This window comes from Dermacentor albipictus, chromosome 1, assembly GCF_038994185.2.
Source record: "Dermacentor albipictus isolate Rhodes 1998 colony chromosome 1, USDA_Dalb.pri_finalv2, whole genome shotgun sequence".
Lineage (NCBI taxonomy): Eukaryota > Metazoa > Arthropoda > Arachnida > Ixodida > Ixodidae > Dermacentor > Dermacentor albipictus.
In genome coordinates, this window is record NC_091821.1 from 129,018,526 (window position 1) to 129,162,704 (window position 144,179).

At 45.7% G+C, this 144,179-nt stretch overlaps 1 protein-coding gene and 1 long non-coding RNA gene across 6 annotated transcripts; both read right to left on the minus strand.

The window, feature by feature from the left end:
* Nucleotides 1-20,887: 20,887 nt before the first annotated feature.
* LOC139049801 (tRNA methyltransferase 10 homolog B-like) lies at nt 20,888-92,821 on the minus strand. 5 transcript variants are annotated; one of them, XM_070525604.1, is made up of 10 exons: nt 92,689-92,821; nt 92,148-92,274; nt 78,862-78,988; nt 72,873-73,017; nt 72,408-72,535; nt 63,101-63,253; nt 54,814-54,966; nt 35,346-35,460; nt 27,253-27,358; nt 20,888-22,773 (listed from the first exon to the last, which is right to left on the minus strand). In XM_070525604.1, coding segments are annotated over exons 2-10 (1,017 nt in total). In that variant the 5' UTR covers nt 92,237-92,274; nt 92,689-92,821; the 3' UTR covers nt 20,888-22,772. The 5 variants fall into 5 exon arrangements, 4 of the variants coding, with proteins under 4 accessions (XP_070381705.1, XP_070381708.1, XP_070381712.1 ...); XM_070525607.1 differs by having other exon boundaries at nt 92,676-92,808; XR_011508573.1 differs by lacking the exon at nt 35,346-35,460.
* Nucleotides 92,822-104,934: 12,113 nt separating this feature from the next.
* LOC139049816 (uncharacterized) lies at nt 104,935-116,205 on the minus strand. Its single transcript, XR_011508576.1, has 4 exons — nt 116,025-116,205; nt 114,594-114,635; nt 111,279-111,483; nt 104,935-108,597 (listed from the first exon to the last, which is right to left on the minus strand). It is a non-coding gene; the product is annotated as an uncharacterized lncRNA (long non-coding RNA).
* Between the last annotated feature and the right edge of the window lie 27,974 nt (nt 116,206-144,179).

The following is a 144,179-nucleotide window of genomic DNA, read 5'->3' on the forward strand; positions in this document are numbered from 1 at the left end:
CTTTCGGCACGTTAGAAAACTTTGGATCCATTTATAACGAGTGGGTGAAGGTTAAAACGCGAGTTTTAAAGAAAGCCTTTTGTGCGGGACTTTATCAAACACCTTCTTGAAGCCGGTAAATAATGCATATACTGGTAGGTTATTATGCAAGTAACTGACTTATGTCATTAATAAATAGCGCTAATTGCGTTTCGCAAGAAAGTCTTTTTTGGAAACAATGTTGGTTTTGGTGGAAGTAGTTGACAGAAATAAGAAATTTTGCTACTTGTGGGTCAATTATATGTTCGATTAGTTTACAGCATGCGCAAGTGAGTGAGATTGGTCGCTAATTGTTAATAACGTGACTTAATAACTTCTTAATATAACTTCTTAATATATATTAATGACATCACGTCGAACATAACATCAACAATACGGCTATTTGCAGACGACTGCGTAATTTACCGAGCAATATCAAGCCCTTGCGACATCATTGCTCTCCAGACTGACCTTGATGAACTAACTTATTGGTGCGCCAGGTGGCAAATGGTTGTTAACGCAGACAAAACTAAACATGTCAAGTTTACTTCCGCTGCTAACACAAGTCCCAATGCCTACATTGTTAATAATACTATCATAGAAACTGCAGCGTCGGTAAAATACCTCGGCGTAAACCTTACCTCTAATTTATCCTGGAGCACTCATATAGAACTGATTACTACCAAAGCCTTAAAAAAACTTCTTAAACACCGACTACACCAAGCCAACCAGGATACAAAACTTCACGCATTCAACATGCTAATCAGGCCTGTGATAGAATACGCCTCAGTGATCTGGAACCCTCATTATACCTATCTTATTAACATGTGTTAGAATCTATACAAAACAAGGCTGCACGATTCATCCTTTCCCGTTACTCTCGGTATCAAAGTGTAACATCACTGAAAATATCGCTCCATCTCCCGCCTCTGGTCATGCGCAGAAAATTCAGCCGATTATCCTTTTTCCACACTCTCTACCACAATAACACACCATTTGCAAGTTCACATCTTCTCCCGGCGCCGCACACATCGGCTCGTGTAGATCATATGAAGAAGATTAAACCCATTTTCGCTTGAACAGAACGATTCAAACACTCACCTTTGGTCCTGGCTATCGAAGAGTGGAATTCGCTTCCTTCTAGCATTGCGGCTATCGCTGAAACATCATCATTTCAGACAGCTCTTTTGTCATACTTAGAAAATTCCAACGTAAAATGATGTGCGTCGTTGTTTTTTTTCCTTTCTTTTTTTTCTTTTTTTTTTGTGCGTGCCGGCCGTATCGTTGCGTGAAATGTTAGATGCCATGTTTTGGAACTTCTGAAGGTGCTTTTTTTTCTTTTTCTTCTTCTTTTTCTTGGAATTTGCTACATGTGCATTTTCCAGTTCCTGTTCCTAGCCATTTTTTTTTCTTAATAACTTGTACCTGGCTTCTTAACTCGTTTATTTCTGTCTTCAGCCATTTATAACCTGTGTTGTATATTTATAAGTTTTCTTTGATGAATCCCCCCCTATGTAATGCCCGCATGGGGCCTTTAGGGTATTGAAATAAATAAATAAATAAATAATTAACTGTTAACTGTAAATAACGCGTCAATGACGCTGATCTCCTCGCCCCTGTAGAAAAGTGCCTGCTCCGTGGGCGCGAATGCTGTGACAATTACGAGTTCCCTCCGTTCTCAGCCATATCATTTTTTAGTTGTTCCTGTCGACAAATGTGAATATCCGAGCTGCAGTGCAGCCACACGGCTGATAACGGAATTGACAGAGCCCGATTCGCGTCGAGTGGATGAAGATGACGATTACTCTTAAGAAAATTTTACACCCTTTGAGTCGTATCTTGCCACAACAAGAACGTCATCTCTCCTGCCCGCATTTCTTTTTTTTAACGCTGCGAGCCCGGTACTTCCCAGTACCGAATGGCATGCGCGTTATTAGCGTGACATAGCATTGCCGACAGGAAAGTAGCGGGCGCGGCGTTTTCAAGAAAGGAAACGCAAGCAAGGCAGATGACGATTATTCTTGTGTGGCCGATATACACCCCAAAGGGTGTAAACGTTTTTAGAATGTATACACCCCAAAGGGTGTACATTTGTTTAAGAGTGTACGAGCCTGAAACACGACGGCAAGGCTTACAATGGTAATTAATATTCGAAATCACCACCCCCAAAGAAAGCAAAAGCCATCACCTCTGCCGGAAAGGTGTTGACTTTTTTTTTCGATCGTCAGGGGCCATTACTGATCGAATTTGCTAAACCTGGAGAGACTATCAATCGTTTCCGATATTGTGAAACGCCGGATCGGCTTCATGTCGCAATCAAGAACAAACGACGTGGAAAATTCAGTAATGGTGTAATTTTGCTCCATGACAATGCCTATCCCCACGTCGCTGATGGTTAACACAAAACTGGCTAAGTGAGAAACGCTGCAACATCCACCATACAGCCCAGACCGGTCACCTTGCGACTTCCACTTTGGGGCATTTAAAAAAAACAGCTCAATGGAACCAGATTCGTGTCGGCCGATGACGTGAGAGATGATGACGAAGATGACGTCGCCTTCGACGGTCCTCACGATGGACTGGTTCGGCTATCACAAATGCGCTCCCTCTTCGAGAAACACCATCAGCTGCTGTTCCAAGCGCAGCGAACGCCAAGAGTGGATGGCACAACGCTGGGAAATCTAGAAGCACAGAGGAATGGCGTCCGCTTAAACGTACACGGCCTATACAAGAGCAGCCGCGTGTCTTGCCACCAGTACAGCAAGATGCACCTTCAGATGAGGTGCGACATACGAATCAACAAGTTATATGACTACTGCGATCTTTAATGAAGGCCATTTGCGTCTTACCGAACGCGCGTACGTCAGCCGGAAGTGCACTGCAAGAACGAGACACACTAAGTACGGCACTAGGAGCACTTGAGTGGAATCGGGATTCACCAGCAACTATCTTTCCAGGAGGAGGTCCGCAGTGCAGCAATATTTCAGTGGAACGTCTTGTGACTCATATCACGCATCGCGGATTTCCGTCCTTTTCTTTACTTCAACAAGTTCCCCATCATTGTCATCTCCGAGTCCAACCTGTCGAACTAAACCAGGATATTAGGCTACGAAGCATTTATGTCATCAACCATCGGTGAAAATAGTCAGGTTCTAGTGTTCCTTCACTATGACCTCACTTACATGCTTAAGCCTGCACCGCCTCATCATAATCAATACACAGGGCCTAATAGTAAAGAAAAATCTTACTATAACTGTCGCGGAGGCTTACTTATCGCCATCGATTCGGTTTAATTACAAAAGACTACAAGACATACCCTCACCCACTTTGGGCTCGTGGGTTATCATCGGGGACTTGAACGCGCATCATACATTGTGGGGAAGTTCAAATGTCAACGCAAAAGGCAAAAACTTGGCATTGTTTGCCTATGATAACGAACTTTAGTTTTTGAACGACGGCAGGACTACGTTTTTAAGTGGTTCAACGTACGTACAGCAGTTGCCTTGACTTGGATTTCGGATCGCGAAGTCAGGCGTGTGCGATGGTTCACGGATATTGAAACACACGGGAGTGACCACGTACCTACATAAGTCAAGATCAGAGGACAGACATATCCAGGTTTGTGTGGCTCGAATAAACGAGTCTTCTGGACTAAGTTCCAGTCCGTCTTGGAAGGCTTGTGTCGGCAAAACTCGTCAATGAACTTAGAAGTAATGAAGAGTACAGTGCGCGACACCACGTGCACACCCATGTGCTCTTCCAAGTTCGCGGGATTCGATATGGAGTTAGAACGTCTTCGAGCAATCCGACATGCTCAAAGAAGGTGCAGACGTACGAGGTCAATCGACGATCTAAGGACATCCAGACGCTTACAAAAGAAGATACGATGCCGTTCAGACAAGCTCGAGTAACAGGGTTGGACGGCCTTCCACAAGTCGCTAGATCCCCGGAAGCCTCTAATTCATTTAAGCAGGACGGTACTACAGCTTTCCCAAAGCCCCCCGTTCAGCGGTCCCCATTCAAACCTCTAGCCCTCTTCCAATAGCACCGAATATTGCTGTGGCACAATATTCTACGCGAGACTGACCAGCCAAGTAAGAGTTCCCACCAATCTACCAGCCTCCATCAGCCCTCCCGCCATCACGTGATCTCCGCATGGACCTGTCATTTTCCATCCAAGAACTCAAGGCGGCACTTGCTTTGTGCACACGTAAATCGTCACCAGAACCTGATGAAATTTGTTACAGAGCCCCGTGCTACCTTTGGTGAGCAGGCACAAGGTGTCTTACTTGATATTGCTACACGCGTGTGGTATTTTATTGTTTGAACGGGGCGCGTGGGCGCCATCAAACGAGAAAAGAGGAAGAACGCTCTCTGGATATCGAGCTGTCGGCTGAACTGGCCAGCGCTGCATTATCCCTTGCATATATATTTTGTAAATAGTCTCCCGTTTTAATCCTTCGTTCGCGTAACATTTTGGTGGAGGGTGCCGTTCCCCGTCCTCGTCACGGAGCTGCGCAGCGGCCGCACCGTCCTGCTTTCCGACATGGCTCCCGGTGACGACACCTCGTCTCCTCCTACTCCTGCGACCTCGACAACAACGTACGTTACGGTTACCAATCCCCGCGATCCTGGCATATTCTCCGGCCAAGATAATGTCAACGTCGAAGACTGGCTCAGCCTGCATGAGCGTGCTAGCCGAAACAACCGCTGGCACCCTACCATTATGCTAGCGAATGTCCTATTCTACTTGGGCGGAACTCCTCCTATCTGGTTCCGGACACACGAGGACGAGATCTCTAGCTGGGATGCTTTCAAGGAGCTCAGCGACCTCTTCGAAAATCCCACCGGTCGGCAGCTGGCTGCTAGAAAAGAGCTTGCTACCCGAGTTCAGTCTGCAACTGAATCGTATGTCTCGTACATACAAAACGTGCTCACTCTTTGCCGGAAAGTTGACGAGAAAATGGCCGCGGTTGACAAAGTCGGCCACGTACTCAAAGGCATCGCGGACGACGGGTTCAACTTGTTGGTCTTCAACAATGTGTCCACCATCGACGCCATTGTCAAGGAATGCCGCCGCTTTGAGCAGGCCAAAAGCCGCCGCGTCATTCCACAGTTCTCCCGGCTCCGTAACACGGGTGCAACGTCGTCTTGCATCGACCTTACCGCTTCACCACCTTTAAATGAGCACGTCACACGTATTGTTCGCCGCGAGCTCGAGGCCACAAGTCCTGCACCATTCCATCAACGGTGAAGGACTTGTGGTGCCCCCTTGACGGTGCCCCCTTGACCCCACCATTGACCAACCAGCCCCAGCGATATCTCTCATTCAGGCAGTTGTGCGGCAAGAATTTGGTTTTCCTGCTGCCTGCTCCGTCTCCCGACCTGACGTGCGACCGGTGCCGACTGCAACGCCTCACGGCAATCTGTATTCCCCTCCCAGATACCGTAACCCTATCGAGTGGAAAACTCCGGACAAGCCCATTTGTTTCCGTTGCCTCCGCATTAGCCACGTCGCTCGCCACTGCCGCACCTCCTGGACGTCGCCGTTCCTTTTCCCCGTCTCCTCGCCCATATGCCGACCCGCGCCGTTACTCGCCTCGCCGTATGCATCCTACCTCTAACGTATCCATCGATATCAGTCGCCCTGCTCGCTCGCCGTCACCTCAGCGCCGTCGGTCCCTCTCGCTCCAGCCACGCCGCTATTCGTCGCCGACCAATTATGGACCCTCCCGGACGGCAGCTTTTCGAGGTAGTGCTGCATCACGTTTGTCCTGTCCAAATCCTCCGTTGATGCTCCTCACCAACACGAACCTAATTGAAGTAGACGTAGATGGTGTTCCTTTGATGGCTTTAAATAATACTGGTGCCCAAGTGTCCCTAATGAGCGCCAACGTATGTCGTCGCCTCAAAAAAGTTCTTACGCCTATCACTCGAGCCGTACTCGTCGCCAATGGCGCCACTGTTGCCGTTAGGGGTATGTGCACTGCTCGCATAGAAATTGCTGGCCGCCAAGTTCCAATCCTGTTCACCGTGCTGACCAGTTGCCCTCATGACCTAATCTTCGGGCTCGACTTTCTCACGACGCATTCTGCCCTCATCGACTGTGCCACCCGATACGCTGTGCTTCGAGCTTCCTCTTCTTTCAGACGTTCGCCCCGAACAACCGAACACCTTCTGTACTACAGCGTTTGTTCGCTTACCTCCAAAAGCCCTCACCCTCGTCGAATTGGCCTCAACGGCAACCATGCCTGATGGCGACTATGTCGTCGCACCTATTCGTGATGTCCTGGCGCGCGACATCTCTGTGCTACACTCCGTCGTAACCCTTGCCGCTAATCGGATGTGTCTCCCCGTTATCAATTTTAACTTGACGAAGCAAGTGTTACCTGAAGGCATAGCGGTCGCCACGCTCCGGTCATTGACAACCGACCACGTCACTGCTTTTGCAGCCGACGCGTCTCCAGATCCTCCTGATTACCCGCAAGATGCCTTGAACCTCGACGGCCCATTACGTCCCATGGTCGCTCCGGACCTCGCACCTGACCAAGCAGCCGCCCTATATCGCCTTTTGCTTTCCTACCGCGACATATTTGACACTGATAATCGACCACATGGTCAAACGTCACTTGTTAAGTAAGCATCGGATAAACACTGGTGATGCTGCTCCCATCCACCGCCGACTGTATCGCGTATCCACGGCAGAGCGGCAAGTTATTCAGCAGGAAGTAAACAAGATGCTCACCAGAGGCATTTTTGAGCCCTCGTCGAGTCCTTGGGCGTCGCCGGTCGTGCTCGTCAGAAAGAAAGATAGCACGTGGCGTTTCTGCGTTGATTACCACCACCTAAACCGAATTACTAAAAAGGGCGTTTACCCTTTACCACGAATCGACGACGCTCCTGACTGTCTTCACGGTGCCAAATACTTTTCGTCCATCGACCTTCGATCTGGTTATTGGCAGATTTCAGTCGATGAGCAAGACCAAGAAAAGACCGCTTTCGTCAATCCAGATGGCCTCTACCAATTCAAGGTTATGCCGTTCGGTTTATGCAATGGCCCCGCCACGTTCGAACGGATGGTCGACTCTCTGCTTCAAGGTTCCAAATGGTCCACTTGCCTTTGTTACCTCGAAGACGTCCTTGTGTTCTCTCCTACAGTTGAGACGCACCTTGAGCGCGTCACAGCCATTCTTGATGTCTTCCGCAAGGCTGGGCTCCAATTAAACTCATCGAAGTGCCACTTCGGGCGCCGACAGATTAGTGCTAGGCCATCTCGTCGATGCTTCCGGAGTACAACCCGACCCGGAGAAGGTTCGAGCAGTAACGGCTTTTCCTGTACCTCAGTCTGTCAAAGATGTCCGGAGTTTTGTGGGGCTTCGTTCTTATTTCCGAAGGTTCGTGAAATATTTCGCAGCAATCGCTCGACCACTCACTGAACTTCTAAAGACGTGGGGTTCCCCTCAGGCTGTCGCACTTTCACACCTTATCACGATTCTCACCAATCCACTGGTCTTGGCCCACTTTGACCCGTCCGCACCTACAGAGGTCCGAAACGATGCCAGTGGTTATGGGATCGGCGCCGCCTTATCCCAACGCCAACACGGACACGACCGCGTTATAGCCTACGCTAGCCGGCTCCTGACAACTGCAGAGCGCAACTATTCGATTACCGAGCGCGAATGTCTTGCTCTCGTCTGGGCTGTTTCAAAGTTCCGCCCATATTTATATAGCAAGCCCTTCTCAGTAATCATAGACCATCATGCGCTCTGTTGGCTTTCGTCGCTCAAGGATCCTGCTGGCCGGGTCGGTCGTTGGGCCCTCCGACTACAAGAATACCCCTACACTGTGACTTACAAGTCGGGACGCCAACACCAGGACGCAGATTGCCTCTCTCGCTACCCAGTCGAAGACGCGACCTCTACGCCTGATACTGACACCGACGACATGTGTTCTGTTTTTCCACTGCTCCATGTCGCCGACGAGCAGCGCCGACTCGTCCTTGCGTATCATCATTGACCGCCTGGAATCGTCACTTGCCGACAGTTCCCTTCGCTTATTCACACTTCAAGATGGCGTACTCTACCGCCACAACGTTCACCCCGACGGCCCTGCATTACTCCTTGTGATCCCTAAACACCTTCGCTCGGCTGTAAACGAAATTCGCGACCTCCCCACTGCCGGACACCTGGGTGTGTCACGTACCTACGACCGGATCCGAAGACGCTTTTGGCCAGGGCTTGCTCGCTCTGTTCGAAGATGTATACGTAGCTGCGTGTGAGAAATGCCAGCGACGCAAGACACCATCGACGTTCCCTGCTGGGTCCCTTCAACCACTCGACATTCCCGCGGTACCATTCTTTCGGGTTGGTTTGAACCTTTTCCTCTTTCTACCTCTGGGAACAGGTGGATCGCAGTGGCCACAGATGACGCCACGCGCTACGCCATCACCCGAGCGCTTCCTACAAGCTGCGCCACAGATGTCACCGCGACGTGATTACATGGAGCCTCGCGACTTCTCACAGACCATGGCCGGACATTCCTATCAAAAGTTATCGCGGACATCCTGCAGTCCTGTGCCACGAGGCAAAAGCTATCCACGTCATACCATCCGCAAACAAATGGCCTCACGGAGCGTCTCAATTGCACTCTCACAGACATGCTCGCGAAATATGTCTCTTCAGACCACACTGACTGGGACCTCGCTCTACCATTTGTCACATTTGCTTATAATTCCTCGCGCCACGACACAGCCGGTTATTCCCCATTTTCCCTTCTGTTCGGCCGAGAACCAGCACTGCCCCTCGACACAACCCTCTCTTTTCACGCGGCACCGACCAGTGAATATGCACTTGGCGCCATCGCCCGCTGTGCCCCCGCAAGGGAAATTGCCCGTGACCGCCTTCTGAAATCCCGAGAGAGTCAAAGGCGTTTGTACGACCGGCTACACCGAGACGTGCACTTCCCGCCTAGTTCTTTGGTGCTTCTATGGTCTCCGTCGCGTCAGGTTGGCCTGTCAGAAAAACTGACACAGGCCCATAGCGAGTGCTTCGTGCCGCGATTCCCGTCACCTACGATATCGCCCCTGACGCTCCATCTGCTTCCCAGTCCAAAGATATCGTGCACGTTACACGAAGCAGTATCACCGTCCCAGTGATGACATTTAGACGCTCCGGGACGTCGCTTCTGCTGCCGGGGCATTATGCTACACGCATGTGGTATTTTATTGTTTGAACGAGATGCGTGGGCGCCATCACTCAAGAAAAGAGGAAGAACGCTCTCTGGCTCTCGAGTTGGCGGCTGAACTGACCCGGCGCTGCATTTTTCCTGGTAAATATATTTTGTAGTCTCCCGTTTTACTCCTTCGTTCGCGTAACAATATTATTACGATAGCAATTATATGGACACTGGAGGCGCATTTCTGCCGTCGCCGTGAGGTTTCGTATAAAGTCCAAGGGCAATAAAATCCTCGCCACGCGACGTCCGCTGTATGTGCGAGTGAAATCGTGCGAGGGTGAGCCGGCTCAATCTCGCGTGCGCGAGGGAGGAAGGCGGGCCGGAAGCACTCCTGTCGCGGCACGGGGGGAGGGAGAGGGGTGTTCTCCAGAAGTGCCTGCGGGCGCCGTGCCTTGAACGCGATCTGCAACGTGGCCAAAGGGCGCGCCCGCGCGGGCCTAATCTTCAAAGCGATCTGCGATGTTTGCAAAGTGCGCGTGCCGGTAGCTTCGTATGCGCTGTGCTTTCGACGTTTCGTTTGCGTTGAAGCGAGATGCACAAGTCAGTTCGCTCGCAGCTGCTGCCGCGATTCCTCACTCCAGCATTTTGACAGCGAGTTTCCGCACACATTGAGCGAGATGTGTTCATGTTTACCTGTGCGCGCGACACCGTGCTTGTTAATTTAGTTAGAACATGGCGGGCTAGTTGGTATGAATCCATGATAGAATGTGTAAGCGCGACTGAACGAGGACGTAGAAACATACACACAGAGACAGCGCTGTCTGTTTCTACGTCCTCGTTCGGTCGCGCTTATTCTTAATTTAGTTAGTAAGCGAATGTTTTAGAAGTTTACATGGCTGATAAATCTAATATCCTTACTTCGTATGGCTATCTACTAATTTGCTATCACAATCACTGCTTCGCTTTTTGGGTGAAACTGCGACTTCAATACAATGAATCCTGGCGAGATGACCTGGGTTCCCTAGGCTGGAAGACTGCTCCCTTATTTACACTTCTGACATCTGGCAAGTCCCCTTTAAAATTTTCTTCATCACACCACCCAATCACACTGGAAAGCTGCGTGGGCAAGGTGATGGAGAGAATTCTTGCATGGCTGGAGTGGTATCTTGAGTTCTAAAACCAGAAGTCGGAGGTTGTGGCACTCATCGAGGACTCAATAAAAGTTATTTCTCTCTCTCTTAACACAATGTCTACCCAGAGGTCATGGCAAGTTTCCAGTGTGGTTGTTTGCCCATTGACAATGTCATCGACCTGGTAACGTATGTATAGCACCAAAAAGGCTGTACACACCCCTACGCTACTTTGTTCCTCGACGTCAAAGGGAGATATGACAACGTAAACGACAATGCAATCCTTGATGCTCTCAAAGGCCTGGGTGGTCAGGTGTTTCGCTGGATATAGTTACCTCTCTCTCAGATCTTAGCACCAAGGATGGCCCTACTACAGCTCATTACACTTGCTGTGGAGTCTCACAAGGTGGTGTAGGTCTTCTTGCGCCCTACGCTGTTTAATCTAACGTTGGTTGGTCTTATTTAAGGCACAGTTGAATTTTCAATCTATGCGGATGATATCTGCATATTGGCATTCGGTGTAACAAGCCTTCAGCAGCGTGCAAGAATCCAGATGGCTGCGACCTAGACGACAAACTATCATTGCAATTAATGCCTCAAAGTCTCGTCTCAGAAATAGGCACTTGCGGCATTTATGTGTAATTCCATAGCATATTACAATATATCAATCAATGGGCAAGTTATACAGTATGGGACGACACACAAATATTTAGGTCTCATTAATGACAGAAACCGATCGTGGAGCCCTGGCGTGTCGTACATGAAGTGGCTGACAGGTATCTGCCATCTTTTCAAGTTCTTTGCCGGAAAGAAACGGATGTCTGTGGGCGCTATGCTGCAATCAAAAATTCATGGCCATTGAACTTTGTGAAGGTGGATGACCAGCGGAGCTGTATATATGGTGATAAATATGTCGACAATGAATTTCGTTTTCCACGATTTTTTTTGTTTATTAAATTGCATACTCAATGTTTTTGTTCATTTTTAACCTTGTTTTGTTTGCTTTTTTGGATTTATTATTTGGTCACCAAGGTGACTATCACTTTATGATAGCTATGATATACAGCCAGTGGCTCTGTGGTGACACTGGAAAGGTTCTTGGCCAATGTGAGGTCTATACACGACTGATGATGCGTCGTGGGCACACTGATGTTTGTGTGACATTGAATGCCAATGCTTTCCAAGAGAAACACCACGAACCACTTTCCATCTGGCTGAGAGATGTCTATGTTGAAATAGCCCACAATTACGATGGGAGTGGTGTCGATAGGTTTGATTTAACCAAATGGCGCATACGCTTGGCGTTTGTGGCACGGCACGATCTTCATCCATATTGTGTGCCGCCCGCCTTCGCCGCGCACATTCCTGCTCCTGCTCACGATGGAGTTCTTTGTAGGCGCGCCATTCTTCTGCAGTCCTCACTGCACGCGGCTCACCCATTGTACAGGTGAAAGAGAACTGAGATGAGGTTGTGGTTTGCCTATGGAGCTCATGACGTCAAACTGCAATCCATACCAAACAGTGTATAGTCCAGTTTTGCTTTTTTTATTACAACATTTTTTTATCACAGCGCGTTTTGACGCTGCTCCCGATTAAACGCAGCTGGGGCATATCCAGAGAAAATGCTTTTGCTTTAGCTCTGGGGTGGCCACCATCTCTTTTGCCTATGGACACAAACCACCAGAACCTAGCGTATAACAGCTCCACTGTAAAAATGTCCCCTTGCTAGCGCAGGAAGATGGCACTCGTCAAGCCACCATTCTTCTTGGATCGTGCTCGTACGCTTTCACTCGCACCTAAAGCGTACAGCGTGCGGGCCACGATAGGACCTTATCGCACTTCGACATTATACAGAACATGGTGCTGCTCAGCTTCGGCAGTTGCTCTTGATGGCGCAGTGCGCAATTTGAGAGATGCACTCGCAAGTCGCCGCTTGTAATTCAACCATTTGACCATCTGCGTCTGCACAAGTTTCCTTTTGCTGTCTCGGTATTCCTTCGTGGCGGCTGTAAAATTTTGTTATATTGAAATCGTGTATAAACATTCATTATATTGAGGTTCCAAATACATGGGTTGCATTACAAGTTGTGAAAGGCTAAATACTTCATTACATAGAGAATTTCATTATATCTAAGTTCATTATATCGAGGTTTAACAGTATTAGCATGAGAATCACTTGCCAACTACAGGAGGATTTGAGCTTATGTCCAATGTTTTGCCTCTGATGTACCCTTCATATGGTCCACCAGGCCTCTTGAACCATTTGTCGAATCAGTTTGGAATGGTTCCTCTAATAAGTTTCGGTTCGGGTTCAACTCCAAGGGTGGCAGAAAAATGATGGTCCAGTTCTATTCTAGTTAAGCTGAAAATAACGGTTCAGCTCCAGTTTTTGGCTCAGTTCTGGTTCGGTCTGACACCATAGAAAACATAAAACGAGTCTTTCGTTCCTTCAAAATGTAATGTAATCCTAGTTAATAAATTCATCCAGAACAGTCACTGTCCCAATCTCATGACACCACAAAAAAAGTCTCAGGCCCATGTTTGATTTTCAGTTTCGTTCTAGACTAATAAGGACTCCGCTCATTGTAAGACTAACATTTCTGGTATTCCAAAACTACAATTTAGCAATATAGTTTAACTACTCAGTGTCCTTTCAAGCTGTTTTCCTGGATTGATGTGTGGTGTCGACATTGGTGGATGCAATAGAAACAATGAAGAAATTCAATAAGCCTTCCGCTGCTTTTCTTGCGTCCATATTCTTGATGATATGGTAACAATAAAAAAGATGCATTGGAAATAGCTTTCTTTCTTTTTTTTTTTTCAAGTCACCAAACTGATTGTCACCCAAGACTGACACAAAAAATGTGGGAACGAAAGTCACACATTTGGTCAAAATATGTTGTGAAAAGCTACTATGGGAAAGGAAATGCTAAAATTAAGGAAGTCCAGGTCTGTATGTGTCAGAATTGTAACTAAATGATGCTCTAACTAACATTTCACAATGTAAAGTGACAAAAACTTGCATTGCTCACTTGCACTCTATTCAATTCCATAACAATCTGAAACTGAGTGCAGGAATATAGCCTTGGAGCGAGGAACACTCCCTAACATAGGCCACTAGTGTTGATGGCATAATCCAGTACGTCAAAAACGAGACATGAGGCACTTTAATATTGCACTAGCATGCCCCCCCAATATAAACTGGCGTCAAAGACTGAACTGCAGTGTGACATGAAGCATGAACCTGCATTCTTCAGTAAAACTAATGCAACCCTGCACAAAATGCACAAACTTATTTTATTTCTCGAAGCTTTTCTGTTACGATATTAGGCAAAAACCAGGTAAGGTGGTTACACAGAATATGTAAAAGCATTGCCTGGCAGAAATATTTATTTAAATACATTTACTTGCTTTGGCTATGGAGTCCATGTAGTTTTTACCTTTTCACTGCAAGCCAACAATGCACTCGCAACCTCTCAAAGTCAATACCACTGTGGGCTATGCATGGGTAAGCCATATCATTAATTCTTCTTTAAAGGAACCATTATGAATTTCAAATAAGTAGGGTTTAAACGGATTGTAGCCTCTTAGCTGAAATACTACTTTTACATTGTGGTATAAAATTTACAGGGAAAAAATGAAAGCTTTTGGTTCGGAAACGAAAATAAGAAGCATATAAATACATGTGCATGTAGTCCATAGTTGACCACTACACATACAAGGTTCATTCAAGGTTGACTATAACTTCTGTCTATAATAAACCAATGAAAGTTGCATGGCCAGGATATCTGCTGCATGCACAGTAGCCCCAACTATCACAGTGGCCAGCAATGTGTCTGCAACTATGGTGCAGCAGTGCATAATCAAATTTCTGATAAAGGAGGAAGTGAAACAGTGAAATTTTAAGAAGGTTGCAGGCACAATAAGGTAAATAAATGATGTTATGGACAAGAGTCTACGAATGGTGTCAGCAGTTTGGTGAAGAACACGAGCCAGTGAGAAGTCAACAATATGGATACATTTCAACGACTGCAGCCATGACCTCCAATATTGCCCACAGAATATGGCAAATCATTCTGCAAAAGCCTGCAAGGTGGAGGAAGGTTCATAAAAGGGAAAATTGACATCCATCATGACAATGTTTCTTTTTATGAACCTTCCTCCACCTTGCGGGTTTCTGCAGAACTCATTTGCTCTATTCAGTGTCTATGTGCTTCGAGTTATCGATCAATTAATTTCCCCTTGCACTACAATTTGCTAGCCTCCTGGTTAGCACAGATGGTAGAACAACCGCACTGGAGAAATGTTGGACCCAAGTTCAATCCCTAGACAAGGGCGAATTTTCCTTCAACTGCAAAGTTTCCTTTCTGAGAAACCCTTATGGGTTTCCTTCGTAGCTTCATGCTACAGTCGGCCGGATGACAATTTTCTTTTTCATGAATGCTGCAGATGCTCAGCATGTCATCCTTGGGAACTGGCAAGTTAAAGTGCAAGACATTGCAGGTGAAGTGAATATCACTGTCAGCAGTGTCAAGAGAATAATTCACGACAACAAAATGCTATGCAAGTTCTCTGGAAGACGAGTTCCTCAACAACTGATATTTCATCAGAAGTGGCACCCTTAATCTGTGAACAGCTTCTGAATCAATTTCAAGCCAAAGGTAAAGAACTTTTGCAATCAGTGATTAAACATGACGAAACGTGGTTTACCCACTGCAACCCTGAAACCAAGATAAACCATCTAAAGTGGAAACAAAGAAGCTCACCACCCCCTAAGCTAATAAAGGCACAGCCATCAGCCAACAAAACAATGGAAATTGTGTTCTGGGACATCCGAAGTGTTGTTTATGAGGAATTTTCAGAATACATAGACAAAACAACAAAATACTTGGACACTGCACGATTCACGGATGCTTCACCATATCGGGCCAATGCAAAGAACATGGTGGCAGTTGTCGTAAACCGTAAAGGGAAAATTACGGCCTGTGCTTCGGTTTCCCGAGCAACCATTTTATAAGCCGAAGAGACAGCCATCGCCTTAGCTATAAGAGAAGGCACAGAGCACAATGCTCCCCTAACAATAATCACAGATTTTCAGGCCGCACGTAGGAACTATCAGAGGGGACAAATCGGCGCGAGGGCATGCCGGATACTTACAGAAATCAGCAGAGACCTTGACGTCAGGTATACCCAAACGATAACATGCGCCCCGGGACACGAAGGTGTTACTGGGAACCTCCATGCAGATGAGGCGGCTCGAGGTTTCACTAATTGCCAAGCTGCCCATGGCAACATGGTGCAGGACCCGACACCCATTGATCCAAGTTATAAAGCAATCTTGCAACTCTACAGGGAATTCAGAAGGCTCTACCCAGCCCCGCATAGGAACCTTTCAGCCGTGGACTCAGCGAAGTTACGCGGGCTCCAAACGGACACATACATAAACCTACATAAATTGCACATATACTACCCAACAGCATACAAGGACATATGCCCGTGGTGTGGGAGCACACCAACACTCTACCACATCACATGGGAGTGCACAGCTCACACAGAAGAACAAGAAGATAATAATACGAAAGCGAGGTGGGAGGCATTGCTATCCAGCTCCGCCCTCGGGGATCAGCTCAGGCTCGTCCGGAGGGCAGAAAGGATGGCGAGGGCCAGCGGTGCCTTGGAATAAGGGCTCGACCACATGGCGTTACTCCGTTTTAGGGGCAACGAAGTTCTTTCTACCAATAAAGTTTTAGTTCTTCTTCTTCTTTTTCAGACAATGGAAGTACAATTAGCACCTGGTACATTGAAGGCTGCTGACACATGCTATACAAAATGTCTTTTGCAAGAAAAGACCAAAGATGTCTGAAAAAGTAATTCTCCATAAGATTGCCTGGGTAGAAAATGAGCAGAAATGCAATGAAGCTTTTACTTCATGTGCTTTACAGCCAGTGCTTAGCTCCCAGTGATAATCACTTGCTTGGACTACTTAACACCTGGAATGGAAGAAATTGAAGTCAAGTGAAGCCTTACAGGTTAAGATCCTTTAGTGTCAATGGCAACAGCCCAGTTCATGCTATGCCAGAGGAATCGGGGACCTCCCAAAACAATGGCAACCCTTGCCTGACAAGGATGCACATGGGGAATAGTTGAAAATGCAGATAGAGTTTCATGCTTCTCAGGCTTTCCATTTCCTTCGTCAAAATAGAAGTTGTAGTCAACAGTGAACAAACTTTGCAGAAGGGGCTTCCATGCTCAAAACAATAACATGCCCCAATGTGCATGGCATGCAGCATACATGACCACACCAATCACAGTAAATAACTCATGCATCAGCAGTGTTATTCAGATCAAAGGCCCTTTACAAGAGCAGCAGTCGCCAAGTCACACACAACACAAGTGCCAGAGCCATAGCACATTAGCCACACCATGGGACTAGCATGATTGCAAAACAGGTTTATTTACAAGACTACTTTCAGAAAAGTCCCAATCAGAAAGATGAAAACAATGCTGACAGCATGCAAAGCATCGACCAAACAAATTAAAACAAAGCTGCCGGCCTGCTACACCCACTGCTTTGTCAGAGTGGCACTCCTTTTTTTTTTTTAAGATTGCCCTGAGCACATGTCTTTTCAGGGATACGTGCGCACTAGAGTAACAAGGATTTAACTCAAGGCGCACCACACCATACAGCAGAAAACTTTAAAGAGCAAATACCAACAAGCAACAACCTTTCTAAATCACAGTGGCTTTCTCAGTGAATAAGCTGTCACCAAAATGACCCGCTTCAATAACTTATTTGTATAAACTTGCTCGCAGCAAGTATTCTTCTTGAATCCTTTCAACATCAATATATTTACAACGGAAGGCATACGGAGACAGATGTCTGATACATTTTCACAATCAGAATCGCACATGCACCCGTAAACTGCTTTTATCTCCTGTCTTTATCTAGAAGGAGATGCACTCGGTATCACATGGCCACCCTTCTGCTGAGCGAGTTGAAAGGAGCTTTTGATGAAGGAAGTTCGGCAATCTCCCTTGGCAAGTGAAGGGAGCACTACTACTTTCATTGCCACAGTGCTTAACGTAGAACTGAAATGTTAACTTTCATTTGTCTTTTCTTACTCTTGGTTGTAAATGTAAAAATTTTGGTTCCATTACAGAATACTTCGAGCAATGCTTGCCCACATTTATGCTTGCTCTCAACTCGGAGTGCTCCTCGACTGTACCAAAAGATGCCATCCTTCTCTTGTTCACTGCGAGCTTTACTGCACGTGTCATGTCGCGGTGGTTGTGCCCTGCCGTGCTTCGCAAATATGCGCAAAATGACCGGAGACAATACGCTGTGATCAGGCCACATAATTACAGCAACAGCAAAATTCAGTAGCTACGCCGCACCATACATAAAAACACGGTAAGCACAGGTTGCCAATGTAGCGATGTTTTAGAGAAGCAGTCAGCTTTCCAATAAAATTTTTATAATTTTTTCATTGAAACAACTTTAGGTAAAATCGTTTTAGGACCAATAAGAGCTGAAATCTTTGTGCGTGTACATAAACCAAACAGTGCCTAATGTGGCCCCTGGCAGCTTTTGTGAAAAACCCACAAGTCGCCATGTGACACGACCACAACTCCCTTGAGATCGAACTCCTTCAGGAAGTCTCTCGTGCCATTAGTTGAAAGGACTTTACAAGTGCCCGTGTGACATGGGTATACTGGCCAATATAGGTGTTTACATCTGGTTTTGGGGGGGGGGGGGGGGGGCACCTTTCTCAGGACTGTTGCATGGGGGTACAAGTAAAGATACGCGCTACAGCTTCTGCACTGCTGTTGCAGGTGGATCATGCATAATTACAACAATCTAGAGGGCATTGTGGCGACATCCAGGGAGCTATCTATGTAAAGGTCTATAAATATACAGTTAAACCTCAACATAACGAAGTAGGTAAAATAAGGAATTTGCTTCATTATATCAAAGTTTGGTTGTATTAAAATTCGACCTTTTATGCAAATAAGTACAGTCACTAATCAATTTTTCTTACACAGAAAGGGGACATAGAATTTTCCAAATTATCAGGCAATAGAAAAAAGAATATTTGAATGCGAAAACAATTCATTTTGATTAATTTGGGAGTCTGCGACGAATTATACGGTTGTATACCACATCGCCGATATCTTCACATAGGCAGTACGAATTAAGTGAAGCCAGAGATGCTTTCGCATGCCCTCCACCCTCGCGGCTGATAGCGTCGCCCACACTGGGACGATGCTATATTGAAAAGCAACCGCAGTGTGGAGCGAATGCTTCATCTGCCTTAAGGTCCCTGAATAAAAAAAGGTAGCAACAAACTTTTATCCTGCCACTGCAGCTGCTCAGAGAGAACGTCTGCGTCTCCCAATTCGTTGAGTGCTGTCAGGAGGTATTTTTCGCGCCCTCTTCTGAATTTTTTCTTCTTTTCCACGACTCAGCGCACTCACCACCATGTCAATTGGCAATAGAGTTTCCATGGCAAGGCGTTCACAAGGGATTTCAAATGTTTTGGCTAGGTTTCGTGGCTAACCGGGTCATTGAAGAACTCAGTTTTTGTTTTATGTTAGGGATTACTTTTGAGAGTACTGGAGGTGCAAACATGTACGAACAGTGCTTTTTCTCTTTGTTGATGGAGTACGGAGCTCAGGCATGGGTAAGGTTAAGCACGGGTGCTATTCTCGGCGCTCGTTCAGATAAACCTGATCGCACTATCGTCAACAGGTGTATGAAGCTATGGAGTGCGTAGGCTGTGTTCTGTTGTATATTGTGCTAGAAACGTAACACATGTTATTGCTGTAATACTGAGAGTGCGCGGCTTTGTCAGTCCATGCTTTTGTTATACGTTGCAAATATATTTTGCTAGTACAAGCTATTCCCTACCAGTGCAAATGATTTTGACAATTGTAAGTAGGCTTTCTCTGCTTCGCCATTTCAGCAGGATAAATTGGTGCACAAGTTTATTGGCTCATATTGACTTGCAACTGAGCAAAGGGGGAAAGTGCTCATTGATGGCAACCATTCCTATGTGAAACTTTCGTCCTTGCATATGCTTTGCTCACAAATCAAGTACAGGTTCCACTGCGACGTCTGCGCTTGAGAGCCAACGGCCCCAGTTTGTCATAGAAGTGTAGGACCAGTTTCACAGCATAAACAGTTGCCAGCGTCATGACGAAACAATGAGAATAGCTGAGACGCTCTGCGTTGATCATGCGCCTCGTATTTACTCATTATGGTACTAAGATGAAGCTGCACAAGCTGGACAGATGGCAGTCGATTGGTTACACACAAGTACACATGCACGCACTTCGAGCAGCGCAAACGCATCCGAGCTGTTGAATCGGCAGCTACATAGTGCTACTACACGCAAGCGCATCGCCTTTGGCGTGTGCCGGCGAAACCTTCATCGCAGCCCTTTCACGCCAGGCAAGTGTCTTTAGAAAGCCAAATAAAGAATCTGACCAATGCAATAGAAATAACTCGCAAAGCAGGTTGATCTGTGCTAGCCGCGACAGTGTTCTTGCCTACGAGTACAATGCATGGCCGTGGACGACATAACACTCAAACAAAGCTCTGGCATGTATATAAACATTGTGTACATTACGTATACACTATTGGCGAGACAAGGAATTCTGATTTTTGTGCTAGTACTGAACTTTGAAAGGAATTTTTTCACCAAACTAACCGCAAAAGCCTTCTTCTAACTGGAAGCAGACAGCCAACCTGAAGCCACAAAACAAGCACGCAGTTAGCACCGAAAAAGCCTTCTTCTGACTAGAAGCAGACAGCCAAACCGAAGCCACAAAACAAGCGTGCAGTTACGCACCGAAAAAGCACAAAAGACATCTGCTTCTGCCAGTTTCATAGCATTCCATCATCGCTCCTAGCACAGCACACAATAATCAAGCTTTAGATATGGTAAAATTCATGTGCAAACACCGAAAAACAATTTTTAATGTCTCACACTGGAGGCGAGTTACAACAAATGATTGAGGACCTTAACAAAGAGAGTGTAAGAGTGGGGCTGAAAATTAATATCCAGAAGACAAAGATAATCATGAATAGCAGGGCCAGGGAACAAGAGTTCAGGATCGCCAGTCAGCCTCTAGAGTCTGTGAACGAGTACGTTTACCTAGGTGAATTACTCACAAGGAACCCTGATCATGAGAAGGAAATTTAAAGAAGAAGAAAAATGGGTTGGAGCGCATACCGCAGACATTGTCAGCTCCTGACTTGAAGCTTACGATTATCATTGAAAAGGAAGGTGTACAATCAGTGCATTTTACCGGAGCTGAAATATGGGGCAGGAACTTGGAGACTGACAGAGAAGCTTGAGAACAAGTTAAGGACCGTGCAAAGAGCGATGGAATGGAGAATGCTAGGCATAACTTTAAGAGACAGAAAGAGAGCGGTTTGGATCAGAGAACAAACCAATATAGCCGATATTCTAATTGACATTAAGAGAAAAAAATTTAGCTGGGCAGGTCAAGTAATGCGCAGGTTAAATAACCGGTGGACCATTATGGTTACAGAATGGGTGCCAAGAGAAGGGAAATGCAGTTAAGGACGGCAGATGACTAGGTGGGGCGATGAAATTAGGAAATTCGTGGGCACTAGTTGGAATCAGTTGGCGCGGGACAGGAGTAATTCGAGATCACAGGGAAAGGCCTTCGTCCTGCAGTGGACATAAAATAGGCTGATCACGATAATGATGATGATGATGATTTCGTGTAACTATATGGGTGGCTTCCGAGCGAACAATCAAACTGCAAGGGCGAGCTACGAGAGAAAGAGCGAACTGAGAGAAGGTCGGCAGAAGGAGAGGTCGGGCAAGGAGGAATGTTGCTACCGTTTAGTTTAATTGAGGGACCTTAGTCTGCCCCTCATACCAACGGGTCACCAAAACTCGAGATTACACAACCTTCAATACTAAACGAGTGGGAAGACAGCTTAAATGTTGACACGCCATCTCGGCACGCCCACTCTTTGCACACATGGCAGATTACCTCAAAGCAGAGCCTGCGGCTGCGTATGCACTCAGCCGCGCTTACAGCCATGCGCAGCCACAGCCGAGACCCGTGCCAACTAACCCCCCCCCCCCCCCACCCTCACTGTCCCTTGCGCACGCTTGACCGCGTTACCAATGGTTTTACTATCAGCTCGCTCCCCTCTCCCTCTTTCCCTTTGCTCGCACAGGGAGGCGGTACTCTTGCGTTAAGCCCCCATCTTTCTTTCTCACCGTCGCACACTTTCAATCCCACCTAAAGCACTAAGTGTGCGGGGCGCGATAGAATCTTATTGTACTTGGACTTTATACAGAACATGATACGGCTTCACTTCGGTGGTCGCTCTTGTCGATTTGAGGTGCGTTTGCAAGCAGCTACTTGTAATCCAATCATTTGACCATCTGCATTCGAGGAAGTTTCCATTTGTTGTCTCGGCATTCCTTTGCTGCAGAAGCGAAATTTTGTGTATTGAAATCAGATACCAACATACTTCGTTATATTGAGGTTCTAATTATATGGTGTCCTATGGACAAGATGTTCTGAAAAGTTAAATAGGTACTTCGTTACATCAAGAATTTCATCATATCAAGGTTTAACTACATATACCTCTAGTACAAAGAAATCTTCCTACAGCATGTGTCAGAGCAATGAACAGCACAATGCAAAATTTCTCTGAGCATCGCTTAATCCACTTTGACAAGAAGTCGTAGGCGTAAATGATGAACTTAGTTCAAAAGTAACGGCCACATATGCTCATCTGTTCGACTCACCAGGAACTTCTTTTCCCCACTGAGATGCATACAACTGTGACGAGAGCAGAGAGGCTTTTCAAATTATGGATCTATCAGTCTGAAATATGCGTGCATTAATTATTATGATTCCACTGCCATTTTCACAACTTCTTAGTTGCGGACTCGTAAGTGCAGCTAATGACATGAATGTATATTGTAATAATGTACACAAAGGCATGAAACAAACAAAAAAGGAAGTAGTTACACTGTTTACCACACTGCTGACACAGAGGCATCACTGGCTACCTGCACCAATTCTTCAGTTCACAGTCACTCCTTGGCACAATGCAGTAATAAAATATGATTGTATAATAAAATGTTATTTCAGCTTCTTGTAACGCTTATTACATTAAACAACACATACACGATCAACAGACACAAGCTCTTTAGCTTGTTTTCATAAACTCAAATGCGCTCTAAAACTACTTAAAGTTAATATGAAATAACTCCCAATAACCACCAGCCATAATCTGGGTATTTCTCCAACAGTCCTTCACAAGCTCTCTAGTATACACTATTTACATCATTGAAGTAAAGCCAAGAAAGCTGACAAAAACAGCCTCCCAAAGGAAATGTGTTGTGCGGATGAACATTCCTTCCAAAACTTGATTTGCTCTTTCACAGCCTGTCTGGAAGAAAGAAACGTCAAAGTTCAGAATCATGTCATGCTCTTTATCCAAACAGAAAAGAGCTGGCAAATCACTTTATATATATATATATATATATATATATATATATATATATATATATATATATATATATATAGGGTAGACTTTTATTAATTTGCCTACGGTTAATTCAGATCCCAACTGAAGGTCCCAGCCGGCACCCATGCATTCCGATGGACCCAAACTTTTTGCTATTTCGTACCTAAATTTTGCCTTCGCCTGATAATTCAAAACTTGACCACTCAGCATGCACACACACCAGACCTCAATGGTGACCCCAATAGTGACCTCTTTACTGGCAGCGTTTGTCTCAGGAGAGCTCATAGGATAGTCCACATTGAACACACGTCATCTGCCAGAGAAAAAAGCCTATTTTCATCCTGCCCTAGGAAGATTTAAGTAATAATAACGGTAGCTCACAATGTCTTATTACCATGTTTACCTTATTCTAACGCACGCCTCTCTTTTTTTTCAAGAATATCAGGTCAGAAACCACATTCATGGCACTCGTAAGCTGGCTTTCGGAAACCAGTCACTAATGTGCCACACATATTAGAGCCTTGCCCATTTTTCTTGCTAAAAAATCAGATGCAGGTTAGATTTCTACTTTGTTTAGGAGCTTTATTATCATATCTACATTAATTTTCTACTTTGAACACATAAAAAATGAGCGCGCGTTTGATTCAGGGGCGTGTTAGAATCGTGCAAGTATTGCCAAATAAATCAGCAGTGTGTTTTGACGTTTTTTCTGCATCTTGCTTATTTCGACCTACCAGATATTTCGATCAAGTCAACTGTACACGCCAAAACAAGACACACATGCAAAGGAAGTTTTTTACTTGTTCCTCAGGACAGCTTTTTGCTCATTGCTCAGCTGCTATTGTTTTACATTCAGTAAATTCTAAAAATAACATTGTCACCCATGCAAATAAATATCCCTTACTATATTATTTAGAAAGCACTGATGCTTAACATGACGCACACAATACTAATATAATACTAAACAAGCTCAGTGTGTACTGCTGAGGTAAACTCACTGTCTAAGCCACCAGTAATGTAACTAGTGACAGCACAATTCAAATACAATATCATGTCTTTCCCAGCAAGTTAAAAAATGTTAACAGTGTTAAGTCAGTTAGTTAATGTGGGTTTATTGGCGCAAAAGCGACTAAGGCCATGCTGCACCAGCCACAAGATATTAAGAAATCAAATGTGAAAGCAGCAAAAACTGCGTTAGTCTAGAGTCTGTGCAAAAAACCGGTTTCTTCTAAAAAGCTCAACAAGTCAGTGAAGGGCACTAGCGGTTCATCTCCGGGTATTGAGGTGGGGTGTAAAGGTATGTGTAAGTTATAGAGATTCTGTAACAGCTTCCGTCTCTGTGTTTCAGTATGTGGACATGTCGTAATAATGTGCATTACTGTGAGTGGCTCATGGCACTTCTCGCAAGTTGCCGGGTTTTCGTTTTGAAGTAGAAAATTGTGTGTCAGGTTTGTATGCCCTATTCGAATTCGACATAGGATCACCTCACAGAAGCGCTGCTGATGATTGCACGACTTCTACTCACCGAGCAGGGATTTTATTGTGTGTAACTTGTTATTTATGGAAAAGTCTCATTCTAGTAGCCACTTTGATGCCAGGGCCTTATGAATCGCTTGGATACTGTCTTTGTATGGAAATGTTGTCTGCGTTATGTCTTTGTGCACTGCCATGAACGCGCATCCATCTGCTGCTTCATTGCATGGTATCCCAACATGGCTTGGGACCGAGCAGAATCGTATGATTCTTCCGTATTCATTAGAGGCCAACATGTTTAGGATATCGCCAAGCAGGGGTTCAGACACGGAGTTAAGGGTTAGAGCTCTGAGTGCGCTTAACAAATCAGTCTATATGATAGCATTCATCTGCTTGCCGGTGGTAATTTTTTTTACTGCCGTCCATATCGCAATAACTTTGGCGATAAAGACTGAAGAAAAATTATTTATCTGAATGCTATTTTCCCAATTTTTTGTTATTGTTCCGACACCCACGTATTCTTGTGTTTTGGAGCCATCAGTGTAAAATTCCTTGTAATTTTTATATTTTTCTTGAATGCTCGGAACTGTTGTATTATGTGTTCTTGTGGAATGTCTTTTTAGATGTGTTAAGTGTCCAGTCACATAGCTGTGAAAAGTTGTACCATGGGGGCAATTTTGGTGGCCTTTCAGCAACCTGCAGGACCTCATGAGAAACTTCATAAGTCTGACAGTATCTTTGTGTCTGAAGATAAGTGGTCAAATCACGTCCAGTTTGTTTGTATAGGGTACCCGTGATTTGTGCTGTGTTACGATGCTGTAGCATATATGTTGTGATGATGACCGGATTCTCAGTATGTAGGAAAGTGTAAGTAGTGCTCTGCGGTGCTGTAAGGACAACTCATTGCAGTCAACGTATAAACTTTGGACAGGTGATGTTCTGTAGGCACCGCTCGCCAGTCATAGGCCGAGATGGCGAACTGGATCAAGTCACTTAATGTAGGACTTAGTCGAGGATGCTACGTACAAGAGACCGGTATATACATAACAGACATGTTCGGTCAGATTCCCAGTGCTTGTGCGATAAAACGTTAATGAAATTTAGTGCTTTATTTGCTTTAATTTTAGTTGCGTTAATGTGGGCCAGGAAATTCAGTTTTGTGTCAAAAGTTACGCCTAAAAATTTGTAGCCTTCTTTGACCGGCAGCGTTGTACCATACAATGTGAGAACTAGGGAGCGATCGGAGATCTTTGTTCGATACGCGTTCTGTTCGGTTGCTGCAACATCACAAAGTGGCAGTATGCAAAATTTCTGAGAACGAGACGGAGAGAGCAGCCAATCGGCAAGCGGTGACCTCCCCGGAAGTGTACTTCCCTTGTTTGCCGTCTGCTTGCAGACAGTATACTACAAAATGAAATGTTTCTCGTCTTTCAATGACTAAAATCTTTATCTAAAAAATTTTTTTTTTTTTCTCAAGCTTAAACACGTGTTCAAATAGTAGTACGTGTGACTACTGCAATTTATAACTATTAGTTTCTCTGCATCGTCTCTAGGTGGTGTCGCGCACAGCAAGAAGAAAAAAGAAAAAAAGAAACACTGGGAACTGTGGCGCACTTTTCAAGAGGCAGCAACAACATTCCAGTGGCTCCCTGGCACCAATTATGGGGTCGATTTCACTGTACAACCAACGCACTATTTGTTTCGAGAAATGAAAGCGACGCCGGAATTCGCTTTCTGCCACTTCAAACGCGTTTCAAACTGCCACCCACTTTCACTTTCCTTCCTCCTCGAGCAACGCCAGCGCAACAACCTAAATTCTCAATGCAAGCGCCATTTTCTCTAATTAAACTATGGATGGGATCCGAATGTACCATTCCGCAGCCGCAACCGCCGGTTGGATCCAATCCAATCCACCAGACGCGCCATGCAAAGCCGGTCTCGTAACGAGCGTATGATCACTCCAAACTTCCGAACACCCGTCGGGTTAGGCGCCTAGTAGACGACGTGCTCGGTTGCACGATGATTGACAGGAGCGTGTCGTCATTTTAACGTCACCAAAAACGTGGCCGTGCCCCGCGGCTGGTGACGTCGGTGTGGAGTAGGCCAATCACGTGCGCCGGTAACCGAACAAACGCACAAAACAACGATTTCCGATCGCACCCCTGGAGTGCAGTGTAACCCTCGCTTCTGGGAAAAGAGAACTGTAACAGTTTTGTGCGTTGAAAAACGGAAACCATTTTTGTCAGCCCATTGTGTGAGATTATTTATCGTTATTTGTAGCTGTCTTTCGCAGGTAGGTAGTTTTGAAGCGCGGCAAGCCACTTGCAGATCGTCGACATGTAATGAGTGCATAACAGAGGATGGGATGATCTCATTAACAGAGTTCATTTTGACTATGAAAAGGTAACAGTGTTAAGAAAACGCAAAGTTACCTTCTGATTTTGGAGAGAAACTGAATCAACAAATACACCGGGAGGTTTCCCTCTGATAACAGTATAACAAACTCAAAGACAGCTTTTTATGGCAACGGAGAGAAAACTACAGGGACGGAGTTTCTGCAAATGTCATACTGCACCAAGTAGTCTGGCAGAGTTTGACAGTGCTTTCTGTTTCAATTTCTCGGAGCACATAAATCAGGGTAGCTTCCTACTTGCAATGATTTCTCATTTGCCAAAACACAAAAGAGCAAAGCAGGGAAAAAATTTTGATTTAACACTTACTGGCGCTAAATTTTAATATAAGTGCTGTAGCAAATAAGGTGTTCAACAATGACTAGCACACAGGCTTTACAGCCGTCATTCAAATGAAGAAACATAATAATGTACTGCAAAGAATTTCTGCATGAACCCAGCCTATGCCTTTGTATCAAATGTACAATAAGAAGTTGTGCAACTGAAAACAACACAACTAACACCACAAGACACTTACCAGGAAGACTGCTTCTTCCTAAGGCCTGTCCTTTTGGGAATTACTTTTGCCAAGGAGTTGGCCCAGTCCCCTTGAGTCTCGTGTACACTCAACAAGATGTCGAACACTGTTGAAAGAACATAAAAGAAAATCCACAACATCCTGCAAACAGCTGTGTATTAGATTGCAGCCACCATCACATGCTTGTCACCTAATGGAAAGCACACTTACAGTCTGCATTTAGAGATATCAAAGCAAACTTGTCATAAAGATTATGCACAACCTGGTACACACAGTGTATGAACCTAGTAACGCACACAAATAAGTGATATAATCAAGGGTTCGACGAAAGTTCGTCTGGTCAGGCATGGAAATGAAGGGGATCACGGTCACTGACCAAGTCTGCTGTATAATCCAACGTTTCGGAACTGCGTACGGGTAGGAAATCGCCGTCATTTATATAGCCAGCATGTGACGTAACGAACGTGCATAAATGGCAGGCATAGTCCCTGGTGTACGGTTCATCGTAGCTGGCGTCGATTGAATGATTAGAGATTCTAGCAGCCGTCGGGATGACATGTTCTTTTCTTTGGCAACAACAGTGGCATTGTCCCAGTCAATTTTGTAATTATGTTCCTGTGCATTGCTCGGCAATGGTGTTCGTTGTGTGACTATTATTTCTTACGTCACATTTATGGTCCTTGAGGCGTCTGGAGAACTTCCCCGTTTCACCAATATATACTTTGTGGCAATCAGCGCATTGTATCTTATACACGACTCCTGGGAATGATTCAACAGGTAACATGTCTTTCACATTCATTAGCTGGTTCCGGAGCTTGCTGGTCGGGATGTGGGCAATGCGCAAGTCGTATTTTGAAAATATGTGCGACAGTGCCTCGCTGATTCCTTGGACGTAAGGGATGGCTGCACGTGCACAGATTGTCGTGTTGTTCTCCGAGCTTGGCTCTAATATCCACTTCTCGGTCCTGCATATGAAACGACTAGGGTAGCCGTTGCGGGTTAGCTCACGGTCGATTGCCCGTAATTCCTTTTTCAGTGCATCGTCACCTGAGCAGACGCATACGGCGCATGTTGTCAGGGACGACGCTACGGACGTCTTGTGGCCAACATGATGACAAGAATTAAACCTGAGGTAACAACCTGTGTGTGTAGGCTTCCTGTATACTGAGAAGGTGAGAGCGCCCCCATCCCTATGAACCAGTACATCCAAGAAAGGCAACAAGTCGTCCCTCTGGTGTTGAACGGTGAATTGTATGTGCGCATTCTGGGTGTTCAGGCAGTCCAGGAAGAGTTGGATGTCTTGCTTCTTCAAGATACAGAAGCAGTCATCCACGTAGCGATAAAAAACTTTAGGTGCCAGGTTGAATGAGGCCAGCACCTTCCTTTCCAAGGCTTCCATTACTAGATTGGTCGTGGTGACCGACATTGACGCTCCCATCGCTGTGCCACGCATTTGCTGATAAAGGCTGCCACCATAAGAAAAATATGTGTTGCTTAGACAAAACCGCAGCAGCTCGCCAAGTTTGGGGACGTCGAAGGGCGTGCAACCAGGAAGACCACTGTCTGCTTCTAGGGCTTCTTTGCACATGGCAACCGCCAAATCCACTGGGACACTAGTGAAATGCGATGTGATGTCGAACGAGACCATGGCATCATCTTCACTCAGCGCGATGTCCTTTATCTTTGCTACAAATGCGGATGAATTTTCAACGTCTGTCGAGGTCTTACCGGCAAGAGGGCTCAACACCTGGTGAAGGTAGCCTCATAGTCGGTAGAGTGGTGATCTGGTGAAGTCGACGATAGGACTCAGTCCTGTCCAACTCAGTGAACAAAGAACCCGTACGCGGTTCCGAAACGTCGGATTATACATCAGACTTCGTCAGTGACCTTAATCCCCTTCACAAATAAGTGATGTGAAAATTCAATAAAAATGGGAACGCTTAGCCAGAAATGTGACTACGCATCGCCTAAACATAAAATAATGTGTTGTAATGTAACAGTGACACAAAAGTGCATAATATATAAAACAAACAAGACATGACCTGGATACCAGCCTGTGCAATTCCAATTACTCAGCCTGAATTGAAAATAAACACACTTTATCCATAACAGTTTGTTTCAGTGCCCTGTTTTAATAAGAGGATTGTTTAAGTTTTAACTCCAAATAGTCTGCAAAAAGAAATTTGCAGAGGCCACTTAGAAAGACATTAACTCTTTCAGGTGCCAAATATTTCTGTTGATTAAATCATCAAATCTTACTTTCACTGCATTTTTCGCATCTTCAGAATGATAAAAAGCGTACAGCTACAAGGGGTGTGCAAATAGTGATTGTTGAGACCGAAGCAAATAGTGCCAGAAGCAAATTGAATCGAATATAGAATATGTTTCAAATAGTTTTCGAATAATGAATAACCCTTATCCCAATTAATATAAAATTATGTTCACACCCTAGTATTCTTAAAGTTAGCAAGTTTCTGTCATTACATAGTACGTTATGAAGCTTTATTTATTAAAAACATGAATGGAGCATTAGGAGCAAGCAAGTTGTTTCTTGACATGCACAGGACTACTGATCAGAGTGCGAATGATCGCTGTATAGCCTGTAAAGTATGGCTATCTAAGTGACACAGCCTGTTCCACTATGCAAGTTCTCATGTTTTATGACTACACTATGACCGCAAGGATGAAAGCTTACCGTACTTTCGCTCCTTTTTTTGTTTGCTTGTTTATTTGGGCACAGTTGATGTTTTGAAATATTTGAAGTATTAGAAAAACATTTGCATTTATACATAGTGACTATTCGAAAGAAAGACCAAATTGAATAGGATCCTATTCAATTCGTTATTCGAAAGTTTTGAATATTCACACACCCCAACAGCTACAGAACTTATGAAGAATATTTAATTATTTGGCGCGTTTTGTCAAGTTTTGTCCATGCGAAAACTCACTGCAGGAACATCAGATATGAAAATATCAACTATTTCAAGGCTAGCAGGCTTGAAAAGCACCTGTTCAGACACTTGAAAATTATGCCTGGCGCAACACATGGTGAAAAACAATGGGAGAAGTGAAACTGCTACATATAATGACATACTCATATCGAGTAAGAGCACCCAGCCGTCTACTTTCCCACTCATTTTACTACATCATTTTGCAGACATTATTCAAACTTGCAGCATAATTCTAATCAGAAATGTTTTAGGATGTACGCAACACATTTTAAATATCATTGCTTCCAACAGCGCCTTTGTTGTTGATGCACTATTCTACACAAATGCATTAAGTATCACCCAGAACAGCAATAGTATACCCGCCAACCTGTGAACTTTAAAATTCATAGATGTGTAAACTCTAGGATCTCCAGATACGACCTCGCCGGCGAGGGGGAAGGAGTATATTGCAAGTTTTATTCTTTCGTTTGCCAGAGCACACGGCTTTTGTGGGACACATATGCACACTTTACTAATCATGATTTACTTTTAGATGCAGCATACATGCAGCAACAAACTTGGAAAAGCAGAGACTGACAAGCAGTACACTGTTTTTAGTTTAACAGTGACCTTTGCACCACTCTGCTGTAGACAATTATGCTTGCTGTGGGAGCTTTTCCAAATAAACTTGTTTGAAGCAACTATCCCTCTGGTTTTCTTTCACCATCAGAAAATTTCCAGTATCTTGGGAGACCAATGAGTGAAACTTTTTTGCAAACAGAATTTTTCATAGAATTTGACGCAACATTCGTAAAATTGTAGAACGACCCCAAATTTGTAAGCTTTATGAAAAATTCTGAGAGCTGGCAGGTACGCAATAGTTGACAAGGACAGCACTGCCAACAACCGATTGACATGACAAGGGCAACAATGTCTAATGAGAATGGCAATGCAGAATACTCAATCGCTTTGGACAGCCACATGAAACAATCCATGGTAAAGCTACCCAAACATTCCAGGAAGTACAGGTGCTCTACTTCCAACTTTTTATTGTACCAAGACAATATGACAACAACAGCTCTGTGGCTTGGTTTATCAATATCCATTGCTAAAAGAGCCAATAACAGTTGTTGCTCTCAAAGTGGGTAATCTAGCTAAGGTGCATCTTGCATGTTTGTCCTTGCACAGTTGCCTATTTCTGGTTTTATCATTTGTTTAACCCTTTCAGTGCCGGGTTTTTTTTTTTTCTCGGATATTATGAAAACAAACAGAATGGTTTATTTTCGGTTATTCAGAAATGGAAAAAATGACATGGATAATGGCAAATGCACTCTTAGTATGGTACTCACATTCCTATTTTCATTTTCTATCTCGTACCTAGTTTCGTTCTGATGAGCATGCTTCCGCGATAGGGCTACCGTGTCATGGTAAAAAATACATATATAATGACTTATAAACATATGGCCGATGGCAGAAACACGCATGAGTGGTCCTTGTGCTACGGTGTGAATTTTTTCTAGAAATATCCAACAGATTTCGAAACTACATCAGAGCTTGCCAACTTTGTGTTACTGCACAAATCCTACTGTAGAGAGTGGAGAATGTACCGGTACGTCAGTGGCACTGAAAAGGTTAGTACAGTTGAGCTCACTGATAATGAACACCAATGTCATGCAAGATGCATTTGTACTCCAAGCTATGGTAAAGGTGGACTGCACAAAAAGAAGACACAAAATAACATGTGTGATTACGTTGAAAACACGTTGGTATTAACCCAGAGATAGCACCTCAAAAGAAAAAGCAGTGACCGAATCATTTTAATTAAAATGTGTTGCATACATATCGAAACACGTCTGATTGCACCTGATCTCAAAGTTTGCATAATATGTGTAAAAGTTTTTAGTAAAATGAGTCGTGAAGTAGACGGCTGGGTGTTCGCACTCAGCGTCAGTAAGTTGTCAAGTAACTGGTTCACTTCTTTCATTGTTTCTTGCAACGTCTTATGCTAGCCATATTTTTTGAGTGGCTGGATAGGTTTCTTACAAGTATGCTAGACAGGAAACAGTTACATTTCTCATATCTGATGTTCCAGTACAGTTTTCACAGGGAGTCCACAGCTTGAAAACATGAGAAAACTCACTGAAAAATTGGAAATCTTAAATTTGTTAGCCAGCTGTGCAATTTTCATGATGGTGAAGATGCAAGAAATGTGGTGAAACTGAATTTTCGTAGGACCGCATTAATTTGTGCCAGAAGGGGTTAAAGTTTCGTAATTCAACGTAAACCAAATAACTGAGTCTTTTGGGCTATTCATAGCAGCTTGTAGCCATTCAGCTGCACCAGCGTACAATGTGCCCTGTACATTCTGCAGTGGGTTGGCCAATTGGGTTCGCATTCCACCAGGTGGAAAGCAAATCTTTTAAAGATAGGCATCTGTTCTCAGCAGGTGAAAGTCACAGATAGCAACAGAATGCCTATGATTTCGGACAAGGCTCACCACTTGAGAAGGCATAAAGTGTTTTTTGGGGGGTGCGTTTAGAAGCGTTCTCCTGCATACACTGTGCACTGTGCAAAATCAGAGGGCTTGCAGCACTCTGCCAGCACACTCCCAAATTTTGACAAGCCAAGGAACCACAAACCTATGAGTTAATATGAGTGATCATGTGCAGCAGTTTATTCGGGGCAGCATGTGCCCCAAGACAGCTGCACAAGTGTTGAATGAGATAGACCTATCGTGCCACTCCTACCGCACGGACAATGACAGCTTAGACAGATGCGCATTAATAGGTAACTACGTTAAAGAAAGCAGACATCTTGCTGAAGAAGGTATAGTAGAAAACCATCTCTCACAGTCCTTCAATGGTACATGACAAGCTTTTTGCATTGGCTTCACCTTATTCAGTGGTAATTCTCCCAACTCTCTGTCAGGCAATGTTGACAACAAGGGCAGACAATAGCTATAACCAAGTATTTGTGGCTTCCCCTAGAACTTTGTCAATGTGATGTTTTACTGAATTGTCATCATTGTTGCCAAAGAAACGTACTGGGTTACCAAAGACCATGTAGTAGAAAAGGATGTGTTACAATCATACAATCACGCAGCACATTGGGCCTGAATTTTCAATTGTTTTTAAGGATACTTTCACAATGCCCAAATGGAGCTATAGGCACTCTTGCCATTGGATGAGCCTATCAGAAAGCAACTAATATCCCTGAAAGTGATCGATCCAAAAGACAGTTCGTGGTGATGCAAATGGTAGCTGGTTTAGCAGCCCCTAAGATCTCATTTATACCTGACAAAAGCAACAGCAGGTTTATTATGCCTTCCAAAAGATTTGTCAGATCAAAAAAATGAAAAGTTACATATACAAACTACAGATTAGTAATTAGAAGTTTTGATAGCTGTGAGGTACAGAAGTATTATTGTAAAACCAGAATGAAAAGCATTCTTCCTGCACACAGGATAACTTTTTCAATATTTATGATTATAAACACAAACTGAATATAAGAATTAAATAACGTCTTTAAAGAGATCCTGAACCACCCCTTAGGCTTGGTGAAAAAACACAGTCCGCAGGTAGCATATGCTGCTGTGAAGATCACAGCCAAGTTTCGCAGTCGTGCGCGGTGCGTGGAGCTTCGCCAGTGGAGTGTGAAGTCACCCTTCTCTCAAACACTCTAATTTTAACAGAAACCTACTCCTCACTTCTTTCTGGATGCTTTATTTCATAATAAAGCAGATTCTCATTATGCAGCTGCTAATGGCCAATAATAGCTGACATCAATCAAGAAGGGTGTTTGGATCGGTGCACTTTATAGTGTTACTGCGTATATTTATTGACGAAGTTTAATAAACAGGCTAAAGTAAGCGAAAATCTGCTTTCAAATTTCGATAATAATTACGTACTTCCAGAAGAAGCTGACTGTCAACTGCTGAAGCTCGGCCACAGCAACCCACATAGGAATTAAACTTAGGCCACCCTGCTTGTCAGTGTCGCAGTCATCGGGTCTCGTTAATTCCAACTAGTTTTGAACTCAACTAATTTCAAACCAAACGAAACTTAAGGTCAGACCACACACACGCTTGCCAGCGCATGCTTGCTCCTGCCCACTCCTGGTTAGATGCCTTGGCAGACATCGCTTCATATTGTTATAGTATTGAGCTATTGATGGCAAGCTGTATGTGGCTACTAGGCATCGGTCAAGTATGGTGCAGGACAAATCCAGTCCACATCACATAGCACGGCCAGACTGGAGCATGCGAAATATGCTCAAAATTTCATAAACAGCACAGGTACTCAAATTCATTTCTCCGCTTCGATGAAATGCAGTTCAGAGCCCCTTTAAACATTCAGTTATGGCTCATGAACGCATGAGATCACTGTGATTACTGGTGTATGACCACCCAATAAAAAGATCATGAATGCGGTGGCTGTGTGCTGACCACTTCAAGTGCCTGCTGGCTAACCTAGCCACATGTTCTTTGCTGTTTTAGCAAAGCAACTTCTATTCCAAGTGAGATTCTACAATGCAAAAGAAATCATCTCCAGCACAAAAGGTGTGGTACTGAGTGAGCATCTAAAGCAACTTATCGTACGTTAACTTAAAGCAAGCTAAACGCACGAGCGCTCCTTTATTGCCCAGCATTCAGACATCTTGATTTTCTGTATTTTCTTTATTTAGCCAGTAGGGAGTAATTTCTATACCGCAGGGCCCAAACACCCTCTGCAAAACAAACTGGCACACTACCAATAGGGAGCCAGCATGACTGCAAAATTAGACCCTGAGAACTCCATTAGCTCTAACAAGAGTTAAGCATGGACTCTTTCTAATGTGTGAAGAAATGTAAGTTGTGTATTTGGGTTACATCATTTTTGCACCCTTGTGCCCATACACCCTCTCTGCAGCAGATGCAAGACATTTGATGTACCCCATTGCATCTGCTAACTGATACAGCCTACCAGATCTTTTACCTTTCTCACCCACACTGGTGCTTTAAATTTATAAATGGATATAATGATTATTTGAATTGACATTTAAATCTGTATTTCCGTAACTTTTGCACTGCATTCAATTTCAAGTTTGCACCATTTACTCTTCTTATACTTAAAGAGACTTGGTGGATGAAAGTGAATGATCAAGGTGAAATACAGAGTTACCTACCCTGGTTGACAGTAAGAATCTTGCAACCTGTGCCCCCACAGCGCTCCATAAATTCATCAATTGGCAGCTGTGCACACCGAATGCCTTCTGCCCGTGCGCTGCTCAGGCTAATGTTCTGCACACGAAGAGGCACAACAAACAGGGGTTAAAAATGCTACACACATACTAGGAAATATTTTAGCTTCAATTACTGAACAGAAAAAATGTAGAATTTAATTCAACTTGAAGGTTTATCGAAAAATATTTTATTAATCAGTTCCCAATATGTTTATTATTTAATGTATGTCCAATGTAGTCTCTGCACTCTGACAGGTCTTCAAATCGTGGTGTCAAACCAAACCTGAACCAAAAATGATATCTGGAACTATATCCTCTGAACATGGTAGAACCTAACCAAATTGTTATGAAAAAAAAATTTTTCTAAACAAACAGTTCAAGTTCAAGCACAAAATGTGACACAGAACCAAAAAATGCAGTAGGCTAAACAAAACATTATTCCTTTGCCAGTCTGAGTCAGCATACAGCCATGCCAGCTGGGGTCCCTGGCAGAAATTTTTTACTGTTGCAACAGCATTCAAATGCTTAATAATGGATTGTTTTGTCTATTCATCCGTCCATTTCAATACACCGACAACTGTTGTTGCCATCAATATTATGCATTGTGCCGTCATGCTGCTTCAACATCCTCATCCCCATTGCCACACTGCAAAGAAATGAGAACTTTGCCCACCACCACCATTACACTGCTGGCACTGAAAACCTGTTTATGCACGTACAGAGCTGCATTTTGGCCAACAAAATGATGCCAGGGAGCACATGTCTGTTTTGCATAGCCAAACAATAAATTACTACATAATACCAATATAATATTATCGTTGCCTCATAGGCATCTCTAAAGCACATAGAACTGCTCGTATATAACGGTCTCATAATTGAGGTGGAACATTCAAGTTGTTGCAACAAATGTCTTTAAAATGCAGAGGCAAACCAAATAATCACTTAACCTTTGAATACTACTACCACTGGGATTTGAGCTCATGTCACTGCAGCAATGTGTATTTGTGAGCTGGACATGCTAATCACTGCGCTACAGAAAATCACTAGAGCCTGGTGATCTGTGCAAGGTTTTGCACTTCACACAAATTCTAAAAGTGGTGACACCTGTGCAAGTATTTCAGAAGCCATAACAGGTGGTACTGCAGCATATCAGGATGACAATGAGTGCATCACGAACAACTTAGGGCAAAGATGAGCTAGTAGAATTTAGACAAAGACATGTTCCAGTACGTAAAGAAAATGAAAAGAGGCTCAGAGGCAGAAGTACGAATGAAAAGGTAGAAGTCGTTCGTAGAAGTTGTTCTTGAAAAGAAAGCGGAGTATTGCTGTGCAATTCATCATCACGGTCATGAAAATAGCATCAACAGCCCAAATCGTCCTAATGTAACAATGACAATGAGCACATATCCAAATGGTGGATGCGCCAAGAATCAGTTGGCTGGTGGAAAACAATGCTGAAAGTAGTGACGGCATCACGGCCAACGATGACATCGCAATGACAACAGCACAATTTCTTTTGCATACTACTAGCTTGCAGGAATAGCAGTGGCAAAGTGCCTAATAATTGGGCATTGAAATTGCAGAGCAAAAAAAATGGCTGTGGCTTAGGTAAGGTTAAGCCCAGGATGCGAAGCATACTAGCCTTTATTTTAGTTGTTGAACCACTGTTTAGCCTGGTGAACTGCTGTTGCTTGGCTATATTTGGTTCGGCTAGACGAAGAAACAACTCATGCATTACTTCTTCGCCTTCAAGAGTGGAACGCGACAGCGTTCCCGTCGACCCGCCAAGGGGTGTAAGACAATGGGCTACAGGGCAGCGACTACGCGCCCCGCATTGGACGCGGTGAGCGTCGAGCAAAGCAGCGTTCGGCGCGGCAACGAAATGTGCGCCTGAGCAAGAGACGCACGCCTTAGAAACAGCGCGTTTCTAAGGCAACACCGCATTCACTAGAGGCGCTTTTGTACCGCTTTGAAGCGTTGTACTCGTGGCTCAGTGGTAGCGTCTCCGTCCCACACTCCGGAGACCCTGGTTCGATTCCCACCCAGCCCGTCTTGCAAGAGTTGAGCCAAAGCCACTTCTCCTCTGTCGTGACGTCACGGTGTCACGTGATTTCATGGTCACCGCCGCGCCTGAGGAGCTGGGTTGAGCCCTCGTAATATGCTTCGCATAAAAGATCACCCTTTCGTGAGATTCTTATTGGTTGCACTGGATCATTTTGCTCTGGACTGCCCTTGTAGCAACCTCTGTAGTGGTTAATCCTCAGCTGAGGAATTCAAAACGAGCCAACGAGGCTTTAAAGCAAGAAGCCTGTAATGCAGCAATTTATGAAAGGATGTTGGCTTACCGCGCACTTTAGTCATACTTGCTTTTAATTGCTACATTATTCATCAACTGCACTTCAACCCTCCATACTCTCTATAATTGCTGGATTCCTGGCCATTCCCCAGCAGTCAAAGAACTCCATTATTTTAGGAACAAGCAAGCAATCAAATTACTAATATATGGCGGTCTCCACTGTGAGAGAATGTTGCTAAATTAGAGGGGCCCTGAACCACTTTTCATCGAACTCGAGAAATGCATTTGAAGTTAAGTTAGTCTATTTCAGAAATATTTTACCTCCAAATGTACTGCAATACATTCAGCAGAAGCAGCGTTATTGGCAATCAAACATCCCCGTCGCGGTGCTCTCGCTTTTTCAATACCATGCACAGCGAAGGCTGCGGCGGAGTGGGGCGTGCCAACAACACTCAGCCTATTGAACATCACTGTGGCGGGCAGTTAAAATTTGATTTTGGATGTTCATATAGATGCCACTACTTCCGATTTTGGTGCCTACAAGACACCAAACGTAAAGCTTCTGAGCCAAATGCGGTTGTTTTCAACGAGTCGCAGTGCACTCAGCCAGTGGCTGTGGTATTTACGCTATGTAGCAGACCACAGCTACATGTAGTAGTAACTGTAGTGCGAATGCACACCGTCTGCTTTGTGCACAACAGTGACCGAGTGCACACCTGCACTGTCCTGCACCAGCTTGATCGACGGATATTAGCCACATCAAACTTGCACATTTTGAAGCACTATCGATAGTCCAATATGAAGCGGTCTTCCAAGGCATCTAAACAGGAGTGGCCAGGAGTGAGCACGCACTAGAAAGTGTTCAAAACTTAAGTTTCGCGTGGTTCAATGCTAGGTGAGTGTTCAAAACTAATTTAAATTAGTGAGACCCAACGGCCACAACACCGAAAAGCAGGGTGGTCAAAGTTCCATTCTTATGCGGCCGGTTGCACATGGACCGACGATAGTCGTCTTCTTCTAGAAGTATGTAGTTATCGAAATTCAAAAGCAGATTTTCACTTACTTCAACCTGTTTGTTAGGCTGAGTGAATAAATATACCCAGTACAGTAGGAATAAGCACACTGATCCAAACACCCTTCTTGATTGATGTCAGCTATTGGCCAATAGCAGCCGCATATGATAATCTTGCCATATAATGAAATAATGTAGCCAGAAAAAAGTGAGGAGCAGAGTTCTGTTAAAAAGAGAGCGTTTGAGAAACAGGTGACTTGGCGCTCCAGTTGCATGCTCCGCACCCACGCTCAAATGCAAAACTTGGCTGAGATGTTCACAGCAGCATGTGCTATCCGCGGACTGCGTTGCTTTCACGAACCCCTAGGAGTAGCTCAGGACCCCTTTAATGACATAAGCTTGCAGCTTCTCTTTGTCATGGCCCGCGCTCCCAAAGCCAGTGGTCGGTTTTCTATCCAAGATGGCCAGTTCTATAAAATGAGTTACTCAGCTACTAGAGCCCGCTTCCTCCTTGTTGTGCGAGAAAGTCTGCACAGTGACTTGCTGCGTGACACGCATGATTACCCAACATCAGATCATCACCTAAAGTTTCACATTCTCGGGTTTTAGTGCAAACACCACAATCTGATTATTAGGCATGCCATAGTGAGGAACAATAGAATTAATTTTGACCACCTGGGGTTCTTTAACCTATACCTAAATATAAGTAGACAAGCTTTTTTTTTGCGTTGCACCTGTATCAAAATGTGGCCGCCATGGCCCGGATCAAACTCACAACCTCGAACTCAGCAATGCTACACTATAGCCACTAAGCTAATGTAGTGGTTGAAAGAATCCTGCTGTCACAGTAAACGAGTCAGGAGCCAAAGGAATCGCTGAAGTCTTCAGCTTCTTCAAAGGCTCAACATTCGTGTTGTAACTTTAGTGCTCTTGCGCCAGAAAACCCCATACATCATCGTCAACTTTCGAGTTTGGTTGTTATCTCAGGCAACTGAAGCAATAGCCATAATAAAGGGAGAGAGACAGAAAAACAATCTGACATTAGTAATTCATCATCACCAGCCTAATTCATATCCACTGCAAGATGAAGATCTCTTCCAGTGATCTCCAATTACAACTGTATTGTGTCAGCTCGTTTTATCCTCTACATGCGAATTCCCGAATTTCATCCTACCACCTAATCCTTTGTCATCCACAAGAGCAGTTCCTTTTTTTATTGTGCCCATTCTGTTATGCTAACAGGCAACCAGTTACCTGCTCTATGCATTACATGGCCTGCCCAGCTCCATTTCTTCCACTTATCAAGAATGTCAGCTACCCCACATTTGCTTTATAATCCACACCACTGTCTCCTAAAGTCGTGCGTATCATTTTAATGCGAATAGCATTCTTTGCCTAGTTCAGCCATGTTTTGAGCCTACCTATATATCTAACTATCTGTCTATCTATCTATCTGTGTCTGTCTGTCTGCTTGTCTATCTATGCTCCAATGTCGATCCAGTGACTCAAGCTGTCTACCTGCTTGGGCCACTAGGTATGTGCTCCTGGTCGTGATGCCGCAGTGGTCATTCCATTGTCGTCATTCCAGCTTCGTGATATTACTCTCCTCATGCCATTGTCGTCACGCCTTCTACTTCAACCAAATGGTTCAAGTTGTCTAATAGCTTGGGCCACTAGGCATGGGCTCGAGATTGTGATGCCATTGTGGTCATTGAATTGCCGTCAATCAAGCTTTATAATCCGACTTTTGTCATGCCGTCGTCATCACGCCATCATTGTCACATAGTCGTCATCACACTACCATTTTATCATTGTCATCACTTAAGCAACTTCATCCCATTGTCGTCATACTTGTCGAATGTCGCCTTCGTCATTCCATCAACATCAATCTTTCTTTGTCATTGTATCATAATCATTCTCTTGTCATTCGATCGTGTTTATGTTGCCCTTTTGATGCTGTCATCATCAGACAGTCGCTATCAAGCCTGCATTGTCAGACCATCGCCATAATGCCATCGTGGTCGTGCCATCGTCGTCATAGTGCTTTCGTAATACAGTCATTGTCATCATACACTCGTAGTCATCCCATTGTGATGCTTTAGCAGAATATAATGTTGGGCTAGTTGGTGCATTGGTTTAACGAAAAATTTGTGGCCTAAAATACGTGACAGGAAACACAAGAGGGACAGTATAGGATGCCAGTATCCTGTTCTATCCTGTCCGACATCCTATCCTGTCCGACATCCTATCCTGTCCCTCTTGCGTTTCCTGTCACTAAATTAACGCCATAAATCTTTCGTTAAAGAGAGCAGCATTCCGGGCAAGTAAGTAATCCATTACTCAAATGATATTGCACAACAAAAAACTATACGGACGTAAGAGAATACGACACACCAAGCGCAAACTTTCATCTAAGTTCAACTTACCAAGTTTCACTTACTAAACTAAACTTACTAAACTAAGTTTCAACTAAGTTTTATGGCTTTCGTTAAAAGTATTGTCATGCCATCGCCATCATTCATTCATTGTCGTAGCGTCGTCAGTATGTCGTCACAGTCATTTGTTCGACATCATTGTAATTTCAACATCCGACTGTCGTCATGCCATCACCGTCATACTGCTGTCATGCCATCATCGTCACACTGCTGTTCCACCATCGTCATCCCATTGTCGCCACACCGTCGTTGTCATACCACCTTCATTGATCCATCGAAGTCATTCCTTGTTCATCATTCTATCATGATTACAGTCAAACCTGGTTATATTGAACCCGTTTACATCGAATTATTCTACATATCGAACAATTTCTGGACATGGTATAGCTACAAAGAGTAAATACAGTGAAATCTCGTTGATACGATTCGGCTAAATACGTTTTTCGGCATAATACGTTTTTTTTCATTCCCGGCCGATGCCCTATAGAGGTAAATGCATTTTTGTACGGCTAATACGATCGTATTTCCACGTCGGTTTGGATAATATGATCCCGGAAACGTCTTCTGTATGATGATAACATCAGAGCCAGTCCTTTGAAGCGGGTGGGCAGAGCTACTGAAATTAACATCGAGCGAAACGACAGGCACGGCGGACTAAAGACGCGGCGACGCGCGCTTTGTATGCTCGAGGCTTGGCCTGGCTCGGCTCGGCTAGAGTCCGGCCGTGCTTCTGCACAGCGCCTGCAGCAGTGTGGCGGCCTCTGGGAGCAATTTTCGCAAGCTCGCACACCAAACGCACCGAAGGTTTTTAGCGCCATCTATCGTACTTTTAGCGCCATCGTGAGTGCTAGACATAGTACTCACGGCAAAATCACGTGACCAAGAAGCAGTGATTGGCGCATGCATTGACGATGCTGCAGGCTTTGTTGGCTTTGTGCTTGCTATTTCTCGTTGCCATTTTGGTGTTTCGAGTGTTCAGCTTGCACTTCGCCCTTATCGTTTCTTCTGTTTTGGTGCCGCGTTTCACCCGTGCGCTTCACCATGTCTAGAAAGCGTAAAGCGTTATCGCTGAAAGAAAAACTCGACGTCCTAGCAAAAGTCGTCGAAAATCCGCAGAAGAAACGTGTCGACCTGGCGCGCGAACTTTGTTTGCCTGTCTCCACGCTGAACACGATCGTCGGCAAGCGAGAAGAAATTCAGAAGAACATTCAAGTCTTCGGCGCCGGCGTGAAGCAAACAAGGGGCGCCCAGCATGGCAAGATGGAAGAGGTTCTTCTGGCATGGTTCAGGGAAGTAAGGGCGGCGGGCGTGAACGTGGACGGGACAGTTGTTCGCGAGAGAGCTGATGAGATAGCACTCTCGTTGGGCATCGAAGATTTTAAAGCTTCAGGCGGGTGGCTCCATCGTTTTAAAACACGGCATGGCCTGTCGTATAAAACCGTTTCCAGCGAAGGGAAGTCTGCCGACCAAGATCAGGTCTCCAACTGGCTTTCGACTCTGCCGGCGGTGATTGCTCAGTACCAGCCAAGGGACGTGTTCAACGCAGATGAAGCTGGGTTGTTCATCAATCTTCAGCCCGAGAAAAGTCTCAGCATAAAAGGTGAGACGTGTCAAGGCGGAAAAAAAAGCAAAGAAAGAGTCACCGTATTGTTGTGCTGCAACGCTGATGGAACCGAGAAGCTCAAGCCTACTGTCATTGGTAAATACTGGAAGCCACGCTGCTTTTCGCGTAACCCACGCCTTCCTGTCATTTATAAAGCGAATAAGAAGGCATGGATGACCGGAGCCCTTTTCACAGAGTTCCTCACATTTCTGGATGCCTGGATGCGTGCCGCGAACCGTAGAATTCTTCTGGTTCTCGACAATTGTGCCGCGCACCCTGTCGATACTTCGTGGCTGCAAAACGTAAAAGTAATTTTCCTGCCGCCCAACTGCACCAGCCACTTGCAGCCCCTAGATGCAGGAATCATTAGAAACATGAAATTTCACTTTAGGAGCTTGTTGATCAGACGCTTTTTGGCCAAGATTGACCGGAAAGATGCCAGCTTGAAGGTGGATCTTCTTGATGCCATCCATTTTCTGGCGATGTCATGGGATCGCGTCAAACCTGACACCATCGCCAACTGCTTCAAGAAGTGTGGCTTTTTTTGTGCACCTGGCGATACTGAGGAAAATGGAGATGACGGCGCAGAGATTGACATCCCGGACTGGGGTGACCTCAATGTCGACGCGTCTCCGGAAGAGTTTGTATCGGCGGACGACCAACTGGCGACATGTGAATTGCGCACCGTCCAAGACATCATTGCAGATGTTAGCGCTGAAGAGGAGAGCGACGACGATGACAACCAAGACGCCGGAGATTGCAGCAGCGATCGTCGGCCATTAAATACTGACAGTGCTCTCGAAGCTTTGGACGGGCTTCGTGGCTTTGTCGCGTCTGCGGAGCTCAGCGAGGAAACTGCTACTCGTTTTTACGAGTTCCAGAAAAGCTTGCTGCAGGACCTCGAAAAGCAAAAAGTGCAGCGCAATGTGACGGATTATTTTAAAGTGCTTTAATAAAAGCAAGTTCTGTGCCAAGTATGTATTATTCGCCATCTTTTGGAGTCCGTTTTGGATAATACGATTTTTGGATAATACGTTTTTATTTTCGGTGCCCGTGAGAATCGTATCAACGAGATTCCACTGTAAAGCAAAAATTACGCTTACATTGAACAAAAATAGCAGAGACTCCCATTATATATATATCGAACGTCAAGCGGCGGAAAAGTGCCTCCAGAAGTTGGCTTTCCCTTGCGGTGGCAGGGAAATCCGGCGGCGCGGCTCCATCCAACCGCTCTCCCTACCGTGACCGCGCTGCCTTGGGTGAGCTGTCGATATCCCCTTGCAAAAAATTATCCTGGCATGCCCGCAACACTTCCTCAGACAGCCAATCAGAGGCTCTTGTGCCCGCGTCGTGCAAGATGGCGAAAGTGCGATTTGTCTCGCTGCTTTTCTAGTCAATTGTGTTTGCGCCTTGAGGGCCTTCTCCTGCAGTGTTGCCGTGATAAAGTGGCAGAATTCACCTTTCGTCGTGAAGCTCGAAATCATAAATCGGGTCGAACGAGGTGAGAAGTCGGATGTCGCCGCAGCGTGCATGATTCCGAGGAGCACTCTCAGCACGATCTTGAAGAATAAGGGGGAGATTAGGGCTAAGGCGGCCACCAAACTCGCAACCCAGTGCCCGTGGCGCCCGATGCGTACGCACGGCTGTGTACAAGTGGTTCATCCGAAATTGCTTCAGACGTGCCGGCTTTCGCGTGCTCGGTGATTACTGTAAATTCTGATGAATGCGACGAAGCTGTTGTCGGTTTTGCCAAAGTTTGGAGCAAGCTGTCAGAATTTCCGGAAGCTGTTGACGAATCAACGGTGGACGAGTTTGTGAGTGCAGATGATAGTGTCGCAACAATAGGAGAGCCCGAAAACAAAGACTACATTGTCGACATTGTACCAAGCACAAGTGAAAGTGGGCGCAATAAGGAAAGCAACAACGGTCCTTTGCACACATCCTCCGAAGTGATTGGTGCACTCGCACTACTCCAGTGCTTCTGCACAAATAGAAGGTTACGGCCTCAGCTGCTCCGACTGCTTAGACAATGTGGAGAAGTGCGTGCTTCGCAGGCAGCGAAATTGCCCAAGCAGAAGAAAATGCAGGGGAGGTATTCTGTAAGAGTCCATCCACCTAGTGAACATGTCCATTTCATCTGCTGCTCAATTGCTGATTAGCTGTGGCGTCTGGTTGCTGCGAAAGCGCAGCCCAGCCCAGCCAATCAGAGCTTCAACAGCAGAAGAAATGGACGTGTCCACTAGGTGGCCTCTCACAGAATACCTCCCCAGAACTATTTCATGCGAAACTAAGCTACTTTCATCAATAAAGTGATTTTATAAATGATATGCTCTTTTATGACATCCAATTATTTAGCAGGCTTATATCGAATTAAGCTCTATATCAAACTGACAGGTGTTTTTTGTGAGTTCGATATAGCTGAGTTCGACTGTATACTGTTATCATTCAATTGTGATTATGCCGCTATTGCCATGCCATCGTCGTCATACAGATGCTATCATACCATCTGTGTCACGCATCATCGTCATTCCCGCTTCTTTATCCGGTTGTCGTCCTACTGTCATCGCCACATTATCGTCACCATCTCACTTCCCTTGTCGTCATGCCTCCATGCATGTGGGAGACTTTGGCAAGTGAATGCCACAGCATAGTGGAACAATATCAGAGTATGTGGTATATGGCCAAAGCAACGGAGGTCTCAGAATTAGCACTACACATGTTAAATCAATTTGACTTCAGGAACAGTGTATGTCGCTACACTGCTTGATTGCTATTCACATTACCGTCGACAGTCATCATGAGATGAGTTCTGCAGTATTTCTTTTTTTTCATTCCATTTCTCAATGCGCAGTCCTCAGCTTCTTCTAAAGCATCTTTGTTATCCAAGTTCCTACCCCACATGCTACAACCGGTAGAATGAAGCAATCATATAATCTTCATTTCTCAACCATAATGGTAAGCTGCCAAGTAATGACTTGGGAGCGCCTGCCTGCTGTACATGCTCTCACTCACTTTTACTTACAAAACTTTCTTCTCACAACCCAGTTTTCTTGCGACTAATTGGCCTAGCTAAATGTAAACTTGCACAGCTTCTAGAGGATGACTACCAATCACAATTTTTGTGCTCTCATGAGGATAATGAACATTGCTAGTTACTATTGCATTGCTAGTCCTAGCAATACCACCATCATTGCTGGTTACCAAGAGTAACTAGCAATGTATTAAAGCACATACACCAGAATTATGACACAGCTGTTAAAGAAGAATTGCACAACAATTCTCACTCTCAGCTCTGATCTTCGGCAGGCAGGCGTCTCGGCCGTGGCTGTGCATGACTGTAAGCGCTGCTGAAAGGATACACAGCCCCCACCCTGCTTTAGGGGTAATCTGCCGCATTTGCAAGGAGTGGGTGTGCTGAGACGGCGTGGCATCATGTAAGTCGTCTTCCACCGCGTGTAGTATTGGAGGTTGCGTAATCACGAGTTTCAGTGACTCGTTGGAGCAAGAAGAAGATGAAGCATTCGCTCCCCACTGCCAGCACTTTTCGTGATAGCATCGTCCCAGTGCCGGCGATGCTATCAGCTGCAGGGGCGGAGGGCACGCAAGAGTGTGGCTGGCTTCACTTAATTCGTACTGCATATGTGAAAATATCAGCCCCCGCAGCTTATAGCGTCGCCCGCACTGGGATGACGCTATCAGCTACAGGGGGCTTCCCTTAATTATTACCGCCGATGTGAAGATATCGTCGACGTATCATGAAACCGTACGTTTGTCACAGACTCCCCACCCAAACTCATCAATATGAATTGATTTCTGATTCAAATTTGATTTTTTTCGATTGCCCGATAATTCGGAAAATTTTGCAGCACTTTTCCGTGTAAGAAAAATCGATCAGCGACTGTACTAATTTGCATAAAAGGTCGGATTTCAATACAAATAAATTTCGATATAACGAAGCAAATTGCCAATTTTACCTACTTCGTTATATCGAGGTTTAATTGTATGTGTGTGCGTGTATATACATACATACATACATACATACATACACACACACATACACACACACACAGTAGAATCTCATTAATTCAAACACCAAGGCGACAAGAAATTAATTTGAATAAAACAGAGTTCGAATGAAGGACAACCCCTTTATATATACTGCCCAATCAATTGGGCGGTACAGCGCACAAAACTAAAACCATCACTTGGCTCGCATTGAAAGTCATATCTTTCCTCAATCAGCACGCAAGTCCATGAGCGATAAGATCACACCGTTTGCTGAACGTGCAAGGGTGAGCCAAGAAGGATGGTGGCTTGATGCACGCTGTCCTCCCAAGCGCCCAATGGTGCAGATGACACGATCGAGCATGCAGTAAAGTAATGCCACTCTACCTGCTCTGGTTCCGTCTCCGCTTCAAACGCGTCTCCCCTTGTCGTTTTTACGGCATGTAACATTATGGTAGCTAGCGAAGCATGAAATCTTCACCTTTGGCTTGGATTTTTATGAAAAGCAATACACTGGATGGAGAAATTTTGTTCAATCTTTCTCTATTTAAACACATACGACTTTGTTCGGACCAACAGAGCAGTTCAGATTATCCATGAATTCAAATTATTGGAATTTCACTGTACGTACAAATAAATTGCAGCAGAAACCATTTCACAATGGATGTCAATATTAATGTGATTAACATTAAAGAAATGTAGACACACACTGTAGTGCCAAATCCTTTGTTTCTATGTAGCCAATTTCTTCAATTTTCTGCTACCGACATCTTCACTTCTCTGTAGCCCAATGCGTCTTGTTCTGCACGCTATGGTTCTATTTTCTACACTTGGCTACTGATGCCATATTTTTTGCTTCTCTGTTGTAGACTTCTTCATTTCTTGCTTTTTTTTTTGCTTGTCTATCCGAGCATCTACACAGTGGCATGAATGTCCAAGAGTCCAAGACTGGCCAAGAATGTTCACATACCTAGTGTCGCATGCCAAATTGCATATACCCAGTGATCCGAGTTGTCAATTCCTAAGTTGTCTATTCAGTCAAGTACCCAGTGATCCAGGTGGGCACAAAAGAGGTTAGACACCCACAGACATACAGAAAAGTGTGTGAAATTCTCAAAAAATGCCAATCGCATTAATACGTTTAGTGAGGAAAGGATAACAAATGCCAAATCCCAACGAAAAGGCAAAGCCTGCACTTGTCAAGTACAAACCCTAAATATAGACAGAGGCAGAGAACACTTAAACCGACTAACAAGCAGCATCTACTCTCCTTGCTGGCATCACCACCACATTGCTTCATGTTGCACCTGCAGAGCCTGGTGTCAGCAAGAAGCAGATGAAGACTAAGATTTGATAATGTCAGCAAGGTGCGCGTATTTTCCTAAGCAATGGTGGTACCTTTTAAATGTTTTTGGTGGTTTTCTCTATAGTGAAGTGCCTTCGCCTTTCCCCGTACAGCTCAGATCACTTATAATGTAACTTCTTACAGTGCAGGACTGAGTATACAGTCGCCGACTGATTTTCTGGACTCCAAAAATTTGGACATGCTCGATTATTCAGTCTGCTTCACGGCACCGCCATTCTCCCCATAAACCATAATGTATAACAACTGCCGAAAGTTCGGACACCTTGCAACCTCTCGTCTGATTTTTCGGACACTCCTTGAGCCAACTAGATCGAGAGCACCATGCACCGACTCTGACCGGTGCATGGTTCGACTTGCTGAACGCCATTTTTGTTTTGGACGGAGCCTCCTTGCAGCCCCACGAAGTGGCACTACTGCAAATCCCCACTCATCATCATCGTTTCTGCCTGGTTCGATGGAGTGGTTTTACAGCAGTTTCGGTTTCAGCTTAGTAAGCCATCTCAAGACAATCCAGCAGCTGATTTGTTTCTTCGTGCACAACGCTGCGAGTAGGCCACGTTTTTCGTTTGTGCGACTGGTGTCGGCCTGGTGGTGTTTGTTTTGTGTGCTGTGTGAAGCTTGTGGTGATCCAATGCGGCATACGGAACATCGCGTCAAGTGTCTAATGATGCCGACAGTGCCCGTGCAGACTGCGCTGGGGAATGCCGGCAAGCGGGTGTTGGGAGGCTTAAGATTTGTCGCCTTCCGATGTGCTCCCTACTGACGCGGAGAATGTTCTGCCGAGACCTGCGCAGTGGTTGCATTGCGATTCCGGGCACCGTCTCATTTGACAGTTTCACAGGTGCTGACACTGCTGTACTGACATGTGCAGAACTCGACGACGGCGAGATCATTCGTCAGGTTTCTGCTGCACCGCCCGACGATGACTCTGAGTCGGAAGATGACGCACCATGTGTTACGCTGCCGTCGCATGCGGAGCATGTACAAGCAGTGACAGTGCTTTCAGCCGCCTACAGTGACCGTACGACCCTCTCCGAGATTCAGGCTTATCTGATTGCGCGTAAACGGAACAGCGTGCAACGGCGCATTCACGATTTTTTCAAGCCTACCGCCGAGCCCGAATAAGTGCGTGGAAATAAAGGATTTCATTTTTTGTTCTTAATCTGCTTTTTCAGACACCTGTTTATTCGAACATTTTCGCAGTCCCCGTGAGGTCTGAATAAACGGTCGGCGACTGTAATGCAGTCTTTCCCGACTACCATGTATCTTCCCACAGAACTATATGCATACTGCTTATAGTGCACCCATGCTAGATGAAATACCCGTTATAATGTGATTGCCACAAAGTTCCATAAACAAGCGAGTCAGCAAGCACACTTCTCAGTGAAGTGCACCAGCAAGAGGGATGGTGACAATTGCAATGCGGAGGAGGAGGTGGAGACGCAGAGTAACCCAACAAATAAAGAATGGAGGGGGGGTGGAGGAAATGTGGCAGCAGCGTGCTAGCTCAGCAGGGACGCGGAGGTTGCCTGGGCAACGAAGAAGCCTTTTGCTCTGGCTGTTTGTCAACACCTTGCAGTTCACACTGGACACCTGCTCATTTTCACTCTTTGGCTCTTCAGTTTGTGTACAGAAAGTAAATAGAGTAGCCTACTGATTTTTTTCGGGCACAGACAATGTCTAAACAATGTCTGAATTATCGAGGCGGCTAGAAAAACAAATTTCGACAGCAAAATCGATTTGTTGTTTATTGCACCACGGAAAAATTGGTAGATGGCACGTGTGTTTCGCGTTCGCTCGTCGTCATGCACATCATTGTGCGTCTGACCCAAACTCCGCAACGGTGTAAACTGTGTTCCCCAGATTTATCAGTTCAGAACATTGTCCATAAATGTGAGCTTTACATTGTGTACCATGTGTAAATGTGTGTACCAGTATGCGTGCGTAAGGACTTCTGCTATGCGTGTTCACGGTAGTTGCCGGCTGATGACCCATAAACCCCACTTCACATGTGCTGCCGTCAGTTAAGCCTTTGCGCATGATTTCACGCCAGATCTTTGTGCATTCATCTACAGGTGCGAACATATATCAATGGTGAGTGTCTCTTGAAGAGCATGCCACTTGACATCCCCACTTGGCATCTCTAGCTAGGCCTAACAAGCACCGTCTCGTTTGGAGTTGGCGGTCAAAGTTGGAGTTTGATGTAGAGTCAATGAAATGCTTTGCAGTAGCTGTACAGTACTTGGAAAGCCGAGGAACTTCGCCAACGAAACTAAGGGCAACTCCAAGTCATATGCTTCGATTCCCAGATACTCGCGGGTGCTTGGTCTTATGTGTTTTGTACATGCACAGGCTGTGAAAATTGTTGTTCTGGTTATAGTGCGGTACCACTAATAGTGGGAAAATTCCCAACTCCAGCCACTGACATTATAGGGGATCTATGCTGTAGTTACTACACTTCATGCTTTTTATTGCTGTTTTTAAATGTGATGCTCAGGAAATGAGGTGGGTCTCCGCTCAATCAAAAAGTTTCTATGCTTTTTCATAAGTACAGTATTTATTTGCTTGCCATCTCTGTGCATGCACCATGTTGAGTACAGTCAAACCTCGATATATTGAACACGAATATATCAAATTACTGCGTATATCGAACATTTTCTACATCAACTAGAAAATCGAATGTTTTTTTTTTTTTTTTTTTGATCAGGGTGGAACGTAAGATAGACATATCGAACTCCGTCTCCCCAGACCGCATGCGCTCTATTGACTGGCGATGAGCTTTCCTGCAATTTTCGAAGATTTCGGTAGCGCGATGGACGTTCCAGACTGCTACGCACTATAGCTGCACACATTGATCACGCCGACCGAAGGCGCCATTTGAATGTAGCGGCGTATGCACGCAGCGGCTTCGCTAGTTCGATGTCAATAACGCATTGCATTTGCCGCACTGACTTCTCCTCGGTGCCGCACTCTGCGCCTGCCACGCCTCGCGTGGACTGGCGGTTTGCATCCACAAAGACGCGCGACAGCGCGTACTCACTGGGTTCACTCACAGATGCCTTGGAAGATGCCACTTAATACTTTGTTACTGACAGTGTTCCAATATGCTTAGATTGACAATCATGGAGATCACAGAAGAAGTAGCGGCTAAACGAAGACTCTGCCGAGGTTGATTCTGAAAGTGCTGATGTTGCCCCGCTCCCGACTTCAACTGAGGCTGTAGCTGCTTTGGCCCATCTACACGACTACTGTGGCACGGGCTATCGCTGCATCATTTAGACTATGTTGAGGACTACGTGTATAAGAGGAAGCTTAAGCTCAGGCTCAACTCTGTTTCGGCCTATTCAAATACATGTAAAACGTAAAAACGCTTTTCTGAGGTAACCCCTAGAGTGATTTTAATTAAATATGTTGCATTTGAGAGATTAAGGTAAATTCCAGTGACTGTTGCAAGCGTAATTTCGATTTAGGGCCTGAATTTTGTAAAAAAAAAATTTCAAAAATTTGGAAGTTAGAAAAAATGGAAGAATAAAGTTTACAAATTAATAGCTCTGCAATAAAAACAGATATTGTGGTTCTGTAAACGGCATCTATTAGATCATTCAAAGCCGACAAATTTTAAATGTCAATTTATATCCTGCGTGAATTTGTCACATTGTGTACAAGGGTTTTGCAAAAGCTGTATTTCCATATTACTAAAATTTTTAGGATTTATGTGTAATGTATCAATTTTGTCCGCTTTAGATGTACTATTAGATGCAATTCACAGAATTGTGATACCATTTCTTATTGCCGAGTTACAGAGTTGTAAACTTGAGTTTCGTTTTCTTAAAATTTTTTATATTTGCCAAATTTTATAAAAAATTGACAGCCTAAATCAAAAATCCGAAACTAACAGTCACTACATTTTAAGTTCTTTTAAATGCAACAAACCTCATCAAATTTGATGCAGTGGTTGCCGAGAAAAACTAATTCTCCTTTTACATGTACTTAGATAGGAGCACTCGAGCTAAAGCTTCCTCTTAAGCACTTGGCTGCCAATAAGAAGCAGGCTACACTGCTGCAGTACTTTCATCCAAATAAATACATAAATACTTTATGAGAAGCTTCAAGTGAGTATTTACTGCGCCACGACTGAGGCGCAATCGGGGATCGTTGTTTGGAGCACACATTCGTGCCGACTTCGCATGCCGACTCGCGGCTGACGTGTTCCTGGCGGACGAAGTCGGCGCGGCCTAGGCCAATTGCGCGCTCTGAACAGTGATCCCCGATCGCGCCCATGGTTCATTGAGTGATTGGCAGAAGTTCTTGACGCATTTTTTACGTGATTTTATATATTGAATTCTGGCTATATCAAACTATTTCGTGATCACTGCACTGTTCGATATATCGAGGTTCAACTGCATTAGTTTTTTTCATTCATTTTATAAATGTGTCCCAATAAAGTTGCTTGATTACTGTCCCAGCTATTTCACAATTATGTTAAAATAAATGTTGCATACTTTCATACACTCATTATTAAACATCTTGTTAATAATATTACGAGACATCAATTATATTAACTGATAATGTTGATAGTACAAAGCATTGCACGATGCATGCCTCTTCACAGAGGGTTTTGTATTATGTATATGACTTACGACTAATATATTCACATTTCATTGCATTACTTTGCCCTAAAGAATAGAAAAATTTGTTACAGATGATCCCAAAGCCAGGCATATCAATTTCCAGCTAGAGAAAACATGTATGCTTCCTGCAGCCCAAGTACATAAAATTTCTAGACTTGAAATCACATAAAGCACCAAGTCCTGTGTCTGACATGCAAGTGAGGTCATCTCTAATTCTTCCCAATAAAAACTTACACCATGCACTAGTCATTGAGAACCATGTCATCTCATCCTAAATTATGCAGAGAATTTTTCCTCCAGATTACACACTCAGTGTAGCCTTCATGTGCCTTACTCTTGTTAATACACATAGACAGCAGTGCTTTCAATGTTACAATCAGATAATAAATGTTGAGGATTCATGAACCAAAGATGTCCTGTGGGCTACGAGGGATGCCATAGAGGAGGACTCCAAATATATTTGACCATCTGGGCATCTGTTAGTTAACCTGAACTGATAGCGCATGCCCTGCATTTCTGAAATATTAAAAACTAGGCATAATTGTGATAAACAAGTTGTACATTTCCAAAATGGCTATCTACAGAAAATTGCAAGGGAAATCTCAGCTCATACGAAACAGGGAACCGGTTAGCCCTTTCAGGTGCCAATTAATTCTGTTGATTGAAAAGTTACTTTCACCCCATGTCTTGCACCTTCATAAACATGAAGAGCTTACAGCTGCAATATAGATTAACAATTTTCAATTCTTAAGGGAGTTTTGTCAAGTTTACAGAAATGTGGACTCTATGCGAAAACTCATTACAGGAACATCAGATATGAGAACATTAACTATATCATGTCTAGCAGGCTTGAAAAGCAACTATCCAGACACATGAAAATTATGCCTGGTGCAGCACGTGAAAAACAATAAACCAAGTGAACCCGCTACATACGACGTACTCACACTGAGCAAGAACACGGAATTGTCTACGTTCCGAGTCTTTTTACTAACACACTTTGCGCATGTTATTAGAACTTTCAGCACATTTACGATCAGAAGTGTTTAAAGATGCATGCAACATATTTCAAATATCTTTGAGCTCATCAATGCTTTTGCTGTTGATGCACCATCTTGACGTACACAATTGTGTACACAGCATGTGAAAGGGTTAAAGGTAAAATGAGGCTGCTATTTGCGTGAAAAAATGCAAACTGCTGCAGTGTCATCATCTATCTGTTGTGACAGAAACCATCTACCTGGAATCAATTCTTATGGCCCCAGGAGGATGGCCTTACCAAGTGCATGAATTTGTTTTCTTGAACCTATGAAATTCCCACCACCGTTACCAACGCATCGATCAAAGCTCACATTGAGGATTGTTGGAATAGTATTATTGGGATACGGCACTGAAAAGGTACAGTAGACACAAAAATGGAACATGAACATGGAAACGCTGTGCGTTGTGCCTAGTAGACCTTTGCAGTGTTGTATCCCAATAAGGCAACATTATTCTAGTCTACTGTAAACAAACCACAGCTGCACCAGTGCCACAAGTACCACGCTAAAATTTTATCTGCAATGAAGACAAAACTGTAAGGCCCAAATTTTATTAAATAATTTAGTGTAAGCATGCAGAAAGCTCACCTCCATTTGATACCATTCTGAAATGGTTGTCGCACGACAATGCGCATTTGTAAAATGATACATATGTACTAAAAGCAAGGACTTACAGAAAGCTAACACTGAATTGTGACTTGCCTACTATTAAGAAAAAAAGAGTGAAGCCAGGTATTTTAGTTTTGAAATCCTTTTCGCTAGAATGGCATTTTCCAGCCTTTTCTAAAAACAACAAGCTTCGAAAAATTACTCAAGATACTGCTTTACGTAAATGAATGCCTAATGTAGGCTCCAATAGGCCTCTTGGAGGGGGGGGGGGGAGGGTCCATTAATGGGACATAAAACATGAAAACTGAGTTATTGCATACAACATGAAGGGGCAAAAACCTTAAACAGGAAGAAAACACTGTCAGAATATTCTGTCCTTAACATATCATAAGCAAGCAAGAATAATGCTGCCAATACCTTATGAACAGTTTCATCCACAAGGCCTCCAATGACGTAAACAGTGTTGGATCCCAGGGGTGTAGTTGGGAGGGCATCCGGTGCATCTGGACTCAGGTAGAGCAGCGACTCCTTAGGAAACAGCTTCACATGACTTTCTGCCCTCATCTCCACCTATTGAAAAAATAAAAAAAAACTATTAAGCGCCTAAAGCAGCTAGTTCAAAAACAGCAAACAACAAAGGAAGAAAGGAAGTACACAGACAAAAAGACATGACTGGCATGACATAAAAATATGCAAACAGGTGGAAGTAGAGTACACACTGAAGGCGTAGAGAAAAATCCGTACCAAAGCTACAACAGCAGCTCAACAGAGCTCAGAAAGACCTACATGATGTCATCCACAGCATACATCGAAAATTGAAATCCATTTTGGTGTCCCTTTAGATTCACGATGAAGTTCTTCAGGTAAGTGTTGATGCTTTTGTTTCTAAACAAGTGTGGCATGCACATGTACAGGCACCGACAAAAGTGGTATACACCAAGCAGATTGCTACTGCAGCGGCATCGCTCGTCACTTTGGCGAGCTGAAGCACGAAACATTGACACGAGTCAAGCGACATGCCTGCAGATAATAAAGGGCACCCATTGGCTGTCTCGATCCCAGATGCTGCCTGTAGATGGCGTTGCGATGTAGTTTGCCATTGCTCCGGCTCCCGCTACGTGGAGTATACCACTTTTGTCGGCGCCTGTACTTGTGTATGCAAGTGTGTTTTCCTGTCTTCCTTTTTAGAACTGTGTTCTGTTGTTTTGTATACTATATATGCTGCGATTTGTGTCTGTATTTGTTTCACTTTTGCAAATTTTGTAATCACTTTTCTTTTGTAACCTATTCTGCTAAAAGCCCCAGTAGGGACTGCAGTACCAATAACTCAATAAAGAGACCAACATATGACCAGAAGGTGTCATGCAATTATGGTAGAAATTATGTGATTTTGGTTCACATTAACATTATATTAGTAATATATATTGTAGTAATATATTATTAACGGAATCGAATGCTAGCGATTCAAGGTGTAAGGTGCCCAAAATTTTGGACACCTTACAGAGTACTGTGCGATAATTCGGACTCCGACTGCATAACTGTATGCTAACATAGTCACCAAGTAAAGCAAAAATGGCGATATTTGTATTCTGAAACGTCGGCCACATTACGTGAAACCAAAACTAGTGAAGCCTCGTCGATCTAGTAGACACTGATGAGAATTCTATGCATGCATTGACAATGGTCAGAGCATCGCTCTGATCTCCGACAAAGCACAAGAAGCGTGAAAAGGAATAGCATAGAAAGCATTGCTAGAAAATCACAGCCACGCTACGTCTAGGCCAAGGTCAAGTATACATGTGCGTGCAGCTGCACGCGTTGGCAAACTTGGGCCATATTCATGAACGATCACTTTCTAAAGACACTTTCATTTTTGCAATATTTCGCATTACTAGCATATTTTGCCTCACCATGCGGCATAAGTGATAAGATAGCATGCCTGGCACTGTGCCAATAATAATAATAATAAACTCTTTTATTATTTCTATAAAACCTAATGCATTCATCAGGCCTGCCAAAGCCACATTGGGCTTGACTGAACAGTTTCATCCACAAGGACTCCAATGACGTAAACAGTGTTGGATCTCAGGGGTGTAGTTGGGAGGGCCTAAGGTGCATCTGGACTCAAGAATGCCATTGCTCCTAGGTAACGATGCATATTGTGCTATAGCCACGTGAGATTGAAGGCATTTCCAGAAATGACAATCTGAGACTATGGCAGACCCTTTTTGGCCACTCTTGGAATAACGTCACTTATGTTGGGCGAATCCAGTATTTTGGACTACCGATTATTTGGACATTTCGACAGTCCCGGCGAGTCCAAATTATGAGCTGGCGACTGTAATCTCGTGGACGCTCCAGAGCAAAAAGTTGCTGTTTCAACAGCGACAATGCTTCTAGGTAGTGACGCTGAGTACTAAAGACCTCAAGTGCAACAAAAAGAAAGCAGGCAGCACGGGTTCAAGAAAGAAAGCAGCACAAGTTTTGGCAGCCAGTAGTACTCAAACCTACCGTGAACTAAGCAACGTACACTTCACTGTGCACTGGATTCAACGCACAGAGGCTTAGCAAAGTCTGTGCACAGAGGCATTGCGAGTCAGCCTTTGCAAAGGCTGACTATCTGAAGTCTAGCTTTTTCTGTCCTCCATGATGACAACTTTTTCTGTCACCACCTAGCAATTACAATGACAATGACACTGGCTCTGACGTCATACTGTTACCAATGCCATCGACATGGTTTTGGTTGGATATTGGTTGAAATTTGGGTGGATTCGAACACATGGACAATTTTCAGACCCATTTTCTTGGGGAAAAAGGTGCCAGTTATAATCCGGTAAGTACAATGACCATTCATTGTGAGCTGCCATTTTAGACTGAAACTCTGCCAAGGTTATGTTGAAAACTGTTGTTTTTGGTCAGTGCAGATCTTGCTCACACTCACTGTCCCCTAGTGCAGTCTAGAGCTGTTGGCAACACACACATCGCAATGTGTGTGTCGCCCTTTTAAAGCAAATAGCTTTCTTTAGCTCTTTTCTTTGTTCATTCAGCGCATTCACTAACATTAACAATCATCCCTGTAGGTTTATGCACAATATTTTTGTGTACATCATCAAAGCACTGGTCATCCAGAATTTGAACTAGACAATATAACTAGTGGGGTGTCAAGTGGGAGTCACAACTAGTGGGAGTCAAGTGCATGCATGCTGACCAGTCAAGTTTGAACAATTGGGCAAGGGGCAATTTCACTGCCAAAATAAATAAAAGCCTTGGCACTTCGAAATGTATGAGCGCGAGCTGGGACATTCGGTCGGTACCGAATTACCCGGAGTCAAATTAGCAAAAGTCTGCTGTAATGTGAAGCAATACTGACTACAAGGAGTTCAGGGTGTCTACCAAGTTCACATTTCCAAATTCCTTGAGTTTTACAGGTTTTTTGTGAGTGCCTTTGCAAAATTCTCTGAGCGATGCAGAATTATGTTTTATGTCAAGACAAGCTGAAACCATATCGCCCGATGCTGTCACTCTCTAGTAAGCACATGAAAATTTTTTTTTTAAATGGCTTAATCCAATTTGAATACTAAGGAGTAGTGCTTATGTTATTCAAGAAGGGAATATAAGGGAGGGGTTAGGAAAATGCATAGCAAACGAAATGTCTTCGAAAAATATTGCAAATCGAGTCAGACATTCTCAAATACGAATAAAAAGGAGATGCATACAGAAGCAAATATTTTCGAATATGAGCTATTTCTATCAACTGATAGCAAGCTCAGTGGTATGAGGCCCGAACTTTGTCACAATTTAAATTCTATCTCAACAGCTCATAAGTCAACCTCAACTGTGCTGACCTACTCTCAGCCTGCGCACGACACCTCACTGTTGTGTTTCACTGCTTTAAAGAGTTTATTTTGGTTTGGATGAGGGTCATCTGCATCTCGGCATCAGCCAACACTTTTGAGCTAAAGCTCCTTCAAAACGGCAGCAGCACACTTTCTTTTCCGTTCATTCCTTAATGCATAGGTCCTTTCTGTTCTTGTCCTCCTTCCGCTACTCGTTCGCCCCATGGACCATTTGAAGCATCTTCTTGGTCAGCTGCACAGTCCACATCCGATTTTTCGAACTCCATAGGGGCTGTGGAAACGCCCGAAAAATAATCCAGTTGGAAAAAAATAAATGCATGTCATTTACTGCCCTTAAGGGCTGAAACCACTGCATATGTACCACTGCATATTGAGGCAGTGGTACTCGACTTCTTCCGCGACCTTGAGCATTTATGCTTAAAGATATCTTGCTGGGGTCATAGCTTTATCCAGATAGCATGCTACAGGCCACCTGATTCTACTCCTGATTACCTAATTAAATTGCGAGAGTGTATGTACTTCTGTCGCAATAAGAAAGTTTTTTTGCTCGGCGATTTTAATTTACCCAGAGTCGACTGGGAGCGACTACAAGGAACTAGCAAATTCAACAAAAATATGAATATTGTCTTTGATATCATGCTCACTCATGACCTGGTTCAAATTGTGAAACAGCCCACTCGCATCCAGGGTTCATCTTGCTCGATATTAGATTTGGCCTTTATAAACCGGGATTTTTCAGAACACACTGTCATAGTTGAAGAAGGTTTATCAGGCAACTGTCTTGTATATATGTCAATTCCCCTAGTGAAATTTGCTTCTCATGAAACTAGTAGCATATGATATTTCAGATTAACGAAAGAGCTAATGATGCTTCTGTGATTGCACATATGGAAAATTGCCTGAGTGATTTTGCTGAAGAGCATGATAATGTATCTTTGCTATGGAAAAAGTTTGCTTATATGTGCAATTATTGTTTGAATACGTTTGTACCAAACAAGCGAAAGAAAGTCCATAAACGTACACCCTGGGTAACGTGAAAAATTATTCACTTGAAACGGAAACTAAAACGGGCTAAAAGATCTGCTTCCAATCCTATTATCACTAATGGTATCAAGAACGATCTCACATGCTATGCACGAGTCTAAGGACTTCTTTTTCATGACAACTTTGCCCAACTTTATGAATAATGAACCAAGAGAATTTTGGGATCATTTGAGCAATGCTGACAGGCATATGATGCAGGTTTCGGTTGATGGCATCTCTATTACAGATCCACAAGCTATCGCTGAGTATTTTAATACTTATTTTACTGGAGTGTTTTCGAAGGCAAGTACAACCGTGAATCTACGTCACGGGGCATTTTTAGCATCCCAGGTTGATTTTGTTTCATATCACGGTGTAGTCGCAATGCTGTTAAATCTGAAGGCAAAATCGACTTTTGGTCCTGATGGTTTGCCCAATATGTTTCTTCATCGTTATGCCGAAACTATTGCTAAATTTCTTGTGATTTTGTTTTGATGTTCACTATTAAGTGCGAGGATACCTGGTGAATGGAAGACAGCTTAAGTTATACCTGTCTATAAAAAAGGTGACCGTTTGTTATTAGAAAATTATCGCCCAATATCCTTAACATCTTCTTGTTGTAAATTATTGGAACACGTAGCAAAATGCGTCCTTCAATTTCTTGAGGAAAACTCTATACTCTCAAGCTTTCAACACGGATTTAGAAGAAATTTCTCTACAGCAACACAATTGGTCACGGTAGTTCATTCATTTGCAGCATGCATAGATAATTATGGACAAATTGACGCAATATTCTTAGATTTTAGTAAAGCATTTGACAGAGTTATTCATGATTAATTGCTCGATAAACTCATAAATATTAACCTTCTCGACATTTTGGTCTCTTGGGTTTCCAATTACTTACATAACCAAACACAGTTTGTGTCAGTTGACGGTTTTGATTCCTGCAGTCTTCCTGTAACATCAGGTGTGCCTCAAGGAAGTGTTCTGGGACCCTTGTTGTTTCTTTTATATATAAATGACATTGTCTCCGGAATTACTCCTGGAACTCAAATAGCTTATTTGCCGATGATGTTGCTTTATTTCGTGAAATCAGAGGTGTACATGATCAGGTTGAGTTTAATTCTAATCTCATTAATATATCTAAATGGTGCACAGATTTTGGCATGACTGTTAATACCGATAAAACTGTTTATCTTTGTGTAACACTTAAGAAAACTCCTCTCAAATATACTTATAACCTGACATCTCTTCCTTTGAAACAGGTTACCAGTTACAAGTACCTAGGAGTGACAATCACTAATAACCTCTCATGGAATCTGCACATTAATAACATTTGCTCTTCAGCTTTACACAAACTTTGTTACTGAAGACATAAACTTTGTAATTCTCCTCCTAAGGTAAAACTTCTTAGCTATTTCGCATTCATACGACCTAAACTTGAATACTGCTCTATTTTTTTGGGATCCCTATACTAAGCTTAACATTAAAAAGTTAGAAAGGATTCAGCGAGAAGCTGTCAGGATTATCTATTCTAAATTTAAGTATGCTGATTCTCCTGAGCTCATGAAAGCTAACAACATTGAACTACTTGAATCGAGAAGAAAAAAATGTTGTTTGAATTTTTTTAACTTCTTAACGGTAGAATGGCTATTGATCAGACACAGTTTCTTTCCCCTTTGGCCACAAGACCTACACGACATTACCAAACACACTTTCTAACCCCTTACTTTGCAAGAACAGACATTTATAAGTTTTCCTTTTTTCCATGTTCTGTGTATGATTGGAACAGCCTAACAGAACCTTACGACGCACTATATGACTAGATGATTATGTCTTTTTGTGTTCTTTCCTCTGGTACTATCATGTTTCTTTTCTTGTTGTTGTTCTCTTTTTGTGTAATAGAGATATTCTGTAAATTGTATTGCCCGTCTCGCTTGGACCAGATTGGTCTGCAGTATGTAATAAATAAATAAATAAATAAACAAATAAACAAATAAATAAACAAACCACCACAGCACATTCGAAAACGCTCTGAAGGCCTGTCGGTACACGTGTTAGGCATATCAGTGCTCAGACTGTGATGGGAAATATCTAGTGCACGCGTGTATAATTAAGGAATACATGCTGTGTCCCGTGGCAATAGCCCCTTCCCACGCTTGTTATGCTTCACTGCAATACTTTTGTGTATGCTTCACCAAGTAAGATTTCAGTACAGAGGCGAAGCTGACTTTCGGGAACCGACATTATGCAATGCACCGTGCTTTCCAAGCTTCAAAGCCAATCGCAAGGACACAAAGGCGGAGTCTGTGCCACTGCTGACAGCAGCAAATTCTTTCAATAAAAAAACAGCACCCAACGGAAAGAAGCTTAATAGCGAACGTCAAAGCAGCTAGGCCCAGCATTGCCGCAGTGGAGTTACAGTTGCCAGCAGATCTGCGTGCGAGAGCACCGGTTCGAGGTGGCGAGGTAATCAAAATAGCAGCGGTGGTGGCTTTCATTAATGCCGTTTCGGACCTGCGGTCACGGCAAAACATCCGGAAAATCGGACGCTGAACAGTTCTTGCGTCCAAAATTTCTGACGTTCTGATACATTGACCCTGTAGGGTACGTGGTGTGCCGCGAAGCCGTCCAAGTTATCAGGAATCCAGAAAGTCGATTGTTGACTATACACTGGCAACTCCTCCAACCGATAACAGACAATCAAAGACGATTCATTGCGATTCCTGTTTGTTACTCGAGCCAGCATTATAGACTTTCGACCCTTTCAATAAAATTACAACTAATTTTCCCTGATAGAGGCACAAATTTCCTGAGTTTTCCCTGACTATTCAAAATCCCTGAGAATTCCCAGTTTTCCCAGTTGGTAGACACCCTGGGAGTTATCCTAATGTATGTATAATATCTGGACAAAAGGAATTCTTATACATACACACTTTATTAACAATTACATACTTTTAGACACAGCACACAAGCAGCAGCAAACTTGGAGCAGAGACTGGCAAGTAACGCATTCTTTTTAGATCACAGTGACTTTTTAAGCGACTTTGCTGTTGCCGAGTTCCCCTGCTTTAAGAACTTTAAAAACATTAGGATACTTGCTTCAAGCAAGTATCCCTTTAGTATCCTTCCAGCATCAAACTTCCAAAGGTATGGTCAGAGACCAATGAGCCGAACCCTGTTCAGGCGTGGTTTGTAGTATTGAACATCTGTTCGCATTCAGTATTACTACGAGAAATTGTTCCACAGCATTATCAGAACAATCCTGTGGAACCTCAACAATCTGTCTGCACCTCGAATATTTGGCACTATGCGACACAACTTAGTTTGTTTAATATGTCCAACAGAAGTTCGAGTTAGCAAGCTGAATAACTCAATTTTCATAAAACTTGGCATAACAATCATAAAATGATGGAATGAGCCCAAATTTGCAAACTTCAGCAGGTTGGTTTTAAAAAATGACGTAAATACAACTTTTTATTTGCAACAACACATTTTATTGCTCTTTTCTGCTTTGTGCTAATAGCGGGCAAAAATAAAAGTGGGAAGCTAGCCATGAAGACCTGTATCAACACGTTTTGGTTATGATACTCCTATTGCAAGTGAGAGTTAAAGAACTCGAAGTGGTCAAAATTAACCCAAAGTAGTAAATTCAACCTCTACTTCAGCATGCCTCAAAATCAGACCGTGCTTCTGGCAGGAAAAATCACAGAATCTATTTTTTCAGATTCCAAGTGCAAATATATTAGTGCAGTGAGGTGCAATTTTATATACCATTTTTTAAAGATAAAAAAAGAAAGGAAATATAAAATTAACTAACTCACCGAGTACCTTTCAAATCCTTGATGCTTTTCAACACACATCTTGTAAAGACGGCAAGATGAAGGGAAATGAGTAAAGTAGAGCTTCAACGGAGTGTAGCTATGACGATTAGAGCCATAGAGCCTTCGTAACTGTGATGACAGTTTGTTCAGCTCCTGCAAAAATTTTAGGAAAAACATTGAACATGCACCATCACAAGCCAGAAGACTAACCCCATCCTCCCTAACCCCATCCTCCCACATAAATGTTAGGCTTAGGGCTAATTGTGCAACATCTTCAAAAACTATATGGTGCATTACCACACCATACACAAATTGGGCAAGCCCCAAAGCCCTGTTGAGAAGCAAGGCCCAGAAGGTATCATCTAGAATTCAGTCTAGGCAACCAATGCCCTGAATTTGATTAGGTTTGTTACATCTAAAAGAAAAATTTAAAATTTAGTGACTATAGGAAGTGGGTCTTTTTAGTTAGGCCATCAATCTTTTTATAAAGATAGTTGAAAATTGCAAAATTTAGAAAAACAAAGCTATGAAGTTTAAACTCTTAAACTCGGCAATGAACAATGATATCATGATTCTGTAACGACATTTAATAATACATCTAAAGAAGACGAAATTGATATATTATGCACCCCCGTGAAATATACTACTAAAGTGCAAACAAGACTTTTGCAAAACCATTGTAATCGTTCTGGCAAATCCATGTGAACTGTGCATTATTAAACAAAATTTGTCCACTTTAGATGCTCTAAGGGATGCAGTTTACAGAACTGAGATATATGTTTTTTGCGCAGTTATGGATTTGTAAACATTGTGCTTCTATCTTTTTATAACTTACCAATTTTCGACAATTTTTGTAAGAGCTTCTAGGTCTTAAATTGAAATTCTGCTTCCTAGAGTCACTAGAATTTAACTTTCTCTCAAACATGCATCAAATTTTATTCAAATTAGTCCAGGTGTTACCTCATAAAAAATTTTCTGCATTTTACATGTAGTATTTGAATAGGCAGCAACGGAGTTAGGCCCAAGCTAAAGCACTTTTTCGTTACAGCCCCTATAGAAATCAGTCAATTTGATTGACAGTTTTTCAACATCGATAAACATTTTTGTCGAAATGCTTCTACTAGCAACATCAGGCACTGTCTGAAATGACAAGTGAATTTTAACTGTTTGTCAGATTTTACAAATTTTGGCAGGTTGGAGAGCCTGTAAAAATAAAACTTCAACTGGGGTTATCATCAAAACTAGCTTCCAGTGCTTCTAGCACTTCTTCAACAAAAAGACACAAAATTTGCTCTTTGGCTGACTCCGCACATAATTTTTAAATGACAGCAGCAGTAAAGGCACAGATGCTTCTCTCAGGTTGTCAATTTTCTGACTCTACATGTAGGCTGTTTTAACAATGTCTCAAACAACGGTAGATGCTCATGAGTGCGTGTTATTTTGATAATTGTGTTAGACTTATATCAAGTGCAGGTTTATTTTCCCCACCGTGGGTTACTTTCATCCATCAATGTTTCACCAGCGTAGGTACAAGTTATTACGAGTAATGCTTCCTGTCATGTGAAGTTTTCACTCACGCAAGAGCATGGAGTTGATTTCAGAACAACATTTGACCGAAGCTTGACTAATGTCTGATCTCTTACATTCTGAACACCGCCTGCACAAGTGCCCTTCTTCATTACTGTACAATATTGTGCAACGCTCCACATTATTGTACAGCACTGCAGAAGAAGTGAACAAATCATGGGGAAGCTCCAGCTCCAATTGAAAGCACACTAAACCACCTTTCCTGCACAGAAAATCCAATCGAAAGCAATAATCAAGAATGAGGAAACTTCTGGATGCTCCCTGAACTGGCAACCATTGCTTCACGAGCTTAAAGAAGGCAGGAAAAAACAAACCAGGTGCCTGCTACAATAAACAAAAACAAATGCTCCTTGTACAACAGGGACTTACCCGTTATCACATTTGCGATGCTACTGCTTTTCTGCATAGCATGGACTATGGCTAGTATTGACACCAACAAATTCTCATAAGAATTTGTTTCCGTGATCTGACTAACAAAACTTGGGAACTAGGAACGAGGGGCCCTATTCTGTAATGGTTTGCTTTGGAGCCGGTTCGCTCTGGCTGTTACGACTGAGTTACGTCACTCGGAGAAAGAGTGGAATGTCATGGCGCGAGGGAGACCAATGAACAAGCAACATTCTGCCACAAGGTCCCGTCCTCATCTTTGTTTGTACTCTGGGGACGATATAGTAATTGAAGGATGTTGGTGGTTTTCTAAAACAATATTGGTTTGTACACAACACTTGCACATTTAATTTCCACTAATAACTGTAAACTTCTGATGTGGAGAGCTGGTGGTTTAATTTTATCTGCATTGTTTTTTCGTTGTTTTTTCGCTAGGTGGTGCATCGTACGTTTAGCAATCGAAGCGGTTCTCTGAGTATAGGCCACGGCTCTAATAGATATCCGTTTCACCAGGGCTGCGCTTCTTAGGGCAGACGATTTTGATGAGAGTTCCATCCCCACATCCCACAACTTGAAGAATCTTGCCACGGTCAAGGAATCATTTTTGAGTGCGGCTTTCTCCTGCACCGTGGAGAAATCTCACCCCACTTTTTCTTTTCCCTCAATCGTAATGGCCCTAGCGACGGCAAATGTGGTGTTGCAAATGAATAAGTTGTATTTAGGTCATTTTCTAAAACCAACTTTGAGTGACGTTCCTACTCCTAACACTTAAGGGTTTATTTTTGCGTTTTTGTAGCCTCCTCGATAATTCAGACATTTTTGAGACCCTGTCTGTGTCTGAAAAAAATCAGTAGGCAACTGTATTTACTTTCAGTACAGAAACTGAGGAGTGTTACGACATCCAACCGGTGCCAGCAGTGTTACGAACTTGTACCGCTGCACCACGATTACGACTTTGTGGTCCCGTAGCGCTCGTCACCCGTTTTGTGACAGAGCGTTGGTAGCGAAGACTCCGAGCCAGGCGTCGATGAGAATAACAAAAGGGACTTTATACATTATATACAGGTTATCATACAGGACATGAACGGGTCGGCACTGGGGCCGAGTGCTCACAACAAACGCGACTGTTCTCGCACGACGACGTCCGGCGAAAACGCGTGACACATCTCACCCCAGTCGGGAGCGACACTGTCTCCCGGTGGGTCGGCGGATCCTGTTTTTCAGGCGGCGTGTCGCTGCTTTTATAATCCCCGAGGAACCATTGTCACTCAAACGGCCCAATACAAAGTCAGCACACGACGGTCGTCCGAGGGGTCCAACCAGCGACCGCGCTGGCCACCCGGTTCAAAGTTCGCGCGCGCGGTGACCTCCAGGCAAGGGAGGTGCGGCGCCGGGCTGTCTGGCACACGCCGACACGTCCAAACATGCGGCTCGCCGAGGCTTCTCCCGCAGCCCCCGCACGACGGCTCAGCATCTTGACTTGTGAAGGGAGAATTAGGGCGCTCGCAGGATAGATTCCGCATCTTGCAGATTCGGAATCCGGGCTTGTGGTAATGGCACAACAGCATCCCCGCCCTCAGATAAGGCGCCGGGAAGACGAGCTGCCTCCACGTGGCTCGGATGCCGGGCGCGCACGTTCGTCAGGCTCGTCCAAGTTCACGTCCAGTGTCGGGACGCCAGGTAACTTCACGTGCCCAGGTCCGACTCGCCAGGACAGGAGCTCTGCTCACCGCGTCGTCGCCAAGGCACCTTGACCAGCTCCGCTCGGGTCGTTCCTAAGACCTTGCTTCTCGCCACTGGTCCCGCTTGGTCGTTCTGCAGCTTGCAAAACCGACCGGCAAAAGGCAACACCCAACACGAACAAGTGCCCTCTGTCTCCCGTCAAACACCAGACAAGGCCATAATTCAAATCAACCTAACTAAATTGCTATCCCTCTTTTTGCTCCCGCTGCAACAAGAGGCAGGTGTACGATCTAGTACACAAGGCTCAAACAACCAGTTTTCAAATTAACAACACAACAAAATAGACAAGAAACAATTATTAATCAGCAATAATAATTACAAATGGAATGGTCCCCTTGAAATCACTTGGACCGAAAACATACTACTGAGGAAGCAAATGAGGTCATTCATTTTTCCCGGCGATATTTTCGCGGAATCCGAAGCTGCTTATATTTGCGACCCTGCTTATCCGTGTAGCGGCGGTACAATAAGCCAGATTCTTTGCCAAATGAAACCCTCTTTTTTTTCACTCCCCGTTTGACGCTCTTCCTCAGATCGGCTAATGAACAGTCTTCCTGTTGCTCGCAAATCAGACTTTCTCTTTCAACTGCAGCCTGCTCCTGCCGGCTGGCGGAAACCGGAGCGAGTGTGGAGCCCGCGTCGCCTAATTGCGGCGTCGCGTCTATATCGCGGCTAGCACTGCACGCGTCACTCCCACTCACTTCCAGGACCCGCTCGTCTAGGCCAGCCTCCGAGCTCTGCCTCTCCCGTGACTGTTCGCCACTCAAGTTACCTTGATCAGTCCGTGTGCCGCACCGCCTTTCGCTCACCGACGCAAAGTCAAGTTCCCTCGACAGCGGGCGCGCTTTGGATCACGTGGGGGCTATGTACGCCACGTCGGCAAAGAATGATTTGCCGTGATCCCTCAGCAGCTGCTCCGAGCTATTTGAGAAGAGGTAGGAAAATTGCTCCGGGAGGGCGGCTGACACAGCGGCTTCGGTGTTAAGTTTCCCAAATTCTCCTTCAATGATAACCGTTGCGATCGGTAAACAGACACTCTCCTTCTCGGCCACTTGCCGTATCCTAACGCACTCTCCCGTAAAATCACTCGAGGAGACGAAAGACGGGTGAACAACGTCCATAGTTGCTGCAGAGTCCCGCAGTGCTCGGCACTTCTTGCCGTTTACCTTAATTTCCTGCACATAGGGCTCCAATAGACGTATGTTTTTGTGAGTTTCCTGTATCGTTGCAAAAGCAATTCTCTCTGGGCAGCTTGCAGCGATGTGCCCTTGCTTTTTGCAATTGTAGCAGGTTAACGGTTTCCGTTTTTCAAAAGAACGCGTCATTTCGTTTCGCTGTTTCGGACCATCGTCATCATTCTGAGATGCATTCTGTCCTTCCCTTACAGTTTCTTTGGTAAGGGATTCGTCGTCCCGAAACTCGCGACGCGTGATTTGCTTCCGTTCGTCGGGCTTCCCGGAAAACCAATCTCTCCTATCAGCTTTTTCTACACGCACTGCCTTGCTGTGCAAGCTGCGGCGTGTGTAATACTCTTCCGCTAACTCTGCTGCCTTGTTTAGCTTAACATCCTTTAGCCTATCTTGCAGCCAGAGCCTGACATCCTCATCAATGCAACGGTAGAACTGCTCCAACGCGATGCATTCGACGATTTTGTCGCGGTCGTCGTAAACCTCTTCGCCCTTCAGCCATTCCACCAAGTCGGCTTTTAGACGAAACGCGAAGTCAACATTCGACTCCTTGCCCTTTTTTGCATACCGGAACCTCTGCCGGAAAGCTTCGGGCGACAATTTGTACTTCCGCAGTAGCGCTTCCTTCACATCACTGTAGCTCTCAAACGCCTCTTTCGATAAGCAAGTTATTACGTCTGATGCCTCCCCAGGAAGCAAGGCTAACAGATTCTGTGCCCAGAGGGATCGCTCAATGCTATTCCGTTCGCACACGTGCTCAAATTTCACGAGGTATTTGGCCATATCCTCTCCGACGACAAAGGGTGGAAGTTGATCGCGTATTCTAGGAACATTAGAAGTGAGACCAGGCGCCGGCGAGTTATTTCGGATCTCCAACTCTTTCATTTTAAGCTCATGCTCGCGCCGTTCCCTCTCTCTCCTATCCTCTCTTTCCTCCTCGCGACGTTCCTTTTCTCTCCTTTCCTCCCTTTCCTCGTCGCGACGTTCATTGATACCCGCCAAGGCCTCTGCGGCTTCCTCAGCCGTTACGTCCCCAGTCCTCATGACCTCAAGGATCGCATTCTTTCTTTTAGTTGAGCCCAACTCAATGCCCAACTCCTCACAAATTTCGAGAAGTTCCTTCACCTTGTACTTCTCCATCGTTCACACTGTCCTCCTGCTGTTTACCCTTTTTGAATATACCTGCCGTACGCTACTATAACACTACTAGTAAGACATATGCAAGTATTTCACACACTGCCCTGTTTACCCCCTCAGCATCCCCTGGTTTTCAAAACACTCTTACTAGGCTCGAAACACACAAGGTTATCACAATGCAACACCAAATCCTTCCCTAAGCTACATGACCTGTGTCAGAGAAAGTCTGGTGTTTGAGGTAAACTTCAGGCACTCACCGCGCCGAGGTAGCTGATGCCGGTCAATCCCGTAGCTGCCATCCAGTGTTACGACATCCAACCGGTGCCAGCAGTGTTACGAACTTGTACCGCTGCACCACGATTACGACTTTGTGGTCCCGTAGCGCTCGTCACCCGTTTTGTGACAGAGCGTTGGTAGCGAAGACTCCGAGCCAGGCGTCGATGAGAATAACAAAAGGGACTTTATACATTATATACAGGTTATCATACAGGACATGAACGGGTCGGCACTGGGGCCGAGTGCTCACAACAAACGCGACTGTTCTCGCACGACGACGTCCGGCGAAAACGCGTGACACATCTCACCCCAGTCGGGAGCGACACTGTCTCCCGGTGGGTCGGCGGATCCTGTTTTTCAGGCGGCGTGTCGCTGCTTTTATAATCCCCGAGGAACCATTGTCACTCAAACGGCCCAATACAAAGTCAGCACACGACGGTCGTCCGAGGGGTCCAACCAGCGACCGCGCTGGCCACCCGGTTCAAAGTTCGCGCGCGCGGTGACCTCCAGGCAAGGGAGGTGCGGCGCCGGGCTGTCTGGCACACGCCGACACGTCCAAACATGCGGCTCGCCGAGGCTTCTCCCGCAGCCCCCGCACGACGGCTCAGCATCTTGACTTGTGAAGGGAGAATTAGGGCGCTCGCAGGATAGATTCCGCATCTTGCAGATTCGGAATCCGGGCTTGTGGTAATGGCACAACAGGAGCCAAAAGAGCAACAATGTGCTTGCATTCAGTGTGGACTGCGAGGCGTTGACAAACAGCCAGACCAAAAGGCTTCTTCGTCGTCAAGGCAACCTCCATGTCCCTGCTGAGCCAGCATGCTGTCGTCGCATTTCCCCCTCTCCATACTTTATTTGTTGGGTCACTCCACATCTCCACCTCCTCCTCCGCATTGCAATCAACACCCTCCCCTCAGCCGGTGCTATTCCCAAGGAATGCATCTACAGAATGTTGTGCTACACTGCGCACCTACATGGAGGCAACAGGCACTTCCCCCTCCCCACCTCGTTCTTCTGAAGTGGTTGCTCTTGGTGATAACCGGCAAAGTTCCAGGAAACTGCCAAACCCTTTCCGTGGCTTGAACTGAGTAGTCCAGGGACACAGAGCACCATGACGAATCCATTGACAGCCTTCAGAATTCCACAGAACTGCTGACCCCTGCCGTGGAGACCGGTTTTATGCAGCTTGAACTTCTCCTCTGACGAAAAAGGAAAGCAACGCGGTTGACATCAGCACCGGTCCTGCCTCGTTCCTGCCGACGATGGGACGCCCAAAGGGATTTTAGGCAGAGCTCGCCAATTGTTAGAGGAGACAGTCGCCGCCCACCACCCCATAGGCCTGGTGCGCTCTTCGGCTCTGCTACTTTATGCTATTACCTGCTATATTGTACACACTGTATAAAGCTTTTCGTCTCCTCCTCGTTCCTCTCAAGAGTCTGTCTCTCGTCTTTGACCCCAAGTTGCAATATAGAGTAACAAGGGAGGAAGGATGTCTGCTGCTATTTTTGAAGAGTTTGTGCACTTTCTGGATAGACGGTTTGATGCAAAGAATCAGCAAGTGCTTTTCATAATTGACAATTGTCCGAGCCACAGGAAGATCGACAACTTCAAGGCAATCGCTGTGGACAACCACGGTACTGCAACCGATGGATAAGAGTATCACTGAGACCACAATGCAAGGCTTTTTTGTAGCGCATGCTTACAGCGTATGACGGCAGCAAAAGGTACAACATTGATTTGCTTGGTGCGACCTATTTGCTGAACTTTTCATGGAAAGAACTCGCACCTTCGAAGGTCGCCAATTGCTTTGCGCACGTCGGCTTTTCCTGCACTATCGTCAGCGACCCTGACGATGACCAAACTTGCAGCAATCTGTAGAAGGCGACTTCGAGACATTCGCATTAGCTGACACTGCTGCTCCCGTAGTCACTCCAGCGACGGATGCAGACGTAACTGACACTGTTGGTGGCCCCGACGAGGACGAAGAGCCGGTGGACGAAGAGCCACGTGAAGTGCCAACTATGGTGCAGACGCAGGAGTACCTACGCCTGTTGCAAAATAAGGTTGAATGCATGGGTAGCGACCACGACCTCATGCAACACTTGGTCAAATTAGAGAAGGAGTTGCTCGCGCCCGGTAAGAACTTGAAAGAGCCAAAGCTCACTGTCTTTTTTGCACCTGAACAAAGTTTTGCTTCATTGAATACATTGTATTTTGACTTCCTTGCAGTTGTGGTGAAATTAAAGCTTAACTGCTTTAGCTTTTCTTAAGTGGTCGCTTATAACAAATTTTTTCGCCATCCCGCTGACTTCCTTATAACAAAGGATTGCTGGATCTCGGGGGTCTCCATAAGCATGTATCTCGGGCATGGATAGTGCAAGCGATAGCCGGTCGAGTGCATCACTAATCTAAGCCTGCCACTCCGTGCACTAGCAGATTGGCAACCCAGGGCTTGCCCACTGAAGTGCTTACCATTCCATTTTTATGGGTACAATGCTTTGTTACAGTAGTTTAATCGTTCATGTTCATTTAAGTTCATTTTATCACAAAAGCTCTCTTGCACTTCGGCGAGTATGCTTGATGACGTGCTGCTTCTGAGACCATGCTCCGTGGCTTGACTCAAGGCGCTAAGCATGATCTCAGAATTCAGAATTTACTTATTGAGAAAGATAAATGCTATGTTTTTATCGTTACATTGTTTGAAAATTTTTGCATGCAAACCAAATAATTATGAACCCTTGTGGATCATTTTTTTTTTCTCTCTTCTGGAGCAGAGCCAGAACTTCACTTTTTCAGTGGAATGAAGCTAAAACCAGAACGAAAAACATTCTGTTCCGACATTTTGATAAGAAAAAAATGCTGTAACTAAAATATAACCGGTAGCCACTTTTTGCCATGTTTAATGTCTCATTGTCAGCAATAAAGACAGGAGGTATGGCACAAGCAGTCTGCTGCAGCATTGATGTCTCTAGCAAAAGGCATGCACATACCTTATCACTCATGTGTTCTGTGTGCCCCATGTCAATGCAGACGCATGGAGCAGGCATTTCAGAGCCTGGTGAAGAGTCAGGATTGAGTGCCTCCTCCTGTAGCAGCCTGTCAGGCCTCTGCCACTGACCTGAAATAGTAGTAACATATAAGTTCACCTTCAACTCAAGCACTTAGTTGAATGACTAAGCTTTGCCATGTTTTATTAGTAAGTGTGAAATGTTTAGGTCATGTAACCCAGCCTTCCCTCAATAAGCATCACCAAGAATAATCTGTCAGTGTCAGAATAATCAGGTAGCAAAGTAAAAACTCAGGACCAGTGGTTAAGCCATAACGTGAACTCACAACATCTCAATTCCGGGAAAAGCGCTCTACACTACAGGGATGGAAATTATAAGCCGCAAGTATTTTACCACGACTCAGCACAGCTACTAAGCAATAGTGAAGATAACAGAAATTCTACTTACCACCAGAAATCGACTTGACATCACAATTTCCCAGTTCCTTTGCTGCAGCTATTCTGCTTTTCCGAGCCAGCTTCTTTTCACGACGCTTTGCCTTCCGCGCAGCAACTACCCTCTCATATCGGGCAAGTTTCCTGGCTGCATTTTTCTGTAATGCACAATGTTAAATTTTCCTAGTCAGCACAGGCAATCAGCCTAGAGCCTCTCAGCCATTAACACAAACCTACAACATAGAACAGCTACATGCAATAACAAAAGCAGTGAATGTTCAGAACTATACTCAAACAGTGCAACTGATACAAGGACACACAAAAACTCAAATACCAGAGAACAAGCACTGTATTTGTGTCTCTATGTGTCCTTGTATTAGTCACACTGTTTGAGTATAGTTCTGAAAAGGAACAAACTAGCGCTCACCATGATGTTACAGTCAATGTTAAACTGGCCATCAAATGTATGCTTAAGACTACTACTCTTCATAGATTCTAAACAGCAAAATACTGCTTCTGGGTATAGTTGTAAGTATGTTACCTTATTATATTTTTTCTTAAGCAGCTTGCCCTGAGGCATACATGTGTGCTTAAATAAAAGCATGGAGGCCCTTCTCACACAGAAACTGTAGTAGTGGCTTAGAAAACTTATCGTCTATGTGCGAATGTACATAACTGTCTGTTTGATCTATCCATAGCTTGGCAGCTCTTAGAATTATCTTTAGCATAGCCCTCTTTCCTGGGCAGAACCCCCAAGCTGGTGAATGTCCACTGTAGATACTGGTGCAGCACACTTTAAACAGCTCACGGGGTCTTCAGGAGTTGGGCCACAGCTCTAGGGAATGTTAGGTGCAGGCACGTACCCAGGGGGGGGGCCCGGGCCCCCCCCGAAATCAAGTGGCATAACCCCCCCCCCCTCCCCACCCACGCCACCACTCCTCACACATTCCTGAAGCGCCGCCAGATCAATGTTGAGACTTGGCAGCTGTTCATCGGTCAGCATTATGCTGCCTTTTTCACTCCTTTTAGATGGCGGTAGTTATCGGCATCTCTTGTAATGTGAAGGACAGTTTTCTCATAGATTCCGCACCCGCGCGATTAACTCGAGATGCGTTCAGTTGTCACCATCTATTCAACCGTCACGCGCATAGCTGTTGCTTTTGTTAGTTCAACCTTCTTTGTTTAGGCTGATCCTGGGACCAGGAGAGGGATGCGGCTGTTACTCAGCTGGTCCGTACTCTCGTGGAACGAGTTGCGGCCGCGGAGAAAACGCCAATTGCGTTTAGCTTTCCCTTTGCTTCATTATTTTCTTGAGTTACGGCTCGCCGCGACGCTGGCAGGTGCCCGGAACCATATACACGTGATATGGGTTAGATAAGGTGGGAAATAAAATAATGTGAAAGAACGTCCGTCATGAAACCTTGCAATAACCCTTAAGTCCATAAGCAAGATGACTGTCGCCCGTTACCTCGTCTCTTTTTCCCTAATACTATAGCACTTTTCGTGCCAAATTGGAAACTGGAAACAAAAATCACAAGGAGTTGAGAAATTAAGCGATCTACTAAGGGAGAGAGCCAGGGCAACAACCAAACTGCAAGCAAAAGCGAATAATTTTTATGAATATAGTTATGGATCAACATCTTTTTATTTAGAAAGGAAGTAGAGAAAACGCCGCCGGAAGTGGAGAACAATTACTTGTTTTGAATGACGCTTCTACAGTTATCGGTCGAACCGCCTCACGCAGCCACTTCTCTGCTGTGCTTATGTGGGTGTTTTTTAATCTTTCACGGTGAGCGCAGTACGGCTAGAATCGCAGAGTCCTGCGCTCTACGCGGTTGTATGGGACTGGCGGCCGCACAGCGTTACGCAATTCGCGGAACTGTCAAAACTGATCAACAAGGCGAAAATAACTGATATTCGAAACTATAACATGAGAAAGACTGAAGAAGCCGTAAAAAAATGAACGCAGCCTGAAATCAGTAAAAAAGAAACCTGGCATAGGACAAACTATGATGTATGCCCTAAAAGATAAGAAGGATAATATCATCAGCAATCTCGAAGATATAGTAAAAGCAGCGGAAAAATTCTAAGCTGACCTGTATATAGTACCCAGAGGAGTCACGATACCTCACTTAGAAACAGTAATGAAACGGATACATAAATTTTCCTATAACTAGCGATGAGGTCAGAAGGGCCCTGCAAGACATGAAACGATGAAGAGTGGGAGGAGAAGGTGGAATAACTATCGATTTATTCAAAGATGGAGGTGACATAATGTTTGGAAAATTGGCGGCTCTTTATACGAAGTGTCTATCGACTGCAAGGGTCCCAAAAAACTGGAAGAATGCAGACATTATACTAATCCACAAAAAAGGAAACATTAAAGAATTGAAAAATTAGAGGACCCTTAGCTTGCTCCCAGTATTATATAAAACATTTACCAAAATAATCTCCAATAGAATAAGGGCAACACTCGATTTTGTCAACCAAGGGAACAGGCTGGCTTCCGGAAGAGATACTTTACAATGGATCACATCCATGTCATCAATCAGATTATCGCGAAATTTGCAGAGTACAATAAGCCTCTCTATGTGGCTTATATAGATTACGAAAATGCATTTGATTCAGTAGAGATACCAGCAGTCCTAAAGGCACTACGTAATCAAGGAGTACAGAACGCTTACGTAAAAAGCTTGGAAAATATTGCTACATGCGTGTGCTATTTGTTTCTTTGAACGAGGCGCGTGGGCGCCATCACTCCAGAAAAGAGTAGGAAGAATGAACTGGGCTCGCGCTGTGAGTCTGACCGGTCTTCGCTGCAACCGTTGTTGTAAATATAATATGTAAATAGTTTCTCGTCTTACTGACTCGTCCTTCGCGTAAGAATATCTACAGAGGTTCTACAGCTACCTTAATTCTACACAAGAAAAGCAGGGAGATACCTATAGAGAAAGGGGTCATACAGGGAGACACAATTTCTCCAAAGCTATTCACTACATGCTTAGAAGAATTCAAGCCAATAAACTGGGAAGGCTTCGGAGTAAAGATCGACGGCCAAACTCTCAGCAACCTTCGGTTTGTTGATGACATTGTTCTATTGAAGGACAATGCAGACGAGTTACAACAAATGATTCGAGACCTTAACGGAGAGAGTGTAAGAGTGGGGTTGAATATTAATATGCAGAAGATGAAGATAATGATAAATAGCCGGGCAAAGGAACAAGAGATCAGGATCGCCAGTCGGCCACTAGAGACTGTGAAGGAGTACGTTTACCTAGGTCAATTAATCACAGGGAACGCTGATGATGAGAAGGAAATTCACAGAAGAATAAAAATAAGTTGGATCGCATACGGCAGGCATTGCCAGCTCCTGACTGGAAGCTTACCATTATTATTGAAAAGTAAGGTGTGCATGCAATCAGTGCATTTTTCCAGAGCTGACATATGGGGCAGAGACATGAGAGCAAGTTAAGGACCGCGCAAAGAGCGATCGAACGAGGATTGATAGGCATAACGTTCAGAGAGAGAAAGAGAGCGGTTTGGATCAGAGAGCGAAATGGTATAGACGATATTCTAATTGACATGAAGAGGAAAAAATGTAGCTGGGCAGGTCATGTAATGCGCCGGTTAGATAACTGTTGGACCATTAGGGTTTCAGAATGGGTACCAAGAGAAGGAAAACGCAATCGAGGACGACAAAACACTGGGTGGAGCGATGAAATTAGGAAATTCGCGGGCGCTAGTTGGAATCGGTTGGCGCAGGACAGGGGTAATTGGAGATCGCAGGGAGAGGCCTTCGTCCTGCAGTGGACATAAAACATGATGATGATGATGATGGAGGTGGTGGGCCCCCCCCCGAAAAAAAATCCTGGGTACGTGCCTGGTTAGGTGTAAGGTCCGCCTGAGCCTGTAGTCTCCGGAGAGAGACTTCCTCCACCCAAGTGAGATTATGGGAAAGGGAGCAGACACATGGAGCAATTTAGGTACATGTGTGCGTTAACTCTGTGAACAACAATGGTCAAACAAGGGATGTCCCTGAAGGCAACATTCGACAAGGAGACTTGTCTTCGTCAGGACAACTTCTGTATAGGACAGAGCGGGGGCCCGGAGACGGAGAGAAGCAGGCGGAATTTCCGGTGTGGAAATAGAGAATGCATTTCTGTCCGCTAGATCATTGTACTGGTTTTGGCCATGTCCCTGCACCCAGTGTACATTGATGATGAATGAGGAAGAATTGTGAGGACTATGTACGTCTTTGCAAATTAGTGGAATCTTGGACACTTTCTTGAGGTTTTGCACAGCATTAATCCAGTCAATGCTGATGTCAACTACACTAACGTTAGTCAGCATATTGGTGTCTATGAATGTGCCACGCTTTGCTTAGCTTGCAGCTCACGTAGTAATAACATGTCCGGATTTTCTGTCCTGTATCATTGAGTAGCTTGAACTTGAGGGTGCGCTGGACTGAAGAAGGCGATTCAGCCTCCTCACGAGTCAGCAGTACACTACACAGTGTCCACAAGAGACAGCCGTCTCTGGTGCTCAGGGAAGTATATCACATTACTGACGTTCATCCATCATGATAGCCATTCATGAGACGATAGTCATCATGGTGCGCTTGTAGTGTAGGAATTGGAGTGAGATGTGCCTTCAATACTTACACACAATGCAACTAGTGTTACCTAATGTAGATACATGTCCCTAAATATAGGGACTTTTCAACTTTTTTTTTTGTTCGAAGGCCATGTATAGGATTTTTTGCTGCAACGTACAAGGCTTTTAAGAGTCTTGGCTTGGGCTGCTGAGCACGAGGTCGCGGGATCGAATCCCGGCCACGGCGGCCGCATTTCGATGGGGGCGAAATGCGAAAACACCCGTGTGCTTAGATTTAGGTGCACGTTAAAGAACCCCAGGTGGTCAAAATTTCCGGAGTCCTCCACTATGGCGTGCCTCATAATCAGAAAGTGGTTTTGGCACGTAAAACCCCAAATATTATTATATTATAAGAGTCTTGGCATCATTGTCAATCAGAACGTGCTAAACATACTACCTTTGATTAATAAAACTTTCAGCATTTAATTTGTAGCTTGTCTTGTGTACCAAGTAATTATGGTATTTACTGTTTTTGTCAAATCTTGTAGTTGTCACAAGAAGTGTCCAGCTAATATATTGTTCAAGCTCACAACATGCCAAATACTTGAAGTGTGAAAGCTCACCTTTCAAACATGCACTTGCAATTACTAAGAATTATTTCATTCAGTAAAATCACAAAGATGTCCTCCCTCCATAAAATGTCAGCAAAGACAAGACAGCATTGATCCCAGTGTTCAGTGCATTGACTGTTTTGCAGTCCATTTCATTTCTTTAGGATAAAAACAGAATTGGAACTTAAAGCTTACAGTGGTTCACAGAGAGGTACACAGAGAACAGTCAACACAAAGACAATATAAACGGTAGTCATGCACAATGTCCATGTGAACCTTTAATTCGTACTGTGTTAGTGTGCACTGTTCTCACTCTATCACAAATCAACTTACCCAAGTTTCCACCTTTGCAGAATATTCATGAATAACAGTTAGTCAAACTGAACATTACAGCGATCACTATAACCAGGATATTTTTTGTGATAATGTTTAAAACCTGTTAACCTTACCACTGTCTTATGAACACTCATCTCACATTCTTATCATATTAAGCAGTTTATTACTTTTGAAAATAACATGTTAGGATTGAATGATTTTTTTTTTGTAATTCCTTCGGTAGAAATGTAAAACCACAGACCTGGGTGAGCCTAGCATTCAAAACTGCGAGCTCAGACAGATTAATCAGCATGTTTCACCATCTTTCTAAAGAGCTCATTGATAATTGGTCTTGGTTCCGGAAGAACGCAAGATCGCGCCACGAAAACACGCCTTGCGTTCCCAAGAGCGCAAGATGCTCAAATATAAACACTTAAGTGAAAAACAGCTTCCTAGAGGTCATTATACGGCACAGGAGCTTACCGACAATGCATGTGGCTCAGCAACATGCGCCTGCTGCTTTTGTGTCTCATCAACAGCATTATCACCGGTAGCAAACAACGGATATTCATGGATCGGGGTTGTGCTCTCCATAGTATCCGCTGGTGAGCTGCAACAGGAGGTAAAAGGATATTTTCAATCGACATTGAATGAATATAATGTGCAAAGAAAAAAAGTTTTCGGTACCAATCTTTTGCACGGTATCAAACTTCCTTGTACTTTCTTTTTTTCCCTCTCAAGCTGGCGAAAACTGAAGGCACCTCACAACCTACGCCAGCTTCAATGCTTCAGTCATTAAATGTTTAGAAAGGCTCATAGTGGCTCTTTGGTGACAGGAAGGCTGCTGCCATTATAACACTAGCTCATCAGCACTGTATCAACGAGGATAATTAGGAGTGCGATGATCAAAACAACCTCCCCTGACAGACACCCCATTATTAAATCCGAGCACGATGGATCAAATACATGCAGGCTATATACAGGGCACGAGAAGGCTAGCAAAAAGACTACCTGAATGACAAACCTCAATCTTATGTCACGCATTACTTGGAAGCACCGAGACGACAAAAAACCATGCCGACCACGAGGAGCTAAGCAAACCACGCCATGAGTTGTTTTGAAAATAAATTGGATTGGATTGTCTTGCTCATTGTACCAGCTACGCGTTCTTCGAAAGACAGTTTCGTTTCCAGCGTTTTGGACGTGACGTTTATTTGAGGGATCGCCAGCCGTTTGTGCGCAGGCGCGAGTAAGAGCAGGCATGAGGGAGAAAATCTCGGGGCTCTTGCTCCTTGGGACTCTGCCTAGGCACTACCGGCACTACGGAGGAGGTTTCTTAGCGTGTGTTGTATGCGTTTGTCCCCTAGACATACCAGCATTGCGGAGTGGGGTCGAGTTTCGCTCGGGCGCTGGCTGCCGGTGCGGTGAAATACTATAAATACCATGCTATTTTATTTTTTTTTATAGGTGAAGCAGCGGGCACTCACGCCCCATTTGGCGACCGCTGTGTCGGACAGACTGTTTCGCACTAGCGGGCGATCGTGTTAAGTCAGTCGTAGTCGTGCCGGAGCATAGCTCTCTCGCGCCTTACGGCGATGTACTACGTACCGTGCAAATAACATCACAGATGCGTGCCGGCATTGCGGAGTGCGGTCGAGTTTGTTACGCTCAGCCGCTGACTGCCCGCGCGGTGAGGCAACTAGTGGGCACGGGCGCCCCATTTGGTGATCGCTGTGTCTGAAGGGGCAAGGTTCTGACTGGTGTTGTACGAGTCGCGGGTCGATTTTTTCGTTGCGACGATAGATTGGATTTTTTACGAGCACTTCTCCAGGATGGCACATGTAACCGGCAAACGGAAGCCTCAGGAGAGCACCTGAGGTTATAATAAAGCAGGCGGTGCAGGATCTCCGGGACACTCAAGGGGGAGCGAGGGAATCAAAGCTGGAAGCAGGGCGGCCCGCGGGTTGGGGCCGCAGAGGCCAAAGCGTGCCAGGGGGTCTTCGCATAAAAATTTGGCACAGCCGATGTTAAACACCTCTGACACGCTCAGGCCTCGGCGAGCCCCAACGAAGCAGTCCGGGTTCTAGCTTTGGTGTCTCCCCATTGCCGCTTTGGTGTCCAACTTGTGACGCTAAGTTCCAACTTGTGGCGCTAAGTTCAGCGCTACCACGCCCCGCGACTTTTGCAACACCAGTCAGAACTTTGCGTAAGAAGGTACGTCGGACAGACTTTTTCGCACCTGTGGCGCTGGTGCTCAGCCAGTCATCGTCAACGGCAGTCTTTCAGCCAACCGCGTTCAACCGCGGTTGCTAAGGCACTCTGCCTTCTAGATTATCAATATATGCTGCCCGGGCTCTACTACGGTATACTGCTCCCACAGAAACATCTGCGATGTTATTTACAAGGTACATTGCCGTCAGGCGCGAGAAAGCTATCATCCACCACGACTGACTTAGCACGTGTGCCGCAGGTGCGAGACAGTCTGTCCGACATAGCGGTCGCTAAATCGGGCGTCAGTGCCCGCTGCTTCACCTATTTTACCACGCCGGCAGCGAGCGCCCGAGCGTAACCAAACTCGATCCCACTCCGCAATGCCGGCACGCCGAACTTACAGATACTTGGCGCGCCTAGGGACAAACGTCTACAAGAAACCTCCGCCGTAGTGCCTAGGCAGAGTCATCTGTTCAACAAGCAAAACCCCCAGATTTTCTCTCTCGCGCCCGCTCTTGCTCGCGCCTACGCACAAACGGCTGGCGATCCCTCAAATGAACGTCTCGTGCGTTTAGGCATGACGCCACCAAACGTCAGTACTTGTCCCAGTCATGACTTTGACGCCAAAAATGTTATACAGTAGAAGGAACTAAAGTTGTACTCTACACTCTTAAGCAAAAGCACACCCTTCGGGGTGTATATCTGCCACACAACAATAATCGTCATCTGCCTTGCTTGCGTTTCCTTTCTCGAAAACGCCGCGCCCGCAACTTTCCTGTCGGGAATGCTATGTCATGCTGATAACACGCATGCCGTTCGTTACTGGAAAGTACCGGGCTCACCGCGTTAAAGAAAGGAAATGCGGACAAGACAGATGACGATTATCGTTATGTGGCAAAAGGGTGTAATTTTGCTTAAGAGTGTAAGAACAGTTTACACCGTTCGGAGTGCCCCTTCAGCCACACAACGATAATCGTCATCTGCCTTGATGCGTTTCCTTCCTTTAACGCTGCGAGCCCGGTACTTTTCAGTAACGAACGGCACGCGCGTTATCAGCATGATAGCATGCTGTCATAAATGCTATCATGCTGATAACGCGCATGCCGTTCGTTACTGGAAAGTACCGGGCTCGCAGCGTTAAAGAAAGGAAACGCATCAAGGCAGATGACGATTATCGTTGTGTGGCAGAAGGGGCACTCCAAAGGGTGTAAACTGTTCTTAGAGTGTATGCCTTGCATCGCAGCTCGCGACCAACATGTTCTGCTTCTGTGACAGCAAGGGGTGACGACTGCATTCAACTGCACTACAGGGTCCTGCATATTTCACTGCATACGTTCGAAATAGGTTTTGCGCTCACTGCTGCACTGTTCTTGCTCAAAATTTTCAAAAAGATCACATTTTGAAGTCTACCTCGTTTTGCATAAGACATGGCACAGTTAACTGCCTTGTGTTTAAAGGGACTGACAACTGGACAGAATGTGTTGTGAGAAGTTGATGGAAAAGAAATCATCATGATTTATAGTGATAGAACCCAGCACACTGTTCACGATTTAAGTAGGAATTATAATTTTATCCTGGCAAAGAAAGTCTCAAAAACAAGTAAGGGGCGAGAATTGGCGGTGTTAAGAACGGCCAGCTGCATTGCAAGTTTTGCCGTCCAGTTGCGACAGTGGCCGCAACTTTCCTGGAGCGCCACCGCCAACCTCTACCACGGCGTGACTACGTCGACTTTGTGTCGGGAACAATACGCGCGTCCTCCACTCTCCGTCGCTTCAACTAGAATGCGTTTGACGAAGCAGGCTTTGTGCTGAAACCGCCACCGTTACGCTCTAGCCTCGTCGCCGTTGTGACTGAATGAGTTCGGCGGGCCAACTATTGTTACCGAACTCCCCAACGCGGACCTGATCTGCTATGAGTGGGGGAGTTGCCGCGGGAAGGTCGTCGGAAACCCCCGGCAAGACAAAGGCTACCCGGGCGCACTGCGCGGGTCGGCTCCGAGTTCTACGAAGCCTCTCTGACGTCGGCTCCGGACCGTGCACCTGTGTGTGTGTGTGTACGTGTGTGTGTGTAAACCGTCCCGCGGAGAGGCGGCGTGTTTACGATGACTGGACGAAGGTTTCCGCCAGGTTGAAATCGGGGGAGGACCGAGTGTTTATACACGGCTGTTGTGCGGATGCTCAATAGACTTTCTTAAGCAGTCATGTTAGACTGACACTCTCTCTCAAGCACTCATGTTAGACTGATATAAATACTGTAAATATACCCATATTCCTCGTTCTCGATGAGAAGCAGTCTTTCCCTTCATCAACGTCCTCAGCGTGGATAAGTTGGACGACGGCATGGGCCAGCTACCTTCTAATTCATGCACGACTCCAATCTTGACAACGGATCACGAGCGATGGGATTCAACTCCCAATCATAACAGCGGTGAAATCTTGGTACTTCGTATGTATACACTCTAAGAAAAGTTTACGCCCTTTGGAGCGTATATTTGCCACACGATAATCGTCATCTGTCTTGCCGGCATCCTTTCTTGAAAACGCTGCGCTCGTTAGTTTCCTGTCGGGAATGCTATGTCATGCTGATAACGCGCATGCCGTTCGTTACTGGAAAGTGCCGGGCTCGCGCCGCGTTAAAGAAAGGAAATACGGACAAGACAGATGACGATTATCGTTGTGTGGCAAATATACACGCCAAAGGGTGCAATTATTTTTACACTCTAAGAAAAGTTTACACCCTTTGGAGGGCCCCTTCTGCCACACAACGATAATCGTCATCTGCCTTGACGCGTTTCCTTTCTTTAACGCTGCGAGCCCGGTACTTTCCAGTAACGAACGACATGCGCGTTATCAGCATGACATAGCATTCCCGACAGGAAAGTAGCGGGCGCGGCGTTTTCAAGAAAGGAAACGCATCAAGGCCGATGACGATTATCGTTGTGTGTGTGAGAGAGAGAGGGTAGGAGGGAGAAAGGTAGAGGGTCGTCCTAGCAGCATCAGAGCAGCTCGGCCTAGAGGGCCCAGTGGGCTCGACCGGAGTAGTAGGCTGGTGATAGACCGTATAGGAGGTGGCCCAGCAGAAGCGAAGTTGTGGCGGATCAGGAAGCCCGAGGTGGTGGGGTGGCCGTTAGGCCACCCCACCACCTCGGGGTCTTTGTAGAAATTTCCTATAGTCTCGCCGAGGGCCCCGACGAGTCGAGGTACTGGACGGGAAGGCTGGTAGCTAATTACGACAAGGGAAGAGGATATCTTCCTGTCGTGAACATGGGAGCCCCAGGCGGTGGAACTCCTGCAGAAGTCGGCCGCGGTGCTGCAGGTGAGCAGGGCAGGCCAGCAGGAGGTGCTCCAGAGTCTCTGGTTCACCGCAGAAGGCACCGGCTGACGAGGTGGCTTTCCCAAGGCGGTGCCGGCGGGCTGCCGTCCAATAGCAGCCAACTCGCAGTCGGAGCAGTAACGAGGCATCCCTTCGTGGGAGGCCATGCTGTGGAAGAGGCCGTGGAGGCCGGCCCAGGGATACCCGTTCGTCCGGGTGGCAGGCGATGTTGGCAGCCTATGTCTCGAGAAGTCTGAGGCTGTTACAGCAGGAATGAGGCGGACGCTTGAGTGATGGGCACTCTTTGCAAGAGTGTCCGCCTCCTCATTGCCCAGGATCCCCACGTGTGCCGGTAGCCAATGCAGGGATAGTGAGCATCCTGTGTCCTGAAGGGCAGTCAGTCTTGAAGAGAGCAGCGCAACCCCAAGGCTAGCCCTGTCAGGGCTCTGCAGGCAGAGTAGCGCCGCCTTGGAATCGCAGAAGATGGCTGCCGGGGTCGCTGGTAGCTTCTCTGCCAGTAGGTCCACACCAAGGTGGAGTCCTGCTAGCTCTGCTGCGGTAGAGCTTGCATGTCCCGGGAGACGGCACAGCTTGCTCTTTTGTAGGGCCGGTGCAACGCAGGCTGCTGTGGATGCTCCTGTATCACGTATACGTCGACGAAGAGGTGAAGGTGGTCCCCAAGTCTTTCTTGGAGGAGAGAGGCTGCCGTCTACTGTAGGGCACATGTTGGGGAACGGTTCTTCGAGACACCTGGCAGCTCCGTCGAGATGGTGGGCGAGTCTGAGATGGTGGGCGAGGCGAGGCGAGGCGATGGTGGCCGCTGTGGTGGGCGAGGCTGTACAGCGTTTGCAGGCGTGTCCCCTATGACTTCCTTATAGAGGCCACACAGCCGTCCCATGTGTGATGCTGGCCTGGAGCGTAGCGGGTCAGGAGTGCTTGACCATCTGCGGCATGGTGTAGGCGATCAATGTGTCGTAACCCCTATTGCAGGAAGAGTAGTGACAGGGGCCAGGCACCTGCCTCAGCAAGAGTGGCGGCCACTGGTGAGGTTCGGGGAACGCCAAGACAGAGCGAAGACAGCTCCACTGCCAAGCACTTTCTCTCCACTCACTCCATCTAGCCTCCGCAAGCGAAATTCCTTTCCTGCGTTCTCCCATACCAGACCTCGAAGATCGGTGACGCATACGTCACAGGCCCCGCCTTCATTTTTTTTTCTCCTCGCTTTTTTTTTCGGTGCTACGCACTTCCGCTGACGGTGTCGCTCGCAGTGCACGATTTTGCGCGCTGTGCACAAGGATATATGACTAACGGTATAATTCAGTGCCACACGAATACTGAGGCAGAACAAGGAGATCACAGAGCATGATCACGCGCTGGAACACGGTAGAAAATGGCATTGGCGGCGAGGAGTTACGGAGTCGCCATCTATCGGAAGCGCCTCGCTGACGTAGTATGAGGGATCACGTGGCGCGCTCCTTATAGGTTTTGCTGTCAGCGCTCACTGAAAACACCACGCGCGAGCTCCCCGGATATTTCTGTAAGTACTTTTGAAACGATGAGAGAAGTTTTTTACTGTCTAAATAATCTTGGGCAAACTGAAAGCACACAATCGTTTGCAGACGCTATGTCTCTTTACCGAACACGTACAGTGAACGCCACTGCGCGCGGTCGCCGCGATGGAGTCTCCCGAACCGGCTTCTTGCGTGAAAGGTAGGCAAACGCTGAGAGCAGAGTATGTGAAATATGTTCTTATAGTGTTTGTATAACTAAATGGAGCCTAATAGAATGAAGCCTCAATGCAGCGATCGCACAGATTCGCAGCGACCGACTGCGCGTCTGGATGCTTGTCAGCGTACTGTTTCGCTTTCACCGCGTGCGCGTTTTCGCACCGTGCCATGAGCTTTAGGGCGCAGAATATGAGCATTAATTTTGACAGTATACAAGCAACCATTGTTGCGTGGGGGCTATCAGAGCTATTCAAAAATAATTTCATTGTAGAGGCTGTGATGTGCCGTCGCGACGATTCAATGTTTTTTTTCTTCTAAATTCTTGGACGTTTCAATATTACTTCTCGAGCTGCGCCGCACTGTATGTTTATCGGCGTTCTCAGCGTGCGATTTCCCGCTGCTTCTTTTTTGGTAATCCAGTGCATTAATCCATATCACAAACATGACCATATGTCATGCTTTTTTTAATGTGCTTCTTACCACTCACTTTCCACTCCAGCGAACTTGCCAGTATCTATAGCATCGACAAGTTCATAGACCAAACTGTCATGACATTAGTCGGGCAGCGGACTCGGGCGAGCGTCTCAGTGCGCGTTTTCCGAACATCGCATACCCGGCGGCGTAGCAGAAATCTTTCTCGCGTCTGTGCTTGCTGCATACTCGAGTTGTAGCCAATGACCGTTTGCCAGTTTTATGTTTCTCGAGCCAAGCTTCACGCAGCTTCTTGTCCTGCGGCTACGTGTGAATAAGGCTGACACCGGGTTCCGTTGCGTAAGTCCGGCACTGCGGCACCGAGCAGTAGCCTACCATGTTGCGCGCCTTCAAAGGCAGCCACTACCTACTGAAGTGCTTTCAAGCGTTGTAAAGGAGACACTCGAAGCGGGAAAATCTCGCCACTAAATGAGGACCGCAGCGTACGAGGGAATTTAAACTCTCGTTTTCAGCTCGCTTAGGCGCTCTCGAAGCAGCCGACGCGGCCGCTATGTCCACGTGATACCTAATAGCACGTCACGCCGACGGTAGCGCCAGCTTTTCCAGTGGTGGAGCTCGACGCCAATAGTTTCGGTAGCTGCGCACGTGACCGCACAACCGTGGGAGCAAGCAGACGAAGCGGAAGTACATCTCTCTTGCTTCGGTGCTAAGTAAGACAAAAAAAGAAAAACGCAGACATCGGCCTTCACACAGCGTCCGCCATTTTAGGTGCGCCGGCGCGCCCGGTTCTCTGACGAGACGTTCATTTGAGGGGTCGCCAGCCGTTTGTGCCCAAGCGCGAGTAAGAGCGGGCGTGAGAGAGAAAATCTAGGGGCTTTTGCTCCTTGAATATGAGTCTGCCTAGGCCCTACGGATGAGGTTTCTTACAACTCGTATACGAGTTATAAAGACGACAAAGAGCGAGAGGAGAAAAAAAAGGAAGAAAAAGAAGAAAGAACAAGGAAGCAGGTAACAGAAAAGGCGTTCCAATCACAGGCGTTCAAACAGGCCGGTCGATCTCAAGAAGCGCAGTAGCCTTTGCCCGGCCTTCTGATGCGATGTCAAGTCGCGTCGATGTTTCAGATTTATTTCTTCCGACAGAGGCCGGTCGTCCAACTGATTCAGCACGACGGAAAGCGATTGACACTGTACTGCGGGCACTGGCATAGAACATGACGATTTGTTTCCTCGTCGCCGCAAGCACCATATGCTGCGGTGTCGGTCATCCCTATGCGGAACGCGTAGGCATTGGTAAATGCGTAGCCCAACAATAGCACATAAAAGGGTCGCGTCTCTTCGAAGAAGTCTTGGTAGAAGTCTGAGGCTTAACGTTGGATCCAGGGTGCATAAACGGGTGTGCATAAAATATGGTTCATTCCACTCTGACGTAGTGCATTGGCGTGAAAATAGGCGGAGCATCCTTGCTGCATCTGTCCGTCAGTGTATATATGGGTGTAATACCGGTACTTCTCATTTAATAGGAGTAAGGTAAGATGTTTAAGAGCTTTTACCGGATGCCAGGTATTGTCAGGTTGATCTCTGGTTGAATGAGACACCAAGGAGGAGTCGAAGGTCTTGCGGCAGGTGTGAAGCAAGATGGTAGAGCCTCACGATGTGCGGATACCGTTCGGCAGAACGAGGCGCATGGTCTCTCCGCAGGTAGAGAGGCTAGCTGGAGTCAAGGAGTGCGGGCAAGGTGCTTTACGTGCAGTCTTAGTGCTTCAACTGTGATGTGGGTCTTGATGAGGTGGTCTCTGGTGATTGCAATGGTTGCCGCCGTTGACGCACTTCGAGGAAGACCTAGACAAATCCTGACCGCCTCAGCCTGAACGCTTTGAATAGTACGTAGGCTTGTTTTACTTGCGTTAGTCAATACCTGGCAAGCTGGACCGCAAAAAGCCGAGAAAAAGTACCCTATATAGTCGCAGCATAACGCTTGTGGACATTCCCCAGGTCTTTCCAGCGAAGGACTGACAGACTCTCGTCAACCACTTCTTCGTGTACAATACATGGGGGCTCCATGATATATCTCTGTCAGTTATGACACCGAAGAATTTCTAAGACCATACAAATGGTGTCGTCTGACCATTGATTAATACACTGTTATGCGGATTTATGCGATTATGCATTGATTAATACACATTTATGCGATGAAATCTCCAGGCTTTGATTGCGGAGGTAGAGTGTAGTCTGAGCGGCAGTTTTTTGGAGCCTTCCACGCAGCTGTAAGCGTGTCACTCCGGACGCCCAAACGCAAATGTCGTCCGCGTACATAGATAATTTAACTGTTTTTGGAACGGGATCAAGGAGACCAATCGGCGTGAGGTTAAACAACGTAGGGCTCAGCACGCCGACCTGTGGGACGCCACAGTATGTAATGTATAGGAGCGTGGCCGTCCTCGGTGCTCACAAAGAAAGGTCGCATAGAGAGGTAGCTATATATCCATCTAAACGTCCGACCACCGAGGCCTACCTCTTCGAGAGGGGCGAGGATGGCTTTATGTGTAACGTTGTCGTACACCCCTTTGACGTCAAGGAACAAAGAAGCGCAGAGACGTTTACATCCTTTTTGGTGCTGAGCGTAGTTAACCAGGTCGACGACGTTATCAATCGATGAGCGGCCACATCGGAAGCCTGCCATGGCATGTAGACATGGTGGTATTCCAAGTACCACTCCAGGCGCCCGATGATCATCCTCTCCATGACTTTGCCCATGCAGCTCGCCAATGCGATCGGTCGATACGATGAAAGCTCCAACGGAGACTTGCCAGGCTTCAGTAGCGGAACGACGCGACTAGTCATCCAGCTTGGGGGAAGTTTGCCAGTTAGGCAGGATTCTTTATGCATTTCGAGCAGAACACTCCTCGCCCGCTCACCCAGATAACACAGAGCTTTATAAGAAATTTCGTCAGGTCCTGGTGAAGACGTATACGGCTGCACAAAGCTTGCGCCGCCTTGAGTTCATGGATGGAAAAAGGTAGATCCATGCGGGGCTCAACGTGGTTGCGGGAAGCTGATGGATTGAGATATGTTCTTGGGAGCTGTGAGTTGCCTCGATAATCTGGCACAGAAGACTTCTGCGACATCAATATCTCTTCGTTGATGAAGAGGGCCACAGCCTTGAATGGAGACCGCTGTGTGGGTGGTGTCCTAAGCCCTTGCATCGTCCTCCGTAAGTGTGATCGGGTCTTACGAGGGTCTGGCGATTCACAGAAAGCAGTCCAGCGTTGTGACTTCAGTTTATCTAAACGGCGCTGGATCTTCTTTTGTAGGCGTCTAGCAGTCTGTAGATCGTTTACTGACTTCGTGCGTCGGTATCTACGCCCGGCACATCGCCGGATTGCTCGAAGTCGCTCTAATTCTGTATCAAATTCACTGAATTTCGAAGAGCACATTGGAATACGCGTATTGTCTTTCACTGTGTTCCTATACTTACCCCAGATATTTTTATATACTACAGGCGTTAAAACACATTCGAAAACATCCCTTTGAGTTGTCTGCGGCGTGCCCTCTCTTGCGTGGCTCTTCTCCGTTTAAAAGAAAGCCCGCGAAATATATCTTTAGAAAGAGGACTCGGAGAGAGAGAGAGAGAGAGAGAGAAATAAACATGCGAAATGCAGATAGATTAGCCAGGAAAAGTCCGGTCTGGTACTTTTCATGGAGAGGGGGAAATGTTATAAAGTAATAAGGAGAGAGAAATGGAAATTGGCGCACAAAGCTGGCGCTCTGGATCCGCTATAGTGTTCTGCGGCAGTGTCTTTGCAGTGTGGTATATGTGTAGTCACAGCAGCCGCGGTACCCCACGTATAGTGTACCTGAAAGAGACGCTCAGATGAAACAATGGTCCTGCAGTGGACATAAAACATGATGATGATGATGATGGAGGTGGTGGGCCCCCCCCCGAAAAAAAATCCTGGGTACGTGCCTGGTTAGGTGTAAGGTCCGCCTGAGCCTGTAGTCTCCGGAGAGAGACTTCCTCCACCCAAGTGAGATTATGGGAAAGGGAGCAGACACATGGAGCAATTTAGGTACATGTGTGCGTTAACTCTGTGAACAACAATGGTCAAACAAGGGATGTCCCTGAAGGCAACATTCGACAAGGAGACTTGTCTTCGTCAGGACAACTTCTGTATAGGACAGAGCGGGGGCCCGGAGACGGAGAGAAGCAGGCGGAATTTCCGGTGTGGAAATAGAGAATGCATTTCTGTCCGCTAGATCATTGTACTGGTTTTGGCCATGTCCCTGCACCCAGTGTACATTGATGATGAATGAGGAAGAATTGTGAGGACTATGTACGTCTTTGCAAATTAGTGGAATCTTGGACACTTTCTTGAGGTTTTGCACAGCATTAATCCAGTCAATGCTGATGTCAACTACACTAACGTTAGTCAGCATATTGGTGTCTATGAATGTGCCACGCTTTGCTTAGCTTGCAGCTCACGTAGTAATAACATGTCCGGATTTTCTGTCCTGTATCATTGAGTAGCTTGAACTTGAGGGTGCGCTGGACTGAAGAAGGCGATTCAGCCTCCTCACGAGTCAGCAGTACACTACACAGTGTCCACAAGAGACAGCCGTCTCTGGTGCTCAGGGAAGTATATCACATTACTGACGTTCATCCATCATGATAGCCATTCATGAGACGATAGTCATCATGGTGCGCTTGTAGTGTAGGAATTGGAGTGAGATGTGCCTTCAATACTTACACACAATGCAACTAGTGTTACCTAATGTAGATACATGTCCCTAAATATAGGGACTTTTCAACTTTTTTTTTTGTTCGAAGGCCATGTATAGGATTTTTTGCTGCAACGTACAAGGCTTTTAAGAGTCTTGGCTTGGGCTGCTGAGCACGAGGTCGCGGGATCGAATCCCGGCCACGGCGGCCGCATTTCGATGGGGGCGAAATGCGAAAACACCCGTGTGCTTAGATTTAGGTGCACGTTAAAGAACCCCAGGTGGTCAAAATTTCCGGAGTCCTCCACTATGGCGTGCCTCATAATCAGAAAGTGGTTTTGGCACGTAAAACCCCAAATATTATTATATTATAAGAGTCTTGGCATCATTGTCAATCAGAACGTGCTAAACATACTACCTTTGATTAATAAAACTTTCAGCATTTAATTTGTAGCTTGTCTTGTGTACCAAGTAATTATGGTATTTACTGTTTTTGTCAAATCTTGTAGTTGTCACAAGAAGTGTCCAGCTAATATATTGTTCAAGCTCACAACATGCCAAATACTTGAAGTGTGAAAGCTCACCTTTCAAACATGCACTTGCAATTACTAAGAATTATTTCATTCAGTAAAATCACAAAGATGTCCTCCCTCCATAAAATGTCAGCAAAGACAAGACAGCATTGATCCCAGTGTTCAGTGCATTGACTGTTTTGCAGTCCATTTCATTTCTTTAGGATAAAAACAGAATTGGAACTTAAAGCTTACAGTGGTTCACAGAGAGGTACACAGAGAACAGTCAACACAAAGACAATATAAACGGTAGTCATGCACAATGTCCATGTGAACCTTTAATTCGTACTGTGTTAGTGTGCACTGTTCTCACTCTATCACAAATCAACTTACCCAAGTTTCCACCTTTGCAGAATATTCATGAATAACAGTTAGTCAAACTGAACATTACAGCGATCACTATAACCAGGATATTTTTTGTGATAATGTTTAAAACCTGTTAACCTTACCACTGTCTTATGAACACTCATCTCACATTCTTATCATATTAAGCAGTTTATTACTTTTGAAAATAACATGTTAGGATTGAATGATTTTTTTTTTTGTAATTCCTTCGGTAGAAATGTAAAACCACAGACCTGGGTGAGCCTAGCATTCAAAACTGCGAGCTCAGACAGATTAATCAGCATGTTTCACCATCTTTCTAAAGAGCTCATTGATAATTGGTCTTGGTTCCGGAAGAACGCAAGATCGCGCCACGAAAACACGCCTTGCGTTCCCAAGAGCGCAAGATGCTCAAATATAAACACTTAAGTGAAAAACAGCTTCCTAGAGGTCATTATACGGCACAGGAGCTTACCGACAATGCATGTGGCTCAGCAACATGCGCCTGCTGCTTTTGTGTCTCATCAACAGCATTATCACCGGTAGCAAACAACGGATATTCATGGATCGGGGTTGTGCTCTCCATAGTATCCGCTGGTGAGCTGCAACAGGAGGTAAAAGGATATTTTCAATCGACATTGAATGAATATAATGTGCAAAGAAAAAAAGTTTTCGGTACCAATCTTTTGCACGGTATCAAACTTCCTTGTACTTTCTTTTTTTCCCTCTCAAGCTGGCGAAAACTGAAGGCACCTCACAACCTACGCCAGCTTCAATGCTTCAGTCATTAAATGTTTAGAAAGGCTCATAGTGGCTCTTTGGTGACAGGAAGGCTGCTGCCATTATAACACTAGCTCATCAGCACTGTATCAACGAGGATAATTAGGAGTGCGATGATCAAAACAACCTCCCCTGACAGACACCCCATTATTAAATCCGAGCACGATGGATCAAATACATGCAGGCTATATACAGGGCACGAGAAGGCTAGCAAAAAGACTACCTGAATGACAAACCTCAATCTTATGTCACGCATTACTTGGAAGCACCGAGACGACAAAAAACCATGCCGACCACGAGGAGCTAAGCAAACCACGCCATGAGTTGTTTTGAAAATAAATTGGATTGGATTGTCTTGCTCATTGTACCAGCTACGCGTTCTTCGAAAGACAGTTTCGTTTCCAGCGTTTTGGACGTGACGTTTATTTGAGGGATCGCCAGCCGTTTGTGCGCAGGCGCGAGTAAGAGCAGGCATGAGGGAGAAAATCTCGGGGCTCTTGCTCCTTGGGACTCTGCCTAGGCACTACCGGCACTACGGAGGAGGTTTCTTAGCGTGTGTTGTATGCGTTTGTCCCCTAGACATACCAGCATTGCGGAGTGGGGTCGAGTTTCGCTCGGGCGCTGGCTGCCGGTGCGGTGAAATACTATAAATACCATGCTATTTTATTTTTTTTTATAGGTGAAGCAGCGGGCACTCACGCCCCATTTGGCGACCGCTGTGTCGGACAGACTGTTTCGCACTAGCGGGCGATCGTGTTAAGTCAGTCGTAGTCGTGCCGGAGCATAGCTCTCTCGCGCCTTACGGCGATGTACTACGTACCGTGCAAATAACATCACAGATGCGTGCCGGCATTGCGGAGTGCGGTCGAGTTTGTTACGCTCAGCCGCTGACTGCCCGCGCGGTGAGGCAACTAGTGGGCACGGGCGCCCCATTTGGTGATCGCTGTGTCTGAAGGGGCAAGGTTCTGACTGGTGTTGTACGAGTCGCGGGTCGATTTTTTCGTTGCGACGATAGATTGGATTTTTTACGAGCACTTCTCCAGGATGGCACATGTAACCGGCAAACGGAAGCCTCAGGAGAGCACCTGAGGTTATAATAAAGCAGGCGGTGCAGGATCTCCGGGACACTCAAGGGGGAGCGAGGGAATCAAAGCTGGAAGCAGGGCGGCCCGCGGGTTGGGGCCGCAGAGGCCAAAGCGTGCCAGGGGGTCTTCGCATAAAAATTTGGCACAGCCGATGTTAAACACCTCTGACACGCTCAGGCCTCGGCGAGCCCCAACGAAGCAGTCCGGGTTCTAGCTTTGGTGTCTCCCCATTGCCGCTTTGGTGTCCAACTTGTGACGCTAAGTTCCAACTTGTGGCGCTAAGTTCAGCGCTACCACGCCCCGCGACTTTTGCAACACCAGTCAGAACTTTGCGTAAGAAGGTACGTCGGACAGACTTTTTCGCACCTGTGGCGCTGGTGCTCAGCCAGTCATCGTCAACGGCAGTCTTTCAGCCAACCGCGTTCAACCGCGGTTGCTAAGGCACTCTGCCTTCTAGATTATCAATATATGCTGCCCGGGCTCTACTACGGTATACTGCTCCCACAGAAACATCTGCGATGTTATTTACAAGGTACATTGCCGTCAGGCGCGAGAAAGCTATCATCCACCACGACTGACTTAGCACGTGTGCCGCAGGTGCGAGACAGTCTGTCCGACATAGCGGTCGCTAAATCGGGCGTCAGTGCCCGCTGCTTCACCTATTTTACCACGCCGGCAGCGAGCGCCCGAGCGTAACCAAACTCGATCCCACTCCGCAATGCCGGCACGCCGAACTTACAGATACTTGGCGCGCCTAGGGACAAACGTCTACAAGAAACCTCCGCCGTAGTGCCTAGGCAGAGTCATCTGTTCAACAAGCAAAACCCCCAGATTTTCTCTCTCGCGCCCGCTCTTGCTCGCGCCTACGCACAAACGGCTGGCGATCCCTCAAATGAACGTCTCGTGCGTTTAGGCATGACGCCACCAAACGTCAGTACTTGTCCCAGTCATGACTTTGACGCCAAAAATGTTATACAGTAGAAGGAACTAAAGTTGTACTCTACACTCTTAAGCAAAAGCACACCCTTCGGGGTGTATATCTGCCACACAACAATAATCGTCATCTGCCTTGCTTGCGTTTCCTTTCTCGAAAACGCCGCGCCCGCAACTTTCCTGTCGGGAATGCTATGTCATGCTGATAACACGCATGCCGTTCGTTACTGGAAAGTACCGGGCTCACCGCGTTAAAGAAAGGAAATGCGGACAAGACAGATGACGATTATCGTTATGTGGCAAAAGGGTGTAATTTTGCTTAAGAGTGTAAGAACAGTTTACACCGTTCGGAGTGCCCCTTCAGCCACACAACGATAATCGTCATCTGCCTTGATGCGTTTCCTTCCTTTAACGCTGCGAGCCCGGTACTTTTCAGTAACGAACGGCACGCGCGTTATCAGCATGATAGCATGCTGTCATAAATGCTATCATGCTGATAACGCGCATGCCGTTCGTTACTGGAAAGTACCGGGCTCGCAGCGTTAAAGAAAGGAAACGCATCAAGGCAGATGACGATTATCGTTGTGTGGCAGAAGGGGCACTCCAAAGGGTGTAAACTGTTCTTAGAGTGTATGCCTTGCATCGCAGCTCGCGACCAACATGTTCTGCTTCTGTGACAGCAAGGGGTGACGACTGCATTCAACTGCACTACAGGGTCCTGCATATTTCACTGCATACGTTCGAAATAGGTTTTGCGCTCACTGCTGCACTGTTCTTGCTCAAAATTTTCAAAAAGATCACATTTTGAAGTCTACCTCGTTTTGCATAAGACATGGCACAGTTAACTGCCTTGTGTTTAAAGGGACTGACAACTGGACAGAATGTGTTGTGAGAAGTTGATGGAAAAGAAATCATCATGATTTATAGTGATAGAACCCAGCACACTGTTCACGATTTAAGTAGGAATTATAATTTTATCCTGGCAAAGAAAGTCTCAAAAACAAGTAAGGGGCGAGAATTGGCGGTGTTAAGAACGGCCAGCTGCATTGCAAGTTTTGCCGTCCAGTTGCGACAGTGGCCGCAACTTTCCTGGAGCGCCACCGCCAACCTCTACCACGGCGTGACTACGTCGACTTTGTGTCGGGAACAATACGCGCGTCCTCCACTCTCCGTCGCTTCAACTAGAATGCGTTTGACGAAGCAGGCTTTGTGCTGAAACCGCCACCGTTACGCTCTAGCCTCGTCGCCGTTGTGACTGAATGAGTTCGGCGGGCCAACTATTGTTACCGAACTCCCCAACGCGGACCTGATCTGCTATGAGTGGGGGAGTTGCCGCGGGAAGGTCGTCGGAAACCCCCGGCAAGACAAAGGCTACCCGGGCGCACTGCGCGGGTCGGCTCCGAGTTCTACGAAGCCTCTCTGACGTCGGCTCCGGACCGTGCACCTGTGTGTGTGTGTGTACGTGTGTGTGTGTAAACCGTCCCGCGGAGAGGCGGCGTGTTTACGATGACTGGACGAAGGTTTCCGCCAGGTTGAAATCGGGGGAGGACCGAGTGTTTATACACGGCTGTTGTGCGGATGCTCAATAGACTTTCTTAAGCAGTCATGTTAGACTGACACTCTCTCTCAAGCACTCATGTTAGACTGATATAAATACTGTAAATATACCCATATTCCTCGTTCTCGATGAGAAGCAGTCTTTCCCTTCATCAACGTCCTCAGCGTGGATAAGTTGGACGACGGCATGGGCCAGCTACCTTCTAATTCATGCACGACTCCAATCTTGACAACGGATCACGAGCGATGGGATTCAACTCCCAATCATAACAGCGGTGAAATCTTGGTACTTCGTATGTATACACTCTAAGAAAAGTTTACGCCCTTTGGAGCGTATATTTGCCACACGATAATCGTCATCTGTCTTGCCGGCATCCTTTCTTGAAAACGCTGCGCTCGTTAGTTTCCTGTCGGGAATGCTATGTCATGCTGATAACGCGCATGCCGTTCGTTACTGGAAAGTGCCGGGCTCGCGCCGCGTTAAAGAAAGGAAATACGGACAAGACAGATGACGATTATCGTTGTGTGGCAAATATACACGCCAAAGGGTGCAATTATTTTTACACTCTAAGAAAAGTTTACACCCTTTGGAGGGCCCCTTCTGCCACACAACGATAATCGTCATCTGCCTTGACGCGTTTCCTTTCTTTAACGCTGCGAGCCCGGTACTTTCCAGTAACGAACGACATGCGCGTTATCAGCATGACATAGCATTCCCGACAGGAAAGTAGCGGGCGCGGCGTTTTCAAGAAAGGAAACGCATCAAGGCCGATGACGATTATCGTTGTGTGTGTGAGAGAGAGAGGGTAGGAGGGAGAAAGGTAGAGGGTCGTCCTAGCAGCATCAGAGCAGCTCGGCCTAGAGGGCCCAGTGGGCTCGACCGGAGTAGTAGGCTGGTGATAGACCGTATAGGAGGTGGCCCAGCAGAAGCGAAGTTGTGGCGGATCAGGAAGCCCGAGGTGGTGGGGTGGCCGTTAGGCCACCCCACCACCTCGGGGTCTTTGTAGAAATTTCCTATAGTCTCGCCGAGGGCCCCGACGAGTCGAGGTACTGGACGGGAAGGCTGGTAGCTAATTACGACAAGGGAAGAGGATATCTTCCTGTCGTGAACATGGGAGCCCCAGGCGGTGGAACTCCTGCAGAAGTCGGCCGCGGTGCTGCAGGTGAGCAGGGCAGGCCAGCAGGAGGTGCTCCAGAGTCTCTGGTTCACCGCAGAAGGCACCGGCTGACGAGGTGGCTTTCCCAAGGCGGTGCCGGCGGGCTGCCGTCCAATAGCAGCCAACTCGCAGTCGGAGCAGTAACGAGGCATCCCTTCGTGGGAGGCCATGCTGTGGAAGAGGCCGTGGAGGCCGGCCCAGGGATACCCGTTCGTCCGGGTGGCAGGCGATGTTGGCAGCCTATGTCTCGAGAAGTCTGAGGCTGTTACAGCAGGAATGAGGCGGACGCTTGAGTGATGGGCACTCTTTGCAAGAGTGTCCGCCTCCTCATTGCCCAGGATCCCCACGTGTGCCGGTAGCCAATGCAGGGATAGTGAGCATCCTGTGTCCTGAAGGGCAGTCAGTCTTGAAGAGAGCAGCGCAACCCCAAGGCTAGCCCTGTCAGGGCTCTGCAGGCAGAGTAGCGCCGCCTTGGAATCGCAGAAGATGGCTGCCGGGGTCGCTGGTAGCTTCTCTGCCAGTAGGTCCACACCAAGGTGGAGTCCTGCTAGCTCTGCTGCGGTAGAGCTTGCATGTCCCGGGAGACGGCACAGCTTGCTCTTTTGTAGGGCCGGTGCAACGCAGGCTGCTGTGGATGCTCCTGTATCACGTATACGTCGACGAAGAGGTGAAGGTGGTCCCCAAGTCTTTCTTGGAGGAGAGAGGCTGCCGTCTACTGTAGGGCACATGTTGGGGAACGGTTCTTCGAGACACCTGGCAGCTCCGTCGAGATGGTGGGCGAGTCTGAGATGGTGGGCGAGGCGAGGCGAGGCGATGGTGGCCGCTGTGGTGGGCGAGGCTGTACAGCGTTTGCAGGCGTGTCCCCTATGACTTCCTTATAGAGGCCACACAGCCGTCCCATGTGTGATGCTGGCCTGGAGCGTAGCGGGTCAGGAGTGCTTGACCATCTGCGGCATGGTGTAGGCGATCAATGTGTCGTAACCCCTATTGCAGGAAGAGTAGTGACAGGGGCCAGGCACCTGCCTCAGCAAGAGTGGCGGCCACTGGTGAGGTTCGGGGAACGCCAAGACAGAGCGAAGACAGCTCCACTGCCAAGCACTTTCTCTCCACTCACTCCATCTAGCCTCCGCAAGCGAAATTCCTTTCCTGCGTTCTCCCATACCAGACCTCGAAGATCGGTGACGCATACGTCACAGGCCCCGCCTTCATTTTTTTTTCTCCTCGCTTTTTTTTTCGGTGCTACGCACTTCCGCTGACGGTGTCGCTCGCAGTGCACGATTTTGCGCGCTGTGCACAAGGATATATGACTAACGGTATAATTCAGTGCCACACGAATACTGAGGCAGAACAAGGAGATCACAGAGCATGATCACGCGCTGGAACACGGTAGAAAATGGCATTGGCGGCGAGGAGTTACGGAGTCGCCATCTATCGGAAGCGCCTCGCTGACGTAGTATGAGGGATCACGTGGCGCGCTCCTTATAGGTTTTGCTGTCAGCGCTCACTGAAAACACCACGCGCGAGCTCCCCGGATATTTCTGTAAGTACTTTTGAAACGATGAGAGAAGTTTTTTACTGTCTAAATAATCTTGGGCAAACTGAAAGCACACAATCGTTTGCAGACGCTATGTCTCTTTACCGAACACGTACAGTGAACGCCACTGCGCGCGGTCGCCGCGATGGAGTCTCCCGAACCGGCTTCTTGCGTGAAAGGTAGGCAAACGCTGAGAGCAGAGTATGTGAAATATGTTCTTATAGTGTTTGTATAACTAAATGGAGCCTAATAGAATGAAGCCTCAATGCAGCGATCGCACAGATTCGCAGCGACCGACTGCGCGTCTGGATGCTTGTCAGCGTACTGTTTCGCTTTCACCGCGTGCGCGTTTTCGCACCGTGCCATGAGCTTTAGGGCGCAGAATATGAGCATTAATTTTGACAGTATACAAGCAACCATTGTTGCGTGGGGGCTATCAGAGCTATTCAAAAATAATTTCATTGTAGAGGCTGTGATGTGCCGTCGCGACGATTCAATGTTTTTTTTCTTCTAAATTCTTGGACGTTTCAATATTACTTCTCGAGCTGCGCCGCACTGTATGTTTATCGGCGTTCTCAGCGTGCGATTTCCCGCTGCTTCTTTTTTGGTAATCCAGTGCATTAATCCATATCACAAACATGACCATATGTCATGCTTTTTTTAATGTGCTTCTTACCACTCACTTTCCACTCCAGCGAACTTGCCAGTATCTATAGCATCGACAAGTTCATAGACCAAACTGTCATGACATTAGTCGGGCAGCGGACTCGGGCGAGCGTCTCAGTGCGCGTTTTCCGAACATCGCATACCCGGCGGCGTAGCAGAAATCTTTCTCGCGTCTGTGCTTGCTGCATACTCGAGTTGTAGCCAATGACCGTTTGCCAGTTTTATGTTTCTCGAGCCAAGCTTCACGCAGCTTCTTGTCCTGCGGCTACGTGTGAATAAGGCTGACACCGGGTTCCGTTGCGTAAGTCCGGCACTGCGGCACCGAGCAGTAGCCTACCATGTTGCGCGCCTTCAAAGGCAGCCACTACCTACTGAAGTGCTTTCAAGCGTTGTAAAGGAGACACTCGAAGCGGGAAAATCTCGCCACTAAATGAGGACCGCAGCGTACGAGGGAATTTAAACTCTCGTTTTCAGCTCGCTTAGGCGCTCTCGAAGCAGCCGACGCGGCCGCTATGTCCACGTGATACCTAATAGCACGTCACGCCGACGGTAGCGCCAGCTTTTCCAGTGGTGGAGCTCGACGCCAATAGTTTCGGTAGCTGCGCACGTGACCGCACAACCGTGGGAGCAAGCAGACGAAGCGGAAGTACATCTCTCTTGCTTCGGTGCTAAGTAAGACAAAAAAAGAAAAACGCAGACATCGGCCTTCACACAGCGTCCGCCATTTTAGGTGCGCCGGCGCGCCCGGTTCTCTGACGAGACGTTCATTTGAGGGGTCGCCAGCCGTTTGTGCCCAAGCGCGAGTAAGAGCGGGCGTGAGAGAGAAAATCTAGGGGCTTTTGCTCCTTGAATATGAGTCTGCCTAGGCCCTACGGATGAGGTTTCTTACAACTCGTATACGAGTTATAAAGACGACAAAGAGCGAGAGGAGAAAAAAAAGGAAGAAAAAGAAGAAAGAACAAGGAAGCAGGTAACAGAAAAGGCGTTCCAATCACAGGCGTTCAAACAGGCCGGTCGATCTCAAGAAGCGCAGTAGCCTTTGCCCGGCCTTCTGATGCGATGTCAAGTCGCGTCGATGTTTCAGATTTATTTCTTCCGACAGAGGCCGGTCGTCCAACTGATTCAGCACGACGGAAAGCGATTGACACTGTACTGCGGGCACTGGCATAGAACATGACGATTTGTTTCCTCGTCGCCGCAAGCACCATATGCTGCGGTGTCGGTCATCCCTATGCGGAACGCGTAGGCATTGGTAAATGCGTAGCCCAACAATAGCACATAAAAGGGTCGCGTCTCTTCGAAGAAGTCTTGGTAGAAGTCTGAGGCTTAACGTTGGATCCAGGGTGCATAAACGGGTGTGCATAAAATATGGTTCATTCCACTCTGACGTAGTGCATTGGCGTGAAAATAGGCGGAGCATCCTTGCTGCATCTGTCCGTCAGTGTATATATGGGTGTAATACCGGTACTTCTCATTTAATAGGAGTAAGGTAAGATGTTTAAGAGCTTTTACCGGATGCCAGGTATTGTCAGGTTGATCTCTGGTTGAATGAGACACCAAGGAGGAGTCGAAGGTCTTGCGGCAGGTGTGAAGCAAGATGGTAGAGCCTCACGATGTGCGGATACCGTTCGGCAGAACGAGGCGCATGGTCTCTCCGCAGGTAGAGAGGCTAGCTGGAGTCAAGGAGTGCGGGCAAGGTGCTTTACGTGCAGTCTTAGTGCTTCAACTGTGATGTGGGTCTTGATGAGGTGGTCTCTGGTGATTGCAATGGTTGCCGCCGTTGACGCACTTCGAGGAAGACCTAGACAAATCCTGACCGCCTCAGCCTGAACGCTTTGAATAGTACGTAGGCTTGTTTTACTTGCGTTAGTCAATACCTGGCAAGCTGGACCGCAAAAAGCCGAGAAAAAGTACCCTATATAGTCGCAGCATAACGCTTGTGGACATTCCCCAGGTCTTTCCAGCGAAGGACTGACAGACTCTCGTCAACCACTTCTTCGTGTACAATACATGGGGGCTCCATGATATATCTCTGTCAGTTATGACACCGAAGAATTTCTAAGACCATACAAATGGTGTCGTCTGACCATTGATTAATACACTGTTATGCGGATTTATGCGATTATGCATTGATTAATACACATTTATGCGATGAAATCTCCAGGCTTTGATTGCGGAGGTAGAGTGTAGTCTGAGCGGCAGTTTTTTGGAGCCTTCCACGCAGCTGTAAGCGTGTCACTCCGGACGCCCAAACGCAAATGTCGTCCGCGTACATAGATAATTTAACTGTTTTTGGAACGGGATCAAGGAGACCAATCGGCGTGAGGTTAAACAACGTAGGGCTCAGCACGCCGACCTGTGGGACGCCACAGTATGTAATGTATAGGAGCGTGGCCGTCCTCGGTGCTCACAAAGAAAGGTCGCATAGAGAGGTAGCTATATATCCATCTAAACGTCCGACCACCGAGGCCTACCTCTTCGAGAGGGGCGAGGATGGCTTTATGTGTAACGTTGTCGTACACCCCTTTGACGTCAAGGAACAAAGAAGCGCAGAGACGTTTACATCCTTTTTGGTGCTGAGCGTAGTTAACCAGGTCGACGACGTTATCAATCGATGAGCGGCCACATCGGAAGCCTGCCATGGCATGTAGACATGGTGGTATTCCAAGTACCACTCCAGGCGCCCGATGATCATCCTCTCCATGACTTTGCCCATGCAGCTCGCCAATGCGATCGGTCGATACGATGAAAGCTCCAACGGAGACTTGCCAGGCTTCAGTAGCGGAACGACGCGACTAGTCATCCAGCTTGGGGGAAGTTTGCCAGTTAGGCAGGATTCTTTATGCATTTCGAGCAGAACACTCCTCGCCCGCTCACCCAGATAACACAGAGCTTTATAAGAAATTTCGTCAGGTCCTGGTGAAGACGTATACGGCTGCACAAAGCTTGCCCCTTACAAAAAAAATTGTTGAAAGGTTATTGAAATATCATTGGTCAACGTCAACAAATGACCTTGAAAGATCATTGGCGAATTGTTGAAACATCATTGAGGAAATTGTTGACAAGTGTTGATAATTGGCCCGCGACATTTTGTCGAAACATCATTGTGGCCTCTCAATTTGAAAGATCGTTGGCATATCGTTGAAACTATGGTGTATTTCACTCTTGAAAGCCCATTGAAGCAGTGTTGAAGATGTGTTGTTTGTCAATGTTGAAAGCCCATTGAGGTATTGTTGAAATGTGTAGTTTGTCAATGTTGAAAGCCCATTGAAGCATTGTTGAAGCTCAAAATTGAAAGCCCATTGAGGTATTGTTGAAATGTGTTGTTTGTCAATGTTGACAGCCCATTGAAGCATTGTTGCAAATGTGTTGAGCCTCAAAATTGAAAGCCCATTGAGGTATTGTTGAAATGTGTTGTTTGTCAATGTTGACAGCCCATTGAAGCATTGTTGCAGATGCGTTGAGCCTCAAAATTGAAAGCCCATGGAGGTATTGTTGAAATGTGTAGTTCGTCAATACTGAAAGCCCATGGAAGCATTGTTGCAGATCTGTTGAACATCAACACAAATTACGTTGAAAGCCCTTTATGCCCCACTGGGTATTCAGCAGTTTAAACCTGCACTTACCTTAAAATACTGCTGAGCTATGTTGCATATAATTACCTTTGATGTCACGGTGGCATGTCTGCTGTGAGAGGATAAGGATAAAATTTAAATACAGGCATTTTGTACCGCAGACCTCTGTCACCCTGGGCTCAAAAGCATGATCCTAGATTGCCTGTAATAAACCATATTGTAAAACTGCTAGCAGTACTGTTATGCCACTTTTTTCAATTGTCAGAGTGAATGGCCCTCCGAAAAATCAAGAGTGCTGAACTGATGCAGACAAAAACCATTTTTCTAGGTGAACTGTTTATTTGTAACCAAACATCTCTGTAAATGTACAACCCTTTGTAGTTTCAGATCAGAAACTTCTTAAAAACTATTGCACAGCACAAACTTCCTGCAGCTTGACACCATAACAAAATTGAATACTGAAGATGTAGTCAGTGTGGCTCTCAAGTAAAACACATTTCCCAAAATAAATAAATTTTAAACAATAAATGCCTAAATAAATAAATGTACAAGCAGACTGACATGACTGTAAATAATAACACTCAAAAAAGTACTTGCTTTCTCTATTAGGTAGCCAGTGGTACTATAACCATGGCACAATTTGCTTGTGCCCACAGCACTCAACTGAGACCTGATATGCAGGGTGGTTTCATGGAACTTATTGAAGACTGACTGTTGCAGCTAACATAATACTAGATACAGAGTGCCAAACATTACTTGCATGAGAAACAAGACACCATAGTCAGCTGATTAACAAAAACTCAGTTCCTAATAAAGTTTTTACTAATTGTAGCCGGTAATTTTACAAGGTGTATGCACTTAGAATGAATTTCCAGAATGACACTAGAAACGAGACACATGCCATCAAACTGGCTGTAGAAATGCACTGCTATGCATCGAAGTACAAAAGTAACCGGAATGCCCTTGTACTTCTCTCACATTTATGGAAAAATATCGAAACTGGTGTCATCCTGGAAATTAATTTCAAGTGAATGTCTTGCAAACTCACTGGCTACAATTTGCAAACTGAAATATGTGCTGTGATGTTATAAGTGAATTAATAAATTTATGACAATCAGTTTAATGTTTCCATTTCTTGTGCTAGTAATGTCCACCTCTGAATAATCCAGCTCAAGAACAAGAATTATGCTACCTGGCAGACAACTTAAATATCTGTAAAACTGAAAAAGGATCACTGTACAATCCTTATTTGTTGGTTGAATGGTGTGTGCCAATTTCAGTAAACCTTACATACTTTTGAAACATGGCAATCACAATAAGTGATGCCTATGGGAGCAGTTTATTATGCCGCATTGCTGTTGCATGATCCAGTTGTGTTTTCTGCCATGATAACGTTGCTGCGCAGGTAATTCCATATCAAGCGACTTATTCATATTGAGTGCTTCAGATTTTCATATGAAACAAAGACAGCTATTAGTGATGTGCTGGAATACAGCAAAGTTACTCCTTGTGCGAGTTCCATTTCAATTTTATTCGCTGCCACAAAAAATAACGAAAGAATTCAGAAGATATGGTTTTATGCAAACATGAAAGGCACATCATTGCCATTACTGGAGATGTTTTGTTGCATATTAAATTTAAGCCGACTTATACCTATTAATTTTACTCATGTATTTTAGATAGCAATAAACCATTTTTACAAAGTTATGTAAAATGCCGTTCTTACTGAACTCTGGAAATGGCACAGATGCACTTGCAGGTATGCAATTCCATGCCGAATCGACAAGCATTTTTTTCACACCGCACATAAATCTGAAACATTGCCATATGTTTACTAGAGTTCAAAGCTTGTTACCCACTTTTATTTATTTCTGCCAGATATTTTGTAGCATTTTAGGTGACAGTTTAGTTTTCCTGTTCAGCTGAGCTAGAGGCATCAAATGTCCTCTAGCTTTTCAGTTTTTTTTTCAAATGCTTCAAATACTTTTTTTTCAAATGCACATTGTATTGATCGAGGCCTTCAAATGGTGTGCGTGGAAATATGGTGAAGTGATGCAACTGCCAAAATAGCCAATTTTTCAAATATTTGCATACTTCAATTGCTTTTGGCACCGGCAAAAATGAGTCAAATTGCAATCCGTTAGTTTTTTTTTTCGTAAGAAAAAATTCACAGGACAGAAATTAAATACAGAATGGTAGCCCAAGTGACATAGTATAGCAGAAAAATATATGAAGCTCTGAAGGTTCAGCTGATCGCCTGTAAAAAAAAAAATTCTAATCTTTTGCAAGAAGCTTCATGTTCAAGGAAAAAACAGCCTTCGTAGTTGGCGAAAAAATGTGATACATTATTGGATAGCTCTACATGTCTGCTATGCATGTGTGAAGTTAAAGTCATTTTTAAAAGCGAGAAATTCCTTTTTGAAATTTTGTCAGCACCGACTTTTCTCTGATGTGCGCACAGCTTGCTGGCCGGGAATGCAGACGACAAAGCTGGCTTCGTATGCAGAGATGACAGATAAGCGGCGTTAGGGTCTGCATTTTATTGCTAAGGGACACATGCTCTAATGCAACGAGGCTTGTGTTTGGTGTGGGTCAGGTAAACCATACAGCCATTGCACATAAAATATCAATACAAGGTCTGTTAGAAGAGTATCCGACCTTTGGCTGAAGAAAAAAAACTGGCATAACTGAAGTGTTGGAAACCTAATCACCCTCAATGTAGTCTCCTTGGGAATCCAGCCACTTCTCCCAGCGGTGCTGCCGTTGTTAGAAGCATTCCGAGAAGGCTTCTTTCCAAATGGACTTTAGCTCAGCTGTCGTTGCAGCCATAATGTCTTCTCTTGTCTGAAATCGTGCTTGTTTCAATGGCCCCTTGATTTTGGGAAACTGCCAGAAGTTGCAGGCCGCCATATCAGGAGAGCAAGGAGCCTGTCGAACTACAGGAGTCTGGTTTTTCGCCAAAAAAGTCTGAATCAAGTGCGAGAAAAACATTGTCTTGAAGGATGTGCCAATTTCCTGTTGACAACTTCGGTATCTTGCTCCATACAGCATCACATAGGCCATGGAGGACATCCCTGTAGTAGTCTTTAGTGATTGTTTGACCCTGTGGTGTGTATCCGTGGTGTACCACACTGCGGGAGTCAAAGGAAGCAGTCAGCAACACTTTGACGTTGCTGCGCACTTAGCAGTCTTTGGTTGGTGACGTGGAATGCTTCCACTGTAACGACTGGGATTTGGTTTCCAGGTCGTAAACATACACCCAAGACTTGTCACAAGTGATTATGGTGTTCATGAAGTTGGGGTCACTGTTTGTGGAATCCAGCATGGCTGCGAGACTTCAACACAAAGTTGCTTTTGCTCCACCATGAGCAGCTTGTGAACGAATTTTGGCGCAACTCTCTTCATGGCCAAATCTTCGGTGATAATGGAATGTGGATAAAATGTGCTGATGCCCACCTCTTCCGCAATTTCTTGGATAGTTACACGACGGTCCCGCATCACCACGGGGTTCACTTCGGCAATGACCTGGTCATTTCGGCATGTTGATGGCCGACTGGAGCGTGGCTCGCTCTCCACCGATGTGTGGCCGTCTTTAAACTGGTTGTACCACTCCATAATCTGTGTGCTGCTCATAGCACAGTCACCGAAAGCACTCTGAATCTTCCAGATGGTTTCCACTTGGCTGTCGCCCAGTTTCTGTCAAAATTTGATGCAGTAGCACTGCTCCAGTCGCTCTGCCATTTTCCTTGCGATAAAAAACCGACGAGCGCACCGTACTACCTCATTCAAACGCTGCGTCCCAGCAATTCACGCTATTGGCAGGTGGGAAAAAATTCATGCATGCGCACAAAGGTTCAAGGGCGGCTGATGAAAACGCGCTTGTTTCATATTCATCAGGTGTTCGCAAAAAAAGGTCGAATACTTTTCTAACAGACCTCGTACGTAATAAATATGTGAGGGAATCCTGCAGTGCTAAAAGATATGTTTCATGCAGTTTAGAAAAAGAAATATCAGCTATTATGTAGACAATAAATCTATAAAGAGCACTGATATTGTTCATACAAAGCATCCTAAAGGGCATGTCGCATTGCAATGCAACATAGAGGGAGCAGGACACTTTGTGCCCTGCTCCCTGAAGCCCAATGATGATGCAAGTAGAAAACACCTTCATAATTAAGACTGAAAACCTACATGAGTATGAACAAATTCTTGTGGTGTTGTTTGCTACCACTGTTTCAGAGCTGGAACATGCTCATCTATAAAAGTCATATGTGCCATGTTCAGTCTGATGTGGTCAGACACCATTGGCGACCACTTTTTGCGTTCATGTTAAAAAAATACGAGCTGAGACTGCAGCAGCAGCGCTTGACGTCACCTGCCTTCGTAATGATAAAAAAGACAAGTCAGTTTGTTGAGTAGTTCTTGTGGCTAATATATTAACAACCTTTCCTTGCTAGATGACATGGCTTCATATATTTATGCTATATTTATGCTGTATGTGTGATCCTCAAAGGAACATTATAAAAAATACCTTATCGCACTTAAAGAATAATCACTTTTTGTTTCATGTCACATGCATAGCAGACATGTACGGCTGTGTAATGATGGGTGACATACTTTTGTGCCAACCACCAAAGCTAATTTTTTACCTTCAACACGAAGCTTGCAAAAAATTTCAACGTTACAGTTTTTTTAGCTGATAAACTGAACCTCCAAGGCTTGAAATATTTTGCTGCTATCCCAAGTCAAGCAGTCTGATTTTATATTCATTTTGTGCCTTCTGTATTTCCCTACGTTAGAAGAAAATTCAAACTGCAAATTTTGGCAGTCACACCACTTCAGTCTCTTGACATGAACACCACCTGAATATCTGGATCATACAATTTCCCTTTCAGAAGAAACGTGTATCAGTGGCTTCTAGCTTAGCTGGGCAAGAACAATAAATTTTTGCCAAAATTCAAAAAAATTTTTGTGAAGGAAAATAAATGGGGAGCAAGAGTTTGGAGCTTCAACTATATCTGTGATGGCCAAAAAAACGCTGGTTGGTTGCCCTGGAATTACTTAAGAGTATGTATGAAAGAAATTTTCTCAAAAATTTTCTCGTTGTACCTACTCAAAATCAAGCAAACTTGAAATGGTTTGCCATAATGGAACAGTTCTTGAGAAAATTGTTGGGTGGTTTGGCATGAAATGACTTAAGCTACTTAAAAAATATATTAATAAGGAAACACTATCCTTACTGGAACCATATCAAAAACTAACATAAAAATGTAGTGAACTACAACAAAGCACAGCACTTGTATTCTGGATTGAGCAATCCAATGTGGGCTTCTCAGGAGACTAGCATAATTAACATAAATAAAATTAACATAAAAATGTCAAGGCATAGGAAGGCACAACATTTGTATGCTCATTTGAGAAATCCAAATTGGGCCCTTCAGGAGACTAACATAAAACATAAAAATGTCGAGTTACAAAAGCACAACACTTGTGTTTTGGTTTGAGCTGTCCAACTTGGGCTCTTCAGAGGTGAAGGGGCAGGGGCAGTTGCTTCAGGGGCAGGGTCCCATGCGAGAAGCGAGGCCAGAGTTCTTTACATAGGGCATGTTGGTACCAGGAAATTTGCGACACGTGAAGCCTGCAAAAACAAGCCAGAATAAGTTTTAAAAAGCAACTTCCACATGCAAAAGAATGGCATGCAATATGCCCTTGTTACAATGAAATTGATTTATGTATTTGTGTTGCTTTATTCCAATTTTCCATGGGTACAGCTTTACAGCATGACCATTTAAATTTATTTAGTGTGGCACAGGACTCCACTAAGTGTCAAATGCAGGAAAGGGCAAAGAGGAACAAAACACTGTAGCAATATAACTTTATGAATATCTTCAATGTCAAAGATGTGAACTTTGCTTGCTGATAAAGAAAATGGCGAAAAAAATTCATGTCGTTCATAAATAAACCTGAACTGACAACTAAAATTATTTCTTGTAAGTTTCATAATTAAAATGTGCAGCACTTCACTGTGCTTTTCCATGCTCCAAATACAATAGTGTCATGTCACTATAATTGAGTGTAGCTTCATTTGATGTTAGGTTTCCTGAGTTCACATGCAATCAGAACGTACTTCTCGCCTTACAATGACTTAGGACTTTCCACATTAAAGAACACACTGCTTACAGCGAAGTATGTTTTCTTCCTCAACGACTGAATTACTGTTATAATGAGGATTCCGTGTAGTTGTGCGCCAAACTGCTTAGCATGACACATGCAGAATGTCACAGATACGAAGAAATGCTGTCTTTTAAGAGCCATATGCCATAGGACTGACTTCTTTAACCCTTTTAGGGTTCACTGCCATACATCTGTCACTGTGATGGAACGTTCTGAAAAAATTTGCCTTTTCAGAACAAAGTGTTGCCTAGCCTCCCACTGGAGGTGCTGCAACCTTCTGAGACTTCTAGAAAATATTCTTATAGTGCTGTCGCTCCTTGGGTTTCTCCCAAACTGATTTTTCACTTAGCTTCTTGGTGTCTGTCATTGCACTAATTTGGGAGTGCTGCCACAAGTTTCCGTAAGTTTCATTACAGAAAAAATTATGCTGCTTTATCCTGCATAAAACAATAAAACATGTAAAACTGCAAATACTGAAATGGTATTGCCACTTTATTGTTATTTTAAAAAATTATTTACCAGTTTATTTTCTCGGAAAGTCGCCCTGAAGAACTTAAATCTGCAATAACAATATTAAGGATGCGCGAAAAGTGATTTTTGAGACTGAACCGAATAATGCCAGAAGCAAATCAAATATTGGATAGCTTCTGAATAATGAACAGCTGATATCACAATTAATGTAAGATGAGGTTCACATACTAGTATTCTTAAAGTTAGCAAGTTTCTGTCATTGTTATGTTATGAAGAGCTGTTTATTAAAGGCACAAATGGAGCAGCAAAAAGTTTCTTCACATGCACAGGACTCTTCAGTAAGCATGAATGATTGCTGTACAGCCTCTAAAGTACAGCTACTTTAGTAACGTAGCCTGGTCTGCTATTCTTACAAGTTCTTACGTTTTACGTCTATACTATGTTATTGGAGGTGAAAATTTACCGTACTTTGGCTCAAATATCATGTTTTATTGGTGTTTCGAAATATTAGAATAATACTCACATTTACAAATAGTGACCATTCAAAGACTAAATTGAATAGGACACTATTCAAGTCGAAAGTTTTGAGTATGTGCACACTACAAAAGATATATAACTCCTAAATTAGAGGCATATTTCTCCCCAAAATGTGATCCTCAACGGGCTAAACAAGAGCGACAGAAAAGCCCATTCATCTTTTTGATAAATTTAAGCCCATAATCTACTTGGCAATGGTTCATAACCATGTTAACAGGTAGGTGAAGTAAGGAAGCAGGAAACAATTCTAACAATTTCAGAATGGGAGTAGTGGACATGTCCGATGGTCTGTAAGAAGCTTTATACATTAGGCCCCAAGAGCCTATTCTCCATTTATTGAAGTATATGAGGAAAAGCCACATAAATATTTTTTTCTTATCTTAGAATACAAAGTGATACAGTGCATGTTAATAAATACGAGTCATAGGTTAGGTGCTTAGAATAAGTAAGCATCCACTAAACATAGTACTGTTGACTGTGAAGCTGGCAACTCGGTCCCTGTTGTTTCTTTGATTGAAACTACCAAAAGAAACTTGCCACAACACTCAGGTTCCCTCCGCTGAAAGGTTGCTGTCTCGGATCACATGGACCTGCTTCAAGATAGGAGCAACTTTGATTTGATGTGGTCTGTTAAAATTGGTGAAACTACTGTTTCACATCTCAGAACATGGAGCGCTGTTTTGTTTTGATTTCTGCAATTTGGTGAACGTGCTCCTGCTCGAGCTGAGCAGTAACCACACTTGAGCATAGCTTCTCCGCAATTCGTGTATTAACACTTTCAGGCTACTTAACCATGTCCTCCATGCCAACAGATTTGGAGCGTGCTTCACAGACAACTATTCCTTGCAATGACAGCCAAGTAGCACTGCTAATGCACAAATGCAGCTCATTTTATTTGGTGGAGATGCTAAAAACTTTCGGCAGTGAAGGCAGCTTTTAAATTTGGAAGCATTTGAGTATGGCGGCATTAGGCACTCAAGATCATATGAACAGTCATTCCAAATGGTAGGCTGTTGTAGCACACAACTGCACACACAGGCTACATGAAAGTCGTTTGTTATGCCAATGGCAAGTTCATAAATTTAGAAAAGAAATGTGAATGTAAAAATGCAACCGGAAAGGGTGTATGGTACTTGCCTATAACAGCACTGACCCTGATGGGGTCAAGAGCCTCTGTTGCCCCTTGGTGTTATTTCCAAAGCCCAAATGGCCCATGAGCTCCTCCTCTGTGAACACATGGTGAAGCAAGGCCCTTGCAAACTTTCCTGGTCCACCATGGCAGGCCATGGTAAGCTGGGCCAGGATAACCTTCTCAATGTGCACTCTTACAGCGTATGTGAACCTGCATGTTTAAGTAAATGTTAGCAAAACAGTTTTAAGCCTTTCAAATACATTCACACAACAGCCCTACTGCAAATCAATTACAAAAGTACTTGTTGCAAATCTAAAATGCTAAACTTGACTTCTTACAAGCTTCTGATGCTGTCTGGATGCCCCATGTTTCAGAAAAACAATCCAGCACAAACAAGAAAAATAAACCAACGTATCCAAACATCTAGTACTTGAAAAAGGGGAGCACCAGCGAAACACAAATGACACGCACACAAGGAAACGGCATTAGACATGGACGGACATTGGGACGGACCAGCGTTCGTCCCTGTCTAACGCCTTTTCCATGTGTGCGCGTCCTTTGTTTTGCTGGTACCCCCCTTTTTCAAGTTCATCATGCACCAACTGGCCCAAGAGCTTGCGCTAATGCACATCTAGTACTATTTATTGTGATTACCATGCTTGGGATCCTTCATATTTTCAGGTGTTTGTCTCGATTGTCCCATCCATTTGTGTGAATATGTAGCCATGGTCTAATGGGGAGATTGGGCTGCTATGTTGAGGGAATAGTTCAATACCAACCGTTGCAACAGGCTTGGGTGACTGGGTATGTGACCCTGGGCATATGCCACTTTTCAATGAATCTCTTTCACGCTATCTTGAGCATATGCTGCTGCTTGTGTTGGCAAGCAGCATTAGGAGCTCGAAGTGGAACATGATTGTCGATCATTACTAAGATTACCACTACACATCACGTTCGCTTGCTGTGCTCCAGAAGTAATGCGAGATTCCACTCCACTGTATGAAATGTACATAAGCCGCAAGGACAGTAAATTAAATCTCAATAAAATTAATCTACTCGCAACGCACAGGCTGCACAAGATCACGGAGTGAACTCAGAAGTTTGTGGACAGTCAGTTGATGTCCATGTCAAGGACCTCTAGGGAGACTCGGTCATTTCCTCGATGTGCATCATCGTGCCGTCACACATTGTATTACAATTCTGTCTCGTACCACTAATAGTCATCACGTATCACAGAATTCAAAATATAAATAGACACTTATATCTACTGTTTATTTAATTTTTACGGAAAATACTTTGAGCATGAGTTTTTGCAGAGATCATGCATTCTACCGCTTAAAGGAGCACTAAAGTAAAATTAAATTAATTAAATTTTGGCGTTTTAAGTGCCAAAACGACAATCTGATGTTTAAGCTTGTTTCACATGCAAGCGATTCAGCGAATGGAGCGAACAGCGACGCGGCGCTGCAAAGCTTATCGCAAAGTTTCGTTTCATATGCATTGCCGCCGCGCATTTTCCGCTGCTGCGAATAGCAATGTTGCTGGCATAAAACACAGGACTTTCAGCCAGTTTCGGTAGTTTGCGACTACCAACATAAACATAGCTTTGTCTCTGCCTCTCAAATTTTTATTTTATAAATACATATCCTGCGCTTAGCAATTTAACAATTCGTTGAAAAGCTCTCTTGGCATGTTGCCTGTACCACGTGTACCAAGTAAATAAACATCATCCTATGCGCAGGCTTTCCAGCACTAATCCTCCGCTGGTCACGTGTCGAGGTGGGTCGTTCGGAAGCAGTGCTGCCGCTCTGCCGCTGCGATGAAATTCCAACTTGCCCGAACCTTGCCGCTCCCACCGTCGAAACTGATTTCTGCGGCGCGGCGGCAGGATTTGCAAGCATTTTCGCTTGCATGTGAAACAGGCTTTAAGCACGCCATAGTGGGGAACTCTGGATTAATTTTTACCAAATCAGGCTGCAAGGTACATGGGCAGTTTTGTATTTCACCTCCATCAAAATGCGGTTGTTTGATCATGTGACCTCGTGCTTAGCGGCGCTGTGCCAACACCCCTAAGCAACTATGGCAAGAAAGCACTAAAGAGAAAAATTATTTTAGATGTATCTGTAAATGACCTTCCTACAATTCAAGAGATTCACTCGTACCATGACAAGAGGGTGAGTAAATTGTAAAAGCAGCAAGAGGAAAGATTGGTGGCAGTGCTGCCTTGAAGTTACCACACCCGCTTGCTGTGACGTCATGGATTTTGATGTCTGTTCAGGTGCAGCAATTTTTTTTTACAAATAAAGATGTTCTTCATTGTATTCCAAAAACTTAAAATAAGAACCGTCAGGAACTTTTACTGAAACAATACAACCCAAGTTTGCAAAAATACTTGAAATCCACGATGTGACAATGAGATGTCAGCACGAAGATTTTGGGGCGATACTCAGAAAATTGAACGCTGAGCTTTATTTTCTCTAATAATCAAGCAATTACCAAGAAATTTACAGAAGTAGATATTTAAAACGATGCTTTATTTTAAATTCATTTAAGGTGTCATTAGTGTCCCCTTAATACAAAACAAGGAATGCACTTAGCTGCGTAATAGGTTAACATGCATCACTGGTTCTCATTAAGGTAGGATTATCAATATAGCAATGGGCATGCACTGGCTACTCCAGAGGGGAGCCCTGCCACTTCCCCTCAACCTCCCAATTTCCAATTTTTTTTTTTATGAGCAGTGATGCAATTTCTGTATCCCAACGAGGCATAATGCCAAGGAGATTCATGCCATGCTGGCTACAGTATGTGGTGACCGGCACTTCACACCGTCCAGCTCGGCATCAATCTTTCTGGAATTTGGCCCTTGAAATGCAGAAAGCTTTGATCACTGCTCGTTCTTCAGCCAACTTTCTCAAAGGGTGCTGCTGCTCTGGTTTGATACCTCTAGCAGTGCACTGCTGCATGACATAGGTAAAACTAGGAAGATGTGCACTCACGTAGACCACTAATGTCCACACTGTTTCTGAACACCCCTCCCATATCAAGCATATACCCTGAAGAAGGCACATTCTATCTTTAATATGTTCACAAGTGACACTGAAATTCACTCCCAGTCCCGGTGCAGTTGCAGTCTTTCAGCTGAGTGCTTAAAGGCACCATGTCTCCTAATGAAGGCACTCTGCACCAATTGATCACTGGAGCAAATGCCTTGCAGTTGCATCAGCAATGTTGTTTTTTCTGCTTCCTGCAATACATTTTCACGGCATCACTGCATTTGATCATGGTGACGTTACAGAATGGATGGCCAAAGAATTCACCTTTAGCATTCCAGCTTGGGTGTCTCTCAGCTCATTTTGAATCTGAAAAAAGATGTCAGTATTAAAATGTGAAGCCACAATGCAGCAAAATCAACAATCAAAAGAGCTACATGGACCATTAGGCTGACATAAATAGACGGATACAAATGACTAGTCATTGAATACACTAAAGTGTGGCCGCTCTTGCCAATGGCAGTGTGAGCTTGTCAAATAATTTATTTCACATTCCTCTATTATTTTAAAAATTATTTCCATGCATCTACTGAATGGTTATGGCCACATATTAAAGGATGCTCCTTCGTATAAAACCACAGTGTTGCATTCTTTTACTCCCCGTCTACCTGATGCTACTGAAGTTTTGCTTACTCTCAAAGAAAGAATTTCACAGAACTGCTCTTTCGACAATGCATTATTCCAAGCTTAGCTTTTCGACATAACTAGCTACTTCTATGGTCACAAGAAACAATGCTAATTATTGATGTTTATGTTGCCGATAACGTATACATGCCGCCTCGAAACCCAGTGGGACGACAAAGCAGATATGCCAGGCATCTCGTTCCTCTACTGATTTTAAAATTTTGTTAAATCAATCACTTACTGAAGTGCGAAAAGCTGCAATTTCACGAAATTACGTTATTTTGAATGTTGTAGGACCTGGAGTGACATGAAATCTGCCTTTCCGTGAATGCTATGAGCGCCTACGCGAAGCCGTTTGGGGCGAAGCACTCGATGGCGTCGAACGAAGATGAAAAAAGAAAGCTGAATGCGCGCGAACTGGTGGAAAACAAAACACACGCGGTTAGCAAGGCGTATAACTCGATGATTTCGCAGCACTCTGTGGCATCCCCCTCTATTGTATCTCACGTATCGCATAGAATCACATGTACACCCTTCAAATTCTTTATTATTATTGCGCGACAGCCTCCTCTGTGTTTTCCGATCGCGCGAACATCGGCCGCACGGCGTGTCAGATAGAAGTCACTCGTTCCTGAAGGGAATTCAGCGCAACAGAATACACTTTCGCCGATCCCACCGCCCCACGCCGCTACAAGCTCGCTCCCACGTCTTGTACTAGCGTGGCGCAAACGAAATATCTTCCGATTACAGTACAGATCGGATGGTTTCACGTCGCATTGTTTTGCGCTCATTAATAAGGCTAACTCAATCGGTGCTCGAATACCGTATCAGAAATCATGGCGTACAACATGCCCTGTTTTAGCTGGCACCACATAGCTACCTTACGTCACCACAAGCGGAGTGTAAAGTTAAACCAGGACAAAGCTCCATGTTATATACCACGAATCTAGTGCGGTACAACCAATTCTGGCAACGGAAGGATAGTGCTAGGAATGAAAACTAGAAAAGAGGCGCACGGAAAACACGCACAGGCGCTGCGCGGACGAACAAGGGGAATTCGAAACACTAACTCACCTTTGATGTCGCTGAGTCGGAGGCGATCATGGCGATCTTCGAGGCAACAAGCCCATAAAAAGCGAGCAACACGCAGGAACATTCCAAAGATGTCACAGCGAAGCACACAAAGAACGCAGAAAACGCAGGAAGTTTTCACACAACCGGCATGCACGATCACGCCGGAATGCTACAAGCCTCAACAGCGCAAACGCGCAATCATACATGTACACTCATACAAATACACGCTTATATTATCATAAATTGTACCATTTGATAACAAATTCTGTAATGTCATGTTATTACAGAAAAATTGTAGCGCTTTGGAAGTGTATAAAAGTTTTTTGCTTCACTTCTTTGATGAACTACTTTCTTTGGCGCAGTAACGCAGTGCACCGGCCGGAGCTAATGGCATGCGCGGGAAAAGGCGCCAAATTCAAACGTCGCAAACGCCGTGCTAATGTTTCCGCGCACAGTTTTCGTCGTTTGTATTTAAAAAAAAAAAGTAATGCGTGCCGCAACCATGCGAACTGAACTATTGACCACAAAAGTACAGAAACGTCGCTGTTTGTGCTTCTTATTTCGACGTCATGGCAAACTGCAGGCGGTCTGTCGTCCCATTCTTTAAACATTTGGGCGTGTGCTTCTGCGCTGTGCGAGTTGTCACCGAGAACGTATAGCAGCGCAGGTTGTGCTTGGTGGCCGAGCAGATTCCCAACACATTCGCCAGCACCCCGTCTAGGTCACAGAGAAGAATTTGGCCTCCATGTGAAATATGAGCACCATGTTGTACATATCCGCCAAGCTTTTCGTTTCGTTCTGTAGCGCGCTAACGGGTAACATCTAAGCTAAATTACTCTGTAAAAACGATGTTCACTCCTTTCTCCGCCGCACCCGCCGTGGTGGCATAGCGGCTGAGGTGTTGCGCTACTAACCCGAGTGCTTGGAATCTAATGCCGGCGGCGGCGGCTGCATTTCGATGGGGCTGAAATGCAAAAACGCCCGCGTACTGTGCGTTTAACCTGCACCAAATTTGGTGCAGGTTAAAGGACCCCAGATGGTCAAAATAAATATGGAGTTTCTTACTACGGTGCGGCTCATAATCAAAGCGTGGTTTTGGCCCGTCAAACCCCAGACTTGAATTTGTTAACGTTCCCCGCCACCTTGACCATATTTAACATGGAGGCATGCAATGCCGTTTCCTAACACTCAGCCAGCACTGGCCCCTTATAATGGACGCCGATAGAAATGCAGGATGCGTCCAATCATCGGTTGTTTATCACTGCTTGTAGCGACGTTTGTCTTCTCAAACTATATATATATAGTTATATATATACTATATATATATATATAGTTATATAGTATATATATATATATATATATATATATATATATATATATATATATATATATATATATATATATATATATATATATGCAGGGTGTTTCTGCTAACTTTAGGCCGAGTGTAAGCGCTATGCCCTCTATGACGACGCGACTAAATGCATGTTGCTCCCTTTGGTATGTAGCGTGTCGCGCTATTTCTATATATTGCTTAATTGGCTAATTAGTCAAGGATAATTAACCAACTTCTGAAGCAAGGAAGTTGCGAAGAAATTCCAATTAGAAAGTTGCAGAGCAGTTGGCAACACGTCCGAATAAACAGTTTCTGTCTTTTTATCTGTTAAGTATTAGTGTTTTCCAGCTTACTGCGGATGCTCGAAAAATACAAAAAGCACCACGTGACATGCCCGCCTGCGAGTCGTGATTGCACGGCTCCTAAGCCTTCTGCGCACAAACGAAAACATACCATTTCACAGGTGTGAACACCCGTCTGCTTATCGCCATCATGAACCGCAGCGAGGGAAGCACGTCGCTGGCGATCAATACCACAGCCAACGCCTTCGTCACTGCCCTGTCGCCTTTTAAGCGGCAACACACCCTGCTGGATGGTATGCTCGTTTGGGAGCGCTGCACGCACGGCGCGCAAGCGGGTATGTCAGGTGATATTTTTTGTATTTCTCGGGCATCCGCAGTAAGCTGAAAAACACTAACACTTAATAGATAGAAAGTTAGAAATTGCCTAATCGGACGTTTTGCAAAGTGCTCTAGAACTTTCTAATTGGAATTTTTCGCCTAACTTTGTTCATTCAGAATGGCTAATTTTCTTGACTAGTTAGCTACTTAGGAAAAATACAAGAATAGCGTGACACGTACAAGAGTGAGCAACATGCATTTGGTCGCATCGTCTTATGGTGCATCGGCATATTTTTAAACTCTGAGTGAAGTTAGCTGAAACCCGTGTATATACGTCTATGGTTCAAGTAACGTGAAACAACACCCTGTATATATGCAATGGTGATTAAGTGATCAGTAAAGCAACATATATGTGAAAAAGACGCACACATACATATGTGCCTGTGTTTTTCACATGTACTTCGAAACTCAATATTGCTCGTGACTCAGTGTTATTCAACAATAAGTTAACAGCATTTAGTCAACGACTTTATTGTTGGAAACTACTCAACAATGGTTCAATACTCAATACTTTTCAACAATACGTCAAGAGAATTTAGTCAACGACTTTATTGTTGAAAACTACTCAACATTAGCTCAATAATACTCAATACTATTCAACAATATATCAACAGAATATAGTCAACGACTTTATTGTTGGAAACTACTCAACAATGGCTCAATAATACTCAATACTATTCAACAATATATCAAGAGAATTTAGTCAACGACTTTATTGTTGAAAACTACTCAACAATGGCTCAATAATACTCAATACTATTCAACACTATACCAACAGAATTTAGTCAACGACTTTTTTGTTGTGAACTGCCCAACAACTTCACTGTTGAATTAGTGCTCTGTGGTTTCAATAATTGTTGAGGTATTGTTGAAAGGCTATTGAGTCAACAGTTCGTCAACAATATGCCAACAACATTTCAACAGTCATTTTCATAAGGGGCGCCGCCTTGAGTTCATGGATGGAAAAAGGTAGATCCATGCGGGGCTCAACGTGGTTGCGGGAAGCTGATGGATTGAGATATGTTCTTGGGAGCTGTGAGTTGCCTCGATAATCTGGCACAGAAGACTTCTGCGACATCAATATCTCTTCGTTGATGAAGAGGGCCACAGCCTTGAATGGAGACCGCTGTGTGGGTGGTGTCCTAAGCCCTTGCATCGTCCTCCGTAAGTGTGATCGGGTCTTACGAGGGTCTGGCGATTCACAGAAAGCAGTCCAGCGTTGTGACTTCAGTTTATCTAAACGGCGCTGGATCTTCTTTTGTAGGCGTCTAGCAGTCTGTAGATCGTTTACTGACTTCGTGCGTCGGTATCTACGCCCGGCACATCGCCGGATTGCTCGAAGTCGCTCTAATTCTGTATCAAATTCACTGAATTTCGAAGAGCACATTGGAATACGCGTATTGTCTTTCACTGTGTTCCTATACTTACCCCAGATATTTTTATATACTACAGGCGTTAAAACACATTCGAAAACATCCCTTTGAGTTGTCTGCGGCGTGCCCTCTCTTGCGTGGCTCTTCTCCGTTTAAAAGAAAGCCCGCGAAATATATCTTTAGAAAGAGGACTCGGAGAGAGAGAGAGAGAGAGAGAGAAATAAACATGCGAAATGCAGATAGATTAGCCAGGAAAAGTCCGGTCTGGTACTTTTCATGGAGAGGGGGAAATGTTATAAAGTAATAAGGAGAGAGAAATGGAAATTGGCGCACAAAGCTGGCGCTCTGGATCCGCTATAGTGTTCTGCGGCAGTGTCTTTGCAGTGTGGTATATGTGTAGTCACAGCAGCCGCGGTACCCCACGTATAGTGTACCTGAAAGAGACGCTCAGATGAAACAATGGTCGGTCCATGGTACCAGGCAAAGCCCACAAATGGTAACACCACCGTATCGCCTGCCACATATCTATACTATACAGCCGAACAGCTGGATGTGTCCTTTCGTAGTAATACGTTAACTTATAGCGAACGAAGAGAATAAGGGATACCCAGGGGCTACATTTTTCTCTTAGTCACAGTCACGGGTCACAGCCATACAAGGCAAGCAGACAATTAATCCACAGAAAGGATGGGAAACGTGTACAGTTGTTGCAAATTAAAATGTAGAAATAAGAAAAATGAATAAGGACGAAAAGACAACTTTCCACAGGTGGGAGCTAAACACACATCTTCTGCACTATACGTGCGCGCGGTTCTTTGTATGCCATGAAGGCCACTACTGCGGCGGCAGTATTTAATTGTGTTTCCTGCTGTATTTGATTTCTCTAGGAATTTCAACGTGGTGAATCAGACCTGGTTTCGCGGACTGTTGTTGATAATTATTTCTAAATTAGATTTTTTACATTATATATAACTCAACTTTATATTAGTTCATCGCTACATGTGTATTGCATGCAAGCACAATGCTAATATTACGTTTTATGAAACCCATTTCGAGAAATGGCAACGCTAAGCGCCGAGTGCGCCTGTACACGAATCTCGATTTAAATCACAGTCGCCACCCAATGGAACACTCGTGCGGGAATGTCGAGAGCACGGACACAGTTATAAGGTTTTGAAACTAACTTGAAAGCGGGCTACAGGTGAGTCCTAGCTCCACCGGCATGTACGAAAACAACGCAACCGTAGGAAGAACATTTACGAGAATTGCTTGTACGCTATATTGTTTTTCAAGAGAGAACGTACCTGACGTTCACGGTACACGGCGTTTCGGTAAACGAAGCCTTCGCCCATTGTCAACAGAACTCGCCTCTTGCACAAGCCGTACGCGCCCGCCAGGTCCCGAAAGATGCCGCTTATGACACCGCGGCCTTGCGCGGAACCAATCAGGCGCCCCATCCTCCTTAGGCAGTCATCGATAGACGCCTTGCGCCAGTGGCTTCGTGTCATTGTGTCCGCCGACCCGATGGGGCCTGCCAAGAGAAGCTCAGAGGAGCCCAGTCGGGAGCGCGCATCGCGGCGGCCCGGTGTTTCGCAAGGCCGCGCGGATGCAACCGACCGCAAGTGCGCGAAAAGTACGCTGCGCAACCCGTAGCATACGTGGCCGCGGTGCCTCACACGCCGGGCACCCTTGGCGGCGGTTCACCGCGCGTCTCTGCATTATCGGCCGCTGCCGTGCATGCACGCGTTGCCGCCGACGCGTAATAGACTTCGCAACAGGGGAAGCGAGCCCGAGTAGGGGGGCGCTTTCTTTTCCCCCGAGCTGTCAGAAGGCCCCTTTGTCCGTCGGCCGTCTTTGTTCTGCGCTTCATTAGAGGAGCGTCCGCCTGTACAAGGCGTCGGGCGCTGTACTGCCGCGCGTGCATGCCGATATCTGGCACCACCGGAGGCCCGCCGGCCGCTACGGAGACCTGTTGCGCGCGGCGGGACTCTCCGGCTGCAGTGCTGTAAGGTGCTACCCAATTACGGATCGCCGGGTCACTGAAACCGGCTGCATTCTTTCTATCGCTTTTTTTTTTCGTATTAAGTTTGCACTCTTTCGAGGTGCTATCATTTCTTCCGCTACCGATGAGAGACAATGTTTCTCGTTTCCAAAGCGGAACAACGCGCGGTTTCCTCGCTCGCCATGTAGTTATGCACGACGAGCGTACTATTTGCGGGGTCGCGACGGAGTCTGTCAACTTTCGTGACGTTGGTTTTAAAGCGCTTGTAAAGACCCGGAACGCTGCGTCAGGATTTGTATAGTCCCCTTGTATTACACACTTTTGATACATTTACCGGCTACTACGTTTTACTAATGCGTTCTTGCGAAAATCTGCCTTATCTCCTTCACTCGAACGAAGCTTTATCACCTCGTATTCAAGCTGCTGTTGCTGCACTGGCTACAGTTTTTCGGCTACCGCTGGTGGCCTCCTTAGCCATCCCGTTTTCTTTTTTTTTTAAATCGCACGACTTCATTGGTATCATCTACCTGCTGTAGGTCTGGAACTCTCGCTTTCCGTGCTTTTATCTCGGTACCTTGTCAGTCTATTTTCTTTTCAAGTTCATCAAACTTATCCGGCATGAAGCCGATAGCTTGTTCCATTTTCTCAACTGATATAGTTTCAGGGCAGGTAAGCATTGAAGGCTTTGTTTGATAGACTCAAGAATCAATTTCATTCCAGTGTTAGAATTATTATCTTCACTAGAACTGGAATGCTGCTCAGCGCGGCATGTCGGACAACGCCAAGCTTTTCTGTCGGCCTCTTTTTTGCCTCTGTAGGATTTTTCGGTCAGTCCGGCGCATTTACCGAAGTGGTATTTATGGCCACATTCAGCGCACTTCACATTCGCTCCTTTAGCGGAAATGGTCTTTTCGCACGATGCACATGTGTCGGACATTGCACCAGCAGTAGTGTATAGTGTCACACGTCAGGTTCACGGAGCACACATGCAGACAATAAAAGTGCAGCATGTAGCGGCAGAAACCGCGGCAATAACAAAGTGTAACCAAGGCAAATAAACCAGCGCATTTACCTGCAAATTCATGGAGGTACAGTTACGATGTGTACACGGCGCTGCTGCTGCTGCCCAATGGCTTTCCAGCCAAGTGACGGGCTTTATCTGGGGCTGGTAGAAACCTGGCGCTTTCGCAGTCAGGGGCACCGCAGGGCAGGCGAAGAACGATGATGAAGGCAGGCGCTTCGAAGCAGCTCAGTAGGAATTCGGCGATTGTAGGCGATACCCAGAGGCACGAAGAAGACCCGACTAGAGTGTAACTGCACGGCTGAGCGGCAACTTCAAATTCGCAGAGGTACAGTTACGATGTGTGCATGGCGCTGCTGCTGCTGCCAAATTAAGCGGCTTGCCCCCCCCCCCCCCCTCTCTCCAACACCACCACTCCTCACACACATTCCTAAAGCGCCGCCAAATCAATCTTGAGGCTTGACAGCTATTCAGCAGTTAATATTTTGCTGCGTTTTTTCTCTTCTTTTGGATGGCGGTAGTAAAGACCTGGGGTGTGAATGCCAATTTTCTAATTGATTCGGTGCCCGTGCGATTAACTCGAGATGCGTTGAGTTGTCACCATCTATTGAAACGGTCACACGCCTCGCAGTGTTGCTTCGTTGGTTCAACCTTCTTTGTTTAGGCTGATCCAGGGACCAGGAAAGAGATTCAGTGCTTAGTCAGCTGGTCTGTATGCTCGTGGAACGAGGTGCGGCCGGAGAAAACGCCAGTTGCGTTTAACTTTTCCTTTTGCTTCAATATTTCCTTGAGTGACGGCTCGCCGCGACGCTGGCAGATCCTCAAAACCACGTACCCGTGATATAGGTTAGACAAGGTAGAAAATAAAATAATTCGAAACTGCGTCCATCATCAAAACCTGCAATAACTGTTAAACCCATAAGCAATATGAATGTCACCCATTACCTCGGGTGGTTTTTCCCTAATCGAACAGCACTTTTCGCGCAAAACTGGCAACTGGAAAGAAGAGTCGTAAGGAGCTCAGAAATTCAGCGATATACTAAGGGAGAGAGCCGTGGCAACAGCCGTACAGGAAGGAAAAGCGAAAATTAACAAATTTAATTGTTGTTTGTGGAAATATTTATGCATCGACATCATTTATGCGAAGCATATTACGAGAGCTCAACCCAGCTCCTCAGGCGCGGCGGTGTCGCCTTGAAACCACGTGACACTGTGACGTCACGACAGAAAAGAAACGGGGCTCCAACTAGCGCCGTCGCTCGCGGCGTCGCCCCCCGCATCGGACGCGGTGAGCGTCGAGCAACGCAGCGTTCGGCGCGACAACGAAATGTGCGCCTAAGCAAGCGCCGCACGCCTGAGCCGACGCCGACGACACCGGCTTTTCTGCGACACGAGCTCCTTAACGCTGTCGCGTTAAAATAAAGGCTAGTATGCTTCGCATCCTGGGCTTAACCTTAGCTAAGCCACAGCCATTTTTTTTATTTAAAGTGAAGTAGAGAATACGCTACAGGAAGTGGACAATGATTCCGTGTGTTGTTAATGACGCTTCTACAGTTATCAGTGGAGCCGCCTTGCGTAGCCACTTCTCCGCTGTTTTATGTGGGTGTTTTTCTAACCTTTTGCGGTGGGTGCAGTACGTATAGAACCGCAGCGTCCTACGCTCTACGCGGTTGTACGGGACTGGCGGCCATGCATCGTTACGCAACTTCCCAAATAAAAGTACGAGTCGGTTTTGGCACTTAACTTGGTCGAGCAGTAAACGAGGGATCAAAAAGAACTGAGATTGTTCCACAAATATATATTTCTCTATAGTTCTTCCAGAGCTAATTCAAAAAACGCTACATGAAATCTTTGTTTTAAACTTTCGCTTGTTTACTTGTTCTTGGCAGTGTGCTCCCTGCGCTTCTTTGCTGCGCGAGTCTATTTGACGTAGTTTCTTTTTTGTCAAGTGAAGGAGAGGTGCATCTCACAGGCGTACGTGTGAGATGCACCTTATTTCATTTCTCTTTTGCGAGTTTACGAGCCTTTATGGCGAACGGTGTGCATTATTCACATTTGTGCTAGTAATGGTACCCCCGCCCCTCATTTGCATAGAAAAGTTACCCTAGGTTGCTCCCCGCCTGCCCCTGCCTCCCCCCCCCCCCCCAAAAAAAAAAAAGTCTTGGGTACGTGCTTGCCTCTGTGTTCGCGTTGTTAGCTGCCGCTATCCCGAGGCGTCTTCGTCATGATTCCCATAGTTAAAGGAAGGTGCAGGGCGAGAAATCGTATTTATTAAAATATATTTTTAATAATTTTTAAGTGCAGAATCACGTTTCAACATTCCATCTCCAGGCGTCAAAAAATCAAGTGGTTTTTCTAATCATAAGACTAGCTGCGAAAAATGATTCTATTCGAGGCATGGTCGAGGCATTCATGCTCGTCTAATGAGGCTCACAAGCGCAAGTGTTGACCATATGAGTGAGCTTTCCTGGTGTAACAACAAGCGAGCACTAGCCCTGACTGAGCCGGCCACCAGCCCATTCTCCACTTATCCCCAGTACTCAAGCGAAGGCTTCCTGTATATTACAGGCGGGCAGGCGAAAACTTGTTTCGCTCTATCCATAGCAAATTCCAATATGCGGCTGCGTCTCTCAACAGCAAGGTTTGGTCGCCTGTGCCACAAAACAAGATTTGCTTCACACACGTCTGTGGAGATGACCACTTCGAATCTATAGCCGTACTGTGATTCAAATAAAGGCCACAAATGCTTTGACAACGTTCTACAGGAGTTAGGCGTCCTTCCAGCTCGGGACGTGACCGCACCGAGCAACCAGAGAGACTAGGGAATATCAGAGAAGAATCAAAAGCACCTCTAAACATAGACAACTGAAGCAAATGTCATCATTGAAGTGATAGCAAAGAAAGACTGGCTGGAGGAAACTCGTAATGGTTCTGAGGGTATACACCTACACGGGAGATTACTCAAATTTTACACTTATTTCGGAAAGTCTGGTCTGTATTCTGGCCGCATATCATGCAACACTATAATCTGCAATAGTAATAAGCATGTTTAGAAACTTCCAAATTAATTTATATCTTTTTTCAACTGTTACGCTGTTTTTACTACTTCCACGCGAAAATTCTTGTGCTTAATTTGACTCAATCTGGACCAACTTTTGTATTTGCATGCACAAGGAAGTGTAGAATGCAAGCATTTAGGGTTTATTGTAACTCGAAGCAATTTTGGTCAGTGCATTTTACGAAACCAATAATAAATTCTAGATAACTAAAGTCGAGGTTCACATTTCTTTCTTCAAATAATAAAGCCTAAATAAAGTAATTTTTGAGCTTATTTGCAATTATTTGTTTATAAGGAGCAATACAGGATATTTTATAACCCTCTCCTAAGCCTGGTACGAAGCCCGAACCCTGCACAAGGGACCGTACTTTTCCCACTGCCAGAGAGCGCAGAAAAATACGAGGTATTATACTGAAAAACTAAAGATATTTTCGAAAATACTAGAATAAACTCTATATTTTGCATACATTGAATAAAGTTAGCTTTATTATTAAAGAAAATGGATCTCTGAGGCGCATGTTTTTTTTTTATTGACATGTTATAAGGAGATGTTGACGCACAATTTCAGGCACCGGCTACCTCTTAGTTCTTGAAAGGGTCTAGCCTACAACATACAGGGTTCAAGATTAAATATTAACTAACCTTTTCATACAAGCACCAGAACTTGTCAAGCAACGTTTTCACAGTACCACTATGACGTAAAAAATACATGGTACATACAATATACAAGTTAAATGACTCCACGGTTTTGAAAAAATTAAGTTATGGGGTTTTACGTGCCAAAACCACTGTAGAAGAAAGTCTCAAAAATACGAATGATACTGTCACCTAATAATACAGTCTCTTGTGAGCGGGTGGTGCATACATCGTGTAAATAAAATGCATTATCACATATAGTCACAACAGAACAGTCAACATAACATAATCCACAAACACATACATATATATACAACATATTGAAATGAAAGGAACATTAAAAGCGTTAATAACGGTCAGCAATGCCGCTGTCCTCGAGAAAAGTTTTTAATGATCTTAAAGCGCTCTTCTGCAAGGCCGTTTTGGCCAAGCACCCAAAAGTTTCTTTTAACTGAAAAGTCTGCGGTCTATTGTCATTAGGGTTAATTTAAGTCGGCGTCTTGGTGTGTCGTGATGTGGGCAATCTAGAAGGAGGTCATGTGTATCATCATCTACAAATCCACCACATTCGGGGGTTTCCGCACCTTTCCATCTCAGCGTTCTCGGTAAGGGAAAGACAATATGCTTAGAAGTATAGTTTGCGTTTCTTCCTTGAGTTTGCGTTCCGTGGGAAGACCCTCGGAGTGCAGCAAGCGAGGGGCGTTCGCATATTGCAGCACAAAGCCGGCGGGCAGATATCGAGAGAGCATGCGCCAGACACGGGCGAACGGGCCAAGCAGCAGCGTAGCTAGGTCGTCTGGCTCCCGGTGCCCATAGGTCTTCTGTCACGCCCCCCCCCCCCCCCCTGATGTTGTCGAGGAAGGCGAGGATATCGACAATTTCCGGATTTCAGCACCAGTACAGCCGCCTTGGATACCGCGCACGTTCCCCGGGTCCCCCTCTCCATCGCTTTCTTTCCCAGAGATCGCGAATGCAGCAAATATACACGCTGTTTTTCCTGCGCCAAATAACACAGGGTGCTGCATTGATAACCTGTGATAAGCGCATGTGCACATCTTCTGTCAGACTGTAAGGCTTGGCAGCGAATACAAATGCGGCATCGTGGAAAATATGACTCACGTCACAAGTAACAAAAAATATCTTTATAATAAAGTTTCAATTACCAATTTTAGCGGCAATATTGCATTTGCAAAATTGAAGACCGACATTCATATCTTGCCCAACAGCAACTTCACAAAAATTGACCTAGGTACTATGGCACGCAGTATTTTGTCTGTGGACAGCCCTGAACGAAAACGAAAATTAAATTGTTTGTCGGTGACGCTGATCTCCCCACCCTATTAGAAAACGCTACCTGCCTACCCGCTGCGCGGGCGCCAATGCTATGACAATTACGAGTTCTCCTCATTCTGATCAATAAAGCCTTGTTTTCATTTGCTGCTATACGGACAAACGTGATTATCCGAGCTGCGGTACCACCGCAAGATTGGGAACAGAATAGAGCACGCTTCGCGTCGGTTCTTGGCGTCACCATAAAAAAAGAATGAAAAGGCCGCGATGAAGCCCGTGCCAGCGAAAGCTTGCACTACTATTGGTCTGCACTCACAATGGAGAGGATTGAGGGATCAACGTCAGTGGTCTACTATTTAATATTTCTGTCGCTGCTGCCATACTGGGCGCCGCCCGCAGTGCCAAAGTACTGTAGGCTGTAGCACCCAAAACGATTTTGTTTAAGAAGTTTTTGTTGAGTTAATAATATGACTTTGAGTCCTCAATTCTCGAAATGAAGTGCTTCCCCTATAAGTACTAATTACGGGATTACTAAGGATATGGTTATTACTTATCTGCCATATTTTTCGCGCTACAGATTTCCTAGTAATGACAAAAAGAAATAACTTCATAGAATCTCGATCGGGAAATATCCTTACAAAATTCGCCTTTTTTTAAAAATAAAATTCTGTGCAGCTGATACAGACACTGTGCTTTTGACATGAAGTCACACAACAACAGTTTTCTGAAGCTTTCGAGGGTAAGAAGGGAAGCGTGAAACATAACGGCAGGTTTCGCAGCGGCTTCTCGAAGCGAGCGGGAGAGGGGAAGTAAAAGCGAGCCGGACATCGCGGCGGGCCCGCGACTACACCCTGTCGAGTCATACGCCGCCAAACTCTTCGGCCGAACCGAATCCAAAGATGATCCAGAGAATCCCATTCGCGACTTTTGACGGCCCCACTTATGCAACGTCGCTCTCAACGAACTCTTCCCCGTAAACGCGAGCGCCGGGCGCGCTGGTTGAACGCCCTCTTTCTGCTGTCTTTGTTCGCCTTCGCTGCGCGTTCTAAATGGAAGAGGGACCCAAGAGCCCCAACGCCTTACAACGCCTCACTGTATGTTTCGCGACTCCTGCTCCCAGCATGAACGCACAGCACGAGCGCACCCCACATGAAACGTTCCGCTAAGGCGAGTAGTTTAGCGACCATTTCGCGAATTAAAATTTTTAGCCCGCACGTTTGTGCAATTATTTTGTGGGGTGTTGATAGAGCTGGAGTCGACAATTCTGCGGCGCAACGCATCGGGTGCATGAGCTCGGGCTACTGGATACAGGAGCATTCTTTGCAATTTGCGCCCAGTCAAGCCGGCGGAACGAGGGGTGTCTCGAGGCGTATATGACAGCTCCCCCCCCCCCCCCCCCCAACTGGCCCCTTGCACCCGGGGCCCACGGCCACACGGCCCCTCGGCCCCCCCCCCCCCCCTCCCCCTGTTGCTAGGCCACTGTGGCCAAGCTTCTCTTGCGACGACCACGCAATAAAATTAATTGTTGAATGTGACCACCCAGAATTTGTATCGCGACGTTGGTCATGCATGTGGGTGTCTGCAATTTTCAATGCGTAGTACGAGACGTCACGTTCGTTCTGGAAATTGCAGCACTCTTTTCAGATGACGTTTCAAGGCCTTGTTACAGCAGGAAATCTGTAACCAAGCCATATGAGAGTGGGTCAGCTCGGATTTGAAGGTGGGTCAACTCAATTTTCGACGACTTTCTGCAGCTTAGCACGGAGCACACGTCTGTTGTACATCATACACATATGTCAACGTAAAACAGGCATGGCCAGTGAATGCGGAATGCATTTTTCGAAGCTAATAAGTCGGATTTGTTGAAAAGTGATGAGCTAAGATAAGATTTTCAGTGGAAATGTCCTGGGAATTTGGTGCGGTGCCATGTCGCTTTTATTTGTCGACAAGTACAGTGACCTACCAGTGACGTAGTCCGATCTCCGTTAGTATACATGCAGGCATCTATATCTATGATTTGAAGCCCTTCTGCATGGCTGCATGGGCAACATTATCAAAGACTCCTTGACACCAAACAAACATCGCGATGGTGATCATGGACAGCCCTGTTGAATGTGCTTAACGCAACATATATATATATAAAAAATAACATGGGGTTCACAATGGCATGCGGTCACCATTTTTTTCGTGATTTGCAATGTCGGTTGTAAATGAGACAGCTCAGAGCATTCACTTACAGCTCAAGTATTTGCAAATATGTATCACTGTAAGAAAGAAAACTCTTGCAATTAAGGGCAATGAGAATAACAGAAGCTGGCTAACGGCAAGTCATGCGTGGTTGCTCAAACACATGCAGCAGGTGAATAAAGACACCCCATACCAAGTGCACGAATAAATCAACGAGCGTGCTAATGACCAATAAACCCGCGTCGTGCAAGTATACAGGTGGCGCGGGAACATCGATCGAATCACTGGGCTATAAGCCTTCAGGCATTGGGCGTGTCTGAAAGTGACAACTGTATCGCGCTGCTGTTCGAACAGCGTACCAACAAATGCGCCGCGCAGTCGACTGGATATTAAGCGTTCGCTCATGCACATTGACTCATTCAGCGGTTAGTGACAAAAATTACTATATATACAGCGCGACTCGTATTGCTTTCTGCCATAGCGTATATGCCACGGACAAATCGTAATGACAGTTCGGCGGGCCGTGCTCATGGCTGAAGAACATAATCTTCGGACGGCCGATGATCACTTGCAGCGCCGCGAAGAGTGCATAGTAAGACAGCCATCGCCCGGACGGGCGCCGTGCGTGTTGGCACTGACGTCGACCGCAGCGTCGGCTCCGGGTTTCTGCGCGGACAGCACCGGCAGCCCGGGGAATGCGGCTCGGTGGGCGATGCCAGCAGAGCGCGCGCGCGCGGTGTAGACAGTGTAGACGCTCGGAAGCGGCCAGCGCGCACTAAGCTGTCGGTAATGCAGGAGCCCCACGCGCTCGGCATTCGAAATGGGTCAGCAAATTCGGGGTGGTGGCTCGATGAGCACCCCCATGCCGTGGACCGCGGGATTAATGGCGGAGGCGACGCCCACTCCCGCGGCGCGCCCCCGGCCGTCTCGGCCGCTTGGCCGGTCGCTATTAATAGCGCCACCCCCTTGCAGGGATCCCCCTAGGATGAGCCGATCGATTGGCTAGATCTGGAACGAAACCATTTGATGACGACGGTATATGCAGTGCGCGCCACGAGTGCATGCAGGGGCCACCGTCTGGGTCCTTGGGGACGGCAAGATGGGCCCGTCTCGTCAAGGCACGACGGCACTCATATTTTCGTTCAGAGCTGCTGGCGCCTGTACAGGAGCGCAGACGTTTCGTTAGGTGCACCCAGCGAGATTGTAGTGTTTCAAAGTATTTTCTTCTTTTAGTTTTTACTCGAAAATTTTAGCCCTTGACGCGTCCGCTGTGTAGTTTTCACGGAAGCAGGAAATTAAGAGAAAGGGCCTATTGTAATTGAGAACAGCTGTTATGGTTAATGCAAATTAAACACGCACATATATCGGACAGCAAGCCTGAGATTGTTCCAGATAGTTAATGCGCGTCCTTTTTTCTTGTTGTTTGTTTGTTTGTAATCAGTATCTTAAATCCATATATCCGCTACTATAAGCGACCCCTCGCTTATTACATGTTTGCCAGCGTGCCGCAAGGTTCTTTAGGCACAAAAATCAACTCGCTCTCTCTCGCTGTAATCCCTATATATCTTTATTTCCCTTCTGCCACGTACGGGAACTCGTGTAAGAATGCTTGCGGCGAGGCGAATTAGAGCTTCGGTCATAGCGGGAGGAGAACGTGCTGTGCGCGCTGCTATCGGCGCATCGCTGCCGACAGGTGCTTCAAGAGGAGGAGGATGCGCAGCTGGTGGCATGCACCTTCCCACGGCCACCGCTGTCGGCGTGCGCGTCGCGTGAAGCAGCTTGATGAGTAAAATGACGGTGCTGTATTCTGAGTCTGGCGGCCTAAACCACGTCCTATAGTATCCAATCGTACTTTCTGCGTGTACATACGTAAAGTCAAGCTCTTTATATTTTCTTTTGTCCCTATGATAATTACTGCCCAAAGCTCGATCATTAGCAGCTGAGGAGGTGTAAGTTGACGTAGTGTGCGCAGACTAGCTGTCAAGCGTAATTTCATATAAGCAGCTCCACTTGAAAATGCTATAGTTATTTTCATTACATAGCAGATGTCGCTCAGTATCTCGAGCAAATGCAGGCCTCGCCTCCTCCTCTTAGGAATCGGATACCAAGAGAACCCGAGACATTAACATCGTATTTCTTTCGAATATGGCGGTTTCGTGCATGGAGGAAGGAAGTTTATTTCCTTCCTTCATGACTTCATCCAGGCCTTTTAAGGTGTTTTTCGCTCACAGGCATCGATGACAATGCCAATGAATATGCCAATGGAGTATATTTTGGGAAGCATTCTAATTCACCGAGACAACGTTATTAAAGCCTCGTCAACATAAAAATCGACCCACTCGCGTAGGTTTAATTAGAACTATTTTAGGGCTCTGTTGATAACAAATGTAGATATGCGGTATTTTTATTCAAATAAGTCTGGATGCTCTTTCGATTGTTCTTCCCGTCGCCCGTTGGCTTATTCAGCAGAATCAATGTGCTCGTTCTTGCTCCTTGCGCCATACGGCTTCAAGGGGAGGGGCGAACACTAGTATGATTCAGCTTGCGCAGTGGCGTTCATCCCGACAGAGAAATGAACATTTCGACCTCTTGTACAGGGCTACCGAGTGTCGGGGCGATTGTGGGAGAGGTGACACGGGGAGCCTGTATAGAAGAGCACCTGCCCCCCTCCCCCATCTGTCATTTTACTTCCGACGACACTGGCAGTGTCGTGAGCCCGTCATCCGCACGCTCGTTCGCACCGTGCTCGTCCGCTGCTCGCCGACCGATCTCTGGACGCACACACGAGAGAGGCCAACGCACGCGGCGCTTCGCAAAGCGCACCGCCGAGTCGCGCGTGGGCGGTCGCTTCGAAAAGGCGCGCCGACGCGAAAGCATCGCCGGTGCAGAGGTCATGCGTGGCGAAACCTCGCTTCGCTCGTTGGCGGGGCGCCGTGCATACCGCGCGGCGAAGACGCTCGAGCACCACGTCCGCGGCCTCATTAGCGAGCAAACGACTCGAGGCGTTCGATTCGCTTCTTTCGACGACGACCCTTGTCGTGCACACCGAGACCGCGTGCGCACGCGGCGCGCCCGCGCCTGTTGTGCGTCACAGCGAAAGCTCCGGCGGATTAAAAGGCAAACAGCGCGGAGCTGGCCAGCGTGATCGATCTATCGCGGCCGGCCCCGTCGGGTCGCTGCAGCGTCAGCGCGTGTGTGTGTACGCGCGCGTGCTGATGCCGTGCGCACGCTCGCCGTTCACTCTCGTGGACTCTCGCATCAAACGTGCCGGGGAAATGTCCGCGCTCGATCTTCGCTCCTGCGACGTGAACAGGAACGCATATAGCTCCCTGCGACCCGTACTGTTCTCCGCACAGAAGGAGTGCACGTGAGAGCGACACTGCGCTTTGGCGATCGAATGCTTGACCAGTGCGCACGCCAGGGAAGTTGAAGCGCGTACGCGCCAACTTGCTATTTCGAAACTCCAGTGAAATGCCTATTTGACACACTTAACGAGTTAAAATTTTTGGGTTTTAGGTGCCAAAACCAAGAAATTATTATGAGGCACGCCATAGCATGGGACTCCGGATTAGTTTTGGAACTGGCGCTATTTCATGTGCACCTACATCTAGGTACAGGATCATTTTTACATTTCGCCCCCTTTGAAATGTGGCCGCCGCGACCAGGTTCGAACCCGTGACCTCGAGCTCAGTAGCGCGCAACGCCATAGCCACGATGCTACTGTGGCGGGTCATACTTAATGAGGACACCCGTGCAGTTGCCGAAGTGCGCAAGACGGTGAGATACCGTCCCTTTCGAAATTGTTGTTCAACTATCTTGCGCGTTTATTAACCAGAGGCAAAACTCCATCGGTGAGGTTATGTTTGGATTTGGCAGCAACGGCGATGCCTGAGAGCGCCAGAGGATCACTGTTTCACTTGGCATGTGGTGCGATCCGTAGAATACACATTCTACGCTCTGTATGCCCCCCCCCCCCTCCCATTACATCCACCAAATGGAGGACAAAGAAGGGAGAGAGGGGTGCCTAGTAGCACTGCGAAAGAGCTGGAAAGGAAAGAACAGAAGAATCCAAAGCGCCAGATCACAGCACGAAATTCGGCGTCACCGGGTCAGAGTTTGCGACTTTTTTTTTTATAACGAAGTTGAGCAAAATACACTTGCAAGACACCGTGCCACGTCTGACGGACAAGCAGAGGCCCAACGAGGCCAACCCTCGGTACGGTCCCGAATGCATTTGCGCGGCCTCGCACGAGAGGCACCCCAGGCCGCGCCTCGCGGCTTGTGCTGTGCTGAGGTCAACCGCCTGGCCTGCGCGGCTCCTTCTAGGCCATGCAAACACGGCAGCAGGGCAAGATGTCGAGAGGCATATAGATCCGACAGCCAAGAGCAAACACGTGCTACGGCGACCCCGGCAGCGCGCTTCGCGGCGTGAATGTCAACCCCGCGGGAGACGCGAGCAGATTATGGCGAGCAGGACCGCGTGTCGGCGCTGTCGCCTCGCGTGTCGCGCTAATGTTAATCGGCACGCGACGGACCCCGCCGTCTGCGCGGGCTTCACGCACAGCGCTCGCGGCAGGCGTCAAGGCGCCCTGCGCGCTGTCCCCGCTGGCGGCTGACCCAAGGCGGGACGCACCGACGGCTCCACCGCGGACACGTGGAACGCACCGTGACCGAGGCAGTGCAAACGCATGCCGCATCGAGTGATCTGCTTGACGTGCTATACAACATTCGTCGCGAGGTTTGCCCACGGGTGTGTCGGAAGGTCACGCCGAGGCCCCAGGGAACTAAATATACATTGCCTCAAGAGTCGTCGAAAGGAACTTTAAAAGAAGGAAAGAAAGAAAGAAAGAAAGAAAGAAAGAAAGAAAGAAAGAAAGAAAGAAAGAAAGAAAGAAAGAAAGAAAGAAAGAAAGAAAGAAAGAAAGAAAGAAAGAAAAAGACGAAAAAGTAGTCTGTCTGAGTGAATTAAGAGAATGGTTGCCTCGCGGACAGGCCTTTGAGCGAAGTTTGCTTCTTCTACGCGACAGCTTGGAGAGCTGCCTTTGCCTGAGTTCTTTCAGTTCGCATGCGGACTCCGTGAAACGCTTCCTCGTTGGTGCGTACCGATGCAGAAGGCTATGCACTGCGCTCAACTTGTGTCGACTTAGTTTAGACAATCTTGTCGGGAACGCGGAACTACCACGAGCTTCAGACGTGATAATGTGGCGGCAGGCATGAAGGTCTTTGAGACAATAGCCTTATGGCAGCGCATGCAGGCCGGCGTCAGTATCTTTTCATGCACTGGATCAGAGGTTCGCACGGTGCTGACAAATGACCATTTTACTTCAAATGACAGAGACGAAACAGTCGGCCTGCTCTGCAGGAGGAGGGACCACTTCTACGCGGAGTGCGATGTTCCGGAAGAGGAAGCCGGTTAGGCCGCACCTGTTCGGATCAAACGCGCTGGGGATCAGAGGCGTCGTCCGCTTGAAGCAGCGGTCGCCTTCCCGAAAGCATATAGGTACACATATACGCCCTTGTTGACTTTATTCTCGTGCTGGTATTTATAGTCTAAATTCCTACGTCTTTGCTATCTGTGCCCTGCATGCGGCACGGGTGTGACGTGGAGGCGACTGCCTCACCGCCAGCAAGGACGACGACAGTGGTTCCTCGAGTAGGGGGCCCGCAGGGTCTCGTTCGAACGTTCATCTGTATTTGTGGCGTACATAGGGTGCAATAGTTGCAGGCACGCGATCGTCACCACGTGGTCTACGCACCGCGTTTGTTCGTCTGCGATGCCCAAATCATTTCATGGGTCATTGAGCCTCGAACAGGACAAATATATATATATTTATCTTGAATAAATGATCCATACACTCCTTCACACACAGACCATGAGTGGTCAAAGCATCGTCAGCAGAGTAAGGTTTAGGAGACTTCCTAATAAGCAGTCTCAATATTTACGCAATAAAAATGTGCACCGGAAGATCTATTACGAAAGTCGCCTAACCTATGAGGTTGAACTGGTGTTGTTCAAGTTCACATGGTAGTTGCGATTCCACCTCTCCAGTTTACAATGTAAGTTATGGCGGTCGACAGACGCATTATCTGCGGTGTTACTGGTCCTGCCAGACGACAGTTACCTATTTCTTTTCTGTCGGATTAATGCAGCTCTGTTATATCGCTTACCATGTTTGTTGACCTGCGACATAATGTATACGACAAAAGGATCACAGGTCGGTCCGATTTGTACCCAGAGTACGCGATTTGCGCGCTCGCGTTATCGACAGCCGCGGCGGCTCGATCGCGCGTTACCGAGCGCGGCCATTCAACGGCGGCCGCAGCAGCCGTCTGGGACGGAAACGCGCCGTGCGAGCTCTATCATTACAGTAGCAGCCGAACCGACCGGGGGTCTCCACGTCCGTTCTGCTTGCAGTGGCGTTGTGCGCTGCCCCAATCTGGGCCGCCATCGCGGGTCCGGCACACGATTCTTTCATCACTCATCGGCTCCCAGTTGACTGGAAAGAAAGCCACTGTGCACGTGTGGCGCGGCAATTTTCGCCTCGTCTAGAAGCCGGCGTGTCTTGTCTCCAGGCGACGAATGATCAGCCCCTGGGGCAGCTTACCATTTATTTCCGGCGCTCAAGGGAAAAACGAACACCTTAAGGGAGGATAGCAGGATAGAAAGAACGCTGGTCTTCATGAGAATAAAAACAGGAACAGCGCTACACATGAGGAGCGAGTAAAGAGCACAGGACACGGCGCTGTCCTGCGCTCTTTACTCGCTCGTCCTGGGTTGCGCTGTTACTGTTTTTTATTCTAAAGATGAACCAACCAGCCCCATTGAACACACTGCTGGTCTTCAACTGATTTCATTATCAGAAAAAAACTCTGGCAACGCGATTGTGCCCAACATCTGTGACGAGCGGTGTCGCGCATGCACCGTGATTTCGGTCTGTTGCCGTGTGACTTCTTTTCTTTACGTATTTTTTTTCCTGGCAGTAAAATCGGACGAAGAAACCAGCGTAATTACCGTAGTTTTGTCTTTTTTCGTGTCATCACTTCTTCACAAGCAGGGGCAATGAAGGCTATGGACCGATTTTCTGCTAACTTAATTAATAATAAAGCGTCTAAGTGAAAACTACCATGTTTTCACCATCTTTTGAAAATGCTAGACGTGAATTTCCCTCTTCTGCAACATAATTCGAGGTGTTCTCCATGTTTGTTTAAACCTTTAAATTACGTGGCTTTTGCAAAATACCTTGGCTCGTACTTCGCCCGTGATCTTTTTCCTGAAACTCACGTTCAGATTTTCTCTGAAAACGACTTCGAGCATTATAATGTGTGTTGTACAGTCTGATATGTGCCCCTCTCGGTTCGAAAAGTGGTTCGTGCTTTAGGTTATGTGTATATTGAGGTATGGCATCGGGGGAACGGGGGAGGGCGTATGTATACGGCCATTGTGCGATTCGTTCGCAGACTAGGGTCAATTTTATTCTTCGTTATACCTTAAAAAAAAAACATTATCTATGATTTAAACTTCAATTCCAAATGCGATCTTTTCGAAAACTTCCCTATGCTTAATTTTAATCACCTGCTAATGGAAACTGTTAAGACACTTCTAGGAAAGCAACTTCAACGTTAAATACGTTCCAGCACGTTGTCTCTGGCCTAAAGATCCTTACCTCGTATCTGCAGACATGTTACAAGTTATGGCAAGAGAATACGAGACTACTGCGTTCGTGTATATTTTAATAAGTTATCTGCAAATGTCTGGCGCGCTAAAATTAATATAAATTCAGAAAGTTCTCAGGCACATTGGTCAATAGGCGCCTCTGGGAATTATACTGCCTCTTTTTCAGTGCCCGTTTATTTTTGGTTAGACAATATTCTTTTTTCATTCAACGCAATTTAGATGCTGAAATGTATGTAAATTAATATCAGTGCGGTTCCGCTACGTGCCAGCCACTGCCCCTCAAGCTCTGCGCGGCTTTAGCTAGGCCGGATTTGTACACTGTTTCCTGGTAACTTTGGGTAACATGGTATTATTCATTATTATTATGAAGTATTATTATCAATACGAAATATAAAATATTAAATAGAATAAGTTATAATTATTGTTGTTGTTGTTGTTGTTGTTGTTGTTGTTGTTGTGCGTTTTTTTCCCACTAATATGTGTCAAATATCTACCTAGGCTCCAACTAGCCCAACTTTCTGTCTTAACTGCTCCTGCAGTTCGCGAGGTCTCAGGTGCTCCTGGTAACAAAGAAAACAACACAGTAGCGTGAAAGCAAGACGGGCATTTGTTGCTCCCTCTATACAAGAATACTACCTAGGCGAAATATATACAAAGAACGGTTCGTTCTTCGATGAAGACGTGCCGAGCATTTGGGGAAGTTGGATTCGCCAAGCAAAGATACCGAGCGAATAATGTTCGCATAAAAATATTCCTGGACTTTACGTGCGAAAACCGCGACATGAATATGAGGCATGCCTTCATGCGGGACTCCGTACGAATTTTGACCGCCTGAGGTCCTTTGTCGTGCACCCAATACACTGTACACGAGCGTTTTTTCACGTCGCCCACATTAGATCCCGAGACCTCGGGCTTTGTAGCGCACCGCTACTAAGCGCCCCCTCCCTCCCCCAAAAAAGAAAAAAAAAAGGAAAGCATATATTGTTCTCGCGCCTTAGTTATCCCTGTCATCGGGAGGCACTAGCATCGGGACACTCGCAGCATGTTTCGTCGTAGCTGTTTAAGAATAAACACCAACTCCCATCATCACGTTTGCGTCATGGGGGAAGCCGAACCTCGAAAGACTCAAGAGTCGTGCGAGGAAAACGAACGTCAGGGGAGGCGAGAGAGGCGTCCCCCGCAAATTGTGCGATAGGATCTCGGCTGCTAGGTAAAACATTGCTTCCTATACAACGCAACAGGGCAGACCCTCAGAGTAACTGCCGTACTCAACGCTGGCGGCTTAAGTTTTCGATATAAGAGCAATCTGGATTGATTGCATATAGTAGAACAAATGGCGTTTGTCACCGTCCTTGTGGTTCCGAAAGAATGATATTCAAGTGCAACTCATTTCATACTTCCGTACATTTGCGCAATGTCGCAAGGCGTTAATCTGTCTCCCAATTATACTACCTCTCCCATACTTCAACTATCCCGGTCATGTGCTAATTGTGGCCATGTTGTCCCTGCAAACTATATATATATATATATATATATATATATATGTGTGTGTGTGTGTGTGTGGATGATACGCATAACGCACACGCCAGTATCCAAATTATTCAGCGCACATTCGTGAAAGAATATTTATTGCTTCCGTAAATGTGACTGTTTAATAATCCTAATAATAATAATAATAATAATAATAATAATAATAATAATAATAATAATAATAATAATAATAGTAGTAGTAGTTAAAACGCCCTTTAGCATGCGCACGTAGCGTTCTCCGTACAGACAGCGCATCTGAAGTTTGAATCACGTAAAATTTTGATAGGCGTCTGGGTGATCCAGCCTAACTTATACTGTTGTCCAAAGCACCTAGTGACGCTCCAGTGCACGTATATAAACATTTATGCATGCACCTTCGTGAATGTTGTGGCATCACGCAGATTTTCTATTTGATGTCCTCACAGAACTGGCGATGCGTTTCCTGAATGCATCGAGATGCAAACAGCCTCTTAGCAACTCTGCAAGTGAAAGCAGCCCCTGTTCTGTCGTCCTTCTTTACGAAGCCTTGATGCGATCGCTAAGTGCATTCCTGCGATGTGGTGCTTTCGAAATGTAGGGGAAAACGCGCATCATGGTAAAGCGATCACGAGTTAAAGAACGTAAGCCGTGCTTCCGTGTACAGGCAGGCTAACGCAACGCTTGAGCGAAAAGGAGGACGCCACACGGCGTGCCTCATTTTATAGAATTGTTATGGTTGTATCTAGGCATCCTCACTTGAGTGCTCGGACCACGCTGTAGTTTTCGATGTAAGCTCAATATATTTATTTACATTTGCGCAGGTGTGATGTCAAAATATTTAAAGTCACCCCCCCCCCCCCCCCCCCCCAGCTCTAGAATATAAGAAAGACTTGGCGGAAGCAGCAATTGAAAAATCACTTAACCCCAAGCGTCATTGAAGTCCATCTTTTTTATAACATGAATTGTTGCGAAGCGATGAGCGCCCTTCTTCAGAAACGAACCATGCTCACCAGGCGCGCGCACCGACTTCATATCGTGGTGATGGTATACGGGCGGGGTTAGCCTGGAAATCATAGGCGGGTAATTACACCGCCTTAGCATATCTCTTTGTGGCATGAATGTGTGCTCCCGCCCTGAGTGTATCAATTCAGTCCCTCGCAGAAATGCGAGAGGAAGGGCGACACTTCCTTGCGCACTACCGGCAGTCCTTCCAGAAAGACCAACACGTTCAGGTGGAAGCCTTCTTCTCATGCTGTCCAAAAGCCTCTTCCTTCCAACACCTGGAAGCGCTGGCAGGACCAGATGAAGCGCTCTATACGGTGCCCTTCGTTGCATTCATTGCTAGATGGAGCAACAATGCGCCCGACTATGCTGGAGCGTAGACCGATCCTGTTCTTACTGTCTATATCATGGTGACTTGCATGCGGCTAAGTCTCTTTACAACAGAAGGTTGGTGCTCTGGCGTCCAAAGCAATCGAAAGTGGCTACAAATCTTTAGGTATTAGGTGATTCATCTCAGCTCTCACCGCTAGCTGCAGTGAAAGCGCTTCATTGGCAAAAATATCTGCTCTTTCGTTACCAGTGACACCAACATACAATAATATAAACTAAAACGTGATCTTAATCCCTTCGGTGGTGATTTCTTTCTCTAAGTAAAGCCAGCGACTGACCCCTGAACTTGTTTGGAGGCATGACACGATATAGTTGCTGAATTAGACCTCGGATCCGAGAGTCGTTATGTGCGGGTACGTTGTGTGCGGGTCCATTCTTCGCGTTTGCGAAGAACAATGCGAGAGCTGCACTCATTGCAATAGTCGAAGAGACCAGGTGGCACAGATGGACAGGGCATGCAGCATGGAATGACGGGATTGAATACGCAGCGGAACAGATAACGGAATCCATGGTGACCGATCTACCCCTGTAGACATTTGGTTGAGGTAATTTACATGCAAGTACTGGAATGCCAAACAGCGGGCATCAGAAGAAAGTGTCAATCGGTTAGAGTGCAAATACTGCTGCAATTTGTGTGGTCTGAGATGCTCTTAGTACGTTCCTGCAACCACGAATAGTAAGGTCGTAATTGACGTCCTCGAACATCGAAGGAGGATCAGCTCGTTGCCTTCGTTTGGGGCTCTTGAGACCGAGGACGCCCAGTGTATTTATCGCAGCAGAGAAGCGCCAAGCCGTTTGAGCAAGGCTTTGCCAGGAAAGGACTCACCTAGCCGAACAAGCAGGGTCAACAGTGCTTGGCAGGCTAGGAGGCGTACAGACTGGGCTTTGTGCGTGACGTTCTTGCTTGAGGCTTCCCGAGGAACACCCAAAACCAGTCTGAAACCGCAACGTACACAATACGTACAATCTCAGCGCACAACCTCAGTGGTTCAAGACCGCTGAGGTTGCTATCGAATGTTTAAAATCTGTTTTGCCATGAATATTGTTGTTTAGCATATATATAGGAGCTGCTGTGAGCCCAATGCATACACCCGACTTCTGCTGATATAGCTTGCCATTCTACTCAACGAACGTGGGTTCAAGGGTTAATATATATATATATATATATATATATATATATATATATATATAGTAGGCAAAGAGGGTTTCTTCAGGCTACCTTTCAAACGTAAAAAACTTGAGTGGTGCTACAAGGTTGTTCTGTTTACCTTGTAGCACCACTCAAGTATATATATATATATATATATATATATATATATATATATATATCAGGGGCGTAGCCAGGGGGGGGGGGCTTATGGGGCTTCAGCCCCCCCCGAAATTTTTTCGCGCTGTCCATGCACCGCCGACCAAAGCAACCCCCGGCGCAAAAAATCATTCTGGGTTTTGTATAGAACGTATTTTTCATGCTCGGAAAGCCATCTCACCGCAAAAATTGCGAACTCGGGCTGGATTTCGCGGCAACGCCCATGCACCGGGAGTCACATAACGCAAGCAGCCCCATCCGAGCACTAAGTTTCAAGGACGTTTTGATGGCGAACGGGCTCGCCGCGGCATCTCGAGGAGGCTGCGGAATCTACACCCTATCATGGAATTTACGGAGTGCGTGGATGTCAATTCCGAAACTTTATGGGTACAAAGTTCTCATAAACTTTTGATCTGAAAGGTGCATTGACATTTCCAAACGTGTGCTTTAGATTTTCAATTGCGTAGCTTTGTAAGTTTAATGTTCCCATAAATATTTGACGCCAAAGGTGCATTAACTTTTCCAAAGTCGCACATCGGGCCATACAACGAGACTAACCATATCAACGCACTATCAGACAAGTTGACAAAGCCCGCAGCGAGGCCCGATGAGACGAAGCGTTGTGGTGGTTCATTCGTGCCGTCATGTCACATAAAAAATATCATTTTTTTTTCACCTGCACCTATGCATCCAGTGAAGACACTAAAGCCAGCCAAGGTAACTACGTTCTTATTTATTTTTTCTACTATGACTTTTAATCGCGAAGACCACGTTGAGCCTCTTCTACTGTGTTGTTCTCGCTCCCCTACCCGGGGGCTGCCAGAGCCAGCCAAAGCGCATGCGTTTTTCTCGTGTTGCCCCGACCGCGCGGCGCACTTCGGTGCGCGTTCGGTTTTCTCTGGCCGAGTGCATTTTCACCTGGCAGAGTTTTTGGATGCTTTCTTGCTAGCAGACGAGAAAAAGAAACAATGGTCGCTCGCCGCCATCAATGAGGGGACTCGACGGATTGGACCGCGTTCGCTTGAGCGCAACCTCTCCAGAAAGTCTTGTCTCGCCAGTGTAGGATACCGAGCAGTATTCACATGGTTCTTGGTGAACCAAGCGTGTCGTGTTTTCTTCGATATTCCTTTAATAGCCACATTAGTTGCCCAAAGTAGGCATTCGATTGTCACCAACACACTTTCCCCTTTGCGTATTTTTTTTTTCGTTAAGGTTCCCCCGCCCCACAAAAGGAAAAAAAAAATGTTACGGCGCAGCGAATTGTCGCATGGTGAAAGTTCTATTTTGTTACTTCGTTTGCGGAAAGTAATGGACCATGGGACGCTTCAGCTGCCGGATGCTCATTATATTATTGCGATAGCAATTATATGGAGACTCTAGGCGCATTCCTGCCGTCACCGTCGCCCTCATATTCCGCATAAAGTCGAAGGGCGATAACATCGTGACCGCGCGCCGCATGCTGTATGTGCAAGTGAAAGCGTGTGTGTGTGTGGGGGGGGGGATGGGTGAGCCGATGATGGTGGCTCAGTCTTGAGTGCGCAAAGAAGAAAAGCGGGGAGCAAGCGCGCCGCGCCTTCCGTCGCGCGTGATACATCGGAGGGAGTGGATGGAATTGGGGCGGGATCTAGGATTCTGTGAATCTGTGATTGCGCAACATGTTTATTTGCCTTGTTTGACCCATTATATACCATGACTTTTTCTTAGATACGTAGATTTATTGGAAACTTATACGTATGTTTAGATATCTTGTTGCGAGGTTTTGTGTATACGTGCAGTGAACTTTGTTTCCAGTGGCAATTTTTTGCCCTTTATCAAGCTGTATCCTTAGCATTTGTATATTCCATTGTATCTTCGCATTTATAATGTACGAGGGCGAGTCAAATGAAAGTGAGCCTACCCACCCCGCGCAATGATGGTTCTGTTCATTATCTGCAAGGCCTGCGCGTAGCACGCATGCATCTCTCATTTACAAAAGTGACACGCAGGTGTGAGCGTAAATGTTCTTTAATGCGCTCATAAACTTGGTTGAACATGGTTGCGTGACGTAATGGACGCTCCAGAAGTTGAGCAGCGTGGTGCCGTGAGCTTTTTGACAGGTGAAGGTGTTTCCCGAGAAGAAATTACTCATCGTATGGCTGCCGTGTAGATTGAACATTGCATTTCATTGGCCACTGTGAAGCGTTAGAACAAACGGTTCAAAGAAGGACGTGAACGTTGCAAAGGCGATCCCAGACTGGGAGAAAGCCATCGTGCAATCACCCCTAACAAAATTTCAAAGGTTGATGAGCTGATGACACAATAACGGAGGATAAGCATCGATGAACTGGCAGAGCGTGTGAACATCAGTCACGGTTCGGTTCACCGTCACCGTTGACGCCATAATTCATGAACATCTCGGTTATCGGCTCTTGTGTGCGCAATGGATGCCCAAGATTTTGAATCTCCGCCAGAATACGGAGAAGTTCGGCGCTGCCTTTACTCATCTGATGCGGTATTACAATAAAGGTGACGATTTCTTGTCTGCAAGTGTGATCGAGGCCGAACCATGGTGCCACTACTACGAGCCTGAAACACGACGGCAAAGCTTACAATGGAAACACTTGAATTCACCACTCCCCAAAGAAAGCAAAGGCCACCATTTCCGCCGGAAAGGTGTTGTTGACTTTTATTTTTCGATCGTCAGGGGCCAT

What these genes read in the sequence shown, in the direction of transcription:
- LOC139049801 (XM_070525604.1), bottom strand. Translation starts at nt 92,236, where the DNA reads ATGAATATCCGTTGTTTGCTACCGGTGATAATGCTGTTGATGAGACAC. An exon ending in CTGAGCCACATGCATTGTCG is followed by an intron (nt 78,989 to 92,147) that starts GTAAGCTCCTGT and finishes CTCCTGTTGCAG; the next exon opens with CTCACCAGCGGATACTATGG. An exon ending in TGGATGAAACTGTTCATAAG is followed by an intron (nt 35,461 to 54,813) that starts GTATTGGCAGCA and finishes CTTCGTGTGCAG; the next exon opens with AACATTAGCCTGAGCAGCGC.